The 144,179-nt window shown below is 39.5% G+C and overlaps 1 protein-coding gene across 1 annotated transcript; it reads right to left on the bottom strand.

Annotated features, from left to right (window-relative positions):
* Positions 1–59,107: 59,107 nt before the first annotated feature.
* On the bottom strand, positions 59,108–141,740 carry NDUFS4 (NADH:ubiquinone oxidoreductase subunit S4). The gene is made up of 5 exons (XM_055122573.1): positions 141,592–141,740; positions 107,863–107,941; positions 82,715–82,887; positions 79,280–79,353; positions 59,108–62,427 (listed from the first exon to the last, which is right to left on the bottom strand). The coding sequence occupies exons 1-5, from the start codon at positions 141,687–141,689 to the stop codon at positions 62,324–62,326; spliced, it is 528 nt and encodes a 175-aa protein (XP_054978548.1). The 5' UTR covers positions 141,690–141,740; the 3' UTR covers positions 59,108–62,323.
* Between the last annotated feature and the right edge of the window lie 2,439 nt (positions 141,741–144,179).

Below are 144,179 nucleotides of genomic sequence, written 5' to 3'. Positions count from 1 at the left end.
TGACTTTACTTGTCATAGCACCCTTTGAACCATAGTCTAAGAGATATATAGCTGACTTTAGGAGCACTCAAATATTCATACCCTCAAGCTGTCAAGGCAGAAAGAAGTCTATGCCAATAAGAATTCCAGTGTCCCAGGGGCAGGAAATGTTGAATAAAATTATGAGTGAGGAGCTCCAGAATCTTAGTGGGGCAAATGCTCGCACAGTATAAGCTCATGGTTACCAGAAACAGTCAGGAATCCCCGCCGCCCCCACCCCACCAAGGCATCGTGAATCATTTTGACCTTTCTCCCTTGCAAAGGAACATTATAGCCCACAGCTCATGGATGTAAATAACTTATCTAAAATTTTTTGGGGATGGAGAGTTGTTCAGTGGGTAGGGCACTTCCCTTGCATGTGGTTGATCCAGATCGGACCCAACACTTCCTGAGGTCCCCAAGCTTCACCAGGAGTGATTCCTGAGCAAAAAGCTAGAATAAACCCTAAGCACTACTGGGTGAGGCCACAAGACCACAGGAAAATCTGTCCTTATAGTTGGGATGAGGGAGTGGGGGAAGATATTCAAAAGGAAACGTGTAATTATCTTCATTTGACTGGGCCCTTATGTTGCATGGGGAGCCAACACAACTGAAAATTACAAAAGAAATGGGAGAGTGTATCCCCAAGGGCAGTGGTGGGCAGTGGTGTGCAGCCCCATGGCAGCAGGAGAGATGGAATGGAAAATGCTGTCCATCACAAGTCACACAACTATCAAAAAGACCCCACAGATGACAACTGCCTGAGGAGCCAAGCGGCAGGGAGTGAGAAGGTGGCATGAAGGTCTGTAAGCGGGAAAGTGTGTGGGCAGAAAGGAAATGAATCAGAAAAGCAATTGCACTATTTGCGTTTGCCTGAGAAAAACCTTCATTACTAAGGCAGGAAGAGGTGCGCCCAGTGGGGAGCTCTCCAAAGCTATTCCTAGTAGGAGATTCTAGGAATAGAGAGAATAGGGCAAGAAATTCCTCAGGGCAAGCAAGTAATGGGAAGGCCTGGGAAGAAATAAGAGAAAGCCCCTTCCTTATGACATGCAAAGAGAGGGAAAGTAAGGAGCATGTACCTTGATTATATGAAGCCCTGGGTTCAAACTCTTGACACCACACACACAAAAAAAAAGGATAAAAAAAAAAAAAAGATGAGCCAAAGGAAAGGTCAGCACACAGCGCCTGTTGGAGCACAATTATGAGAACAATTTTGTGTAAAACAAGTGAAATTCCTTACCAGCAGTTTTCCCCTTTGTCAAAACATCCTACATTCCATCTCAGATATCCATGCTGACATTTTATTCCCATGGACTGAGTTATCTAGCTAGTAGCCTCTGCTTCTCGCGGCTTCCAACTGGACAAACAGTACTTTTTTTTTACTGTAATCTTATTTTTTTTAATTGAATCACCATCAGATACACAGTTGCAAAGTTGGACATGATTGGGTTTCAGTCATACAATGTTCCAACACCCTGTCTCTTCACCAGTGTACATTTCCCTCCACCAGTGTCCCCACTTTCCCTCCCGCCACCCCCACCCTTCATAGCAGGCACTTTTCTCATCCCTCTTTCTCCTGCTCTCTCTTTTTCTTTTTGGGCTTTTTGGTTTGCAGTATCATATTGTGTATATTGTCGTGTATATCCCTCTATCTCCTTTCAGCACTCAGTTCTGGTACAGAGTGAGTCTTTTTTAACTATTATTGTCACAGTGCTCTCTTCTCTATCCTAACTGCATTTCCCTCCACCCACCCCCCTTCCACCCACCCCCACCTACGGGACATAGATCTTGGTGAGAGCTCAAGAAGGGATGAAAAGGCAGATTCAGATTCTTACTCAAGGGAGAATCAGATATAACAAACCCTGCTGCTGCAAATTGAGATTTTTTAATTCGATGATGGAGCTGAATGGAAAGGAAGGGAAGGTGGAGGGAATGAATCTAGCCACTCATCCAAAAACGAGCTCTCAGGGACAGACAGAGAGGGACTGCACTCATTTGTGGAGTGTGGGGTAGTATCACATGAGACTGACACCCAAGGACGGTAGATACAAGGGCCAGGAGGATTGCTTCATAGCTGGAAGACTGCTTCATGAGCAGAGGGGAGAAGGCAGATGGAATAGAGAAGGAATCACTAAGAAAATGATGGCTGGAGGAACCAGTTGGGATGGGAGATGCATGCCGAAAGTAGAAAATGGACCAAATATGATGACCTCTCAGTGTCTGTGTTGCAAGCTATAATGCCCAAAAGTAGAGAAAGAGTATGGGGAATATTGTCTGCCATAGAGGCAGGGGGAGGGTGGGAGAGGGGGGCTATACCCGAGATATTGGTGGTGGGGAGTGTGCACTGGTGGAGGGATGGATGTTTGATCATTGTGAGATTGTAACCCAAACATGAAAGCTTGTAACTATCTCACGGTGATTCAACAAAATTTTAAAAATTTAAAGAAAAATAAAATGAGCTCTCCTCTCCTCTTTCTTACCCAGAGACAGCACTCACAAAGGAGGAGGAGGCACAGAGGCACCATCCACTGTCCTGTTCTTTGTTCAGAAGCTCCGGGCGTCTGTGTTCCACATTAAACAAGGAACCCCTATTTCTTTACTAGAGCTGGAGACCTGTATCCACTCAGGGAGGGCCAGCTGCAGCCTGGAGGAGGGCATGGCTGATTTTTGCTCCTGCACCTAAACCCCTATCAGTGGGCAAGCACAGCACCGGGAGCCTGTGTGCAGAGGATGCAAGTTTTTAATGGAGATCATTGATTGGGCCTATGAGAGAGTGAGACCTTGAAAGTAGGAAGATAGCATCCCTCTTCCCAGGTCTACTGGGCACACACAGCAGCATACTGCATGAGTGTAAGTGACCAGGGATTGGGCCTAGGTTGTGCCCTGGAGTATTGTTTGGGGCTGCAGGCCAGAGGAGATACTAGGTGAACCAGGGGGACCAGAATCATCTACTAACCTAGTATCCCTTAGCCCCAAAACCTACCCTCCAAGTTTTCCAGATACTATTGATGCCTTCCAATCTAAAGACTTTGGACTGGAGAGTGCAGGGGTTAAGTACAGTGGTTTAAGTACAGTGGTTAAGATGCTTGCCTTGCACGCAGTGGATGCTGTTCCAATTCCCAGCACCACTTAAAGCCAGGAATTGCCTCTGAACACCACCAGATGTGACCCAAACACCACCCCCCCTCCCCCACACACACACCCAAACAACTAAGAACTTTAATACCATAGGAGATTGGTAGCCTCTTCAAAGACACATGACCTTAATGGATCTGGTGCTGAAGAGATAGTATAATATATAAGATAAATATCCTGAAGAAGAAATGTATCATTTAAAAATGATCACCCAAGTCTTGATGAAAGAGAAATTTTTGCAGGGCAGGAAAAAAATCTGAATTTTGCAAATGTAAAAGATTCCTTGGTTCAACCAAAATAAATTTTTTTAAAAAATCTATCAGAACCTTGAATTAGAAGGATAAGTGGATAACTCTGCATGCATGTAGTCAAAAAAATACATGCACTAATGAACAAAATCAGACAGGCTTGCAACATGTGAACAGCAGAGAAACAATGTCTGCATTTATAGGAATTTGAATAGAAACTTTATAAACCAGGAATACTGTGCCCAGATTATTTCTCATTAGTGAATTCAAAGGAGAATTTCTAGATTGCAGATAGATTCCAAAAATATAAGTACTAGTTATTGCATTTTGAGAAAGTTATTTGAAGATGCAAACTGAGTCTGACTAAATGGTGAGTCAAAATGAAGATTCCACCCAATAAATCATAGTATATAAAAACTATTAAGGAAAACTAAAATGGTAATGCAAAGAGTTAAACATAAATAATATTTGTGTATGTAGATATGGATATAAAGGTCAATAGTAATTATTAACAATTCTGAAACCCTTAAAATAAAGCTGAGGTTATTATAACCAGATAGAGAATGGAAAATGACAAAGAAGTAATTTAGAGAAAACAAGAATCAGGGAACAAAAGAAAATAAAAATAAAAATTTTAAGTGCTATGATAAATTTCACAGAGATAGAACAGAGGATATTGTGTATAAGAAAATGTAACAAAAAATAGTGAATTAAGAAAAAAAAAGATACCTGAAATCTAAAAAGTCAATAGAGGATTTGAATAAGTTAATGGAAGTTTCCCAAAAATAAAAGAGGACACAATAGGATGAATATTTGACACATTATAACTCAGTATCCACTTTGAAAATAACACAAATTTAATGTACCTCATTAGAACTAAGCATCAGTCTGAAACTGAAGTTTGGTATTGAGGATTAATGCTGTTTAGTGCAGTAGTTTTCAGCCCTGGAGGCACATTAGAATTGTTAACTTAAAAGTTCATGAGTTAATTAAAAAGGCAAAGCACACTTATTTGAGGTCAAAGAATTGCAATTTGAGATACACTGATTTAGGTAGAAAACCTGCTACGTGCCTCCTAGAGAGACAAAGTGAGGGGGGTTATAAGAAGAAAATTAGACAAGTGGTTTGGAAAAAAAAAAATGGTTGATTGGTATTAACAAATTTAAACTGGCAGTAGCTGTACTTAGTCAATTACTAGAAAGAATCAAAAGGGAGGAACAGTCCAGCTGATAGGGCACCTGCCTTGCATGTGGCCAACCAGGCTTCAATCTCTAGCACCCCAGATGAACTCCCATGCCCTGCCAGGAGTGATCCCTAAGACTGCCACGGGTGGCTGAAGGGTGGAAAGGGAACTTGGCTGATGACTGATTCTATCCTCCATTTAAAAGTCCATAATGATCAGTTCTATCTAGATTATTTATCTCTAACAATTGTTTGGTGGGTTTTTTCAAAGCATTCACAGATACGTTCAAGGATAATGTAATTTTTCTGTAATTCAAAAAATGACAGGCAGGGAGATGGCTCAAAGGGCTGGAGCATGTACTTTGCATGCAAGAGCTCCAGGTTCTTACCCTGACATCACACGGTCCCCTGAGCCAAGCTAGATATGTCATCCCAAACAGCAACAACAAAATGGCTGTATAGATGTCAACTTTTACAGAATAATGTGGAACATTGAAACACTCACTCATAGACACACATACACATACAGCCTAAGTCCTCTCCACCCAAGACTAATTAAATATGTATTTTTGTAAATGTGGACCAGGATTAGTATAGGTTTAAAACATTCCTTAGTTGATTCCAAGCCCCACTGTACTAATAGAAGGAAATTTGGAAGGAAATAGCAGAGACCTTGCTACAAGGTGTAAAGAGCAACATCGGCAGACTGGAAGCTTGTTGGGAATAGTGGATTGTAGATCTATTGCATCAGAATCTGAAGCTTAATCAGATCCATGGGCATTTATAGGTGCTTTAAAGCCTGATTATTACTGATAGAACAACCCATGGAAGTTCTCAGCTGTGACTTGTTAAAATAACCTAAAACTAGGAGAGATAGAAGCGATATTAGAGGGCCCACCTCCCCACAGGTGCCAAAGAGGACAAAGGCAGCTACCTCTACAGAACACAGAGGCCTTAAAGACATGTCAGAGGAGACAAACAGTGGAAGAGGTGGTGTTGTATTGCAACACTGTATTCATGAGACCTCACAGTAGTGTCAATCATGGCACCTGAAATACTAAAGAAGAAATTATTTTAAAGGAAAACATTGGGAGTCATCTGGCAGAGGTTCAGAGGTTTGGGGGTTGGGAGCAGTTGTGGCACAGGCTCAGCTGCCGTTATTCTGTGAAAATCTGTGTCAGAGCTTCCCATTTTTCAAAGGAAGTAGAAGTGTAGATTTTTACTGGGAATCCCTTGAGTTTTAAGTGTTTGCAGTTAAAATGTACTAAAATTGTTTTTCTTGCAGACAAAACAATGCACACTATTGAGTAAATTGCACCCACACAAGACCACTCATCCACTCAAACCTTCCTTGTCTCACAGAGCTCCGTTCCCCTGCCCTCAGGTTCTAAGGAGAGAGTGGATCTGGTTTAAGCATCATCTTCATCTTCCATTTTTGTTTTGTTTTAGATAAGAAGCAGCTGCTGATTTATAGAGTCCTGGGGTCACCACAGATAGAAATGGCCCTTAAGAAGGACCCAAAACTTTTCTCTGTAAAATGGCTATGAAGCAGCTGAGATTCTCTCTGCAGAAGGGTTAGATGTTTTGTAAGCCCTGTGTGATCTGACAGGGGAACAGACCCAGACCTTTCAGCTGACATTTCCTTCAACACTAGGCTTGTTTGGGGAGTCTGGGTCAGGTGACAATGGCACCAAAAGCTTGGTTTCCCAGTTGGAGTCAAAACATTTGCTGAGCAAACCCATAAATTGGCTAGACAAAAGTAAATAGGAAGGAGAGACAAGGAAAGGGGACGTGAGTGAGCACACAGCCCTGGAGAGGCCAGGCAGGGTGAGCCGGCCAGCCAACAGCCCCATTCATTCTTTCAGCCACGGCAGGTATTTATTTGGCACCTACAATGTGTCAAACCCAGCTCTATAGGAATGTATATTTGTATCAGTGCACTTTTACTGTATAATTATATCAGATAAGCAATCAATTTTCATTTGTCTTTGCTGTTACAGTTGAGGAAGTTATTCAAAATTTAGAGGGAGAGAGAGCACCTAGATGCACTACAGCAGGAGAGTAGGCCTGGGTTAGCCAATGAGCATGTCTTTACTCTACCCTCCTTTACTCCTAGTGGCAGCTTCTTTTTTTTCCTTTTTGAGATATACCCAGTGATATTCAAGGGTTACTCCTGGCTCTGAACTCAGGAATTACTCCTGGCAGTGCTCAGGGGACCATATGGGATGCTGAGGATTGAACCCAGGTTGGCCATGTGCAAGGCAAATGGCCTACCCACTGTACTATTGGTGCTCCGTCCCCACTAGTGGCAGCTTTTACACACAGAGGAAGGTATCAGAGGAAATGACTCCAAGAAGACCACCTCAGAGTCCAAGGGTGTCATGTTTGGGCCCTGTAGACCCTTCCGTTTGGTCAGAGTAAGCCCGAAGGTCATGCTGATCTACTTACAATGGCACGCGGGCCATCAGGCTGCCCATCAGATTCACATGTAATTCACCCTGGTCACGCTGTCATTGCTTCCCGAGTCCATGCTGCAGGCCATAGCCTATGTGTAAGCCATGTCTTTACAAAGGTTCACATCTTGCACATTTATTTTTATCTTAGTGGTTTTTGGCAGAATTTGGTCTTTCCAGCAACTTGGAAATTTTGAGATCCTGATACTTTCACTAGGAGACCACATATAAACACATATTATCATCATCAGGTCACAGACAGGTTGTGAGATGAGGAATCTACTGAACTATTATCAACATTTGTTTTAAGTAGCACACCCAAGATTGTTGGGATATATCAAGGAACTTCCAACTTCATATTTTCACCTCAAACAGAATTATATGTAGGTGTTTCTATTTTTTTCCCTCCTGAATAATTTTTAGATTTAACTGTGAAATTTTCTTGGAATGGGAGTGAATAACTTTATGACTCTTTCCTTGGTTGGAGATTTTATTTTATAGCATCCCAGTTAAGACACACTTCCGGGGCTGGAGTGATAGCACAGCAGATAGGGCATTTGCCTTGCACGTAGCCGACCCGGGTTCGATTCCCAGCATCCCATATGGTCCCCTGAGCAGCGCCAGGGGTAATTCCTGAGTGCAGAGCCAGGAGTGACCCCTGTGCATCGCTGGGTGTGACCCAAAAAGCAAAAAAAAAAAAAAGACACATTTCTCTGGTTGGTAAAAATTTCATTTCTGTAGCATTAACATTTTAGCCTGTTATAAAGAACAATATCAATTCCTTCCAGAAGCATAGAACTGTTGGTTTATGTGATAGAATTTTTGCTCATTTTGTTTTCTTTATCAAGACAAAAATGTAAAAAGGTGGTTTCTGATTAACTAAGAGCCTTAGTAAATTTCTATTGTTTGCAGCTATACAAGTAAACATTTCTGAACAATACTATTAATTACCATTGCCTGGGTAAATAACTGCATCTATAGGGCAGTAATAAACTACTTCAATAATTCACCCACTGGGCATTAATAATGAATGTGGTTACTTTTTTCTGGGAATTTGCTTTACTTTTCCTTTGAGTATTTCTGAGTTATTCAAATTACTTTTAACCATAGTGACAGTAACAAAATTTTAGGCTGTCTGCTGAATTTAATAGACCCTCAAGGCCTAGAATGTCTCTTAACTAAGGGCTTATGGAGTAGGCACTTCACTTCTTATAGGGTTTGAGGTCTTGCAATTCATTCTTTATGGGTTACCACTGTCTTCCCAGAGAATTTGTTGCAAGTTCTTTCATTGCTTTCCCACCCCTCACTTTTGTGTACTTTCTCACGTACAACATCGCTCACTCTCTCCTGGAACTTTGCCCATACCCTTCAACCTTGTGTCCAGCTTTTTCCCCTTGCCCATATCCAAGGCTTTCTTAGATCAAGCTATCTGCAGAAAAATGCTCCCAGTTTATATCTGGAGAGCGTGATTTGGACCCAACTTGTAGACATTGTACAAAGAAGGCACTGCTAGGGCAGGACTTGAAATCAGGTACCCACACCTCAACACACACACACACACACACACACACACACACACACACACACACACACACACACGGGCAAAGTTCCCCCAGATATGGTCAGCAGCTGGAGAGAACTTTCTGTTCTACTTCTCTTCTGGAGACATACTAGTCTCACTTGCCCTCTGGTAGCAGAAGCCAAAGCCATCAGAGAGACTCAGATTCTGAGGCTTGGGCTCATAACCCTGTGGCCCCAAGGGACAGTCGAGATTGTAGCTTCTAAGGACCTGAGATCATGCCTAGTTTCCTGGTATCTCAGTTGGCACAGTACCTACCACATTAAGAGGCGCCCTTCCATTTCTCCTGTCTACCACACACCTTCTGGCATCTCTCCATCTCCATCTCCCCAATGCTGAAGTGGATCTGAAAACTACTTCAAAGTGTGATTTAATTTCTTCCTTCTGTCACACTTTCTTGTTCCTTTTCTCTTTGGCAGGGGGAATGCTCAGCTGTGATCAGGATTTACCCCTGGCTCTGTGCTCAGGGATCACTCCTATGGACTTGAGGGGCCATATGAGGTGCCAGGGATTGAGCCCAGCTTGGCCTTGTGCAAATCAAGCACCCTCCCCACTGTACCATTGCTCCAACCCTCTGTTTCTAAAGAGGAATAAAAAACATTCAGGAAAGATGGGCTGGAGTGATAGTACAGCAGGTAAGGCACTTGCCTTGCATGCAGCTGACCTGGGTTTGATCCCAGGTATTCTATATAGTCCCCAAGCTCACTAAGAGAGATTCCTGAGTGCAGAGCCAGCAGTAACCCATGAGCGTCCCTGGGTGCCCTACACCAAACAGACTAAAAACATTCAAGAAATCAAGATTATTATTATTTTTTAAATGTTTGTTTGGGGACCACATTCAGCAGTACTCAGGGTTTACTTCTGACTCTGTGCTCAGAGATTAATCCTGACAAGCTCAGGAGACCATATAAAGCGCTGCAGAACAAGCTTGGATTGGCTGCAGGCAAGGCAAGCATGTTACCTGCTGTACTATCTCTCCAGGCCCAAGATTAAGATTTTTTAATTTACAAGACAAGTAATTGATGCTAGCCCATCAATTGAATTTTTCTTCAGTGCATCTTTCTGAGGAGGAAACGTCCCTACCGGGACTTCTGACTGCAGGGAATATGCACCAGTCACGTCCCCAGGTTTTACTTATTAATGGAATATGACAGATGCTCATGAGAGCCTGGGCTTTAAGAAAGTCAGGCCCAGCCTCAGTCTTGATGCATTTGGGTTGATTGCTGAAGATTCCATTTCCCTGGCCAGGACTGGCTTAGAAAAGTGCCTAATAACAAGGACAGCCAATCAGATAGGAAGGAAAGGCCTTGACACAGGTGGGGAGAGGGCGTTGCCTCCTAGAAAGGAATGCCTGTCTTGCTTTCTTCAAGTTTGTTTTGTTGAGAAGGTTGTGGCCAGAGCTATTGCCATCATCTTTTAAACAGGAGACAAACCAGAAGACCAAGTCAAACTCCACCGAGGATGGAAGAGCAGAATCATGAGAAGAATCTCATGCTTAATGACATTATGGAATCATTCCATTACCCAAGATCTGCCTTCCCTCCAAATGTGCCTCTGTAGCACTGTCATAGCACTGTCTTCCCGTTGTTCATCGATTTGCTCGAGCGGGCACCAGTAATGTCTCCATTGTGAGATTTGTTGTCACTGTTTTTAGCATATTGAATACGCCATGAGTAGCTTGCCAGGCTCTGCCATGTGGGCAGGATACTCTTGGTAGCTTGCCGGGCTCTCCGAGAGGGATGGAGGAGTCTAACCCGGGTCGGCTGCATGCAAGGCAAACACCCTACCTGCTGTGCTATCGCTCCAGAAAGTGCCTCATTTGAGAAAAGAAAAATTGTTAAGCCAGTTCCACTTAAGACTTTCATTACGTATAGCTAAAAAAACAAGTTGGGAGCCAGCCAGTTTGGGTCAAAAGATCACAATGACGCAAGAGCAACAAAGGAGGTGAGTCGATTGAATTCTATAAATGACTGATTGTCCCATATCTCACCTGTGCCCCATAGGGATCAAGTGACCAGATCCTTCTGCTATCTTTCTACCAAGTTTCTGTAAAGTGAAGACTGCAAAACACTGGTGGGTAGGGGGAGGAAGGGGGGAGGAGGGACACACATATAAATTCTTTGGGTAACCTAATCCCTAAGAACTGAGAAATTTTGCCTCTGTTTTCTGAAGTGTCCTTTGGTGGCCCTGGTCTAGGTACCAAACTGTCCTCCTAGTTCATCGAGAGAAAGGACAATGCAGATGAAAAGGCCCATGAGGCCCATGGAAGACCCCACCCTGGTCTGCCATGATGCTCCCCACAAGTACTGCCTTCAGCCAGCCACTTGACTTGCAGGAGAAAGCCACTTTTGGGGAGAAATGTTACTTTTTCTCTCCTGCTTTCCTAACATATTTTACCTTGGTCTCACTGTATTTTAAAGTGTTACAATTACTGTAAAGGACCTTGGTGATTTCAGCCACCCTACTTGTAGTTCTAACTCTATATGCCTTCTTCCACATAAGCTCTGAGTTATTCATTAGTTGAAAACTGAGATAAGAGTCAACTGTCTTTTCCATACAAACCTTTGTTGATAAATGTCAACTGAGATCAGATCTGTCAGGAAACAGACTTCAGATAATAGATATGAGTATGAGAAAGGCAGTAGCTCTCCTGGTGGGGTTCTGGAAGTTGTTTTCTAAGTCTTAGGCCCTCCCAAGACAGGAAGAATGAAACCAGTATATCAGGTATCAAGCAAGGCAAGATATCTGATCATGCCTTGCATCAAGCTTCAAACAAACCAAAGAGAAACCCCCCACGTTAGGATCTATAGAGATAGAAACATCATTCTTGCATGTGGCTGATCCTGACTCAATCCTCAGAGTACACCAGCAGAGTGTTCCTAAGTAATGCTGGCCCAACCGCATAAAGGAGAATCGCTAGATCATTAACGACATGTTAGGTGTTCACAACGAACACCTTGTGACGAAGGGTCCCTTGGCGATTGATCTGGTCGCTGTGGAAGTAGATAAATACAACAGCACTTTGCCAAGACTCTGAGAAGTCACTGTTTTCTGGGCAGCACTGACAGCATTTTCTCTGTCTCATGAGGCAGTGGGGGAGGGAGCCGGGGAGCAGAAAGAGACAAAGAAGTTAATGCTCAGTTCCGAGTTTTGCATTAGAGTTCTGAAGTCTACAGAACAGATCTTCGTCTAAAAGCCAAAGTGCTTTTGATTTTTCTTTCTCATGAGGCTGGCTTTGTTGGAAGTGAATTTTTGCTGGCATTCCAAAATCTATATTTTGATACCAAGAGCAAAGGCATAGATTGCATAAAGTTTATACATTAAGCTTAGAGGAGTGTGCATGCTGACCGAAGTACAGGTGTCTGGTTTATACAAGAGGCATGAAGTAGGGAGAGGAAGAAATAAAGAAGTATTAGATGCTGATATTAAGAGGTATTTGCTTTTGCACAAAAGTTTGTAAGTCTGTAACTGTACCTCACAGTGATTCACTAATAAAAAATTAAAAAAGAAAACAAAAGAGATATTTGCTTTCACCTCCTGGTCCACAGCACTCAAAATGAAGCTGAAGGAGTGAAAATAGAAAAGGTGGTAAGTTATACATTCTCAACTCACTTGTTTGATAAATATTTGCTTTGGAAAAGCCTGGCTATTCCAGCACTTTGAACTATATCATTGAACAAAACACATGCCTGCCCTTCAGAAGCTTATATTCTAATGGGGGAAGGAGGTTACAGACAGCATCAAAGACAAAAGTCGACTAGTGTATCCTGGTGACCAAACAATAAGAGAGGAAGGCTTCAAAACCAGAGTGAAATTCAAAACCTGTATGCTTCACCACTTTTCTATACTTTTCAAATCTAGCTTTTGACCTTGGGAAAGACCATTTTCAATAGTGATAATGAGCAGCTCGATGTAGGCCTCTCCTGAAGCCAAGGAGACAACATGTGTGTTACATGTCTTCGTCATAATGAGAATCACCCATGAAAATATTTAAAGATGGGAACAGGCCTCAGGGGAGGCCACAACTCAACAGTACATCCTGAAGCCTTAAATTTCCTCTGTTCTAAACTCTGCTTTTGGAAAAGGAAAAGACACCCACAAATTAAATCCAAACATCCTATGAAATGGCCTAAAGAATGAGTAATGGCATGCATCTGATTTACACCCATGTCCGCTCCCCAGGGGACCCTCAGTTCCACCAGAGCCCCACTGCAGGGTTTGGTCATTTGCAAATGTAAACCCACTACTGGCCTCTTCCCATCAGTCACAGCCTAGCACTGCAGGGGCTTCCCGAAACATTCGTTTGTGTTTTCTTGTTCTCTTTTCTAAAGTCACCACCAAGAAAATATTCAATAAGTAAAATTACCCATGACATATAATTTTATCCACATTTCTTACAAAGGTTGTCTCTTCCAGACTTCAATGGCCAGTTGAAACCATCAGGAAAGGATTACTGTTGTTATGAAATGTGTAAACAATTGATTATATGAGATTCTCATTAGCTTTGGCATCTGGCAGGCTCCCCGTGTGTTTGAGGTGTCATGCATGCATGGACATGTGTGCACACAGACACTCAATGTGGAAAAAGGAATCACTAAATGGACAAGTACCTCCCACACAGTAGGTGAGCACTGGAGGTTAGGAATACAGAATTGAAATGTAAAATGGATTTGCCTCACCATTTAGCCTAAAAGGATCACTTCCCTTAGGAAGAATCTACCAGATACTGGACATCTAACCAGTCCTTGAAATTTCATCTCCCTGACTACCATGATTGACTCAGTGAGGGATGCAGGATCCCACCTGAACCAGGATTTGGGTTCAAAATATGTGGAGAGTAATAGGTTCTCCCACCCTGGGAGCTAAACTAGTGGAGTGTGAATCTGGAGCTGTTTCAACAACATTGCCTTCACCTAGGGAGAGAGCCTGAATTTAAAGTCTGGAGACTAGGGACTTGATATTCTGAAAATTTGCTTGTATCCCTGGCTCTGAATGCCCCTGGAACTAGAGGAATTTTCTGGAAACACAAATAACTGTCTCTTGCTTCTATGAAGTCAAACAAGGTTTTTGTCATTTGCAATCAAGTCAGTGCAACACACAGTATCTTAAATAAAAACCTTTTCTTAAAAGCTTTTAGTCATTTCTTTTTTCTTTTTATTTATTTTATTTTATTTATTTATTTATCCATTTTAATTTTTTTTTTTTTTTGCTTTTTGGGTCACACCCAGCGATGCTCAGGGGTTACTCCTGGCTTTGCACTCAGGAATTACTCCTGGCGGTGCTTGGGGGACCATATGGGATGCCGGGGATCGAACCCGGGTCGGCCGCGTGCAAGGCAAACGCCCTACCCGCTGTGCTATCGCTCCGGCCCCTATCCATTTTAATTTTTAATTTTTTGTAATGGATCCCCGTGAGGTGCAGTTACAGACTTACAAACTTTCGTGGTTATGTTTCAGTCATACAACGCTCAGCACCCATCCCCCCACCATTGCCCATTCTCCACCACCAGTGATCCCAGTGCACCTCCCCACCCCCACCTCATCCCCCCCATCCCAACCTGCATGGTCCTAGATGCTTTTTTCAGTGTCTCATTAACTCCTCCCAGTAGTTCTTAAGTTAGGCGATGTCATTCTGTTTCAAAGCATAAGACAAAGGGACAGTAAGATTACGTCACCTGTACAAAAACGTGGTTAGCAAGTAGTCTAGTACAGAACTTAAACTTTTCCCACTCACAGCCCTTTTTGCCTGAGAAATACAACATGAGCAAGTGCTGCCAGAAACACCTCAGATTCATCATGTGGTTGACCATTGAATTAATATTTGATTCTTGTGTATTCAGGAACCTTTTACTGTTGCCGGGTTTGTTTTTGTTCCCCTCCTGCATCTCCCCCGACCCTGTCCCATTCCGGTACACAGCCATACATGGTGTCGTGATCCACAGTGTCATTCCAGTCGAGATCTGAATATCCAACATATCCAAATATCCAATAACAGATGGACAGAAGACTTGGTATCACAAGTTATTCTTACATATCATTTACTTCAAGTGGAGATAAATAATACCTTAAGAAATAGTGAATTATGGGGGTTGTTTTTGTCTTGGTTTGGGGGGCCACACCAGGACTTACTCCTGGCCATGCTCACTTATCACTCTTAGTGATATTTGGAGGATCATAAGTGGTGCCAGGGAGCAAACCCAGGTCAGCTGTGTGCAAGGCAAGTAAGTGCCTTACCCTCTATCCTATCTCTCCGGCCTGAAATAATTATGAACAAGATTGAGAAACTATTAAGTCATGCCAAAGCATCCTCCCTCCTTTCCCTTTGTTCTCTTTGCAGTGACCAGAGGTCACATAGCCGTGCATGGCTGTGTGAAGCTTCCCAGGGTCCATATCAAATGGCCATGTCACACAGTCCACTGAGGTGCTCACCAAGGGTCTCACCTCTTTCATTGTGCTTGCACATCTGCTTGCGGGCAAATGCACCGCTCTAGTTGTAGCGCTCACCCACATCTGGCTGCAGTGTGGCCGGAAATCAGTTGTGCTGCCAAGAATCACGGATGACAGAGCTGTCGGGATCACGGTCAGCTGAGCTCAGGCACTGGGGATTGAACTGGTGGGGTGGGGGACAGGAGGGCTTCCACTGGCAATGCAGGTGCTCTCAGCCACTGAGCTATCCCCTGGGTGCCCAACAGTTCTTTTTAAATTGCTTTATGGAGATATAAGTCATATACCAAAGGATTTATCCACTTAACGTGGACAGATCAGTTCAAAGGCGTTAAGCATATCCATATACCTGTGCGTTCATCATCATAGTCACTTTTAGGACATGTTTTTATTTATTTATTTATTTATTTATTTATTTATCTGTTTGTTAGCTTGTTTATTATCTCAAGAAAAAACCTACAGCCTTTAGCTATCACTGACCTCTTCTCCTTGCCTCCGAATCCCACCCTGCTCTCAGCAATCTCTTCCCTGCTTTCTGTCTCTACAGAGTTCTTAGTTCTGGACATCTAAAGAAGCAGATTTCTCTTTAGTGACTATCCTCTTACAAAGTTAAAGTATAATCAGCATATTTGTTTCAGGTGTGTGATATAATGATTAAATATCTGTATTACAAAATGTTCACTGGTACCTTTAGTTAATGTCCATCATTCAGTGTTGCAAAGTTCCCAGAAAGAGAACATTTAGGATCTACTCTTAATAACTTTTAGCTATGCAAAGCAGTAATAACTATAGTTGCCAGGCTATGCACTGCATCCCAGGAGTTAACTAGATCATTTGACCCTCCCACCAGTGTTTCACACTTCCAGCTCAATCTCAAATACACTACCAATTTGTCCTATATCTAGGAACTTAAGTTGTTAGTTTTTAGGCTTTTTTTTTCTTTACGATTCCACATATGAAATAGTACAGTATTGGTTTTTCTGTCTGACTTATTTCATCTAATATTTTCAAGGTTTGCCCCTATTATTACAAATGGGAAATTTCCTCCTTTCAATGGCTGAATAGTCCATTGTGTGAATATGTACACACACTCCATATTGCATGTTCTTGTATATCTGCACCCATGCTCACATATAGACTTTTTAAAATCCATAGAGTCATTGGTAATACTACTCATTGGTAATGTGGGAAATACTGATGCAATGAAATGAGAGTGAGTAGACCTTTTCAAGATCATGATTTCATTTTCTTAAGACAAATACCCAGAAGTAAAATTGTTGAATCATAGAGTAGTTACTTTTTAATTATTTTTGAGGAATCACTATTCTCTATCATGGTACCTGTTCAATGATATGACTCTGTTTTATCTATCTGGCCCATTGCCCTTTTCATACTATTGATTTGTATGCGGTCTTTATATATTGCTTATTATTCCCTTTTCAAAAACATGATTTATAAATATTTTCTACAATAAAAAGTTTGATTTTTTATTTAATTTTATATTTGTGCAGAACCCTTTAAGTTTGGCATGCCACTTATTAGTTTTTGCTTAGTTACCTTTGCTTTTGGTGTCAAATCCAAAATTTATGAAAACTAATGCCAAGAAATCTGCTGTCTGTGTTTTAATAATTTTATAGTTTCAGTAATTCAGTTATTTAAGCCATTTTGTCATTTTTTATGGAAAATGTAATCCAGATTTATTCATCTGTATCTTTGCAGTATTCCCAGAATTATTTATTTAGGAGCTTATATTTTCCCCCATTGTGTGTTCTTGGTTCCTTGGACATAAATTGATGTATATGCAAATTGATGTATATGTATGGATTTATTTCTCTAATCTATTCCATTGATCTGTATTTGTTTTCATATCAACACCACACTATTTTGATTCTGATAGCTTTTGTAGTATAATTTGAATCTTTAGCTTTGTTCTTTTCAAGATTGCTTTTACTGTTTGGGGTCTTTTGTGGTTTCAATAAAAATTTAGGATTTTTCTCTTTCTGTGAAAAAAAGTGCATAAGGCATTTGATAGAAATTGTGTGGAATCTAGATTTGGGAGGGTAATATAGACACATCAAATATATTATTTCAATCCATTACTATGGGCTATATGTCCATGTATTTGTGCATTCCATAGCTTTCATTAATGTCTTATAAATTTCATGTACACATCTTTCACCTTGTTAAAATATTTTATGTAAATTTATATACATTCTTTTTTGATGTAACTGTAAATGAGAGTTCGCTTTGTGGGGTGAGAGGAGGTGATACGGAGAGGTGCTCAGGGACCTCTGCCAGCAAGGAAGTGTATTTGTGGGCCACTCCTGGCAGTGCTGTGGGAACTGTACATTGCCAGAAATTCTTTTTGGTTTTGTTCAGGGGTGCCACACTCAGCAGTGTTCAAGTCTTACTTCTGGCTCTGTGCCCAGGGATCACTCCTGGTGTGGCTAGGGGAAACATGATATAATAAGGATCATGCCTGAGTCAACCATGTGCAAGGCAAGCTCCCTACCTGATGTACTATCACTCCAGCCCTCTAGCCAATGATTAAACCCAGGGCTCCTAATTGTAGAGCATGCATTTCATTTGTTTAAAACATCTCTCTGGCCTTAAATGAGATTTCTCTTTTTTTTTTTTTTTTTTGCGTTTTGGGTCACACCCGGTGATACACAGGGGTTACTCCTGGCTTTGCACTCAGGAATTACTCCTGGAAGTGCTCAGGGGACCATATAGGATGCTGGAAATTAAACCCAGGTCGGCTACATGCAAGGCAATCACTCTACCCACTGTGCTATCACACCAGCCCCCTTAAATGAGATTTTTTTAAATTGAATCACCATGTGGAAAGTTACAAAGCTTTCAGGCTTAAGTCTCAGTTATACAGTGCTCAAACACCCATCCCTTCACCAGTGCACATATTCCACCACCAAGAACCACAGTAAACCTCCTCCCACTCCCCCTTCCCCCAGGCCCCCATCTCACCTGTGTAGCTAAATTTCACTTTACTTTCTAAATGAGATTTTCTTAATTGCTCTTTCAGATTCTTATTATTAATGTGTAGCTATACAACTGGATTTTGCATATTAATTTTGTATTCTGGTAACTACTAATTTTTTTTTGGTAACAACTTTTTGTGATTTTCTATATATAAATCACAAAACTCACCTGTGAAGTGAGTTTTTCTTCTTTACAATTTTAGGCCTTTCATTTCTTTTTTCCTTGACTTGTTGCTCTGGTGATGCAACACTTTTTGGATACTGCAAGAGTGGCCTTGTCTTTTATTGGGGAAAGGGAAGGGGGTTTGTGTTACACGCAGCAGTACTAAGGGGTTGCTTTGGGCTCTGTTCTGAGAGATCCCTCCTGGTGGGCATGGAAAGCCACATGGGATGCCAGAGATCGAACTGGGGTCAGCTGCATGCAAGACAAGTGCCCTACCTGCTGTACCATCTCTCCAGAGCATATTCTTGATTTTAAAGAAAAAACTTTCAACTTTTCATCATTAAGTATGATGTTCAATAATTTTCACATTAATGGCATTTTGGGGGTGGGAGGGGTAACACACCTGGTGGTGACAAGGGCTTATTCCTGTCTGTGCTCTGGGAACTATTTGTGGTGCCAACGATTGAACCCCAGTCAGCTACATGCAAGGCAAGGGACCTACCAGCTGTATTATTGCTCAGGCCCTCATCAATAGGTATATTTCTTATAATACAGACTCTGTTGTTTATTTTAAAAATTATAAAGAAATATCAAATACCTTTTCTGCTACTACTGAAATAATCACATGGTATTTATCCTTCATTTTGTTGATGTGACATATATTTATTTTGCAGGTAACCAGCTATCCTTGCATTCTTGGAATTTGTTCATGATATGTAATCCATTTATTTATTCATCTATTTTGTGTTTGGGCCACACTTACCTGTGATCAGGGCTTATTCCTAGCTCTGCACTCAGTGATCACTTCTGGTGAGACTTGAGGGAACATATGGGATGCAGGAGATTGAACCAGGTTGGTCATGTGTAAGGCAAACACCCTACCCACTATACTATTGCTCCAAGCCTATTGTATGATTCTTTTAATATACAGGTGTGGATCACTTAATAAGGGGCTTACATTCAAAAAAATGTCATTAGACAATTTTAATGTATAAATCTCCTATAATATCCTTACACAAAATGAGATGACACAGATGACTGCACATCCTGGCTAAACATAGGACCATCGTCCTATGTACAGTCTGTTGTTAACCAAGATGTTATATTCTCACAATTGTAGTTGAAGTTAATTTGTGGTTTCTCCTAGTTGTGTGTTGCTGTGCAGGGGCTGAGGCTTAAGGTGAGAGTGAGTCTCAAACTCTCCTACTCATCTTTGTTATGAGTTTTCCTCTCCTTTGCCTGATGCATAAGAATTACTCCATTTTGGATATTTATTTTTCAGAGAAAATTGTACCATGGGTAGCTTTAGATTTGAGTTTCCATGCAAGGAGGGAAGTTTAGGAATCTCCTTACACTGCCGTCTCAAAACAGAACCTGTGAATGCCTCTTTTCTCTTACTATAATGTTTTCAATGTTTATCAATTTTGTTAAGTATTTGTATTGGGGCTAGAGCGATAGCACAGCAGGTAAGATGTTTGTCTTGCACGCAGCTGACCTGGGTTCAACTCCCAGCATCCCATTTGGTCCCCCAAGCAGTGAAGAGCCAATAACCCCTGTGCATCACCTGGTTTGACCCAAAAAGAAAAAAAAAGTATCCGTATTTCATTTTTTATTATACCAGAGATTTTTTTTAAATCTCTTGGGATATAGGGTTCCTTTGAGAATTTTCTAAAAGCTAAATCTCCCTTCACTACAAATATTCATATGTAGCCGTGTGAAGAGTTCTTGAATCCCATTCACGGAACCCAGTCTAAGTATTTATTACTAAAAGACCTGACTTTCAATGGCACTCATTGTTCTATAAAGGACTCTCCTTTCTGTGTACATATAACTTGGAGAAAGCAGGCCCCATTAAATCAGTATTCTGTAAGGAGACAGCTTTCGAAGCCACTCCAAACAGAGCTGCAAGAATCGAGTAGGCTTACTGGATCCACGCCACCAGCTGTGGAAATTCTTTCAGGACTTTATGAAGATACAAAAGGATTGAATAAGAATGACTAAACAGTATGAAACAAGAACTGAGTACAGTTTACTATACAATAAACTTAAACATGTATCGTATGTTTATATAATAGGCTATAAATGATACACAGAGGGTTCTGGTAAGAGTTTCCAATTCCTCTTCTCAAGTTACTGGTGAAATCTTATCAAGTGTGGCTGAGAAAATAGTTTCTTTTCTGGACATCTTGGCATTGGTATGATCCTCTCGGTTTCCCACACTGTCTTTAAAGCTTAATAATCTGTACATGGAGCGTGATTTCTCTCCTATCAGAGCCATTGATACTGTGCAGAAAGTCCTCTTAAATACAATATCAGATCATTGAAAATACAGTTTAGAAGATTAGATATCTTTGACATATTTATTACCTTTGGCTAATCTTTAGTTTAGATGAAAACATACTAGTTTAGATTAAAACTTAAAACATACTAGGTTTGAAGAAGCAGATGAGATTTCTAATATTCTATTCTAATAGCTATCCTTGATGTGCTAAATGATAGTTTCGTAGAATGAAATCTCAAGCAAGTTTTCATTAAATATTGATCTTTAGGGAGTAGAGTAATAGTACAGCAGACAGGGTGCTTGCCTTGCATATGGCTGACCCAGGTTCCAGCCCTAGCATCCCATATGGTCCCTCTGAGCCCCAAAAGGAATAATCTCTAAGCACAGAGCCAGGAGTAAGCCCTAGCATCACTGGGTATGACTCTCCCCCAAAATATGTCTGGATAGACAGATCTTCAGAGTTCCAAACCAATTTTTTTCCTTGCATCAAATATACATCTAATGTACGACCTATAATTTTTATATCCTTAGTGTAATAGGGAACTGGAGCAATAGCACAGTGGGTAGGGCATTTGCCTTACACTTGGCCGACCTGGGTTCAATTCCTCTGTCCCTCTCAGAGAGCCCGGCAAGCTACCGAAAGTATCCCGCCCGCCCGACAGAGCCTGACAAGCTATGCATGGTGTATTTGATATGCCAAAAACAGTAACAAGTCTCACAATGGAGACTTTACTGGTGGCTACTTGAGCAAATCAATGAACAATAGGACAACAGTGCTACAGTGCAGTGCTATTGTAACAGACCAAAGCCATAGTGGACCTAAGTTTGGACTCAAAAGGAATAATGCATTTCTACTTTTATCTTTGGTTCATTTCTCTCCTGAACTACCCTTCTTACCTCTGTCTCCACTGGTAAGAACCATCAAGATGGATTTGCCTGAAACCCCCACCCTCTCATGTGAAGAGGATGCTATCCCAGGGGCATGCTTGCCTGCCACTGCTATCTCACAGCCCTGAGGTTCCCCCTTGCGAATTTGGCTCCATTAGATAGGCCTGGAAGATAGGCCTGGTTCCTTCTCGGCTAGCTGCCACCAATCTCTCATCTCTGACATCTGCCACAGCTTCCCATCTCTTTGATTGCTCTGACCAAATATTTCCTTCAGAGTTGTCCAGTGGGTTTTTCAGAGGTGTTAATCCCATCCTCACCCTCCTTCGAAAGTCTTCCAATGACTTTCTGTTTTTTACAATGGAGAATGAACTTCTCAGCAGTCACCTTGAAGCCTGTTAAGACTCTTGCCAACCTACCCAGTTCCCAGAAGCTCCCCTGGCTCTCTGGACTCTAGGGCTATGGTCATCTTTGAGCACCTTGTGCATGATACCTTCTTCTGTTTCTCTCTCCAGGAGCAACACAGCATTGTCACTCAAATGGACCCAGGAAGTTCTTCTCTGACCCTCCAGCCTAAACTCCCAGAGAAGCCTATAGAACTCTTTTTTTTTGGGGGGGGGGAGGGTCATGCGCAGTGATGCATAGTGTTTACTCCTGGCTCTGTACTCAGGAATTACTCCTGGCAGTGCTTGGGGGACCATAAGGGATGCTGGGAATCAAACCCAGGTCAGCCACAAATGCCCTACCCATTGTGCTACCACTCCAGCCCTGAACTTTTTTTCAATATGTTTCACATAGTCCCAAGTTTAATATCTGTGCCTCCAATACACATTGAGGTCTAAGCAGGCAAAAGATGGGTGTATTTGCACACAGTACTTGGCACTCTATAGATGTTGCACATTATTTGTTGGTGTGTGCATCTATTAACACCACCCTTCCCAGAGTTATTTGCCTTTGAGTGGGGACTCTGGGTAACAGAACCTCAGGCTCCAACTGCCAACTGGGTCAATTGGTAAGGCATATCTGAGCAGAGGAGATTTTTTTATGTGCCTACCATGCTGCATATGCCTACCAAGAGTCTGACCACCAAGAATGCACCCTGAGTTCATCTCTTTCCATCTTCCAGATATTTCTCAGACTCTTCCACTCCTTAGGATCCCTGTGTTCAGACTTTTGTAAAGGACCTGGAGAATCTCATCCTTTAAGTATGTGTATTGCCATCCGAAGGGCCAATTAAAGTTAAAATAAGTGGCAAAAACCCAGCTGTGGAGAAACAACCTGAAAGCTGCCAGCTTATCATCACACAGTGATTTCAGTGTTTCCTTGTTCGGGTTGGTTGATACTTTGTGAGTCTAGAAACTGCCACTTCTCATGTAAAATGTGCCTCTGACAGACCTGGACAGCAGAAACTCCAGCCACAACTTTGGTCTGCAACTTGATTTTACTCTTCTGCAAACTCAACCTAGTTCTTGTCTGTAAGTGCATGCTTCCCCACCCAGACCCACCCCAGAAGAGACAAGGCATTGCTTTCAGTATCTCAATACAAAAAGTGTCCAAACTCAATCTCCAGAAAAGTGATCTTCTCTTTCTAGTAATTTCTCTCATTACTGATACTTTAAATAAGTCTTAATAGTTTAAATAAGTCTTACCTTTTGCTTCTTGGCATTCTTTTTTTTTTTCCTTCAGATTTGGGGCCACACTCTAAAAGCATGTGTTTGGTTAGTTCTCAAGGTCATACTCAGCAGTGCACATGGGATCAAGTAGTACCTGGGAGACCATGTGACACCAGGAATAGAACCCCAGCCTTCTGATGCACAGCGTGTACCCCAGTCCATTGAATTATTGCTCAGGTTTTACCTCCTGATATTCTTGCATCCTACATTGATATTTTTCTATCCTCCGGCCATTTCCTTCTCAGTCCCCCAAGACCACAGCCATCCTTGAAAAGGATAAAGAGACTGATTTTTTGCATCTCTCCCACCACAGGCTAGCCTTCAGGCTCCTCCCCATGCATTTTAGTTTTTTGGAGCCTTATTCTTTGACACATACATGCTGTGTCTAAGAGAAAGATGCTCACAAATAAAGAAGAGCAGAACCTTGTATTTGAGATGGTACTAGAAATAGGATTATTTTTTCACCCACAGAAGACATTTTCTACTTCATTTTTCATCAGTAACTTCCGGTATCTTTTTTTAAGCAGACATCCTTGGCCAGAGAGAAGCTGGTCATTTAAAAATAGCCAGATATCTGGTGATATTTCAAAGGCATAATGGAGAACCATGACACAGTACAACGGTGTTGGGCTCCGTTTACATCTTTCTTCTTCCTCAGTGGACAGAAGAATTAGTCTGGTTTATGATGAGTTTTGTGTATGTTTATTGGAAAATGTTCTGTTTTAAAGCGACCTTTCACCCTAGCCAAATGCACAGTGCGAGAGAGGCTCTCAGCATAGATCTATGTCTGCCTGTAACAAGAAATACTTCAGACATGGGGGCTTCCTGTGTTCCCAGATGCCAGCCCAGGACAGTGGACAGAGTCCATTGGCTCTTGCCATCCCTGTGCCATCCATCACTTGTTCCTGATGGTGTATTCAGCCAAGCCCATGGGTTTAGGAAGCCAGACAGTAGTGAAAGGTTAAAGGCAGGTTAACTGGAACTCACAGAGGCAGCTCAGTTGCTGGTGGAGTTAGTGTCTAGGTTAGGGTAGATTCCTTCATGTTTCTAGTTCAGTGTGTATAAGAGATACCAGCAGCATCTTGTCCCAGACAGCTATTTCCATGTAGTAACTGTTTAAAAAATCCCACACGTTACTATTTTATAAGAACTCAACCTATTGTCATCTTCCCTGCAATACCGGCCTACTTAATCATTCCCTTTTGAGCCCTCAAACTTCATCTGAATAGTATCTTTTGTGTGTTCGTTTTGATGACCCAGGAAGTAGAGGGCAGCTTTGAGTCTGGAATCTCTTCCCAGGCAGATAATTTAGCTACGAAACAGCAGTCAGACCTTATTTGCTTGAAACATGAAGGCAAGAATATCTGGGACACTCGCCCCTCCCCCCTTCCTTCCTTTTCCCTTTCCTCACTCTGCTTGCAGAATGATGTATATAATACGGAGATCCTTTTGCTCACTAGCAGATTAGGCAGTGCCCATGGCTTAGGAAGAGTAATCAAGGTTCTGTAGGAAACAGGCCCGTGAGCACACATGGGAGGGGGGGGTGCAGCTATCCCAGGCATGGGCACACAGGGAGTGTGGCCAGAGAGGTGGAGCGACCCCCCACCCCCTTTCCTCTCCTCCCCTGCCCTTGGGTGTGGTGGAAGCATCCACCCCAGATGATGTGCCTGCCGGGCCACTAATGATTCTGCAGCTCGAAAGTGTCTGGTGAAAGGCTGAGAGGAGAAATTCAATGCAGTTTCCTTTTATCTGCCTCTCCAATTGATGCCTATACAGAGGGAGCAGAGCTCCCCAAACACACCAGCCTGTTTCAGATACTCAAGATTAAGTAGCTAGTGACATTCAAGACCAATTGGCCCACCCAGGAGAACTGAGACCAGCGGAAAAGCTGTCAGATTTCGCCTTTTCTCCATTAATCTTAAAGCCTTTCACTGGTGCCAGGTCGCATCTCCATCAGACAAGCTGGGAAGAATGTCCAGAGACTTTCTCCACACCCACCTCCCCTGCCCTCAGGAGAGTAACCCCTTCACTGCTGAGCTGGCTTCTCCAGGACTCAGGGCTTTCTCTTCTGGGTCAGAAAGTGATCCCAATGAACTGCTGGGAAGCTACAGGTGATTCTTTATCTTTGCAGGTACACGGCTGGTGGGCTCCCTGGAAGTGGTGGTACACTCAGCAGATATCCTCAGAGGTGAGTGCTTTGGGAGAGAGCCTGAGGAGGTAGAGAAAAGAGGTGTCACCTCAGTGATCTGGAGGCTTTGCTTGATGGGCGGTTTAGAAGATTGAGGGGGAAATAAATCAGAGGGAGAGAGTGCAGGGAAAGGCGAGAGCGGATAAGGGGAAAGATGGAGCAAATAAAGGGAAAGGAAGTTTAACTTTGCCGCTCTCCTTTTTGTCACCTGGGATTCAGGCCAAATTCCCTGGGAAAGGATGAGAGGTCACCTGTGAGACTCTGAGGGACCTATCTGCCATGCTGTGGCAGAATCCCAGTGTCACCTTTGCAAAGGCCTGAGACAAAAAGAGTGTGGTCCCAGGACTAGATGTGGGGTGAAGTCAGGCTCCAGCAGGCACAAGGTGGCCTGGAAAGATGGAACTTAGGCTGGCTGGCCCCGGGGCCAGGCTCTTTTCATCCTTTCCATTGTCTCCCTCCTGCCCCCCCCCCACATTTTCTGTGGTGCTTATCTTGCTGTCAACCCCCAACAAGAGGGGGGTGTCTGAGGATATGGCAAGGAGGTCCCTGAAGCTAGAGGATGATTTGTCCCAGCAGGTGTAGACTGATCCCTGCTCAGAAGCAACTCCAGCCTCCACTAACATCTTTCACAGCTCAGAGATTTGTCACGTCTTGTTCACAGACTCCACTCTTTTTTGTTGTTCTGTTTTTGTTTAGGGGGCCACACCCAGTAGTGCTCAGGGCTTGATCCTAACTGTGCTCAGAAATTACTCTGGGGACTGGAGTGATAGCACAGCGGGTAGGGCGTTTGCCTTGCACGCAGCCGACCCGGGTTCGATTCCCAGCATCCCATATCATTCCCTGAGCACTGCCAGGAGTAATTCCTAAGTACATGAGCCAGGAGGAATCCCTGTGCATCACCGGGTATGACCCAAAAAGGCAAAAAACAAAAAACAAACAAACAAAGACCAAAAAAACCACTCTGGGACCCTGTGCTGTGCTGGGAATCGAACCAGGGTCAGGCCTGTTCATGACAAGTACCTTAATCGCAGTGTTTAAGCTGCAGCAATCACTCCCTGGATGGGTTCTCTCCTGTTGGTAGGTGTGTGCTGCCCAGAGTTGCCACCCACCGCAGGTGGCTCAGCCTGTGCCCATGTGCAGAGATTATGAAAGAGACCTCGGGATGACTTGCTTCAGGGCAACTTTCCACATAGTCCCTGGATGCATATTTAAATAACTTGGATGACTTCAAAGAAGTCACGAGCTCTGCATTGGTCCTGGTGAACCAGACTATCACCCAGAGTTAATAGCTTCTCTTAATTAGGTTAAAATGCTAATGAGCGTAAAAGGGTGCTGAGGAAGATTTGTGTTATCAATCTCACCTAAACTGGAGAGAACAGATGTGCCTTGGCTGTCTATATTAATATCCCTCCCCAAAGTAAAATGAACGCCCCAGGAAAGAAATCCTAGGCTACATATCTAGGCCTAATAGTCACATATTGGACACTCCCTTCGTCAGTATCTTGCAAATACACTTACTAATTGACCACAATCAAATACTTTGATAAAGAAACACCCACCAATAAAACAGACACCCAACCAGGGCTTGTGCATGGAGCTGATGTTCAGTTTTGAAATGTATTATGTGCATGTTCTGACTTAAAGCATTCAGTATACAAAGCACTTAGGTATTTGCACGGAATGCAAATTTCTAGCATCAGCATGATCCAACCTCTAATATTACAGTTAAGCAAAAGATAAGGACTCCCACTGAGGGAACTTAAGCCCCCGAGGGCAGGTGTTTTGTCTAGGAATTTAACAAACAGGCTTTGTGTGCTCCGAGCTCCTCCAGGAAGGGCCTTGCACTCGAGATTGTAATCGCCCTCCGTGGCCCAGGTCTGGCCTGGGTGGCTGGGCCCCGGCAGCCCTTGCTTCTTGCCTTCCCTCCTTAGCACCTGCCAAACACGCAGCCGCCGCAAGGGCCTGGACAGGGAACTGGTGAGTGAACTGAGTGAGAGTCCAGGAAGGGAGCTGGCTTCTGTCCACAGATGGCTGACATGATAAGTCCTGGGGAGCTGCCTCCACGTCTTTCTGCTTCCTTTAAAAGTCTGAGAACATCTTTGGCCTCCGGCAGAAATTCGGAGTTGAGAAAGCGGGAGAGGGAGGGCCTGAAGCCGCTGGGGTGCAGACCTCCCCGCCACAGGCACCTCATCTGTTGTCCTGTGAGGAGAACAAAGACCGGAAGGAGAAATGAGCCTGCTCTCTTCCGTGGTCTCTGTCCCTGTCACAGGCCCACCCAGAGAGACAGAGGTGATGGAGATCCGGCAACTCGTTCACTGTGGTGTGAAGGTCTCAAGATACAGGCCAGGCCATAGGCTCTGCTGGCTCTGCAGGCATTTCCAGAAACTCGAAGAACAACAAGACACCTTGCCTAGGAGTTTTAGTGTCATGATTTAAATAGTTTTTAAGTGTTTCTGCGCTAGGGGGGGCAGGTAGATGTAGGTAATGACACACCCTGTTCCTTTCATCAAAGGCAGGTTTTCTCCTGCTAGACAGAAGCAACTTTCACTGTTGGACTCTTGTGTATCCCCCCTTCCTTTGCTATAGTCTTTGGACCAGAGTCATAATTGAGTAAGTGTAATCACATCTTAGAAAAGGCACTATTGAGAGGTCAGAGGGTACCAGGGTTAAGACAATTGCCTTGCATGCAGCCATTCCCCCATTTGATCTGTCATACCACATATGGTCTCCTGAGCACTGCCAGATGTCACTTCTATGCACAGAGCCAGAAGTAGCCCCTAAGAACCACTTGATGGTTCAATAGCCTCTCTATCCCCACCCCAGCACCCCCCCCCAAAAAAAAAGAGATAAAAAAATGAAAAGATTATTGGTCCTTAATTGGTCCAAAGCAATAACATAGCGGGTGGGGCGTTTCCCTTGCACGTGGCTGACCCGAGTTCAATTCCTCTGCCCCTCTCGGAGAGCCCGGCAAGCTACTCAGAGTATCTTGCCCGCAAGGCAGAGCCTGGTATGCTACCCATGGTGTAGTCAATAGGCCAAAAACAGTAACAAGTTTCACGACAGACGTTACTAGTGCCGTTCGAGCAAATCGATGAACAACGGGATGACAGTGACAGTGACATTGGTCCTTAATCACTCCTCATGGAGTTTGTACATTGCCTACACTTTATGAAATAAAAATATTGCTTTCTCAGTTAACCCCAAATAAGTTTATATTTAACTTCATAATATAGAAGAGAAAAATGTGGTTAATAATTTAGATTTAGAGATACAGTGGTATGGGGAAATCCAGTAGCTCAATATCTCTTTTAAAGAATATAAGATAATGAAGAATCTAGACTTCTCTGGATTGTATCATCCTCCCATTTTCCCAATGAGTTCTACTTTACTTTCTTGATCAAACCTTAACACTTTCCAGAATTTTGCCTCTTGTGGGTATGCATTTTGCTGATAACCCAGAACCACCCCATTTCTGTGTTTCATTGCCTCTCCTTACTTCATAGGTGATTCCAAATATGTGTTTCCACCAGCTACCCTTTCCACCTCTTCCTGCTAGCCACAGGACAGGTATAATCCAAAGAAGACCTAAAAGTCAGCTACATGGACTATATCATAATCTCTAGATGGGTGATATTAAACACTTCTCTACTCTGAGCTGACTTATTTTGCACTCAATTCTCCTGGTGGGCTCATTGGATAAGTGATTGTTAAAGTGTGGGGGTGAAGGTGGCACTCACTGCCCTCACCATCTTAGCTCCATGATTTTCCATTGACCTGTTCAACAGGGAGACTGGTCAGAGCTTCTAAAAGGAAAACCTTGACTGACCTGGGGCCTGGCTGTGGGGTCCTCTAACATGGGCTAGATTCCTTACTGCTTTGGGGGTCTTCCCCCTTTGCAGCCCACAGCCTTGTTTTGCAAATTGGTGGTGCTCCTCAATGAACAAGCCAGGAGTGTGTATTCAGATATTTCTGAGGTGCTTCCAATGTGCTTCTCTTGAAGGCCAGAACTGTTTTGGAGGGATTTTTCATGCCATGTACGCAGTTTTTCAACATTTCAAAAAATATGTTGGAACTAAAACATGTGTGCCTGATGAGTCTGGAATTTTTCAGGGGCCAGAAAGATAGCACCATTAATAATAGTGTGTGACTGGCAGGAAGTCTCTTAAAATAACGAACACAGAAGGGATCTGGAGAAGTTGCAGAGATGGAGGTTGAATGGTAAAAAGACTGAGAGGCCCAGAATCTGAAACACAGGTTGACTTTACAAGCTAGCAAGTTATCTTCTCTGACTAGAGTACCTGAATTTTTTAGAAAACTGCCTTCTTGGGTCCCCTTCCAGAGAATCACCTTTTTTTTTTTTTTTTGGCTTTTTGGGTCACACCCAGCGATGCACAGGGGTTACTCCTGGCTCTGCACTCAGGAATTACCCCTGGTGGTGCTCAGGGGACCATATGAGATGCTGGGAATAGAACCCGGGTCGGCCGCATGCAAGGCAAACGCCCTCCCCGCTGTGCTATTGCTCCAGCCCCCAAGAATCACCTTTACAGGCTCTGTTTTCAAAGATCTTCTGGTTTGTAGTGGAGGTAGTACAAGAAACCCATTGCTCTCCCTCTTAAATAGTATCTGTGTGTCTTTGATGCTATTGTTTACCATCTGTCATACACAGAAGGATGCCAAATTTCAGATTCAGTTCAGGGGGAGAGAAACTTTGTCTGGTCTCCTGATCTGATTGTCTTGTCTCCTCCAAATACGTAGCAGAAATTCTAAAACCCATTAATATCCTTTAGTTTTGAGCTTGCTAGACTCCAGTGCCAAGATTTGGGCTCCATCACAATGATATATATATATGTATATATATATATACATATATATACACATATATATATATTTTGCTAGAGCTTCTTGATATCATTCCCCCCCCCTTCAAGCTAGTTACATGTCTTCTCCTGTATTAATAGCTTTAGGCTTTCTTTGCTCAGAAGCTCGTATTGTAAATAGCCACAAATTCTTTCAAGATGAAAGTGAAATAGGGTTTCATGGAATTGGGGCGAGATAAATAGTACAGTGGGCAGGGCACTTGCCTTGCACATGGCTGACCTAGATTCATTCTCTGGCACCCCATAGGGCCCTTCAGACCTGCCAGAGTGACCCCTTCGTGCAGAGCCAGTGCCAGGAGTAAACCCTGAGTGCCACAAGGTATGAATCAAAACCAAAAAGCAAACATGTTTCATGGATATCATCTGTACCTCAGGAATCACTGTCACGCCAAGGTGCTGACTCATCTCAGGATGCTGTAAGTGGTGCTCATGTGGAGACTTCTCATGCCATCTCTCATGCAGAGACTCCATGTACCAGGAGGCATGAACACATCTTTTAAGTCCTATGTTTTGCTTTAAGCAAAAGTCATCAAAGACCAGAGCAGGTCTGTAGGGCCTTTGTGCCCCGCAAGCCCCACCTCTCCCACCACCACGAGAAGGTCTCAGGCTCGCTCACAGAGCTGCCTTAGCACGTCACAGGCCTCACACTGCCTTAGACCATTTGGTTCCTTCATCTCACTTCCTAGACTTCCTTCCAGAGAGGACTCCCTTACTCCTAGTTGCTTCCCCACAGGCAGCAGCCCTGCCTGCTCCAGGCTGGTGAGAACTGTGGCGCTTGGTGATTTGCTGCATCCCAGGACATCTCTGCAGCCTCCCTTCCAAATGCCCGGCTCGCAGCTGCCCACTTCCTCTCCACTCCAGCAGCTGGTCCGGTGTCCTGCTGTCCTCCGCGCTGGAGGCCAGGGTAGGCAGCCGTCTCTGCAGCAAGCATCCGTCCTGTCCTTTGACTGGGCAGGCTGGCTGTGCTCCAGGATGTGGGTTCACAGATACAAGAGGAGATGGGCCAGCAAATGTTGGCAGGGGGTGGCACTAGCACAAAACCCTGCACGAGTGACCGTCAAGGACAGCTGATGGCAGCATCTCCTCCCTCACCGTTGACCTTTTCATTCTTGGTCTCTGTGAGGACTTTGACATCCAGGGATCTCTGAGTGACAGTGTCCCCTGAAGTGACGGTGTTTTCTCCCAGGGCCTGTTGTTTGCAGACTTAGCTCTGTCCCCACTGGCTCCTGGGAAGCTGGCCCCGACCCTGGTGGCGGAACAAGGTGAGCGAGGTAGCAGAGATCCACACGGCCGGCGGTCGGAGGCACGTGCTGGACTTCAGAGCAAGGAATGTGGAAAGCAGAGAAGAAAGATGACAGCTTAAGCCCTCCTCGCCTGTCTGTCTGGAGGAACCGAGAGTGATGACACTTGTTTCGTTTCAAAACCGGCACATGGAAAATTCTGGAGAGGGAACTGGAAGCTCTGTCACAGACTCAGGGTTGGGCAGCCACGTGACTGAAGTGGGCTCTGAAAGCCTCTAAATCCAAGAGATTCGGCAAGTGGCCCGCGGAGGGGGCATTTGGCGAGTGCCTGTGTGCGGAGGGCGGGGCTGCGGGACAGGATGGGGATCAGCCAGGGGAGCATCGGCAACATTGGTGACATCTTTCTGTGTCTAAGAAATTCCTTTCATGAAGGCTGGAATGGCCCATTGTCTAGCTCTTACTGCAGCTAGAATTTGGGCTTGTGACCAAGAATGGAGTGCTCAGGTGACAGCCCCACCTGGCAGCAGGAGGCCAGAGGCACTATGTGGCAGTGGTGGCAGCAACACACCAACCAGCAGCTTCCTGTGTCCTGTGGAGTGACAGAAGGTCCCCACCGCCTGGCTCTGTGCCCCTCCAGCCCCTCAGCCCGTGTTCGCAGAGAGTCTGTGAAATACTTCAAGCCCCCTTTCTGCTCCAGTCAGACAGTTTCTATTTCTTGTCATGTGAAGGGACTTCACGTGAGCACAAAGTCACTCCCGGTCCTCCCCTTACCTAGTTGGGGGTTGAGGGAAGTCTGGGTCCTACCTAATAGCATTTTACTACTACATTTGTTTAATGTTTTACTTTTACTACTGGCTTTTTACTCCTGGCTCTGTATTCACTCTTGGACTTGTTAGGGAGGCCATACGGGGTGCCCTGGATCAAATCTGGGGTGGCCATATGTAAGATAAGCACCTTATCTGCCTCTCTCATCTGCCTCTCTCTCTCCCCCCCCCGCCTCTCTCTCCCCCCTCTCTTTCTCATCTGTCTCCTTTCTCTACTCTCTCTGTCTCTCTCTTTGTGTCTCTGTTTCTGTCTGTCTGTCTGTCTGTCTGTCTGTCTGTCTGTCTCTCTCTCTCTCTCTCTCTCTCTCTTTCTCCCCGCTCCTCTCCTCTTCCACACGCTTACACGCTTTCTCCCTCTGGCTTCCTCATACTACATAGTTAGAGGTTTGCGGTAAATTAAAAATCAACGTTAAAAGGGCTGGAGAGATAAAACAGCAGTTAGGGCATTTGCCTTGCACACAACCAACCTGAGGGTTCAATCCTTAGCACCAGCACCCCACATGATCCCATGAGGCCTTTTAGGAAGTTATCCCTGAGCTTAGAGCCAGGAGTAAGCCCAGATCACACGTGTCTATCCCAAAAACAAAGCAAAAAAAATAAAAAACCAGCATTAGGCTTCCGATGCACCAGGCCTCCAACCTGGTGTCCAGCGGTCTGGGCTGTTGATAGAAGGGGCAAAATATGAAGGAAAGAGAAGGGGAGTGAGGAGTGGGTGAGCAGATGGTGGTGGCAGGACACATGATTTGTGCAGAGAACAGAAGTGTGGAATGTCCAATCCAGAGCGACTGAGAAAACTGGAGCAGTGGACAAGGGGAAGGCATTTGCTGACTCTTGTGTTCGAGAGGTTATGGGTAAGAGATTTAGCTGCAGGATGCCTGGAATGAACAGGCCAGCCCTGAATGAACAGAGGAAAGCAGAAGCATTGCCGGAGGAGGATAGCAATGTATTTTTCTATTGGCCATTCTTGGTAAAGAAAGCCTTAACTCCCTGGCGTATAAGAGAATTGGAGCTGTGTGGAGGCTATTAATTATATTGACTCCTTACAATCACACTTGATCTAGAAACATACCAGTCCATAAGGATTTGTCCACTTCAAGTCTGCCTGAACTCTGTTCCCCCTCTCTGGATGAAAACTTAGGAATATCCAGTCTTGATGTTCTTAGGTAAAACAAGCAATATAAAATAGCAGATGTATATGAGCTATTTCTTAACCTTCAAAGAAGTCCAGAAGAATTTTTCCTTAATTTAAAATAGTTATATAAATATGTGAGGGTGGAATGTTTTTCTAAACCTAATACCCTGAAGAATTTTAGTTGTCCATCTCCAACTTCCTGGCTCCTGGAAAATATTGACCTCTGGGCTACTTTGACTGTTTATCTTCACCTGAAATTATGTTTTTGAAAGTAGCTTTATTATGATTTGGCAGCATTGCCTGCTCAGTGACAGAAAGTTCTTATTGTTATAAGAATAAGTCCTTAAGTTATAAGATGTTCATGTTGGAACTAATATAAATTATGGTCCTGGAGCCAGGAAAGCTCACTCCTGTTTTTATCCATGCACTTTTTTTTTTTTGTAAAAGAGAAAAGAATGGGAGCCCTACAGGGTGCTCCCAGCCTTGGGATTACTGAATTTCCTCCCCAAAAGAGAAGGTGCTCTGAGGAAGACCTGAGCATGTTGGAACTTTCTGTTTCACCACCTGGAAAACTCCCTACCAATCAATGAGTTTGTAACTAGAATTATGTTTCTTATATGATCTTCATATTTTCAGAAAATAACATAATTTTGTTCTTAGGAAATGCAATATTTTGTTGGATCTTCAAGTAAAGCCCATTGCTTGAGTTCTGATGGCTCATAGAAGAAATGTATTGAAATGTATCAAGGATTTTCTTTATGTCACAGAGGAAGCTGGCACTACGAATAAATCATTTCCATGTGATTTAAAAAAAATAACTGGGGCTGGAGTGATAGCAGAGCGGGTAGGGCGTTTGCCTTGCACGCGGCCGACCCGGGTTCGAATCCCAGCATCCCATATGGTCCCCTGAGCACCGCCAGGAGTAATTCCTGAGTGAAGAGCCAGGAGTAACCCCTGTGCATCGCCGGGTGTGACCCAAAAAGCAAAAAAAAAAAAAATAAAAATAAATTTAAAAAATTAAAAAAATAACTTTATATTCAGTCCAATCCAGCAGGTAGAGCGTTTGCCTTGCATGCCGCAGACCCGAGTTTGATTCCTCTCAGAATCGTTCCTCTTGGAGAGCCCGGCAAGCTACCGAGAGTATCCTGCCCGCACAGCAGAGCCTGGCAAGCTACCTGTGGTGTATTTGATATGCCAAAAACAGTAACAAGTCTCACAATGGAGACGTTACTGGTGCCCACTGGAGCAAATCAATGAACGACAGTGCTAAAAAACTTTCTATGCAGGGGTAATTTTAGAGTCAAAGAAAAGCTACCAAAAACTGATCATTTCTATATGCCTTTCACCCAAACTTCTAGTATCAACATCTTATAGAGCCATGACATATATTTCAAAACTAAGAAAAATTACTATAGTCTTTAGTTGGTATAATGATATATTGTTACTAATGAAGCTGCAAGGTTTCACGTTTTTCCATTAATGTCCATGTCCTAGTCCATTCAGGCTGCTATAAAAATAACGTAAGACAGAAGCAGAAGAGGGATTGTTATTATTTGAATGCTGCAAAAACCAGGAGTTTATGATTTTGCTTGTATGAGTCTTTCTCCTCCCTATAATTCAAACCATCCTTGAAATTTCTAAATCTTTATGGAAATTTTCTAGGTTGTTCAGGGAAAGATCAATAAATCACTAACATGTAGTGAGCATTATGTACTAGATGCTCATCTAAATCTGCTGACGCAGCCCTTGTCATGCTCACACAATTCTCCCACACCAGTTTTCCTGGGCCCACTCGCAACAGTGCACGATCGGCCACTCGGCTTTGTTTTCTCTGCCATTCTCAGTGTGCTCACCATGCAGAGCTCATACTCACGAGCACATAACTGGGGCTAAGTCCCACCACAAGTCCATCGGAGAGCACAGTGTGGGTGCTTTGCATGTGGGAGTCCTAGGATCAATTCCCAGAGCTGCTTCTGACCACCAACCAACCCAGTAGTATTCCCTGAGCATCACTGGGTGTGCTCTTCCCTCTCCAAATTTTTTTCCCCGTTTAATCCACTTCATTTAATCTATATGTGATCCTAAAGTTCCAAGCAAAATCAGATACTCTTCTTCCTGGTGGGCTTTGGAGATGAAACGATGGAAAGAAGCTTCAAAGGTATATTCCCTTTTGTATATTTATTTACTTATTCATTTATTTATTTTTTGGGTCACACCCAGCATTGCTCAGAGGTTACTCCTGGCTCATGCACTCAGGAATTACTCCTGGCGGTGCTCAGGGAACCATATGGGATGCTGGGAATTGAACCCAGGTTGGCCACGCGCAAGGCAAATGCCCTACCTGCTGTGCTATCGCTCCAGCCCCCGGATATATACCCTTTTAAAGCACTTATCCCCAGTAAATGTTGAGGCAGAATGAACACAGCAACTTAGGAAAGCTTAAGTCACAATAGATTTATGGAAGAAATTATTGGAAATTATTTTTTTATCTATTAATAATCAGGTCACCTGTCAACTAGACACCAAACTGTTTTCATTCAATTGCACCTAATTTTAGCTATTCATCTGGGATATTGGAAGGAACACATGTAGCCTTCTACTTGATGAGATCTAGTCTTAAATTTGCATTATGAACAGACAAAAGAAAATAAGAAGACTTTGTGTATCGGGGTGTAGTGATGAGAACATGTGTAACGAAAATACTACAAGAACATTCCCATAGTGTTGAGAGAATAAACACTTGTTATTGTTTCCAACACCATGTGTATTGTCTCCTTCCGCTGTTGAGCAATCTTTTCTTTCTTTTAATAAATAAATGTACTGAGGAATCATTGTATTATAATATTATATAGATTTCATGTGTGCCTCATTGAAAATCAACATGTGTGTCCCCTTTCCTTTTATTTTTCACAATTATTTTTTCCTTTGTTTTAAGCCTATTTTCACTTATAACTGGGATAAAGATTTCATTTTACAAAAATAGAGCAGACAAGGTAGGCAGAAGCATTTAGATTGAAGCTTGTGTGTGTTCTAAAACCAAATCTGGACGGGGAGGGGCTTTAAGCACATTCTTTGCATACATATGTCCCTGGTTTGATCCCTGGCATTACTGAGCTGAGAGTAGCCTCTAAGCACCAAAGGGTGTGTCCTCAAAATAAAAACAAGCAACAACCAATTCTTTGGTGATTGTAGTTTTATATATATATACATATTTTTGTTTGTTTTTGTTTTTCTTTTCTATTTTTTCTTTATCTTGTTTGACTTTTTACTGTAGCTTTTTAATAAAACTAACATGCCCACCCCCTCCTCCAGTGAAGTGATTCTTGTAAGTAAGTACTTTGATGTCATACAGGTGGGATCTCAATCCAATAAAATTGGTGTCCTAATAATAAAGATTCGGGAATGTGTGCACAGGGTAAAAGCCATGTCAACAGTGGTCACTCTCAAGTTAAGAAGACAGATATCCCACAACCAATGGCACAAAGAACTGTTAGAAAATACATTTTTGGGGCTAGAGAAATAATATAGCAGGTAAGATAGTAAAGTGTTTGCCTTGCATGTGGCCAATCCAGATTCAGTCCCCAGCATCCCATATGGTTCCCAAACTCTCTCAGGAGCAATTCCTCAGTGCAGAGCCAGGAGTAACTCCTGAGCAATGCTAGGTGTGACCCAAAAACAAAAACAAAACAAAACAAAAAATGGACAGAAAGAAGAAAAGGAAAAAAGGCACTTACCTCTTGGACATCTCTTTAGCTCAATTTTGTATTTTAAGTGACATGAAAAAGGCCTTTTGCACAGACCAAACATCCTAAAAGAGTGCGAACTAAAAATTTGAAATTTTTCAATGTCTGACATCTGAGGAAATAATCACTGTTTAATAAACCATGTCACTGAGGATTATTTAACAAATTTAAAAAAAACAAGTGGTTGTGCTTTGCTTTACTTCAGGACTGGCCATGGGTCCTAATGAATATGCATATATTTAAATTAGTAACTAAAATTCGAACTAGTCCTTGTTCATGGACATGTTCGAGGCCTAACATGTGTTTATATGTTTACTTCTCAAGTCAGAGAAGTAAAGAGGTATTTAGATTCTGCCTATTCAAGATATCACTAAGAAACTTTTTTTTAGCAGAAAAAATCCCGTTTGTGTTCTTCAGAGTAATGTGGTGCATACCGTGCCCCCCTTTGCCCCACCCTGGGAAACATACTGACTTTTTAATAAATACAGCCAGAAAAAATTAAAATTCCAGCTCTTAGTTCTAAGTCCAGAATGGGAACTGGTACCAGTGTGTGTTGCTGAAATTGAGTTCAAGCCAAGAATTCATTTTGCTAAATGGTCTCTGGTGAGGATGTTCTTCCATGTAGAGTATCATATTTTGCTGGAGGAGAAAATATTTTGACTTGGAAAGAATAAAAGAATGCCATCTTCATTAGACATTGTCTCAAGCTTGGGTTTGCTTTTCCCTATTTGCTCACTGGCTGGTGCCTTGTAGCATAAAACTCCCATGTGAACCCCAGTCTGTCTTAGAGTTCCTACCCGTTTGCCCTCTGAGGTGATATGTAGGGGCCCAAAGGACTTCCTTTGTATGTTAAACATGTTTCTGTAGTGTCCACAGACATACATAAGAATATGTCCACAGACATACATAAGAATATGTCCACAGACATATTCTTTAAAGTATTGGCCTTGCATCCTGCCAACCCCAGTTCAGTCCCTGGCTCTGCATATGGCCTTCTACCATACTCAGACCACCTACCAGTATGGCCCAATCCCCCTCCCCACACCACCACTAATTAAAAAAAAAAAAAAACATAAGCAAGACATGTTTCTTTGGCCATCAAATCCAGATTCAATAATTCTCAACAGGAAAGAAAATATTTCATTTCCATGAAATATCTTCCTATCTTGTCCACAGCCCAGGAAACTCTGTTTCTGCTTTTGTAAGATCCCAAATCATGGGTTTGTCCCATTTCCTGAATTGAGACATTTTACTCTCTCGATCTCTTTTTTTTTAAATTATGATTGGGTGTTAAGTCTTGTCAAATGCTTTACCTGCATGTTTGATAAGATCACATACCTTTTCACCTTTATTTGTATTATGGTGTATCACATTGAATTTCACATATTGAATCATCCTTGCATCCCTCAGGTAAATCCCACTGACCACGGTGTATGATCTCTGTGATGCTTTGTTGGATTCAGTTAGGTCAGATTTTGTTGAGGATCTTGTGACTTGCCTGGTCACTCCTGTAGAGAAAACTGGTTCAAGAAGCAAAACCCTACCCTAAACTAACAGAAAAATTCAGCTGCAAACCTGGGCTCCGAGTAGAAGCTGCAAGCCACATGGTAAGTGGCCCACAAACATCAGGCGTGTTCACAGTCTCATGGAGAGGGTTTCTTTTCAATCTGATATTTACATGATGAAAGTCTTTTCTTCCCCCCCTCCCCCACAAAAAATTACAGTTCTCAAGTTAAATTACTGGTAACCACCACAGTGTCATGTTTACACTTACCATAAACAACATGGTATAAACATTCACTTCTGCCACCCAGTCAACATTTACGGAAGTGTTTCAAATGAAAAATATTATTATTTAATAAGAATGATTCCATCAGGAGAATATTAGCAGATAAAAGAGAGACTAAAAGGAAGAACTACCCTCCCCTTTAATCTGAATTCAAAAGAATTTACTTACCTTCTCACTATTGTTTACATATAGCGTCATGTCATCTCTGGATAAGTCTTAGTTCTTACTTTGCAATTTGTATCCCTTTAGTTTCATTTCTTTATAGCTTGATTACTATGATAAGAACTTCCACTATAATGTTCAGTAAGAGCAGTGGGAGAAGAGGACGTCTTTGTCTTGCATTTGGTCTTAGAGCAAAGGTTCTCAGTTTTCACTGTAGATCATAATGGCCGTGGGTTTGTGGTAAATGAACTTCACTACACTGAGGCAACTTCCTTCTATTCCCATTTTGCTGAAAAAAAATTTTTTTTATCATACTTGGGTGTTAGATCTTGTCAAATGCTTTATCTGTATATTTGATAAAATCATATGCCTTTTCATCTTTCTTTGTATTATGGTATATCACATTGATTGAATTTCATATATTGAATCATCCGTTTATCCCTCAGATAAATTTCACTGATCGTGGTGTGTGATCTTTGTGATTTTTTTTGGATTCAGTTAGGTAAGATTTTGTGAGGATCTTTACATTTATGTTTATCAGGGATATCGGTGTTTATCAGAGATATTGGTCTATAACATTGTTTTTTTTAGTGATGTTTCTATCTGCTTTTCCTGTCAGAGTAATACTGACCACATAGGAACAAGCATTGCTGTTTCTTTGACTTTCTCAGAGAACCTAAGAAGAATAAAGAAAAATGGTGGGGAGGGAGGGGGGCGGAGAGGGTGAGGGAGGTGGGGGGAGTTGGTGGTATTTCTGCCACACCAGTTAGTGCTCAAGGCATGAAGATGTTGGCAACTGGGTCATGCAGTGTGTGAGATCTAAGCCTCACCTTCTATAGGAGAAGGTCCATTTTGAACTTTTGGATGAACTCGCAAGTGTTGAGTCTTTGAAACTTTTAGCCCAGGGCTATTGTTTTGGGAGAGTTTATTTTTTTTTTGTGCGTGTGTGTGTGTGTGTGTGTGTGTGTGTGTGTGTGTGTGTGTGTTTTAACAGTTTCAATCTCCATGTTAGTAATTGGTCTGCTCAGGTATTCTGCTTCTTCCTGACTCAGTCTTGGGAATCTAGAAGTTTATTCATTTCTTCCATGTCCTTCAATCTTTAGGGAACAAATTTTTCATGGTAATATCAGATGCTCTTTTAAATTTCTTTGGTATTTGTTATAAGTTTTCTCTTTTTATTTCTCATTTGATTTAGAGAGTTTTCTCATTTTCTTTCTGGGTCCATTAAAGTGCCTGTCAATCTTGTTTATTCATTTGGGGGAGTTTTGAGCTACACCCTGTGGTGATCGTGGTTTATTTCTAGCAGTGTTCAGGGGACCACCTTCAGAACGGGGACTGAACCAGGTTCAGACACATATAGAGCAAGGCCCTTTACTCCAGCACTCTCTCTCCAGTCCCCACGATTTTTTTTTTTGAAAAACCAACTCTTGCTTTAATTTTTTGTTTTGTTTTGTTCTTTGGCTACTACTTTACTGATTTCTTCTCTCAGTTTTATTATTTCCTCTTCTGCTTACTTTGAGTGTCCTTTGTTCTTTTTCTAGTAACTTTCCAGGCTGACTCCAGCATAGAAAGTTAGCCACAGTCAAGTGTGAGACATTAGTGGTATGGGACAGCAGTAGCATATTAAGATGTGAAGTTGGGTTATTTATTTTTTTATCTTGTTTCCTGAAAAGACTTGCATTGCTATAAACCTTCCTTTTAGAACAGCTTTTGCTGTTCCATTCTATATGTTCTGCTAACTCGTGTCTTGATCACATTTGTTTCCAGGAAAATTTGGATTTATTCTTTAATTTCCTTTTTGACCCACTGGTTGTTCAGTACTAAGTCATTTAGTTTCCAAGTATTTGAGGTTTTTACCACTTTTTTTCTGTGGTTAAGTTCCACTTTCAAAGCACTGTAACCTAAAAAGATAATATGATTTCTAGCCTCTTGACTTCATTATGACTTGCTTTGTGTTCCAACATGTGGTCTCTTTTGGAGAATGTCCCAAGTGCATTGGAGAAAAATGTGTACTCAACTTTCAGGGGTAGAGGGCTAAAATTCTGTCTGTCTGCCTGTCAGTCTGTCTGTCTGTCTCTCTGTCTCACTCTCTCTTTCTTTTTTCTCTCTTCTCTCCTTCTCTCCTCTTCCCACTGAGAAGTTTTTTTGGAAGCTACTCCCAGCTCTGTGCCTGGAAGTAATGCTCAGTGATGCTCAGGAAACATTGCAATGCTGGGAATCAAACCCAGTTCTTCTGCATGCAAAGCATGAACTCAACTCATTGAGCTCTCTCCAATGCCATTTCTTTCTATAAACCAAATTTTTTCTTTTCTTCATTTTTTTTTTTTTTTGCTTTTTGGGTCACACCTGGGGACGCACAGCGGTTACTCCTGGCTCTGCACTCAGGAATTACTCCTGGCAGTGCTCAGGGGACCATATGGGATGCTGGGATTCGAACCTGGGTTTGCTGCATGCAAGGCAAACGCCGTACCCGCTGTGCTATCACTCCAGCCCCAAAACTCAATGTTTTCTTATAGATATTTTGCTCTCTGAATATTTTCTAAGGTTTATTAGCAATTGCTTTATACATTTTGATGATTGTTCATATAGGTTAATGAATATAAAGTAGTCTTCTTGATGTATAGATTCCCTTCATCATTAAGTAATTTTTTTGTTTGTTTGTTTTGTTTTTGGGTCACACCCGGTGATGCACAGGGGTTACTCCTGGCTCTTCACTCAGGAATTACCCCTGGTGGTGCTCAGGGGACCATATGGGATGCTGGGATTAGAACCCAGGTCGGCCGCGTGCAAGGCAAACGCCCTACCCCCCTACCCGCTGTGCTATCACTCCAGCCCCCACATCATTAAGTAATGTTGATCTCTGTCTTTTGAAGTTTATGTTGCTTATGTAATATAGCCACACTCACATTTTTTAGAAAAAAGTTTACCTGAGAGATTGTTTTTCCTATTTTACCTTGAACCTGTGCTTATTAAGTCTGTTGAGGTGTGTCTCTTACAAACTGTAAAAAGTTTGATTCAGTTTTCTGATCTATCAAACCATCCTATGTCTTTTGATTAGATGGGTTTAGCCATTGATGTCAAACAAGACTGTTGAGATGAAGAAATTTACTGCTACCATTTTGTAGAAATTACAAGTATTTGTGAAGTTTGTTTGCCTTGTATTTTTTAATTACTTCATTTGTTTGGGGGCTACATCTAGTGTTGCTCAGGGCTTGCTCCTGGCTCTATGCCTAAGGATAATTCCTGGTAGTGCCCAGGGGACCGTATGTGGTGCCAGAAATGGAATCTGGGGTTTTCCATATACAAGGCAAGTGCTGGTGTTCTATCTCTCTGGTCCCCTGCTTTGCCTTTTAAAGGAGACCATTTAGTGCTTCTTGAAAAGCTGATTTAATGGCCATAGACTTCTTTAGTCATTGATTGTATGTAAAGTGTTTGCCTCTCTCTTTCAATTTTTCTTTCAACTTGTTTGCTATGCCTAACCATTCTCTTCTGACCTGAAATGTTTCATTTGGTTGATATTCTGTATATATTCCTTTGATCTTATTGCTCTTAGGATTCTATCATTGGCTTTTGTCACAGTAATTACTATGTACCTTAGAATTCTTCTATTTAAGTTTTTTGTTTGGAATTCACTATGCTTTTTGGATCTGTGATTCAGTCCTCAGAGTGGGAAATTTCTTAGCTATAATTTCTTTTTTTTTTCTTTTTGGGTCACACCCAGCGATGCTCAGGGGTTACTCCTGGCTTTGCACTCAGGAATTACTCCTGGCGGTGCTTGGGGGACCATATAGGATGCCGGGGATTGAACCCGGGTCGACCGTATGCAAGGCAAACACCCTACCCGCTGTGCTATCGCTCCGGCCCCTAATTTCTTTAGCTAATAGTTTTCTCTATTCTCTCCTTCCTTTCCCTCAGGGGCTCTTATAATAAAAAAAATTATATCTCTTAAAATTAACCCATAATTCTGACATTTTTTCATTTCTTTGCATGCTTTTGTCCATCTTCTGTTCTTTCTTTTCTCAGATCAGCTGATTCTGAAAGCAGGTGGATGCCTGTCCTGAAATGAACTTTGAGGGGACAATGTAGCTTTGGTCTGGTACCACTTTTTACTGGCCACATCATCCTGGAGTGCTGGTGGGTCCACACTTAATCTCCAGCTATTTGTCAAAATTTCCATTTTAATATCTGTACCAGTTTAGTGGTGGCAGTAGATTTTCCAGATGAAGTGTTCCCAGCCATAACTCTCTTGGTTTGCCCCTCTACAGATTTTGAGATTATTTGTGCTATGATCACAGCTCTCTGATGGATCCAAGAAAAGTTGTGAATTTTTCATTGTCTACTTTCTTTTGTCATAAGGTTGGAAATGGCAGCTCCCAAGCTTTTTATGCATTGGAGCCCAAAACTGAAATCTCTCATAATTCTTAAGAAGAATTAAGAGACCCTGAGAACTGAATATTGGAGAACCAGTACTTTAAGCTATTTAGCTTTCTTTAAGACACACACACTTTTGGTGTTTGGCACACACACACTTTGGTGTTTGGCAATTTTCTTCTCCAGAATTCTCCTTGTATCTGTGAGCTGTGATCTGATAAAGTATGCAAAGTGTATTTGATCCTTCAAAGTTTAACCAAAGCAATCCATTTTTTAAAAAGACTAATAGTCTAACTAACATATATCAGGGGGTGGCATTTTCGTCATTTCTAGCAGTTCTTATGGGCTACTTCATGCCTCTAATATTTGGGGTGTTACTTCTGGTGCCAGGATGGAAATGCTGTAACCCTTGGAATTTCTCCAGCCCAAACTTTCTTCAAAACAATTCTTCAGATACACTAGTGTATTCCCTGTTTAATACAAAGTGAATCTGCATTGTATACTCGCCCTGGTCCTTCATACTGTTACATATTTATGAATTCAAATTAGTCTAATGATCCTTCATAAACCTTCATCTCTGCATTGCTAGCAATGTCCTTGAATGAGTCCATCATGCCCTGTCTTGAACAAATATAATTCATATTCCACAACTGCTCTGCACTGTGTCCTTATGTGAATTGTCATTCATAAGAAAAAATATGGGGTGTTGTAATTGTGACAGCTATTAGTCTCACATGGAAATGCTTTCGTAGGATTTATTTGCTGGTTTTACATTCTTTAAACATTTCTTCCCACTTAAGGGGTCTATAATATGGTATCAGATTGTTTTTTAATATTTGTAATCTTTGTTTGAAATGGCATTAATAGTGTAAGATCAACTGAGTCATACTTTTCCCAACTACTCTTAAAATTTCATGAAAATCATTTATTTAGGAAGCTCTTTCAGATGAGATTGGGCGCGTTCAGCATGGTATAGCTGTAGACTAGGAAGCACTTTCTTTTGAGTGGATGAGCCTGGGAAGTTTGACCTTATAACAGTTTGACAGAGTTGTCATACAGATGCAGCCATTGCAGAGTACCAGTGTGAACAGCGTTCCTCTGACAGTGTGATGTTTGCCACCCTAGTATCTGCAAAGCAGAAACTATTTCAGTGGTCAGAGAACAGCTATCAAACAAAGGGGCGTTATTCTTGAGATTTAAAGTTGAATATTACTTGCCTTGATTAATATTTGGATTTTCTTGAGATCTAGTAGCACTATCATCTTTTTTCTTCATAACATGAAAATATCCATCCTATACATGTCCCCCCCACTATTCTGGAGTCATATAACACATATTGTTTCAAACATTTACAGCTAGGAAGGAATTTATCTCAGGATGAATTATATCTTGAGTCTCAGTAATAGTTGTTTAGGTATTAGGTAAATATTCATGTTGGAATACAGCAAAAAAAAAAATAACGTTGAAGGTTGTTTAGAAGGAAAGAAAGTATTTTTTTATTAGTTTATTTTTAATTAGAGAGCCATTGTGAGGGTACAGCTACAGATCCATACATCTTTGTGCTCATGTTTCCCCCATACAAAGTTCGATAACCCATCCCTTCACCAGTGCCCATTCTCCACCACCAGTAAACCCAACATCCCTCCCCCCTCCCCAGTCCCGTCTCCCCCCACCCCACCCTGCCACTATGGCAGGGAATTCCCTTTTGTTCTCTCTCTCTGATTAGGTGTTGTGGTTTGCAATAAAGGTGTTGAGTGGCCATTGTGTTCAGTCTCTAGTCTGTATTCGGCCTGCATCACCCTTCCCCCACATGACCTCCAACCACATTTTACTTGGTGGTCCCTTCCCTGAGTTACCCAGAATGAGAGACCAGCCTCCAAGCCATGGAAACAATCTCCTGGTACTTATTTCTACTATTCTTGGGCGTTAGTCTTATAGTCTATTATTCTATATTCCACAGATGAGTGCAATCTTTCTATGTCTGTCTCTCTCTTTCTGACTCATTTCACTTAGCACGATACTTTCCATGTTGATCCACTTATATGCAAACGTCATGACCTCATTCTTTCTAACAGCTGCATAGTATTCCATTGTATAGATGTACCAGAGTTTCTTCAACCAGTCATCTGTTCTAGGGCACTCGGGTTTTTAAGGAAAGAAAGTATTTTGCGGGGCCGGAGCGATAGCACAGCGGGTAGGGCGTTTGCCTTGCACGCGGCCGACCCGGGTTCGATCCCCGGCATCCCATATGGTCCCCCAAGCACCGCCAGGAGTAATTCCTGAGTGCAGAGCCAGGAGTAACCCCTGAGCATCGCTGGGTGTGACCCAAAAAGCAAAAAAAAAAAAAAAAAAAAAAAAAAAAAAAAAAAAAAAAAAAAAAAAAAAGAAAGTATTTTGCATACAAGATGGCCATAAAAATTTAAGAAATCAGGATAACTTTTGTAAAATTTTATAATGTTTTATGATCTGAATGCTTATGTTCTGCCCAAATCCATATGTTGAAAGTTTTACCCTCAATATGACCTGGAGATATTAGAAGTAAGGCCTCTGGGTCATGCACTCTCATGAAAGAGTGTGATACCCTTATAAAATGTTCTGGAGAGAGCTCTCATTTCTTGCACCATGTGGGACACATTTAAAGAGAGGGGTCTCTGAAAAACAGGGAATAAGACCTTATCAGAACTCGACATGGTGGCATCTGTATCTTAAACTTACAGCCTCTATAACTGTGAGAATAATTTTTTAGTGATTATAAGCTATCTAGTCTGGTTCTTCATTGGAGTAGGAATGACATAGGACTGACAGCAAAGAAGAAATATTACTTTTACAGTATTTGTATTATAAGATATATTATCCTGTATACAAATATACCCCTTGATATAATTCACTGAGGCCCCATCAGAGACGGGGGGGGCCCCCCCGCGGGTTGAATTTTCTCCCCACCCCAAGCAGAGCCCTGGCAGCTGAAAACCTCCAGAACCCAGCCAAAGCCATACTCAAGGCCACTCTCCACATGCTTGGATAAGCCTCACTCATGAAGGAACTGACAGAGGAACCCAGGTATGCGGGACCTGTGGCTGAGATCTCCAAGCCTGTTTGGATCAGGACTGGGCCTTCTCCACCCAAATCCCCAGTTTTCCAGTAGCTTTCCAGTCATACCCACAAACTGCCCCCAGCGCCATGTAAATCTCATCCATGGCCAAGATCCAGAGACTATAAAACAAAGCTTCCAGAAGAGAGCAACACAATTTTTCCTAGAACACGTGGCCACTTTTGCAGCTATGCGACCTCTATATTTTTATTTTTAAATTTTTTTTGATTGACTGATTTTTTTTTTATTTTTCCCACTCGGCAGAACCTGTCAAGCTACCCATGATGTATTTGATATGCAAAAAACAGTAACAGTAACAGCAACATGCTCTTCGTGTTCCTGGAGCGAGCAGCAGATGCCTTTGGGCTACAATAGCATGTGACAGGGATGAATGGAGATGTTACTAGCACCTGCTCAAGCAAATTGATGAATAATGGGATGACAGTGATACAGTGATACAATTTAATCAGAGAGATTGAATACAATTCAATCAGTTATAATTTCTCTAAGTTCTAAGAAAAACAGACACTGAAGGGAGGCTGAAGGCATTTTCCCTACATGTGACTAACTCAAGCTTCATCCCCAAAACCACAAATGGTCCCTCAAGCACTGCCAGGAGTAATCCCTGAGCCTTCCAGGTGTGGTGAGGGAAATCATAAAATGATGTTCACACTGAAATAGAAAACTAAATTATAAAAATAAGGTCCTCTTTGGAATACTCTCTTTTGATTTCTTTCTGGTTTTTGTTTTTTCAGAGTGGGGGGGAGGGTAGTACTACACCAACTCAGGGATTACTCCTGGGGGTGCTCAAGAGGTCATGTGGTATGTCAGGGATCAAACCTGGGTCGGGTACATGCAAGGCAAATGCCCTATCTATTATACCATCACTCTTGGCCCCCTCTCCCTCTCATTTAAACAAAATATAATTTTCCTTATTCACACATACCTTATCATCTCAGTATTACAAGGGCCAGGGAGATAGCTCAAAGGAATGGGGCACATCATGTATGAGTCCCAGAGTTCAATCTCTCACAACATGCAGGCTGGACCACAACCTGAGCACTGAGCGGTCAGGCCTGTATCACTGGGTCAAGCATAACCAAAGGTCAACCTGCAGTCACTCCCCACTCAGTGATGCTGAGTTTTGTGAAAAAACAGTATTATAAAATCTTCAAACTCAAATCCACTGGCTCTTGGGAGCTGTTGGTAATCTATTGATATTGAAAAATTTCAGCAGATTATACATTATAATTGACCATTGGCAATGTTTTCTAAACATAAATTTCAAGTCAAACTACTTGAGTTAGATATTATCAAGTTATGTGTATTGAATATAAGCTCTAGAAGCCACAATTCCAGTACTCATAAGTCAACTAAATCCCATTTATTCCTCAGTGTGAATAACTTAAAGTTAAGCTATCCATTCCCCCACTAAGTCTGTCTCCTATATTAAAAAGTCTGCTTTATCTAAGTCACATAAATGTGTCACAGATAATATTTAATGAAATACGTTTTATGTCCAACATTTCTCAAATGTTTACCAAGTACATATTTATTGTGTCATTTGATAAGGACATGAAATCTGAATAATTTGTGTACAAGTGGCACAAGTACCAATAAAGGGTTCTTTAAGGAATACCATGGTTTGGTTATCCTCCAAAGAGGTATTAAATCTGATTATTTTGTGTACTAAGTTTTTAATTCATTTACTTGAAGACTTTTCTTGGCTTAGGCAGGCTTAATTTCATCACAGGCAGGTCAAAATAGGCATGTGACCTTCCAAGGGAACTTCTTCAAAAGGACAGACTGTAAGAAACCTCATTGTGATAAAAAAAAGTTTGGTTTTGTGTACTTGCGTAAGAACTCCCTGTTTCACAACTTTAAATTAGATCTACTTTCAAATTATCTTTGAAAGGGCTTTCTGAAATGTAATCATTCAGTTACGACGTGCTGCCCAGCAAACTTGACAGATTGACGGTTTCAAGGGTGAGGTGGTTCTGGGGCATTTTTTATGACTTTCCTTTCTTCTGGATTATCTGGGAGGGTTCCACACATGATCACAAGTGTGTTCTTTTAGGAGAGAGGGAAATGTGCCCAAGGGGGAGGTAATTGGCACAGAAACAGGAAGACGTTTTCAGCTTTCAAAACTAAGGTAAGGGCCCCAAGTTGAAAAAAAAGGGCAAAAAATTGTAAGTAGTTCTAGAATGTGGAAAAGCCTGGATTTTTTTAAAGGACCTCCTTGCCAAAGAGTGATTTTGGCTTGGTGAGCCTTAGTTTGGACCTTTGACCTTCAGAACCCAGGCATACAATTTTAAACTCCAAGGCTCTGATTCGTTACGGCAATCTTTAAGAAATGACTACAACGGGGGCCAAAGATAGGACATTGGGCAGCACGTGACTGACCCCATACAGTCCCTTGCGCACCACCAGGAGTAATCCTTGAGTACAGAGCCAGGAGTAGTAAGCCCTGAGCACAGACGGGTGTGTCCCACACCTTTCTACCTCCCCAAAATGCCTACAAAAACTAAGCAAATGGCCTTCATGGTCTAGTAGAGACTTATTTCCTTTATGACATTTCACCAAATTATGTTCAGATGTCAAATTTTCCGTTCTGATATTCTAGTAACATTGATCCTAAGCACTTTTTAGATAACTTGTGAGATAAAAGACAGTTCTTTTCATAAAAATAAAAGCTTTATGGATCTCTGTTTCTTATTTAACTCTTCTGCCTCTGTATTTACCAAATATTTTTCCCAAAGGATTGTCCTTGACCTCTCTTCTCTCTTCTCTCTTGTACTTATTACTCTATTCATTGTCATCACTTTATTGCTATGGCGCTAATGTTCTTGGCTGCTCTCTTCACCTCAACTCATGCTTTAAAAACTTCTCTGTGCATCTTCAGTTCAGTAACTCATTGGCATCTTGCATTCAAAACAACCAGAAGTCAATTGTCTTCCCATGCATAGATTATAAACAGAAACCAAATCACACTAGAAAATGATTGCTTCATCAAGTAAGGTATGTTAAGAATTTTGTTTTGTTTTGGTTTACACAACAACGGAAAACTAGAGATGTATCTTATTTTTTGGTTTTTGCAGATGTCAGTTTTGAGTAATATTTCTTCCCACGTTTCTTCAGTTTTCCTTGTTCCACATGGACTATCCTACTCATAATTCGAATGGTTGCAGAAATGGAAAAATCTGACTTTTTAGACTAGTTTATATATGAATTCTAACAATAGTATCTTAACCAAATATCAAAAAATTTAGTTTTTCTAGTTATTCACTGTAAGCCATACCAAATGCTCATAAATCAGACACGCCAAAAAAATGCTGTCGTGACATCATTTGACTTTTCACATCATCATCACTAAGTGAAAGATTTCACCATTTAGTTCAGGCGATACAGGCCAGTTTTTCCATCAAAAAGTACTTTTATCTCTTTTAGCTAGTATGTAATCTTTGGGTTGATACTTTGAGATTGCAAATATCCTGTTTCCCAACAGAATTTCCCAAAATTGTTTTAGCATTTTTTGCATTCTTATCAAGAGTATTAAACCTGAATCTCATCATGAGCAAGTAGTGAGAGAAATACAAATTATGGAACATTCTATGCTATGACTAGCCTGAATTCTTCAAAAATATCCAGTATTGTGAAAGAAACAGAAAGACAAGTCAAAGTTAAAGGAGACTAAATTCAGTGTTTAGTCATTGTTTGGATCTTTGATTTAAAATAATAATATCAAGCATAATATTGAGATGAATTGGAAAATCTGAATTTTATATATTAATTCTAAAATTTTAAAAAGTTAATGCTATTATAATAGGTAGAAGAGTGTCTATTCTGCAGATATGTATCTGAAATATTTGGAAATAATATCATGACCCAAACCTGGGTCGGCTGTGTACAAGTCATGCACCCTCACAGCTGTACTATTGCTCTGGTCCCTATTTTAACATTTTAAAGATGAAGCCATGAGATGGTTTTCTAAATTTTTTAAAGGCCTAAATAAAAAAAAAGAAAAATATATTTAAAAAAGTTAGAGTGTCCAGTGTAATTTTTAGATAAGGATAAACACCATGGGGGCTAGAGCAATAGCACAGCAGGTAGGGCATTTGCCTTGCACATGACCAAACCGGGTTCGATTCCCGGCATCCCAAATGGTCCCCTGAGCACCACCAAGAGTAATTCCTGAGTGCATGATCCAGGAATAACCTCTGTGCATCACCGGGTGTGACCCAAAAAGAAAAAAAAAAAGGATAAACACCAAACTCAAGTAGCTATTGGAGAATCCCAGTAAAGAACCAGTGATAGTTTCAGAGATTTATGAGCTGAAAATCAGAAAAGAATGGCAGCGATCATGGCCAAAGAGACAGTACTGTGACTATGGCATTTGCTTTGCACTCAGCCTTACCCCAGTTTGATCCTTGGCACCACATATGATCCCCTGAAAAACTGACAGGAGTGAGCACTGGGCACAGAGCCAGGAATAAGCCCTGAACAACACAGGGTGTGGCCCTCAAACCCAACCCTCCTCTTCCCCAAAATGACACAAATGAACCTTGGTTGGTATTTAGAATCATCTAAGCAATTAAAGTAATAGTTTATTGAGTTTTTCCATGAGTGATTTTTTTTTTTTTTTTTTTTTTTTGGTGAATGACATTGAGAAAGAAACTGAAATCCTTTACCTAGTCATTTACACTCTGTCTGGATGTCTGAAAAGGTAGCGGATATGCTTGTAAAAACATAAAAACAAACCAAAAATTCCCCCTTGGAAATAACTAAGTGTTGAAATAAACTGTGCATTAAATATATTTATAGAAAACTCCTATAGTAAAGCACGACATATCAGTGAAAAAAAATATAGGTCTCAGGAAAAAGATCTCATATTACATAAAGAAATATATACAATGTTATTGGTGTGGGCCCACACTGTAGCATTGCTCAGAGGCTACTCCCAGTTCTATGCTTGAGGGGTCCCTCCTGGCCATGCTCAAGGGACCATGAAGTGCTGGGGATAGAAGCTGTTGTAGATTGCATGCAAAGTAAGAGCCTTAATCCTTGTATTATATATCTGGCCCCCATTACTAAAATGATCAGTTATGCCTATCTTTTCTAGAATCAGGGAACTGAATCTTTTTTGTTGTTGTTTTTGGGCAACACCCAGTAGTGTTCAGGACTTCCCCTGGCTCTGCCCTCAAGGGTCACTTCCAGTGGGCTCAAAAGACTATCTGGGATGCCTGGGGTTGAACCCAGGTCAGCAGCATTACACTATGCCTCCAGCCCCATTTGAAACATTTTAAGGCAAAGACTTTTTTCCCTAGACCTTGACAAGTGGCCTCTTCTTGCTCTTCCCCAGCCTTCTGATTATTTAGAACTTTAAAGCCTGGAACATCCGTTAGCTGATTTGGATGTGGTTGAAAGAGGCAAATTTCATTGTTCTAGTTGAGCAGCTCCTAGAGAAGATTCTGCTCCACGTGACATTTGGCAATGGGTAGGAACGGTTTCTGGTTGTGCAAGGTTGATCAGGTACCTTCTGCTGGAGACTTTCCCTGGACTGACTGTGGCTACCCTGCCCAAGATGGTGACCCATCGGTGAATGACATGGGGTACAGATGAAGCTTCTTGTTTCCAGGAAGAAACCATTCCTACACTCTTTGTCTGAGCATTCCTGTGAAACAAGAGTCCAGCATCCACCTGCTGCTCCAGCCTACTTTCATTTTAAGTTGTTCTTTTCTCCCTCTCCTGCTTTCCAACGTCACCCATCTACTGAGAACAGTCCCACAATATATCACTTGTCCCAGAATCCCTCTATGTGACTCGACTTCTAGGAAAACTGATCTGAGACACTGACAAATCCTGCTTCGTGATTTAGTATATGTAAACTTCCTGTGAAGGTCCTTGTGTGCTTTAAAAGAATGAGTACAGAGGGTGGCGTGAAGGTTTTTGTAGGAACACAGTACATTAAATGTTGATGTTTTAAAACTATTTCCCAAAACTGTTTCCTAACTTTACAGATATTGTTTGTTCTGCTGCTTTTCTGAATTACGGAAATGTACAAAAATAATTTTTTCAACTCCCAGTAAGGCAACTTCAAATTTTATACACTAGTTGATTAAATTTTATGTGGAATGTTCTCACACCATCAAAACTCAAAATTATTCATCCTTTTCTTCTCCGAAGCAGGGGAAGAGTTGAGGGACACAGCTCAGTGGTGGAACACATGTGTGAGTGAGACTTGCCTGGAAGTCCCATCCCTGAAACAGCAAAAGGGAAAAAGAAATTGGGGCTAGAGAAGTAGTATTAGGTAGGGTGCTTGCCTAATATTCAGTGATCCTGGTTGATCCCTGGTGCCCTATAAGATCCCCTGAGCTTTGCCAGGAGTGATCCCGGAGTATAGACCCAGGAATAAGCCCAGAGCACCACAGCCAGGTGTGGACCAAAAACAAAAAGGACAAAAATATCAGGGATTTTCACTTAATCTGTTTCCCTACTCTTCTAGAATTACTGTGCTAACTCCACTGCTTGTCCTTTCTTTTTAAAATTCATTTTTTAATTAAGGCACCATATTTTATAAGGTTATTCGTAGTTGAGTTTCTAGCATATAGCATTCTGGCACCAGTGTCAATTTCCTTCCACAATGCCCCACAGTCTGGATCTTAATTTTTTTGGCATTTCAGACTTTCTCTTAGGGAATCTCTTCCTCCTAAAGTGAAATATGTATAACTTCCTTAAGAGATGCTCTGCTCATAGAAAACGCTTCTGCAAACATGAGTTTTGCATCTTGGAAGTTACTTCCTCTCCATCAACTCCCATATATCCACATCAGTCATTATTTCTCCTGGTACTTTTGCATGTTTTTGACTTTCATTGATGTTATTTTCATTCTCCTGTTTTGAAGTAAATGTGATCTTCCTAATTGTCAATGTTTTTGAGACAATCTCATTTGTATATTGTAATTTTCCTAATTGTCCAGGTGAGGATTTACTTTCCTTCCTCTGATTTATTCTTGTGTTTGCATATTCATATATATGCAAATATGAATCGCATATACATGAATATACACACATATATAACTTTTCATCCTGTTGCTCATTGATTTGCTCGAGCAGGCACCAGTAGTGTCTCCATTTATCCCTGTCACATGCTAGTGTAGCCCAATGGCGTCTGCTTGCTCCAGGAACACGAAGAGCCTCAAACCGCTCATTCAGGGTTTTGACAAAAAGGTCTAACCATCTCATAGGAGGGTGGCCACGTGTTCTTTTGATATCCCGTGGAATCCAGTCAGTAACTGCTCTAGTCCAGCGGTCGTCTCCAAATCCATTATGTGTCTGGTCCATCTGGTTTTCGACGCTTTGGCAAACGAGACAGGGTCCCTGATTCTCGATCATCGACAGAGATTAGAACTCTGGATTCCTTCTCTCACTTGAGTGAAACATGATATTCTAAGCATGGCTCTTTCAATTCCTCTTTGGGAGACCCAAACAGTGTTCTTATCCTGTTTGCGTAGATCCCAGGACTCTGAGGCATATGTTAGTGCAGGAAGAATGGTGGAGTCAAAAAGATGTGTCTGGAGCCAGAGGTTCTTCATCCTCTTAACAACTGCCTCAAAGCTCTTGAAGGTGTTCCATGCCAGTCTCTTCCTCCTGTGAAGTTCAGGTGCCAGGTCATTCGTCATGTTGAGTTCTCGACCTAGATGCACATAACTGCTGAATTTGGAGATGTTTGTTTCATTTCGAGCAAATGGAATGTCAGGAACTAGTCCATTTCTCGTGAACATTGTCTTTGTGAGATTCAGCTGTAGTCAGATCTTTCCACACTCATGGTCGAAGTCGGCCAGCATTCCTGCTGCTTGGCTAATGTTTGGTGTTATTGGAACGATGTCATCAGCAAAGCGGAGGTGGTGTAGTTGCCTACTGTCTATCTTAACTCCCATTCCTTCCCATTCCAGTTGTCGCATGATGTTCTTGTGGGTGGCACTGAAGAGTTTCGCTGAAATGGTGTCGCCCAGTCGAACCCCTCTCTTTATGTCGATGATCAGTTCCTTGTAGAATGGTGAGATCCTGGTGGTGAATTCATAGTACAGCTCACAGAGGATCCTGATGTACTAAGTTTGAATGCCCTGTTTGGCATTCAACCTCAGTGAGCTTGGTCACCATGTGGTTATGGTTGATCATGCTGAATCCTTTTCAGAACTCAGCTTGCTCGCATGATTGTCCTTTGTCTAGTGTTCTGCCAATCCTATTCAGGATGACTCGCGTAAATAACTTGTAGACGATGGACAACAGGCAGATCAGGCGATAGATGTCGTGGATGTCTCCCTTCTTGTACAATAGGACGGTCTTGCTGGTTTTCCAGTGGGATGGAACCTTGCATTCAGACAGGTAGCATGTGAAGAGCCGAGGCAGTGTATTGATGAGTACTGGTGGCAGAGTCTTCAGGTGTTTGGGTCTGACCTTGTCTGGACCAGGTGCTGTATGCTTCTTTACCAACGAAATGGCGTGTCAGATTTTGGAAGGGAGAATTCTGGGAATGACATATCCATCCAGTGGAATTTGATATGTGGGCAGGTGGATATGGCTATCGAAGAGATCCAAGTAGAAGTCGTGGATAACCTTTTCCATTACCCTTCTGGAAGATGTGATAGATTCATCAGAACACTGGAGGGTAGTCATCTGGGTCTTATAGTTGGAGAAGGACAGGCGGGCATTGCAAATACTTTTCCCGGCTTCTGCCACATTGTCCAACAGTGCTGCTCTTCTCTCTTTGAGATCTTCTTTTATTGCTTCTCTGCACAGCTTTGTGAGCTTGAACATTGGCTTGTGATTGCCTTAGGCTCACGCCAAACCACGTTGATGAATGAGTTTGAGAGTTTCCAAAGACAGGCATCTTTTTGTAGCTTTCTCTCTTTCAGTGTTCCTCGCACAATCATGGAGGTGCTGAACCAGTCGATCATATTCCTCATCGATGTTGTCAACGATGGTATCTTCCGATACTGCTTCAATAGTGCCAAAGAGCTCCCAGTTGGTGGTCGTTCTAGGAGTTCTCTTCTTAAACTTTGCAGCCCTTTCTCCCTGCTCTGTGAAATAGAATTTTGCACAAAGGAGATGGTGGTCTGATCCCGTTTGGAGTTTTGGGATAACAGCCACATTGCTCACACAAAACCATTGATTGAATACGATGTGGTCAATTTCATTATGGAACTGTCCACCAGGAGACTCCCATGTCCAACGTTTAGATTCGGCCTTCTGGAACTGTGAGTTACCATGGATGGTCTTGGTCGACATGACAAACTCATGATGAACTCAGACACTCTCTCACCCTGTTCGTTCCATTCTAGGCCATAGGCCCCAAAGGTTGTTCTTCGGGCAACCTTCTCAGTCCTATCTTGGCATTAAAATCACGAACAATGACCTTGTAGAAGGTGTGGTCTTCTTTGTAGAATTTCTCCAGCTCCATGAAGAACTTCTCAATTTCTTCTTTGTTGTATTTGGATGTTGGTGTGTAGACGACGAAGATAGAAACTGTTGGCAATGAGCCACATCTATTTAAACATAAGTGTCCGATTCAGGTTGTTAGGCATTTGAATGAAACGATGCTCATGCCCAAGTTTGTGTTGATGAGGACATCGACACTACTGATGCCTCTACTGTCACATATTCTGAGAAACAGTTCTTCTCAGTGTCGAAATAGGCGTGATGTGATTGATACCTTCTCACCTTGGTCAATCCAATGACGTTAGACTTGATCTTCTGCGCTTGCACCATCAGGTCCTCGATGGATGCTTCTGATGCCAGGGTGCATGTGTTAAAAGTGCAAACAGTCATTTTAGTCCTTGTTTTGGCAGCCTAGTTCAACCCTGAGATTTTAGCAGCCTCTCCTTACTCGTCCTTCTCAATGCTGCTGTATTGGGGACTCTTGTAGGGTCAGGGGAATGAGGCCCATTGTTGTTACTGTTTTTGGTATATCTACTATGCCACGGGTAGCTTGTCAGGCTCTGCCATGCAGGTGGCATGTAGGGAGGTGGCCCTGTTCCTACTCCTCACTTATCTACTGTAGCTGGTCCCTCTCTACTCCCCACTTATCTACTATAGCTGTCCCCTCCCTATTTCTCACTTATGTACTATAGCTGGCCCCTCCCTATTCCTCATTTATCTACTATAGCTGGCCCCTCCCTACTCCTCACTTATCTACATATATATAAATTATATATATATGTATATATATATACATGTATATGTATATATATACATATCACTGCAGGAACAACAAAGGGGATGGAAGGGAGAAATTTATATATATATAAATGTAAATTTAAAATTTAGAAATTTATATATATATATATATAAAAATTTCTCCCTTCCATCCCCTTTGTTGTTCCTGCAGTGATTGGGGATGGCACATTGGATTGTGTATGCAGGAGATTGCACATTTTGTTGAAGCATTGGGGAATCCCAAATAGCTGTCACTGGAACTGAACTTGGGCATGTGCATCGTGCCAGGGATCAAACTTAGGGCTTCATTAGCCTCAGGTTGGCAAGCATACTGCTATGAAAACTGCCTTAGGCCCTTTGCACCTGAATGTTTTTTTAAAGTTCTAGAAAATTCTATGACACTCCTGCTACAAATATTTCTGCTACTGTTCCATTTCTCTTCTGATTACAAGTTGGTGATGCAGGTGAGGCCGAAGTGGTGGCAGCAGGTCTCTGTTCGTTCGAGATTCCAGGTTCCTCAATACTTTCAAGAATGAAAATATTGAATAGAAAAAGATGCTTGGACTCAGATGGGGAAGTAGAAAAGGTTATTGGACAGCAGAAGAGCAAAGAGAAGGAACTCCCCAAGTGGGGAGGAACTTAGTATAGGACTAAGTTAGCTATGGTTCTTTTTATGGGAATTTTATAGGAAAACTGGGACTTTGTTACAGAGAATGCAGGGAATCTACAGGGTGGTCGGGCTGGTTTGTCTCTGGTCATCTGCCTCGGGTATTGCTCATTATCTTAGTCTCCCTGTGAGCCTAAGCTCTGGGGCAGAATTTTATGATGAACAATTGTTAACTCCTGTTTGTCAGGAAAAGTCCAGGAATTTGCAAGAAGTGAAAAATGTAGGATGGACTTGCCAAAAGCAGGACTACTTACAAGCAGCCAAGGGTAAACTGAGGCTGCCTCTTTCTTTGCTTAATTCACTTTGCTCTCATCTTTTAATAATCTCTCTCTGCGGGGCTGGAGTGATAGCACAGCGGGTAGGGCGTTTGCCTTGCACGCGGCCGACCCGGGTTCGATTCCCAGCATCCCATATGGTCCCCTGAGCACCGCCAGGGGTAATTCCTGAGTGCAGAGCCAGGAGTGACCCTTGTGCATCGCCAGGTGTGACCCAAAAAGCAAAAAAAAAAAAAAAAAAAAAAAAAAAATCTCTCTCTGTGAATCATCTTTCCCCCCTAAGATATATTCTTGTTAAATCAATTTCTCCTCTTTTGGATCTAATCTACTTCTAAACCCATTGTTCAATTTTTTTCCAGTTCAACGATTCTAATTTTCAGTTTTGTGAATTCGAGTCAAGCTTTAAAATAATATCATGCACTTTACCATTTTTCTGCAGACAAATGGTTATCCATCTTTAAATATAGAAAACATTAAAGTACTTTTGTACATATTCACATATCCATAGCCCCAATGAGACAGGGGCTACTTCTTAAGTGTTGCTCTGGGGTTGCCACCAGCAGTATGTGGAGGACTATGTAGTGTAGGGGACTGAACCTTGATCTCTTATATGCAAACATGTGTACTAACCTATCGAGCCATCTTCATGGCCTTATTTCAACAAGTATGTGTGTTTGCCAAACCCAGAGGTGCTCAGGCAGGGCTTACTACTAGCCCTGTGCTCAGAAATTACTCCTGAGGGCTGCAGAGACTGTATGTGATTCGAGGGATCAAACCCTCATCGGTTGTGTGCAAGGCAAGTGCCCTACCCACTAGGCTCTTTCTTGTACCCACCAAATTTAAGTATGCTTTTACAACAAGATTTTAAGAACCTTCATTATCTTTTGTTTCTATTTATGGTGCATATTTGCATAGTGTTTTTAGTTATACTTATTGTGAATTGCTTCTCCTTACCCTGTCAACATTGCATGAGATTTTCTGAATTCTAATGAGGATTTTGCCAGATTCTGCCAGGCACATATTGGTTCCCTTATCCAGTATCGTTTGCAAAGTGATTTCCTTACAATTTTTTCTGTGAATGTTTGTTTTTATTTCTCTTGGGTAGAAATATAGACAAGCAGATCTGCTGAATCACAGCATATAATATTTAAATAGAATATATTAAATATATATATATTAGGCCAAGTTACCAAACAAAATATTATGTCTTATTTTGGGACTTATTATTTTATGCTAGTATGCCCAATATTTTAGAAGATATTGGGCAAAGGATGCAAATGGATTCTATATATACTATTATATTCCTGTTGAATCTTAAAAAGAACAAACTACAGCACAGCATTTGTTACAACTTTGAGGTTCTTGGTTTTGCGCATATTTAGACTGAAAAATGTAAGACTTCATTTCTCCAAATGCCCACATGAATGCTGGTGACGGGTAAGGAACAGGCTTTAGCTGCTCTACAAAGGACTCAGGACACAGTTCTTTATCTTTTATTTTTAACTTCTTTTTTAGATATTGTGGCTTTAAAAAAATGTTATTGGTAGGTCTCATACATACAGCATTATACCACACCCACCCTCCAAATGTGCCTTGAGTGTCCCCAAGCTTTCTACTTTCAACTTTCTGTTGCCTTCTGGTTTTTGTTATTCCCCTACTATGTTTCTTTATATCCTACATATGAGAGATCATTATGTCTGTCCCTCTCCTAACTTTACTAAACAAGATACTCTCTAGATCCAACCATGATGCAGCAAATTGCAGGATTTCAAGTTTTTTCTTAATAGCCAAGTAGCATTTCATTATGTATATGTACCATAGTTTCTTTATTCCATCAGCTGTACACTCTTGAGTTGTTTCAGGTTTTGGCTACTGAAAATACTGCTGCAACAAACATAGGGTGCAAATGTCTTTTCTGAATAGTTTTTAGGTCTTGGGGTAGATGACAAGAAGTGGAATTGCTGGGTTATACAGAAACTCAATTCCTAATTTTTGATGTTAGTATTGTACAATCACTTTTATAGTCAGAGCACATTTTATAGAAGTTATTATAAAATGTAAATCAAAGTATAAAGCAGCACAAAGACCAAATCTTCCTACTAATTATTTTTAAGAACAAGTCCATCAGTTGGAGTGCTCAAGGACATTTTCCTAAAAGAGCGAGAACTCCCACACAATGCATTACACAGTGCTCTGCACATTACACAGTAAGTGCTCAATAAATACTCACTTTGAGTGTATCATTTACTCTTTAACATGAAGTAGATACCCTTGGTTTTGGAGAGGAAATTAAAGACTTGAGAGATGTAATTAACTTTATAGAGATCACCAATGTAGGTTGAACTAGAATTCAGGCAGACGCAAGTAGTGACTGTCTTATACGAAATTACTAACTAGCAGGCAGTACTGAAGTTGCCTTCCAATGACTACAAATAACTTGAGAGTAAAGACTTTTGGTTGACTTTAGTTGACTTCTCAGTCTTGTTTGGCTAAATGATTTTTTTTTTTTTTAGCCACTACAGTTAATAATTTGAAGCCAGGTAACTTAAACCTGGGGTTCAGATTCAGCCAATAAAGGCAATAGCTTATTATCTACAATCCAAATGGTAGCACTAATTAACTTACCTGAGGACCTCTGAAGCGGTACCCAGAAAGCTCAGGAGTGACACTGGCAATTCTCAGCCAACTTGGTCAACCATTTAATGCAAGGGCCTGAAGCTAACCTGGGGGACCACATGGTTCCAGGAATTGATCAGGGTTGGGCACATGCTAGGCATGCTCTCTCCCAGCCTGAGGACTAAAAAATCTTTAATAGCACGAAGGATAAGATGAACGATAATCAAAGTTGGAAAAACATTTTTGTCACTCCAAGTGATGCCCAAGTATTACTGGGCCTCAGAATAAATTATTTTATGCTTGTTGACCAAATCATCAGGAGGTATGTAAGCATCTGCTATCCACTCTGGCATTTTCTTTTTTTCCTGTCCCTTCCCTGCTCTCCTTTAGCAATATATTTTGAACATCACTCTGAATAGCTTATACAAATATTTTCTTCACAATAGCTGTAAATGCTACATTTACCTCATTCCCCCTTTAATAGACATTTAGATTGTTTCAACTTATCAGTCATTAAAAACGGTTCTGTAGTATCTTTCCATACTTATTCTTACATGTGCATATAAGTAGGCAGTTTTCCAGAAGACTTTTTATTATCTATTTTTTGTTTGTGTGGGGGGAAGGGGTAACATCAGGTGGTACTTGCAGTGGGGCAGTTATGTACTGCCAGGGATCTAAATGGGGTTGACCACATGCAAGTGTCTAACCTTTTTACTCTCTCCAACCTCCAAAAGGGCATTTTCAGAATTAAATATACAGTTAACATTTTGAAATGATGGCTAATAGGCTCTACAAGATTAGACAAATTTATACTTTGATGTGTTTTCTTTTATTGGGCTAGGTCAGAGAGCTATTAGTGTTTTTATGAAATATAATTGAGACTGTATATTTAGTACATAACTTTTGAAACATCAAAGAATACATATTCACAATTTAAAGAGAGCATCTGCCATTAATCAATCATCTTTCATTATAACCAAAGTAATTAAGAGTATGGACTTTGAAGACAAACAAATATAGGTGCTACTTCCAGCTTTAACATTTAAAACCAGTGAGATGTTGAGTGATTATTTAGTCCTTCTAGGACTTGAATTATGTTTTTGTGAAATTAGAGAAATAATAGTGTCTACCCAATAGGATTATTATGAAAGCTAGTATACAAAGTGTTTACAGAAGAGCCTGACAAGACTATGTTCTTGACAACATACCATATGACCCAAATGATTAATATAACAGAATCATGTATTTATTTTTAAAATAGGAACCAGGGAGGTAGTATGGGGACTAAAGTATTTGCCTTGCACTCAGTCAACCTCATTTGATCTTCAGCACTGCCAGAAGTGATTCCTGAGCACAAAGCCAGGAGTAAACCTTGAGAACAGCTAGATGTGATCCCAGAACACACACACACAAACAAAAAAAGTAAATACAAAAATCAACAATGACCTGATTTTAACTTTTGGAGTCATCCAGTTCAAAAGAATATGCAACCTTATTCTTAAGCCCTCACAGAAACAAAATTCATTGCAGGCTCAGAGAAATCTAGAGAATATAAAGTTCTAATTAAAGAAGAGAACTTTGATTACAAAGAAGGTTTGGGTTTAGACTACAGTGTAATTATGAGTTTTTCCACTGAGAACAAAAGAAACTCACTGAAATGATAGTACATTAACACTATTAATTTAAAAATGACTATAAAGAATATAAAATTTCAGGGCCAGAGCTATAGCTCAGTGATAGAACACCTGCCCTCATATATGAGACTCTGGGTTCAATCCTTGGCACCAAGGAAAGATATAGAACTTCAATGCCGTGGCTGACTTTTAGCATTCTTTTCAATAGGTTCCAAGTACTGGAAATTTCCTAGAGGTATGGTCATTTCAAATTTCTCTCTATAGGAAACTGTAACATGTTGAATTTGAGATATTAAAAAGTTTTTAAAGACAACACAAAAATTATTTGTAGTTGAAAGGTCAAATTTATTAGGAAATTGAGAGAGATGTGTTATACACAGACTATAAATACTGCACAGCTGACTCTATTCACAGTTGAGCACAGAGATATAGTCAGTGCCAATCTACTTTGTGGAGACTCTTGTTCTTTTGTTCCAAGAAAAGTTTGCGCCATAAGACTTGGACTTGGGTTTCGGAACCTTCCTCTCTTCAACGTCATAGCGCCATCCTAGAAAATAAAAACAAACAAGCCCACAGGAACAACATTAGAGAGGATACCTGAAGAACATAGCAAGCAGAGGCTAACTTTCATACATTTAATGTTCATTTATCATCAAGAGTACATGTCAACACATCTGAAATATAAATACTTAGTAATTTGTTCCCTTATAATCCTGTATGACAAGAGGGTCAAAAACATTGCCTAAGATTTAACATCTCTCAAATTAAACGTGCAACCCATGATTTGATTTTTCCTAACTCAATACTCTTGCCCAATAACTGATCGTTACATACTATGTAAACATGTTATTTACTTTATATAGTTTAATATGTGATTTTTTAATAACCATAATGCATAACATTAAAAAAATGCCCAAATCACTGTTTTCTAAAAGCTGGTACCTTTATAACATTTCAGAGCTCAATACTAAAAATCATGTATTTATACACTTATATACATTAGTTACAACACAGGCATAAACTATGCAAGATACTTGATTCAGTCCCTGAACTGAATCAAGGCTACTTACTAAACTTAGTTTTTCAACACATTTCAAGTACTTTGTAGATTAGACTTTTATGGAAATAGTTGATAGAAATATAAATTTTTCTTTCTTGGGGTAATATTACTTATTTGCTTTGGAACCACACCATCTCTGTGCTCTGGTCCATGCAGTGCTGAGGATCAAATCCAGGACTCCTGCATGCATATAGTATGTGCTCAGATGGTTGAAATCTCTCTCTGGTTCTTCAATATACATTTTTAAGCCTCACCAGAAATCCACTGATTAGAATCTTTAGTGGGGGTTTGGGAACTGGCACTTAATTGATCCTGGAATTTTTTTTTTTTTTTGCTTAGAAATTTAAGAACCACTGGCATAAGCTATTTTATTCTTACAGTGTATAACTCTTCTTTCCATAGTCCTTTACAATGATTTTATGAGTATTTAAACTGATCTATATCTGTCTTCTGCTTGAAGTCTGATTCTTCAGTTCAATTAAGCAATGCAGAATAATCAAATCAACATCTTCTTCCTTGAAAATATAATTAAGTCGCCCTTTTATTCCCTAGTTCAAGCAACCCCTATAACATTCACTTTTCTCAGATCAATTTTTCATCCCTGCAACTTCATTCTTGTCTCTCAGGACTTTCTTCAATAATTCATCTTGAAACATTTATGCTGAATCGTGCAGTTACACATAAAATATCTAAAACAAATTGCTATTATTATTATTTTTTTTTGCTTTTTGGGTCACACCCAGCAATGCTCAGGGGTTACTTCTGGATTTGCACTCAGGAATTGCTCCTGGCAGTGCTTGGGGGACCATATGGGATGCCGGGGATCGAACCCAGGTCGGCCGCGTCCAAGGCAAACACCCTACCCACTGTGCTATCACTCCGGCCTCAAAATTGTTATATATTTTTACGGAAGTCTCGATCTCAAGAACTGTCATTTATTCATTCTAGCATTTCTTAGTGAGTACAGTTTAGCTGCCATAAAGTTCATGTTTCAATAGTTAGAATTCAAATTTGCCACAAAAGTGAAATCGAAGTAATCAAAGTACTACTGGCTATTTTGGTCACCAAAATAAGAAAAAGCAGTGTTTCCACTAAAAGAATTCTACCACTAAAAAGTTACTTTTTTCTTTTTAGTTTTGGGTCACACCCGGTTACTCAGGGGTTACTCCTGGCTCTGCCATGAAGTTACTCCTGGCAGTGCTTGGGGGGTCCTATAAAATGCAAGGAATTGAATCAGGGTCAGCACATTCAAGGCTAACCCCTTTACTATCTTTTTAGCTCCTTTCATTTTGTTTTTGTAAGTGTGTTAAAAAAACAACTTTGGTTGTCTTTAAAATATATTTGTTTTGCCTCCTTAGCTGCCCTCAGGTGGCCCACTAAGCCATGAGGAACTGGGTGTCAACTTGGGTCCTCACACATGCAAGGAGTAAGTCCTAAACCCTGAGCTCTCTCCCTGGCCCCTGAAAAAATAACTTTAAGAATCCCTGGAAATTAACAGTCATCCATGTGTCTTCCCTACCCTTCTGCCATCTCTCCCTCTAACCCCAGGTGCACACAAAAGAAATAATTTTTAGCACAGGTTGTATGCAAAAATTATAATGTTTGTTGGCAAATTACGCAGGACCTCCATGAATGTTTCTTGTCAAATGTGTGAGAGAACCTGTTTCCTCCCACCACACACTCTTGAGGCCAGTAAAGATGTCTTAAAAGGGTAAGAAGAATGAGGCAGCATTTAAAAACACTTAGAGGGGCTGGAGCAATAGCACAGCGGGTAGGGCGTTTGCCTTGCACGCGGCCGACCCGGGTTCGATTCCCAGCATCCTATATGGTCCCCTGAGCACCGCCAGGGGTAACTCCTGTGCATTGCCGGGTGTGACCCAAAAACCAAAAAAATTTTTAAAAAATAATAAAATAAAATAAAAACACTTAGAAACAAGTAATGGTCCTGCTATATATACTTCTACTACAATCTGTCCCAAATGATATTGTAGCATATAAAGGCAATTGGAGGAAGTAGAGAACTTTAGCTAAAAAGACCAAATTAATTAAGAACAATATCTGCAAAGATACTATGTTTAAGTTTACACTTATACTTTATAATGGCTATGCCACATGAACTGAACTCACCTTTATATTTTTCCACTTGAAATTTGTTTGCAAATAGAAATAATGTAATTTGCAAGAAGTAGAAATCAAGAATGGAAACTTATTTGTGAAATGTTTAAATTTCTTTTGCAACCCTCCAAATAAAGTCTTTTAAAAGAATTGAGTTTCTGAACAAATTCATGGATATAGAAACACCTGCTTTCCCTAAAAAAGCTTATATAAAATCAAGGTGTAGTCTACAACAATGGGCCCATATGTTGTCCTGTTAGGATGCTGAAACCAGCCCTTGCTCTTCCCAGCTGTGCAGCAGCAGAAGATCAAAGAAACTGAGTCCCAGGCAGCTGCTCCAGAGATGGGATAAAGCTCCTAGGGCTGCCGTCACTTCCCATGGAGGAGAGCAGCCATATGGCATGGATTAGCCACAAATCCAACCAGAGCACCTAAATGATGATTCCCTTTACTATTTCACAGTGTAATGTTTGCACAAGGAGATTTTTTGAACTCTTAAGTTGGTATAATAAGTACCTCTGGCATATGTGTTAGTAAACTTAAATGTGATTCCCCTGTCTATTTTTTTTTAGAAATATGCCCATTTATTTTTATGATCTCAAGATGACTAGAAAATTATATATAAAAATTATATATATACATTCTATGACATAAATAACATAATCTTTTCAAATTTCACCCCTCTTCCAAGAAGATACAGAACTGAAGATGATTCAATTAAAATTTAAAGCCCATGTATGGGACAAAAAATTTCATTTGTATTTACAGAATCAATTTATGGTTCAGTTATGTAAAAATACAGATAAATATTCATCAGTGCTTTATTGCTTATCAAATATTTTACCTATAGTAAACTTCGTTCAAACTCCGTAAGGTCTTTCTCCTCTAGTAACCTAATGTCAATCCGTGAGTTCGGAAGTGAACAGTATTAATGGTTTTTCCTACTAGCTATTTGTGTACAAAGCAAGAACCACCACATAATTTGGCAGAGCTTGATAATAACTGGCAGTTACCACTACCAGGCATGGTATCAGAATAGCAAGGCTTTTGGAAGCCCAAACAAAGTATGTTGGTACTTGGATGGCTTCATGATTTCTTACCAGGCTATATATCTACATTATGCCTAGGTGAAAGCAATGAATAAATTTAAAATCAAAGTGGATTGTTGTGGATGGGTGTGGGCACAAGAAAATAGCTTTTCAGGAATTTCTTTAAAGTTGCAAAGTATCTAACAGCAGGGGTGGGGAGAAGGTTCAGAATAATTCAAAAACAAAGTATCAGAAAATATAATAATGTTTTGGATACACTGGCAAAGCAATTCTTTATATTAAGATGATATAAAATGAACCAACTAAAAAATTTAAAATGTGAAAACACCAAAATATTAGCTTTATAACAATATGTTATTGCCTAGCATAGCCCAACACCTCAAAAAGAAAAAAACACCTTTGATGCAATAGTCAGTGGTCCCCTTAAGTTTTACCTTTCTATAAAAATTAGTTTTGAGATGCTGAGATTGAACCCAGATCTCATGCATTGAAAAGGATGCATCTTACAATTGAGCCATTTGACTGGCACTCAACTTTTATCCTTTAGAGTAATATAATTGCCATCCAATATCATTTCTAAATCAGCAATCTGAACCACATTATTCATTATTTGCAACAAAAAACAGGAATTAACTCAATTATTTCTCTTTTGTATCCTAAAAGTACCATTGCAAGTCAGTCATTAGAAATGTAGAAAATGTTTTCTAGAGAAAAACTATGCAACAATGGTGGATGTCAAAAAGAATCTGAAATCTGTTATAAAATTGGTGGTTTGTGCTGTGATATCTACAATCTTATTGAATCCTTTTATCTTCCTCTTTCACTCATTTGTAACCCCCAAATCAGTCCTCATGGTGCTTCCATGGTCATTTGTGACATGTACAGGAGGGGTGAGCAATTTGAGTAACACATGTTACTCAGCTGAGGTCAAGCAAGGTAATGCTCAGCCTCTGTGGTTCTTGTAAACAAGTGTCCTTTTCATGGTCTATTTACAGCCCCCTTTGTTGCTGGTTGTTTTTTAAATTTTTGTTTCTCTTACTGGTATTTCCCTGTTTAAAAATGGCTCCCAAATGTAATACTTTACTAGTTTTCCTAAGAGCAAGATTGTGATATGCCAGTATGTTACCTTCTGGCATAAACTGTAATACATATTAAACAATTTATATTAAGTAAGATGTCTAAACAAAAACACATGATGCAAGGTTACGTACTGATCAGCAGATAACATTTTTGTGATTAGAGGGCTCACAGGAAATTGTTTTTCCTATAGGTTTATTTGTGTGTGTGTGTGTGTGTGTGTGTGTGTGTGTGTATGTGTGTGTGTAATTTGGAGGACAGAGGGTGTGCACCCAGTAGTGCTCAGGGCTTACTCCTGACTGCACTCAGAGACCACTCCTCCTGGCAGGGCTTGGGGGAACCATATGGGGTGCTGGGGTTAGCCATGTGCAAGGCAAAGGCCCTACCACTGTATTATCACTCTGGTTCCCCTATAGGTAATGTTTTAGTATTTGCTACTTTACTGTTTGAAATAACTTTATATAGTGTAATTACCACAAAAAATGATAATTGAGGGGCCGGAGCGATAGCATAGCGGGTAGGGCGTTTGCCTTGCATGCGGCCGACCCGGGTTCGGTCCCCAGCATCCCATATGGTCCCCCATGCACCGCCAGGAGTAATTCCTGAGTGAAAAGCCAGGAGTAACCCCTGTGCATTGCTGGGTGTGACCCAAAAAGCAAAAAAAAAAAAAAAAAAAAAGATAATCGAAGCTTATCTGTCTTTGTGTGTATTGAGGAAGTTGATGTTTATCTCTTCCCCCATTTGCTGATGGTGTTGTTTGTTTTTTTTGTAAAGCTCTACCAGTGCTTTACATGTCTTAGATATTAACCCTTTACCTGATGAATGGTGAGTAAATACCCTTCACAGTCTGTGGGTTGGCTTATTATTCTGATCCTCGTATTTTTTTGTGGTGTGGAAGCTTCTTAATGTAGTCTAATTTGTTCATCTTTGCTTCTGTTTACTTGGTCAACGAGGTTGAGTCTCTGAAAACAACTCTTGTTTCAATGTCATGTTTTCCCTTCTATATTATCTAGATGACGTCTATGTTTAATTCAGAGTATTTAGATACTGATTATTAACCAAAGTTTTAAGTTTATATACTTGTCGTATTTTTATATGCAATGGAGGAGCTCTATTTTTGATTACAGAATACTTTCATTTTTATGCCATGAGAAAAAAGCCAGATTATGGATAATGCAGATAACTGAAAAAAGTGCTATGTATATTTAAAACTTATGCTAGTATGAGAATGCTATATAACAATTCTAAATTATTTTGCATTATGAAATTAAAATTACTGTTTAGCTAGTTAATAGATATGTTTAGACACACAAGAAACTACTGGGAACAACAGAGACAAAGGGAGCATATAACTTTATGTGTTGAGTACTGAGATGTGTTTTTGCTTACAATAAGGAAAACAGAATAGTTAGCTCCTTAAGTAAAATGGCTAATTGTGACAAATATGAAAGGATAAGGAAGAACAAAATCTGAGCGAATACAGTAAGTTATTAAGATCTGAACAACAGAAATTTTATTTGCCTTTGGGGTGTGTGTGTGTCTGTGTGTGTGTGTGTGTGTGTGTGTGTGTGTAACAGTGACATGTCACAATTATAGGAAACTGTACTCCATTTCCATGGGTTCATTTTATTACTTTACTGTTTACTGCCTCCTATATTAAAAAAGACTATTTTATTTGTGCAAACTGCTTATACTGCAAAGGTTTTATTTCACTTTTATAATATCTTTGAACCTAAATCTATCTTTGAGATTCCCTAGAGGACCCCTAAAAAATCCTTCTTTCCACCTTGAAAAAAAGAGAGGTGCTAGAAATGGATTTTTACTGGCGATGTTACCACTATATGAATAGATGTTAAGCTATATGGAGAGATTTTAAGTCAGAAGAGATTCCTTAACCTAGAGCTTAATGATTATGGTAAACGTTATTGAAATTGTGTGCAGTAAGCTAAATATAGAGATCTGCTAACAATGTGGTTTGTCTGATATCAGACAACAGACTATCAGTTAGTTTCAGTTATTTTAAAAGATTAACCTGGCTGCATCTTCTTTATTTTGGATCCTGTATCTTGTAGGCTAGGTGTGTATTTGTCAATTGGAAATCCGTATCATTTACCTAAGTAGTTTTTTATAATATACATAGCACAGAATATAATAATTATTAGTACATTTTTTCTGTTTCGCATATTTGTTATATTAAGATTTTTTTCTCTGTAAAGAAAAAATGTCATTCATTTTTATAAATTAGGCAAATGTGTACTGTTCTCTTTGAAAAGGTTTTGATGATTATTACAAATATTTTGTCTATGTCTATAATGTCTTTGGAATGGCCACATTATGTTATTTTCTTATTTTTTAATTTTAGTAGATTATCAATAAAGTAACTATATACATTATTAAGTTTGTTATACTCTGATACTCCCCTAAAAGCAACTATTGTCACTGTCACTGTCATCTTGTTGTTTATTGATTTGTTCGAGTGGGCACCAGTAACGCCTCTCAATATGAGACTTATTGTTACTGTTCTTGGCATATCCAATACGCCACGGGTAGCTTGCCAGGCTCTGCCGTGTGGGCGCGATACTCTGGGTAGCTTGCTGGGCTCTCCAAAAGGGGCGGGGAAATCGAACACGGATCGGCTGTGTGAAAGGCGAATGCCCTACCGCTGTGCTATCGCAGCAACTATTACAGTAAGCAATAAGCCAGAATGCTATGTCTTTAAGAAAAATGAACACCACATAGGAATACATTTGATACTTTTGGTTATAAGCTTCCAACAGCGCCAAACAATTTTAAACATATCAAGTGAACTAGGTCAGAACTTCCAGAACCAGTTGTTAAGTAGATATATTGATGATCCCAGAAGAGTTTATAACAGCATAAACACATAATTATCAGTTTATGTCTGAAATGTTTTTATATTTTTAAGTTTTGTTTTCTGACACTTGAGGTAGTCCATTTCCTTCTAAGGTTTCTGTAACTCATTACAATTTAGTAGACTCTGCAAATTAAAATTTATAAATGACATTTTATTTTCGAACTAAAACCCCTATTGAATCTGGGGACTCTTGCTGAATATTCTTGGACCATACCTGACAGTATTGGGGGGATGGGCTACTTGCAGCTTAGTTGGGGGTGGGAGCATTGAGTGGAGAGCATCTACCCCTGAACTACTGCAGGTGCTCCAGCTCTTCGACTGAATATTCTTAATTTTCATGATGATATAATTACTTGTATGAATTCAATAGCAATATATCCTTCTCTTTAGTAGAATATAACTGAAGTACTGTTACGCAACCAAGAGCTTACCTGGAACAACATATTTAAAAATGATTCTCAAACAGTAACTAAAGTAAACTTTATGGAGCCAACACTAACAAATTCCTTCCAAGAAGAAAAATGCCTGGACAATGGGTTTACAGAGTTCCCTAAGGCAGTATGAATAGGCTAAACCAGGAATCAAGAAGAAATTAGTAGGAACTACTGGAGAAATCTGATGGCAAGTTACTGCTTGGCTATCTAGGCTCATGAGGCTTTGGAAAGTCCACTTTGATATTCCTTATGGAAAATTTTCTGCAAGCAAATTTAAAGCTTATGTGATGGTGGTCCAGATTATGCCACCCTAAAATTTGCTTCTTTGGTAAAGAATTCTTTTTTGGCTGGTTATTTCTTTTTTATTTTTAGAAACAGTAAAATCTCTGAAAACAGACAAGAAATTGTCCTTTTGTGATTGTCATGTAAATTAACATGGAAAATTTGTCTTCCTCTCTAACTAGAAAAAGGCAAATGACTAAAATTTTAGAAATTTTTCAGTGAAGAAGGTTCGGGCTTAAATCTGCTAATAACCTTGATTATTTACTACGCTTTGCCTGATAATCTCTCACAACTGGCTTCTCCACTACCAATATTTTTTGTACTGAAGATGGCATTCAAGGTGGTGGCTTGGGCCATTCTATCATTTTCCCTCATTATTAACCAAATCCACTGAGATAAATCTGGAAATCTAATTGGTTTTATTCAGTGACTAGTAGAAGGCTACTGGGATCAGCTGCATATTAGCACCTTACCCTCCTGTACTATTATTTTCAGTTTTTTAAGTGTTAACAGTCCCTCATTTTATGAAGAATGCCGGTATCTCTGAGATTAAAATTCTTCTTCCCGTTATTGGTAATTCCGGCAACTACCCTGCATCAGTACTTTATGTTTTGCTCTTACCACATGTCACTTTCCATTGAAGGCTGTTTCTGTGAAACAGATGCAGCCCATCTAGCTAGCAGAGGGAACTCTAAGGAGCAGAAAAAAATGGAAAGCTTTTATAGGCAGAGGGCATGACAAGGAAGTTCTTTAGCAAAGGAAAAGATGAGTCAAGTAAGGCCACCCTTTCTAAAAGAAAGACAGGAGCTTCAGATTATGCAGATTAATTTGCAGTTACTATGATAGGTTAAGATTGCCATCTTGGGAAGTTTTAAAGCCACAATTTAGTTCAGTATTAAATCTTGGTTTGGTAGGATGGTCTTGTCTTTAACACTGGGTTATCTCCCATTATTAATCAGAAGTATATGTGTTATTAAATGTCTACATATTTTTATCTATTAATCTGCCCTTTTATTATAGAAGAGTCTCAAGTCAAGAAACTAGAATGGTAGGGGAAATTTTTTTTCTTCCACCATAATGGCAAATTAACTCTTCTTACAGTGATCTAAATAGTTAATCCAATCTTCTTTTATGATCGTGATGCTTTTAAACTTTTTTAAAAGGGAGAAGAATAAAAAAAATTTGTCTTAATAGGAATTTATCAAATATTACATGTTCTATTTCCAGGTTATCAAATTTTACCCCAGTATCTAGTCTTTGTTACACTATAACTATTTCTATGTTGTATGGAATAATCAACTCCACCCCCACCATATTCCAATGTTCTTTTTTCTAAAAAAATAATTGTTTGCTGTTTGACTTTGAACTGATGGACCTCAGTCTTTATTATCAAATGGATGAATAATTCTATTAACTGAATGTATTTGAGACAACATCCTAATCTTTGTTTTTAAAGTATCTTTGACCCTACATAAATTTGAGATAGAGACCCTCATTGGGAGGTTTAAGTTAGGTGGAAGTTCAGATCTTGCTAATGGTATCCACTTCTGTAATAACTCTAGTTCCTGGACTATATCTCTAATTATCTTTATTTTCTCTGGTTTCCTTTCCTACCACCTATCCAGAAGAGGATTTTCCTCTTAATGAAGTCCCATGATTTATCCTCTGTTCTCCTACTACCAAAAGAAGCCTTCTGCTATTTTGAGAATTTCAAAGAACTTTTACAACTAACAGCAAAGAGAAAAAACACAAGAGGTACTATATATACCAGAGGAAAGTCACAAAGTTTCAAATCAGATCAAAAGGGAGGTGGGGGAGCCATTTCTGGGTCATTAGCATGTAAATAGCATTAGATCCTAGCCTTCTACCATTCACATTTCCACAGCTTCCTTCCCTCAACCTTCCATCACACCAACAAACACTAGGAAACACAAAAGCCACAGAGGGAATGGTAGGTCTTTTCAGTACACACACACAAAAAAACCTAAAACAAGGTTCATCTACATTTCAGAAGAAAACCCAGATAACCTCTGTAAAGAAAGAAAGCGCATTTCTGTAAAGTTCCTCTTAAATAACATGGTGAGCTCAAAGAAAGATCTTTGGGATGAGGCCCTGTTAGTCAAGACTCAAACTCTTTTTGTATGGACTCAGTGAATTTGTTGGGAGAGGAAAGTTAGTGGGAGGCGAAAAGCAAGAGGAAAAAGAAATCTTGGGAGGGTATTCATAGTCTTTTTTCCTTTCCCAGTATCTAGTTTCACAGAACAGCCTTCAATGGAAGGTGAGATATGGCATCAGAAGAAATTCAAGCATAAAGTACTTAAGCAAGATGAGTTTCTGGAATAGCTGGAAGAGGAGAATTTCAATCTCAGAGATAAGGGCATTATATAAAATGAGGACAGATAATGCCTTGATTAAGAAACTGAAAACAGGACCAGAGATAGTGCAGGGGTTAAGGTACTTGCCTTGCACGCAGCTGACCCCAATTCATCCCTGAAGAGCATATTGGTCTTTTGCTCTTCCCCCCCAAGACCCCCCTAATCTCAGGAATTCATCCTGAGTATAGCCAGGTGTGGCCCAAGTGCCCCCAACTAAAATATATATATATATATATATATATATATATATATAAAGGTGATTAACAGAAAATTTTATCATGTAATACAAATTAACACATATCTTAGCTATTTGTTTCATTGTATAAAAAGTTTCCACTTATCCTTGATTTCCTGCCTAAAAGCCAGGAATATAACTCAAGGTAAAAAAGTAAGGCGAACTTTGCAAAGTTGGATAAGGTCTTATTTATTATGTAATATTAAAATATAGAATATATCTTGCATATTGTTAAATATTCTTGATTAGTGCAGCCCAATAAAAGCAATGAAAGCAAAATTTTAACTTCTAGTAGTTGCAGAAAACTGAAAATGCAACATTAATTTGACTCACTTTTACAGCCAAATATTTCTAAAATATTTCAATATGTAATAAATATAAAGACATTGCATATGCATTAACAAATACGTCACTGAAACCCAGTAAATATTTATTTTATGCTTACATCATACCTCAATTTAAAATAAACACATTTTCAAGTACTGCATATACATGTGTGGCTCCAGATTTTTATGGAGACTTCTATAAGCAAGAATAAGGATGACAGGGGGCCGGAGTGATAGTACAGAGTGTAGGGCATTTGCCTTGCACGTGGCCGACCTGGGTTCGATTCCCAGCATACCATATAGTCCCCCAAGCACCGCCAGGAGTAATTCCTGAGTGCAGAGCCAGGAGTAACCCCTGAGTGTTGCTGGGTGTGACCCAAAAAGTAAAAGAAAGAAAGAAAGAAAGAAAGAAAGAAAGAAAGAAAGAAAGAAAGAAAGAAAGAAAGAAAGAAAGAAAGAAAGAAAGAAAGAAAGAAAGAAAGAAAGAAAGAAAGATGATAAATAAAATGAATAAGAATGGAGAAATACAGAGCAGGTTTGGGGACAGACAGAAAGCAGAGCTGGGATATACATAGTAAGAGAAAAATAAGAACTTTGGTAGACATACCTATTAAGCATAGATTTCTCACATCATTTGGATAAATGGTGTTTTGAATTTATAAAAATTCGAGGAAAGCTAAAGAATGGGCCTCAATATTAAGGCTCATTATTATCAGATATTTGATATATAATAATTTAGATTAGAATCTCTTATTTTCTATAAATGGCAAAACTGAATTTATTTTTAGACTTCAGTAGCCACATTTCTCTTACAGCTATTACAAATATTGAAAATGCACTGTAGCTGAAAAGTCATAAATAATAAATAAATGAGCATGATTAATTTTAAGTAAAACATCCACTGACAGGAAGGTGACCTTTTAAATTTTACTTAATGTCTTGAAAATTTAGTTTTCTTAAATACAAAGTGAGAAAAATCTCTGTTCTATTTCAGAGATGCACTTAGGGTTAAATAAAAATGTATGAAAAACACTTAGCATAGTGACTAGCTCTCTTATGATGGTATTTATCATCTGAATCTGAAATTAGAAGGCATTTAAAATTTGTTTCTTTTTATTATATTCACCACACAAATGATATTACTCTTTCTCCATACTACTAATTTCACAAAGATTCTAATGACCCATATTGCCAACTTTTTTTAGAATGCAACTAAGTCTAAAAATTTTGGGGTATATTTTTTGGATACAAATCTGTTCTGAAAACTTTTTTCTGGTAGTTTATATTTATGTACAGAAATATACAGATTTTCTGTATTTTGATTTTGGATATGGCAATTCCACTGAATTTATTACTTTAACAATTTTTTTAGGAATTCACATATATGTGGTAGCATAGCATCTGCTACTAGCGAAAAGTTATTTATTTTGGTTTGGGGGGCCTTTCAATTTGGACATTTTTCCTTTTCTTTCTCTGATTACTGTGGCTAGAACTAATACTGTGTTGAATAAAAGTGGGAAGAATGGAGATCCTGTCTCTTACTGATCAAAGTAGCAGAGCTTTCATCCTTTCTCTGTCACTTGTGGGTTTGTCATATATGGCTACTGTTCAGGTATGTTTCCACTATACACAGTTTAAGAGTTTTTGTCAATAAAGGATGCTAAATTTAGTCAAAGGCTTTTTATATTATTACCCATGAGTGAACCTATTCCTGGACATCTCATACTTCACATCACTAATATTCCAACAGTAGTGCTCCACATTTGATGAGGCTTAAAGTAGAAGGAAATCAATTTTAGGAGGAAATTATTTGTACAGATATATATATATACACACCGTGGCAGAGTCTCTTGCCCCCATGCCTGGCTGTCTTCACTGGGGGCCCTGGGGGGATCGGGGAGTGGGTTGAGTTTCCCTCCCTGCCCTGAGCAGAGCCCCGGCAGTCCAAGACCTCTGGAACCCAGCCACAGCCATGCTCAAGGCCCCTCTCCACATGTTTGGACAAGCCTCATGTATGAAGGAACCAGCAGAGGAACCCAGGTGTGCAGGATCTGGGAGTGAGATCCCAAAGTCTGCTCGGATCGGGACTGGGCCTCTTCCGCCCAGATCCCCCATTTTCCAGTAGTTAGGCGGTCACACCTACAAACTGCCCCTGGCACTGTGTAATCCCATCAACGGCCAACATCCAGAGACTATAAAATCAAGCTCCCGGAAGGAGACATTTTATAGTCTAGTTCTCCCTCTCGGAGAACCTGGCAAGCATGGGAGAGCCTGGCAAGCTCCCCGTGCCATACTCATATGCCAAAATCAGTAACACTGAGGGTCTCATTCCCCTGACCCTGAAAGAGCCTCCAATGCGGCACTGTTGAGAAGGACCGAGTAAAGAGAGGCTTCTAAAATCTCAAGATTGTGACGAATGGAGACATTACTGAGCTGAGACTGCTCAAGAAAATCGACGATCAACAGTATGATGATGATGATGATAATATATATGCCTCTCGGAGAGCCCAACAAGCTACTGAGAGTATCCTGCCCTCACAGCAGAGCCTGGCAAGCTACCTGTGGCATATTCGATATGCCAAAAACAGTAACAATAACAGGTCTCATTTCCCTGATCCTGAAAGAGCCTCCAATACTTTGGGAAAGACGAGTAAGGAGAGGCTGCTAAAATCTCAGGCCTGGGACGAACGGAGACGTTACTGGCGCCCACTCAAGTAAATCAATGAACAATGGGATTACAGTGATACAGTTACAGTGATACAGTGATACCTATTATGATAATTATGCCATTTCATCCTTTGATACAGTAATAGCATATTGGCTGATCTGTGGATGTTAACTATCTGTACACTACTACATTGCCATAATAAATCACAGTTTATCATAATAAGATATCATGCTTTCAATGTACTGCTAAGTTCACTTTGTTTACTCCTGGCTCTGTACTTATAAATCATTCTTGGAGGGTTTGGGAAATTATATGGGGTGCCAAAGATTAAACCCAGTCTGTTGTGTGCAAAGCAATTGTACTATCTCTCCAGCCCCTTAACATTACTTACAAGGTGAATTTAGTAGTAGAAACTCCTTTAGCTTTTGCTTATAGCACAGTGGGTAGGGCATTTGCCTTGCATGCAGTGGACCTGGGTTCGATTCCTCTGTCTCTCTTGCAAAGCCCGGCAACCTACCAAGAGCATCCCGCCTGCACGGCAGAGCCTGACAAGCTACCTGCAGCGTATTCGATATGCCAAAAACAGTAAAAGCAAGTCTCACAATGGAGACATTACTGGTGCCTGCTTGAGCAAATACATGAACAATGGGATGACAGTGCTACAGTCTCATGATACAGTCTCCCCTTCAACTGATAACTTCGCCAAGCAGAGGACCCTATTTTTTCTTTTCAGCACTTTTGACTGTATCATACCACTGTCTTCTGGCATGCAAACTATGCTGAAAATCCTAGTAATAACCTTCTGGTTTTTCTCCTTATATGTAATATGTTGCCTGCCTCTGGCTGATTTTGCTTATTTAATTTCCCCCTTCGTTCTGTTGTAATGGCTAGGGGTTGCATACATACTTGGGTGTAATGCTGGTACACTGGGCTCTAGGGGTACAATCCTTTAATTATGTTGTTCACACAATCTGGCTATAGTGCTTCCCAGAGGTTACTGTGATGTTTACTCACACACATGCTTTCAGAGGTAGTTCCGTTTTACTTGCCATGCAGCCAGACTTGTGTTTGTGGGACCAGAGTTCACAGAGCAGAGCGCTCTCGCTCTCTCTCTCTCTCTCTCTCTCTCTCTCTCTCTCTCTCTCTCTCACACACACACACACACACACACACACACACACACACACAGTGGAGCTGCTGGGATTCAGGACATGTGGTAGCATTGGAAATTGAATTCAACTGAATCACACTTGCAAAGTATGTGCTTTACTCACTGTGTCATCTTCTTTTGGTATTCTCTGTACACTTAAGTTTTACTATTTAAATTATAATGTCTTGGCTTTTCATCTCTTGGACTCATCTTTGTATTTCTCTAGGTTTTCTACAACCAGGTGTCCATTTCCTTCTATAGATGAACAAGTTTGGGGTATCATCTCTTTAAGTTTTCTGGTCTTTCCTTTCCTAGAGCCTCTACAAAGCACATATTGTTCCTCTGGAATTTGTTCAAGGGTTCCATCACTTCTCAAAATTCCTTTTTCATTTTACTTTGTTGTTATCTTCCAGCTCACATACAACTCCTCGTATGCTGCCTCCAATCTGCTGTTGAACTCTTGGCGTGAATCTTTCAGCTCTTACTATAATCTTCAGCTAACTTCTGTTTTGTCCTTAATATTTCTGAGTTACAGTTCTCACTCTTCTCTCAAGTTTGGTAAGCAGTATTATAAACATTACTTCGAACTTTTTTGTTACTGAAATGACCAGGGGTAGTACAAATGGTTGGCTGTGATGTCGTGTCCCAGACAACAGTTTCACAGGGACACTCAATATAGGTTGAGTGGCACCAGGAATTAAACTCATGCTTTCTCACTTGTAGAATAGGTTCTTTATTCACCGAGCTATCCAAAAGACCCTTTATGTGTTTTTTTTTTAAGGTATTTTGCAGGGGGGTCATCTGGTCCCCACCTCCAGCTTTGGGGGAAGTGGGGAAGGGACAAGGAGAGAACACATTCCTCTGACTCATTTTGTGTAATTCTTTAATTTTGTTTCTATGTGTTAGGTTGGTCCACAACCTTTTACAGTCTTAAAAGATTGGTCTTACAAAGTTAAGTCCATTAAAAAGCAACTTAAAATTATGATAGCATAAAAAACAGAGGTGGGGCTGGAGTGATAGCACAGCAGGTAGGGCGTTTGCCTTGCACACGGCCGACCCAGGTTCAATTCCCAGCATCCCATATCGTCCCCTGAGCACTGCCAGGAGTGACCCCTGTGCATCAACAAGTGTGACCCAAAAAGCAAAAAAAAAAAAAAAAAAAAAAAAAAAAAAGGTAGTGGTGTTCAGTAACTTTGTACATCAACACTAGACACTTAAACACTTATTGTAACCATATTACCTAATCTATAATAAAAAATTTTAAATAGATAAAAATATAATTAGGGGCCATACCGGTGTCCAAAGCCTCTTTTTGAAAAGCTATACTGTGTTGCCTGACACTAGAAAAACATTTTGCATTTCTGTTGGTAGCAAGATTCAACTCTAATATGTTAGGCCCACCATAAAAAAAAATAGCAAAGACAGGAAAATTTTAGAATGAATATGCATATTTTCAAATAATTGAAGGGCTATTAAATATAGTAGATAAAATTGTAATTTTAAGAAAATAAAAACCAGGTATCAAAACTAGAATAAGATGTTAACAGTTCAAGAATTAAATGTTAGTGATTTCACAAAAGATACGAGTTAGCCAAATTTTACTCCTGATTTCTAACTCAAATTAGGGCAGTTTTGTTTTACAAATTATGTGGACACTCCAATCCATTATTTCTTTGAACTCAAATTTTATATGGCTCTGGTTCTGATTAAGTCTCTTGATTTTATTTGTCACAGCAGAATGAGTCAAACATACCATTTTTCTCAGCAAAGGCAATGGCATCATCTTTAGTAGTGAAGGTTAAAACCATATTGGACAAGGGATCAGCTCTGTAAGAAAAAAATGTCCAAATTTAAAATTTCTTAAAATCTTTAGAAAATTAACAGTTGCAAATAAGCACATTATTGAGAATATCTTATTTAAATCTCAAACTTACCCCTTTTAAATTTTATATTTGTAATATTTTTTCACGTGCATAGTCAATTTTTAAAAAATATAACTGCAAAATACTTGAAAATTTTTGGTCTCAAAGCATTTATTTAACTTTTCAAGTTAAGGGTTGGAGAGCATGCACGAGGTCATAGTTCCACATACAGCTACATGTCCCATGAGCAACACTGGGTATGAGAGTCCCCCTCTTCCCCAACTAACATTTGAATATAAAAAAGATGGCAACAGGGTCTGGAGTGATAGCAGAGCGGGTAGAGCGTTTGCCTTCCATGTGGCCGACCCGGGTTCGATTCCCAGCATCCCATATGGTCCCCTGAGCACCACCAGGAGTAATTCCTGAGTGCAGAGCTAGGAGTAACCCCTGTGCAGAGATAGGTGTGACCCAAAAAGAAAAAAAAAATAAAGGAAAGAAAGAAAGAAGATGGCAACAATATCCATTGCTTCCTAATTCTCTATCATTAGTAATAATGACCTTTAAGCATATGACCACTTAAAAAAATAAAACTCACATTTAGTAGTATGTTTATTAAAAAAAAAAGTCACATTTAGTAGTATGTTTATTAAAAAATTAGAGCACTTTTTACAAGAAATATTTCTGTATGTATTTAGGGTTTGGGGGCCACACCCAGTGGTGCTCAGAGTTTATTCCTGGCTCTGTGTTCAGGTATCACTCCTGGAGAGAGGCTCTAGGAGAATCAAATGTGGTACCAGGGATCGAACCCAACTCAGCAGCATGCAAGGCAAGCACACTACCAACTGTCCAGCCCTGTTACAATATTGAGAATCACATCTGGAAATGCAACTCAGTGGTAGAGCACCTGCCTTCCAAGCTTGAGACTAAGCATTAGATTCTTAGCACTACACTGAAGGGAAGGGTCAAAAACCAAACTCGTGAATATAGCATTTTGTTAAACATTGTTTAGAAACATGGAAGTAAAGAAAAGAGGATTCAGGAAATAATTTGATAAACATGAGATACACAAAGAGAATGCATGGCCTTCAGCACCATTGGAGGGAAGACACACAAACTGTTGCTGCTGAAGTTCTGGTCAGACACCATAGTTCTCAGATTCATAAGAGATTCGTATATCAGATATTAGGACTACAAATGTCACCTTTAAGTGAAAGAACTTTTACAATGGCTGGTTGTATTGAGCACTAAAAACTAATACTAATTTAAAATTAATTTCTCCTTTTCAAAGTATATATATATATATATCTATATATATATATCTTACGAACAGAAGTATATTCTTAAGAACAGAAGTAGCAGCATAAAAATCCAGATATTTAATGAGTGCTGAAATACTCACTAGCTTAACTGACAATAAGAAATAATACAGAAAACAAACCAGGGGAAAAGTTAGGAAGCAGAAGACCAGAGCTCTGGTTCCTGCAAAAGTATAAAGCAAAGATCTCATTTATGATAAATTGCCCTTCTTTTAATGTACTCATTTTCTACTCTTGCCATTTTTTACTTCGTCTCCTATATCTTACGATTCTCTTTTAGGTGTGGTGCCACCACCAATATCTGTCATTTAAATTCTTTCTTAAGTACTATATGTTTAATACCACCCTAATTATATTTCTTTCTAGACTCAAAACCATCCTTCATTGCCTTGCCAGATTAACCTTCTTGAAGTTTAACTCCCAAAGTCATTGCCTAATTAAAAAAATTTTAGTTTTCACTGTCTACCAAATAAATTTCAATCACCTATCCTTAACATTTAGGCAGTTCTACAATCTGACCTGTACTCACTCTAGTCTTTTTAAATTATTTCCTTTAGACAAAAACCCAAGTCATTAAGATCATTGTTTCTCTATCCTATTCTCTAAAATATTTCTCTTCATTTAATTTGTTTCTTTCACTTGGAATACAGCAATAAATCACTAACTTAGTATACAGGGCTCCATTCCAATCATTTCTTGTGGTTTACACTAAGCACCAGTCTTTTTTTTTTTTTTTAATTTTATTGAATCACTGTGAGATAGTTAGAAGCTTTCATATTTGGGTTACAATCACACAATGATCAGACACCCAACCCTCCACCAGTACACATTTCCCACTACCAATATCCTGGGTATATCCCTTCTTTCCCACCCTCCCCCTGCCTCCATGGCAGACAATATTCCCTATATCTCTACTTTGGGGCACTATGGCTTGCAATACAGACACTGAGAGGTAAACAATGCCTCTTAAAACTGCTTTTCAAAAAAAATATATAAATTTCAAAAAGACTTTCAAACATGTAGTAATCTCTCATTTCAACCAATGTTATTTATAAAAAACTGATATTTCAACTTAATGTGCAATAATTGGTTCTAGTTTTGCTCTTTTAAAGTACTGGAGTCTTAACCACAGTGCAACTTTAAGACTAATGCTCTATTAAAGATTGTGAAGGGAAAATTACAGAACTCACTCAAAGGTACATAAAGTGATTTTCCTAGAAATGACATATATAAATAATATATATTTAGCACAAATTATATAGCACAAATAATGATTTACATTATTTGGGATTGCATTACTAATTAAGTCTGGAAACAGATGAACACATTAAAATCTTGTCTAATGAAAAAGAATAATCAAAACATTTCAACAACTGGGGAACCATAAAGGATACCAGAGATCAAATCCAAGTCAGTAGTGTGCAAAGCAAGCACCTACCTACTGGACTACCATTACAGCCCCAAGGTAATTAACTTTTAAACTTATCCAATCTCCTACCCTTTAAACAATAATACGTAAAGATTTTTCTTTAATTTAAAAGTTGCCACTAAATTGTTAACATTATTCACACATATACCACTAACACATGTAGCTTATGCATCATGCTAACAATATCAAGTCGATTCTATCTAATAGAAGTCTTAAAACAACTTTTTTTTTTTTCTTTTTGGGTCACACCTGGCAATACACAGGGGTTACTCCTGGCTCTGCACTCAGGAGTTACCCCTGGCGGTGCTCAGGGGACCATATGGGATGCTGGGATTCGAACCTGGGTTGGCCGCATGCAAGGCAAACGCCCTACCCGCTGTGCTATCGCTCCAGCCCCACAACTTTATGGTTTACTGTGCTGGGTAACACTTAGAGGGATGTCTGTCATTGGACATATTGAACAAAAGATGTCAAAAAGCATTGTCATAGTGATTTTTAAAGATGGTATGTTTCAAAGAAAAAAGTCTGCATAGAAAAAGTGCTGAAAACATATTCAAATCAAATCAAATAAAAATACTTACGTTGACGCCCAACCCATCAAAGGATTTTCCCATCGCTCCCTGGTATCAAACTCCATCTTCCATTTCTTTGTGTTGTTTACTCCAGACTGCATGTTATTGCGAGCAGGAACAAAGATCCGGACTTTTCTAGTTTTGATATGTTCTTCTGGAACACCAGTTAAAGTTGTGATATCCTACAGAAAAAAACAAACAAATTTCTACCAATCCACATATAATCTCATGCATTTTTGCTACTCCCTGTATCATGCAACTCTGTTCAGAATTGTTTATAAAAAGGGTTTTATTGAAACTTGATGGCATACTTAACTGTTCTATGTTATATATATGTACATATATATATATATATATTTCTACTTTAACATGTAGAAATAGCATAGCTGTCGAGTTTAGGGTGGAGTGAAAAAGGGTTCATTAAAAAAATACATATATATAGGGACCCTTCTTCACTGCTGGTGGGAATGCCGACTGGTTCAGCCCTTCTGGAAAACAATTTGGACGATTCTCAAAAAATTAGATATTGAATTCCCATTTGACCCAGCAATACCACTGCTGGGAATATATCCCAGAGAGGCAAAAAAGTACAATCGAAACAACATCTGCACATGTATTTTCATCGCAGCACTGTTTACAATAGCCAGAATCTGGAAAAAACCCGAATGCCCCAGAACGGATGACTGGTTGAGGAAACTTTGGTACATCTATACAATGGAATACTATGCAGCTGTTAGAAAAAAGGAGGTCAAGAATTTTGTAGTTAAGTGGATGGGCATGAAAAGTTTCATGCTGAGTGAAATGAGTCAGAAAGAGAGAGACAGACATAGAAAAATTGCACTCATCTATGGTATATAGAATAACAGAGTGGGAGACTAACACCCAAGAACTGTAGAAATAAGTACCAGGAGGTTGACTCCATGGCTTCGAGGCTGGCCTCACGTTCCGGGGAAAGGGCAACTCAGAGAAGCGATCACCAACTACATTGTAGTCGAAGGCCATGTGGGGGAAGGGAGTTGCGGGCTGAATGAGGGCTAGAGACTGAGCACAGCGGCCACTCAACACCTTTATTGCAAACCACAACAGCTAATTAGAGAGAGAGAACAGAAGGGAATGCCCTGCCACAGTGGCAGGGTGGGTTGGGGGGGAGATGGGATTGGGGAGGGTGGGAGGGACGCTGGGTTTACGGGTGGTGGAGAATGGGCACTGGTGAAGGAATGGGTTCCCGAACTTTGTATGAGGGAAGTATAAGCACAAAAGTGTATAAATCTGTAACTGTACCCTCACGGTGATTCTCTAATTAAAAATAAATAAATTATTTAAAAAAATACATATATATATATGTTAGATCCCTTTTTCAACAAAGAATTTCTCTGGTCAAGACTCTTATTTCATGAGCAGGTTTAACTAGTTTACAGGAAAGAATGTAAAGGGATATTAAAAGTAAATATTGAACAGAAAGAAAATACCAGCAGTTTCTGTGTCAGTGGTCATAATAAGATATTAAATTTTTGTGAGCAGTTAAAAGCAATTACTTTTAATTTGCATGTTTGTTCTCTTTTGGGGCCACATCTGTCAGTTCTGGCCTACTCAAAGCTCTGTGCTTGGGGGCTGCTCCTGGCAGAATTCCCAAGCACAGAGCTCCGAGGCTGGGATCCATCATGTGGTGATGAATCCCAGCCTCCACTGAACTATCTCTCTGGCCCCTAATTAGCATTTTTAATTATTTTCCTTTAGTGAAACCAATGAAACAGAAAATAGTACATTAATCTACTATTCAGGGGTCAAAGAGGTAGTAGAGGTTTTAAGGTACTTTCCTCACCTACATGTCTGATCTGGTACCACTTATGATTCTAAGCAGAGCCAGGAGTAAGTCTTGAGTACTACCAAGGTGTGACCTAACCCAATCCACCCCCCACCACTCCCAAATCTGTTACACACTGGTAAGTCAAAAAAGTTTTGTGGGAGTCAAAGTGATAGTACAGCAGGTAGGGCATTTAACTTGTACACAGATGACCTGGGTTAGATCTCTGACACCCCATATGGTTGCCTGAGCACCACCAGGACTGATTCCTGAGTGCAGAGCTGGGAGTGACCCCAGAACACTGCCAGGTGTGACTGAAAAAAATCAAAAAAAGTTAAACTCTATTATGTTCTCAACTGATAATGCACATAATTTTGATGCCATAAATAAACATACTTATCAAAGTATAGTGACAGGGATCTAATCAGATCTAGACTATCATATTAGGGTTAATGATATTATTTTTATAAAAAAATATTTCAAAATCATGGATCTACTTATAAAGTTAATTCTAGATTTATGATTATAAAGTTGATGTGAAATCATATTGAACTTGTTAAAATCAAAAAACGCACTTTGTAAATTTCAATTTCCTCATAATGTGTCCCTCATGTTCAATGTTTAATTTGTAGTTCCACTCTAATGAATGCTATGAAACAACTAATTAGTATACATAAACTTATGTTGCAACATGTACAGAGAAAACATTTCTAACTATTCTAAATCCATAGGTTAAAAGAACAATTCCTTAAAATCATTTTAAAGTCAACCAGCCCCCTGCTTAACACAATGCATTTTTATCTACACCAATAATTAGGTGTGATTACTTTGTCACAGCTCATCTGAGGAAAACTATCAAGTTAAGCCATATAAATATTTACACAAATATGTAGTCAAGTTATGTTCTTATATTTTAAAAAGTTTCTTTGCCTATAGGATTAAAAAAGAGTGCAACTGGTACCTAATTTTTAAAGGTATGAATGTAAGTTTCAGTAATCATGTTCAATTCATAAAGATTAGAAATGTCAAATATTATTACATTTAATGACTTTACTTTTAAAGCAATTTCCTCATCAGGTGCTGAACAGATTTAACATCTGGGATGGTCCAAAGTTTAGTTCCCCTCTGAATTCACTCAAGCATTTGTAATTTGTCATAATTTGCTGTTCTGCATTATGTATCTTGAGGTAAATGGGTGTTACAGAGTGATGCATCTTTTCCTAATTCCACAATACCTCCACTGTCCATATACCAAGTTCATGAAAACTAGAATTAACAAGCTGACCTCTCTTTAAGACTTATATAAGAAAGGACACATACTAAGCTCTGAACACTCAAGAAGATATGACCCCTGAAAAGACATTTTCTTTATACACTTCTTTAAGTGAACACACTTATGTTAATGCTTTTAAACCATAAAACTCTGAAAAACAGAAGCTGTATTTCTACTAAAGGAACAGAATGACTATTCGGTGAGTCTCCTAAGCAGCACTCCAGGATCTGGGGCCACTCCAACCTCCAGGCAACAGGGCCTGATGTTCAACGCCAGGCTCTGAAGATGAGGTGCTGCCTGAGCCCTGTGGTGCTGGGGACCACAAGAGTTCACCTAGCAGGTGGTGTGGGGTGCCCCTTTTGGAGCATGGGACTGCAATGGGGTCCAAGCACAAGCCACGACCTCTGTGCCATCACCTCAGTCCCAAAGAATGATGTTTTTGATGGGGCTTACTCCTGGCTCTGAGCTCAAAGACCCTCCTGTGGGGGCTTGGGGAAACTATTATGCGGTGCCAGGGATTGAACCTGGGTTAGCTGCATGTGAAACAAGCACCCCATCAACTGTATTATCTTTCCATTCCCCAAAGAATAGATTTTAAGGACAGAAATGCTCTTTAAGTGACTAAGAATTTTTTTTCCTAAGCTCTTTGTATTTTGAGCTCCTAATTATCAGTGTTTTGTGTCTCTTCAAATAATGGCATTTATTAATATTAATTTATAGCGGTAGTAATTTAAAGATTAAATTAATTTAAAGCGGTATTCAAGCCAGTGAGTTTCTGAGTAGACTAAGTTATTCTGACACAGAATCCCTGCTTTTGCCTGCAGTACACATGCAAGGTATTGCGGCTAAGTTGAGCTGCTGCCAAATGGAGAATAAAAAGGCTTGGCATCCCTCAAATACTTGACACCTAAAGGGCACAGAATCTCTAAAATTCCTAGTCCCTGTAGGCACAATCATAGTCTAGACAGACTGATTTCTCACACTCTTAAAATGCATCACAGCGCTCTATTGTTATCATTTCTTCCACACAGCTTCAGCGAGGGACAGAAGAACCTGTCCTTTAAGAGACATTTCAATGGCTAAAGCTTCCACTCCAAGATTCTATTAAAACAATGTAATCATTGAAAAGAAGTATGAGATACTATTTTGAACTCTAATGTGTGTCTTCTGGGCTTTCCCTCTAATTCTCACTGACCTCTCTCTGAATCAATATTTGCGAAACAAAGTATGTGCAAAAGATTTAAACTATAGAGAATTAATGACAGATTTTTACTTCTGGTTTATAACACAATTATCTGCATTTATTCTCAAATCCTTCTTATACAAAATTTTAAAATGCTTTGGATATATTACCTTTCACAGATCTTTCACTGTGAAATGGTAAAACAGCTAATTTATAAATAATAAATTTCCAATCTTTACAAAAATTTGTCTCATAAGATACAAGAAGCCTTCAAGTTTAAATCTGAGGACCTCAAGGCTCACAAGCTGATACAAATCTGAATTTTAACAAACAAGTGTTCTTAGTAAACAGACTTAGTGAATTTTAAAACTTCAAAATAATTTAAAAGCAGATTATTATATAGTTTATCGAAGAGTGTCACCCAATTTATAAAATTTCAGAAATCAATGGCTATTTTAAGACAGTAGCCAACCAAAAAATAAACATTTAAATAAATGTTTGCTACTGAAAAAAATGCACATCATAATTCCAAGTTAACACTTGGAATAAGTTCCGTCTCTTCCACAATTTTAAAATTTGGACTGGTCTGGTAGCTGATTTGCCATTTCAAGAGAGTAGAGAAGAGAAGGGTAGAGAATAATTTTAAATGGAAGAGGAATTTTTTTAAATCATTAAGAAACTATATACCAATAAATGTAGATAAGCTTTCAAATACTAATTTCCATCATAAATATTAGTTTTCTATATAAAAACTATGATTCGGTTATCAACTGTCCCCATTTCTCTTGTGTGAATTAAACTTTTTTTTTAAACAAAGGAAGCAGGGAACAAGCAATGGGAAGTTGGTGTCAAAATGCAGAAAAACCTCCCAGCAAGCTTCTTGCAACCACCCAGGATTTCGAGTCTTGCTGGCCGCTCTCTTTTGAATACCAGAATTTCACACATTTCAATGACTATTATGACTTCAAAGAATCAAATTTTCATCATTGTCCGTCATCTGCCGGTTGATTTGTATAAAGGAGTTCTTCTGCATGCACTCTAAACAAAAGCCTCCTTACTTTTGTGGCTATATATCAAGTTTAAAAGTTTTGTTTGTGACAGTTGTGTCTTTGGTAAATTAGGGTAACACTGAAGGAGTGCAGCTGCTCTGCAGGAACCTCCTTTTTGGCACCATTTCACTTAAATAAAAACTGAATAATTAGATTCTGCCTTTATTAAACCACAAAAATGCCACTGGCCTTAGTAATTACTTCCGGTTGCCCCACCCACTTAACCTTAATAGTTTACACTTGTCATAAAGAGAAATAAATGAAAAAGGGTTTCACTACTACTTTCTATATTTTTTAATAGACTTTTCAGTCAGTACACCCAAAAAAAGCCAAAAATTTTACCAGGTTTTTGGTAATAAATTCATGGAATTATTTGGACCAATGCTAAACAAATTTTAATGAAGCATACATTAAAAATTAGCTACAAATATTGCTTATAGAAACCTTTCTACTGCAGGTTTATCTATTTATTACCAGTTATGGTTTGAAATTTATTTTAGAGGTGAAATTGATATAAATGTGATGGCTGCATTTATATTCTACTTCAACAACTTCAGCCATGAAAGATCTTAAACTGTTCTACTATAAATTTGAGATTTTTTTAAGTATCCTACATATATCTAATATAGGAAAACTTCACACAAAGTCATACAGCATGAAAAGTAAAAGTTGTAGAGATAGCCTAATCATAAGCATATACTTACATGGTGGAAGACTCTACTCTAAAATTGTCATTTAGATAAGATCAAAACTATAAAAACAGAAGCGTACCAATTTTTGAGACCAATCAGATAATGAAACAAGTGTTATGATACAACATACCATTATATTTTACAGACTGGGGAAAGTTATCAAGAAATTAAAAGTTAAATTTCAAATAGAATGTTATGATGGGAACATCACCTAAATATTGTATATCTTAAGGATAAAAAAAAAAGCCTTAAGAATTAGAGACATATGTCTCAATCTCCAACTATCCAGACCCTGGTGAGCAGTAAAAGTGTAAAACAACAGTTGAGTCAAAACTGGTTAAGCTCTTCCCAACTGTTAGCAAATAGATTTCTCCTAATCACTATCTATAAGATCAATTAATAAGGTTAAAATGGGGGCTGAAGTGATAGCATAGTGGGTAGGGTGTTTGCCTTGCACGCAGCTGACCCCGGTTGATTCCCAGCATCCCATATGTTTCCCTGAGCACTACCAGAAGTAACCTCTGTGCATTGCCGGGTGTGACCCAAAATCCCCCCCACCCAAAAAAAAGTTAAAATGAAGATTAAATAAAGTATGTTCTCATCTGATAAGTCTATGACATTCATAAAAATAAAAGAATAACATATAGATCACCTTTCTTTCAACTTAAATGAAAATATCCTACTATGCCAAGTTATCTATCTAAGCCAGAGCCTGCAGGGGACATAAACATAAGACTTTATTCCTAAATTTATCTACATTCTGTGCATCATAGAAATGAGAGGGAAGGAAAACAAGGAGTAGAGATCAATAAAGAAAAACTGATTTACAGTAAAAAATTTAAACTTATTTGAAAAGTTTAAATTTTTGAAACTCAGGTTGAAAAAACCTGAGCTCTACCATTTGCTACCTGTGTGGTATTAAAATTCATTATATGTCAATTTTCTTCTCAAAAATCTACTGAAAACATCATTCAGAAGAATTAAATTTGAATACAAAAAAATATGATAAATGTCAGGAGACTCAAAAGACAGATCACATTTGATTTTAAAGGTAAGAAGGTACAAAAAATACTCATCAAAGAACAGGACTGAAGATGGTTGTTATGTATGGGTACTTATGATTATTAAAAGAAACTGTTAAAACAAGAAAATGGACAGCATCTAATGATGATAAACTCCTGGCCTTGTATTACAAAACTGAGATTACAAGCAGTGGTGAGAGGTGGGTCGGGAGGACGTTATGGACTGGACGTGACTTAAGGACTGTGGTAAAGTCTTGGGCACTTCAGCAGTGGTGCTGCTTATTCCCTGTAGTACCAGGGACTCTGTGCCACCCTAGTGGAGTTCAGTGACCTCCAGGGCTGCACATGGCAATGCACAGGAGACCATGTTGTGCCAGGTATTAAACCCAGGTCAGGTGCATACAAGGCAAGCACCTTAATCTCTGTACTATCATTCTGGACCCTATATGGACAGTCTTTGGTAATCTTCTGAAACAAAACCAGTGCCTTATAGATCCTTATAGTTTCCTTACAGAAGCTCTAGCTTCCTTGGGAAACTAGAGATCCATTAAATTGGAATTTCAAGCTGTGTCTCCTTGTTATACTACCAGGAAAATACACTAATTAGAATTTATATCACAACCTTTTATAACTATTTAACTGGCACTTACTTTTTCAGACTTGTTAGAACTGTACCTTTATTGTGTTTCAAGTATTCAACAGAACTATCATCGAATTCTCTGTCCCCATACAACACTAATATGTAGTATTCAATATACATATTACAATGTATTTACAATGCCATGTAAAACTAGATTAGAAAGGTACATATACAAGCACAAGTGAGTCTTTGGAAAGCATGTGCCTCAATTACCAAGAGCTAGTGTAGTAACATACTAAAATGAAATCCAAATTAGGTCAGCATATAGTAAGTAATGGGTTTTAGAAAGAATTTTTTATAGAGACAAGAGCACTGATACATAATAAAACTGTTAAAGACTGGAAGCAACAGAAATAGTACACGGGTTAAAATGCTTGCTCTGCATGAGAGAGACCCCAGTTTTGCTGGTACAGCATGTGGTTCCAAGAGCACTGCCGAAAGTGACCCTTGAGCACCGCTGGGTGGCAACCCCTTACCCCAAAATTTTAAAAAAGGGAAGATTTGCTACAGGCATGGTGATAAGTCAAAAGGCTGTCACTAGACCGGAATTTAATCTGTTTTCTCCAGCTCTGCTGGACGGTGTCCTCCATGATCCCAATTGCTGAGTCTAAGCTCAAAACCATAAAGTTCACATCACCAGGCCATGTATGCTGGCAAAATACTTCTGGGAGGTCAGGTAAATATTTGTTAACAAAGTCATTATTGCAAGAACATTGTCACAATGTCGTACATGGACTTACTGCCATGTACAATGAAGTAATGGGCTTCAGACTACAGCTCTTGCCATAAAAAAGTATGAAAAAAGGAAAGGGAGTTTATGCCACTGTTTTCAAAAATTGGACAACTGGATAACAAACAGTATTTAAGAGAAAGAGAAAGAGAAAGAGAAAGAAAAAGAGAAAAAGAGAGAAAGATAACGAAGGAAAGAAGAGAAAGAAAGAAAGAGAGAGAAAGAAAGAAAGAAAGAAAGAAAGAAAGAAAGAAAGAAAGAAAGAAAGAAAGAAAGAAAGAAAGAAAGAAAGAAAGAAAGAAAGAGGAAGGAAGGAAGGAAGGAAGGAAGGAAGGAAGGAAGGAAGGAAGGAAGGAAGGAAGGAAGGAAGGAAGGAAGAAGAGAAAGAGAAGAAAAAGAGAGAAAGAAAGAAAGAAAGAAAGAAAGAAAGAAAGAAAGAAAGAAAGAAAGAAAGAAAGAAAGAAAGAAAGAAAGAGGAGAGGAGAGGAGAGGAGAGGAGAGGAGAGGAGAGGAGAGGAGAGGAGAGGAGAGGAGAGGAGAGGAGAGGAGAGGAGAGGAGAGGAGAGGAGAGGAGAGGAGAGGAGAGAAGAGAAGAGAAGAGAAGAGAAGAGAAGAGAAGAGAAGAGAGAAAAGAAAGAACTCATGATTTAGGCTTACAGTTGTTTCAACTTTGACACCTGGGTGCATACTCCAGACCATGGTGGAGTTAAAGAAGAACATACAAGTCTCAATGGACAGAAAATAACAAGAAGTAAGAGTCAGATCTACTGGTAACCCACATTTCTGAATGACCAACTTCTAAAGAAGTCACTAGTTAAGAAAGAGAAATAATCAAACCACAAAACATTCAAGACTGGAAAGAAGTAAAATGATCTGTGTGCAGATTTGGAGGGTCACACTCAGCATACACACATGCACACACTTCCCACCTCATAAAGAAGTGCAGCCAAGTTGGGGGAAAAAAATTCAGGGGCAAGAGAGTGAGAGTACAGTGGATAAAGTGCCTGCTCAGCATACAGCTGGCCCAGGTATGATTCCCAGCACAGCAAATGGTCCCCTGAGCACCTCTAGAAGTGAGTCCTGAACAGTGAGCACTTTGGGAGTGGCCCAAAGATTAAAAATAATAATAAACATACAAGGGCTCAGGAAAAATAGCTCAAAAGATAGGAAGACGTGTATATACCTGGTCCCCTGAACAGAGCTGGAAACAATCTCAGAGCAGTAAGCAGCTCCTACTTCTACCACTTTGTGCTCACAACCTTCCCCTTCCCCCAGCCCAGCACCACCAGGTTTGGCCCCAAAACAAAACAAAAAAATCAACACATAAATTAGTTGTGTTTCTCTACACTAGTAATAAAGAATATTAAGAGGAATTTTTTAAAAATCCATTTGTAATAGTATCAAGAAGAAAACTTACAAATAAAAAATGTGAGATTCATACTCTGGAAACTATACCATGCTGCTAAACTATAGACATAAATAAATGGAAAAACAGCTCGTTCAATGACTAAAAGCCTTATTATGGTTAAAGGATCTGACCTTACAAGTCACAGGGTCTGATCTGGGGATACAGGTGATTAACAGGGAAAGCAGAACAGAGGAGAGGTTAAAGATAAACAGAGGACTAGGAGAGCCTTGGGAGCACTGTCATGGGTGTAACTCAATAAACTAAAGCTCCCCGCAATGGGGGAGAAAGGATGAACTGTCAGCCTATACAAACAACAGCAAATGCACTTCTGTATGCATATATCATGTATATATATGCTGTACATACTCTATATATATGCTATCATACTCCATATGTACATACATATATACATACATACATACACACATACATATATACATATTCCATATATATGCTGTACATGCTCCATATATACATACTCCACACGCTTAGACGAGCCTCACCTGTGCAGGAACTGACAGAGGAACCCAGACATGCGGGATGAGTGGCTAAGATCTCCAAGCCTGTTTGGATCAGGACTGGGCCTCCTCCACCCAGATCCCCAGTTTTCCAGTAGCTTGGCAGTCACACCCACAAACTGCCCCCAGCACCATGTAATCTCATTAACTGCCAAGATCCAGAGACAATAAAACAAAGCTCCCGGAAGAAAGCAATGAAGAATCTCGCACGGCAGAGCCTGGTAAGCTACCCGTGGCATATTCAATATGCCAAAAACAGTAACAATAATGGGCTTCATTCCCTGACCCTGAACGTTACAGGGACAAATGAAAATGTTACTGGTGCCCGCTCAAGCAAATCGATGAGCAATGGGATATGGTTAAAATGTCAACTGGGGTCAGGGTGATAATACAGTAGGTCAAGTATTTGCCTTGCATATGGCCGACCTGTGTTCAATCCCCACCACCCCAAATGCCCGAGAGTCCCACTGAGAGTGATCCCTGAGCAGAGTCAGGAGGTAGCCCTGAGCACCAATAGATATGCTCTCCCCCAAAAAGTGATGACAATACTACCTAAATCCATCCATAAATTCAAAGCAGACCTCATCAAAATTCCAGGGATGTTTTTTGCAGCAGAAAAATTCATCACAAAATTCGTATGGAATTTTTGCTTCAAAAGAAACTTGAAAAAAGGAACAAAGTCAGGAGACTTATACATCTTGATTTCAAAACTTACTACAAAGTATTTTAAATCATGGTATTGGCATAGGAGGGAGAAGGAGGTCAATGAAATAGAACAGACAGCACCAGAAATAGGTTCTACTTATCTCATCAAGAGTATTCAATGTAGAAATCAACGACTGGCTCCTAAATTGTTCTAGGAAAATGACACACTCAAATGTCTATGAAAAAATTAAATCCCCATCTTAACCATATGCAACAGTTTATTTCAAATGGATCAAAGACTTAAATGTAAATGCTAAAACTATAACATTCTTTATATAAAATTTAATGGGATTTCCTTGGAAGTGACAAAGTTCATATAAACAAAGGGAACAAAACAGAGCAGACTTTATCAAAATTAAAAGTTTTGTTGAAGTTTTAATTAAAATTCAAGTCATTTGAATTGACTTGAATTCAAAGAAACCTCACCTATACTTGAGAAAGGTAATATTCACAATATATAAGGAACTTCTACAACTCAAAACTCAACAACAATATACAAACAACCCAAATAAGAAAGGGGCAAAATACTTGCACAGACATTTCTCTATAAAGATTTTAAAATGGCCAATAAACCCATGGAAAACTACTCAATACCACCTGTCATTAACAAGTGCAAATAAAAACATGTGAAATACCACTACATAACCGTGAGAATAACCTTTACTAATGGGAAAACATGTATTTGAGAGGATGGGAGAAACTAAAGCCCCTGCTGGCTGCTGATGGGAATGTGAAATAGTGGAGTCACAGTGGGAAACAGTGAAGCAGCTCTTCAAAAGTTAAAATTACCCTCAAGTGCAACAATATCACTGGAATATACACCCAAAGAACTGAAAAGCGGAGACTGAAACAGTTATATGTATATCATTTTACAATAGCCAAAAAGATGAGACCCAAAATATCCATTGATAAATAAATGGATAAATAAAATGTAACACATACATGGAATGCAACATTATAGAAACTTAAAAAGAAATGGAATTCTGAATTTATAGCCTTAGTAAGGATTGAAAACACTTGTGCTAAATGAGACAGATAAAATAAGTTTGTGACAAAAAGGTAAATGTGAGGGGCCAGAGCGATAGCACAGCGGGTAGGGCGTTTGCCTTGCACGCGGCCGACCCGGGTTCGATCCCCGGCATTCCATATGGTCCCCCAAGCACTGCCAGGAGCAATTCCTGAGTGCAAAGCCAGGAGTAACCCCTGAGCATCGCTGGGTGTGACCCAAAAAGCAAAAAAAAAAAAAAAAGGTAAATGTGATATGATTCTGCTTACATGAAGTTTAAGAGGCAGACAGATGGTACACCAGAGGTTACCAGAGACTGGGAGAAATCAGTAATGCGAAGTGATCGATGATTCAGTTTGGAAATATGAGGAAGTTCTGGAAATGAATAGTAGTGGTGGGTGAACAATATTTTAAAAGTGCTAATGCCACAAAACTGTACAATTGGGGAAAAAAGGAGGCAGGGAGAGGGTGGGAAAGGGGAAAGGGGTGGAGGGTATACTGGGGAATTGGTGGTGGGGAATGTGCACTGGTGGAGGGATGGGAATCACAGTGATTCGATAAAATTAAAAAAGGAAAAAAAAACCCCAGGCAAACATAAACTTTTAAGTCTAATGAAAAGCTTGTTATAGACAATGTATATAATATTCCATTTCTAACACCCTTTCTCCCCTTCCCATCTCAGGATACTGATGTCTTAAATGAGAATATAACTGATGAAAGGGACTCAACCTCTCTCTCTCCCCTGCCTCCTCCTTTCTCTCTCTCCCTGTGCTCTCCCTGTCCCTACCATCCCTGCCATGTGCAGAAGCAATAAAGAGGCAGCAACAGGCAACCCAAAGAAGATAATGTCAATCAGAAACCAATTACGCCAGCACCTTCTTCCTGAACTCCCAGCTTCCAGAACTATGAGAAAAAAAAATTTTATTGAGTCACTGTGAGATACAGTTACAAAACTATTCATGCAGAACTATGAGAAAATTAATTTTTATTGTTTAAACCCACCCTGTCTGTGGTATTTTGTTATTGTAGTCTGAGCTAAAACAAGGTATTTCAAAACTGAAGGCAGAAACAATGCATTTTCAAATATCAATACCTAAGATTTCTGTCTCAACCAAATTGCGCTACAAGAAATGTAACTAGGGGCCGAAGCGACAGTACAGCGGGCAGGGTGCTTACTTGCACATGGATAATCCAGGCTTAATCCCCAGCACCCAGTATGGTCCCTTTGAGCCCTTCTCAGGAGTGATTCTGAGCAGAGCCAGAAGTAAGCCCTAGCACAGTTGTGTGTCACCCATAAACAAAAAGAATCATTAACTAAGGTGCCTTAATCTGAAGTAAAGGGATATCGGACAGAAAAACTACATAATGAGTAAAGTAAAAAGCACCAGGAACTAAAATCTGCAGGTAAACAGAAAAGGTTTTCCTCGTTTCTTGGTACCTTTGAAAGCTCGATGACTGCTGAGAGTCAGGGAAGATGGTCCAAAGGACAGGAGTCCGTGCTTTGCATGTATACTCTATGCTGGACCCTGAGTACTGCACGGTCTCCTAGCACCTTTGGAACAAACCACAGCATGCAGCTGGAAGTAGTCAGCAGTATTGCCGAGTGTGGCCCAAACCCTCATCCCCACCTCCCAAAAAAAGAAAAAGAAAAAAAAAAAGCAAATGCTTGTTTAAAGCAATAGTAAAACAATATTAATAATTTACTATAAGATGTACAATGTTAATATGTCAAAGTAAAATCTACGTCAACATTAACAAAAAAGACTAAGTGATAAATCAAAACATTGTTTTGAAGTTATTATGTTACTTGAAAAGTAGTATATTATTAATTCATGTTATACTGCAGAAAGTTAAGGATATATATTGGAATCCCTAAAGCAATGTTTTGCTAAAAACACTGAGGTGTGGTGAAAACATCAATAGAAGAGAGATGGTGGGTTACTAAAAATGAACTCAATATAAAATGAAGATGGGAAGGGGAAAGTGGGAAAAGGGAGAGGAGAAAAGACAAAGAAATCAGAGAGGAGTTAAAAGACAGTCTCAAATGTGATAAAAATAAAAAGCAAGTGCCAGGGCTGTAATGATAGCACAGTGGGTAGGGCATCTGCCTTGCATGCGGCCGACCCGGTTCGTTCGATTCCCAGCATCCCATAGAGCACTGCCAGGAGTAATTCCTGAGTGCATGACGCAGGAGTAACCCCTGTGCATTGCTGGGTGTGACCCCAAAAGAATAAATAAATAAATAAATAAAAAGCATGTGTCAAATATATGCATAAGAAACAAACTTTAGGGGCTAGAGCAATAGCACAGCAGGTAGGGTGTTTGCCTAGCACGCGGCCAACCCTGGTTTGAATCCCAGCATCCCATATGGTTCCCTGAGCACCACCAGGAGTAATTCCTGAGTGCATGAGCCAGGAGTAACAACTGTGCATTGCCAGGTGTGACCCAAAAAGCAAAAAAAAAAAAAAAAAAAGAAAGAAAAGAAACAAACTTTATAAGCTCAAAAATAGATTAAAAGAAAAAAAAAGTAAAAGAGTGGAATAAAGTACAGCATGAAAAACTAAGAATAGGAAAACAGGAGCAGGAGCAGTGCAGAGGATACATAGCACATGCCTTGTATGTACAAGTCCTGGGTTAGATCCACATGGCCCCGGAACACATCAGGGTGTGACCTCCTACTGATTTAAAAAAAAAAAAAGGCAAACAGAACCCAACATTAATAGTATCAATGTACTCTTCATAACTGTGAGTTCAAAAAGTGTGGGTGCACGGGACGTGTGCATTCAGTAGCTGAGAGCCATTTCCCCTGGCCAGCCCATGATGACAGAAGGACAAAGGAATGGAGGAATGGGAAAATGGAGGAACAGGGGCCACAGGCTGGTTGGTAGTCAGGGACCATTTCTTTTTCATCTTCTTTTTCTCTTCCAGCAGTAGTTTTATAGAAATCATGAAGGATGAGGGCACACACAGGTAGGTTGACCGTTATCATAACAATAAACAGATGTAACGCCCCTCCTTCAGGCTAAATTCTTCTAGGAGATTAACTCAAGGACAAAATCTCATCTAAGGGTCCAGTACTCTAGATTACTAGAAGATCCACTCAAGGGTGGGATTCCATCTAAAGGGCTAATATATTGCTTTCTCCTTTCCTTAGCAACTAATCCATTTAAACATTCACAGTAAATTTATTTCTTACTAAATATTTCTAGTTATTTTTTATGAACATAGAGATATATTAAGCTTAAAGGCTGGCTCTTCCTGGGGACATCTCATTATATATCCCAGACTACAGTTCCTCAGGCCAGGGTAGTCTTTCCTAATCCAGTAGGGTCCTTATTCAGTTACTTCTTTTTGTGTCAAGACAGAGTCTATGACCATGCTCTTAAGTTATTATAGTTCTTATGGCACTCAGTTTGTCCCTTTTTGATACCAGGGTAGCTTATGGCTTGCCCTGGGTCCATCCTTGTCCCTTGCAGGACCCTCCTTTTGGGGGTGTTAGAAAATAAAAGCAGGTGAGGCTTAAGTCAAGTAAATATGCTGGCTGCTCAGGAGTAAATATTATTTGGAGTCAATTAACACCCATGTTACAAAAGCATAGCATCAACTGTAGTAAGACAGTTGCTATACAAAAAGGCCATTGCTAAACCATGCAAAGGAAACAATATAGGATTATTAGTGCCTGATGGAACTGGGTGTGCTTCCAGAGCACTGTGGTGGGAGTAACTCAATAAACCTAAGCCCCCTCTGGAAGGAGTAAGGACAAACCAATGCTATCTAACAATAAAAATCCTCAATATTTATGCCCCTGAAAAGACAGTTCAGATTGAAGCAATATTTTCTCTCTCTCTTAACATAAGAAACACCAATGGGTGTTCAGGAGGCTGTGACACTTCTTGCAATTCTTACCAGACTAGTGGCTCATTTTAAAGAGTTTTTAGTGTCAATTAAAATGGCCTTATATTAATCATGTATGTATATATGTTTATGTGCAGTTGGCATTTAATGACTTTTGTAATACAACTTGCATTTTCTAATAAGTCTATACCATTTTATTAAGTCTGTACTACTGTCATTACTTCTGATAATCTGTTGTATAAGTTGCGTGTAATCAGCATTTCAATTTTAGAGATTTAGGATTTATTAATGGTAAGACTTTTGTTGTATAATTAACTTTCAATGTCTCTTTTACCCACACGCACTCACACGTGTGTGTGCAGCTAGGGATTGAAGCCAAGGCCTCATACGTTTATCTCTGAACCTCACCTCCAGACCAGACCCTCAATTAACTTTCAAACCAATTCTTTTTTGGGGGAAGGAGGGCCACGCCCAGTGGTATTCAGGGCTTACTCCTGGCTCTGTGCTCAGAGATCATTCCTGGTGGGCTAGGGGGAAGATACTGGGTGCCAGGGATCCAACCTTGGTTGGCCATGTGTAAGGTAAACATCCTACCCTCTGCACTTACTCTGGCCCCAAAACAACTCTTAAAAGATACTGGGTCAGGTAGAGTGAAGGGCAAGCTGGGAGATACCTGACTGGTTGATAGGGTGTATGCTTCACATGCAGAAGGCCCAAGTTTGATCCCTGATGCACACACGGTATCCCAAGCACTGCCATGAGAGACCCTGAGTATGAGCCAGAAGTAACCTCTGAACATCGCTGAGTGTGGCAATAATAATAATAACAATTGCATTTCATTTATGAGGTCATGCAGAGATTAAACAACTTGAGTTGGTCATAAAGTGAAAAGAGGGGAACTTAAAAACCTAATGCTGTAGCTATAACTAAATGCGTGATCTTTTTAGGAACTGGTATCACTGAAGTACATTATACGAAATTTTCAAATATGTACAAATCTGATTAGTTACTTTTTTAAAAAAGTCCTGCATAGGGGCTGGAGCGATAGCACAGCGGGTAGGGCGTTTGCCTTGCACGCAGCCGACCCGGGTTCGAATCCCAGCATCCCCTATGGTCCCCTGAGCACCACCAGGGGTAATTCCTGAGTGCATGAGCCAGGAATGACCCCTGTGCATGGCCGGGTGTGACCCAAAAAGCAAAAAATAAAATAAAATAAAATAAAAGTCCTGCATATTCCCAAAGGAAGATATGAAACAAAGGTGAGGGGAAAAGGCAACCTGAGGGCCATCTGCCTCTCCTCTCTAGATAGCAGAGGGGAAGAGAGAAGAAAGAAGATAAAAGGATGAACGGGGGAAGAATGTGGAACAGAAAGGGAAGAATTCCCCATTCTTCAACAATGTGAGAAGAGAGAGGAAAGTGGAAAGAAGAAAAAGATGATATCCAAAGAACTGCCTATGAGTCAAACCCAGACAGACAGAAGAAGGGAGCAGACGACAAATAATAGAAGACAGGGGAGACTTAAGAGGAAGGAAGGGAAGCAAAGCAAAGAGAGATGAACTTGAGCTACACAGTCAGCAACGATGGAGAAACAACTGCAACAAATAGAGGGGGAAGTAATAACCAACAGGAAAGGTGAATTCTAAAAAGTAGAGAGAAAGGACAGGCAAAGAGAGAGAAGTTTATGAAACTTTGAAAGGAAGGCAGAGGCCATGCTAGAAGCTGATGGAAGGTGCAAAGGCTTAATGAATTCAGAACTTTGTCAGCACCTACATAGTGGACAGCAGCTGAGCCAGTATCTATCTTCTTTTACAATCATGACAACCCTTCACTTTTCCAATTCTCAGGAGTGGTGAGGGTAGGGTGAAGCCATGGAGAATGGGAAATTAGATGGCAGCAGATGTATTATCTCAAGGCCCAATATAACCCATGTTTAAAAAACACTTTCAAATTCAGAAGATTCTTTAATAGTTGTCATAAAAATTTAAAATGCAAAGGAAAAGAACTTAGGATCCTAATTAAAAAATGGCTGCTGACAATTTATTTTTTAAAAATCTCGTTTTGTTTTTGAGTCATACCTGAGAGTGCCCAGGACTTACTCCTGGCTCTATGCACAGGGGTCACTCCTGGTGGTGCTCAGAGGATTCTATGAGGGCCAGGGTTTTCAACCAGGTTCAGCTGCATGCAAGGCAAGCACCTTACTCACTACCCACTGTACTTTCTCCCCAGCCCTACTTAAATAAAATTTATGAAAACAAAAACATATAAATGGAACAAAGTGTCAATAAACTAATCACTGAATCACTTTAAAGGTGATTTGGAGGACTGGTCAGTGAACAGAAATTACCACAAGGGATGGTAGGGAGGTGGAAGGCAGGTAATATAGAGGAGGGTTCATTATGACAACGTTAGTTGGAAATGAATCACTCTGGACAAAAACTGAGTGTTGAAAGTAGGTAAAGGGATAGACACGATACATCTCAGCATCTGTATTGCAAACCATAATGCCTAAAATGAGAGAGAGAGGGAGAGACAGAGACAGAAGAGAGGGACCTGTCATAGAGGCAGGGTGGGGGTGGGAGTTCATTTGGGGGTGGGTGGGAGGGAAACTGGGGACACTGGTGCTGGGAAATGACACTGGTGGAGGCATGGGTGTTGAAACATTATATGACTGAAACCCAATCATGAACAATTTTGCAATGCTCTATCTTACGGTGATCCGATAAAATTAAAAAAAATTAAAATTTATTTAAAAAGTGACTTGGGGGGTGGGGGGCTTGAGGAGGTTACACCCAATGGTGCTCAGGTCTTAGTCATGGCTCTACACTTCTGGGGTACCCCCTTAAAAGTGATCTTTAACCATAATATGTATCTAAGAAATTCTTCTCTTCTTTCTTTGATCAGTAAATTTGATCAATTTACTTTTCTACTCCTCTTTTCCATTAAAATTAAGTAAAAATTCAAACATTTTACTCAGACCTAAAGTTTAGCCTGATGCAATCTCTACCTACCTATCTCTCTGGCCTCATTATCATTCTTCTCATGATAACTTTCTGTTTTTTAACTATTACCAGCTCCTGGCATTCTCATTTCCCTCTATCTGGCATGCTCTTAACTGGATTCTCACATAGCTAACTTTTCTCTCATTCGGATTTTAGTGCACATATCCAACCTTCTCTAAGTGGTTTTTCTATTACCATAAAAATAAACCCTATTCTAACCCTGATCCCTCAGTTACTCTCTATGCCATTGCCTTCCCTGGCTTTCTTTCTTTCTTTTTTTTTTTTTTTTTTGCTTTTTGGGTCACACCCGGCGATGCACAGGGGTTACTCCTGGCTTTACACTCAGGAATTACTACCGGCGGTGCTCAGTGGACTATATGGGATGCTGGGACTCGAACCCGGGTCGACCGCGTGCAAGGCAAACGCCCTACCCGCTGTGCTATTGCTCCAGCCCCTTCCCTGGCTTTCTTATAAAAAATTTATTAATCTATGAAAGGTATCTTAATAAAACTGGCATATGCTTATACATGAGAATATAAATTCTAAGGGTAATAATGATATTCTTTATTCATAGCTATATCTCCAGAGCCTAGATAGAAGGTGTCCCCTGCCCAAAATTAAACAAATGAAAAAATACAGTAGTATTTTATATTATAAATAGTGCGTTAAAAAAAAATCTGTGAGAATGTTCATGAACAACTAGAGATTCGTCATAGCTGAAAACTACTGGACCTAGAGGAATTTTAATCTCCAAACAATTCACAGGCCAGTCAATTTAAATGCGTAATACATTACAATAATAAGCCAAGAACCTAATTTTGATATTTTGGATATGTAGGACTAAGATCAATTCAGTCTCTGTGGGTCTTGAGAGAAACTCACCACTACTTAAAGAATGCAGATTATTTTGATTTAAGGTGATCTCCAGATCTACAGGTAGTGTTCTGTCATATGAAAATCATTCCCATCCCTGTCATGTAGACTGTCCTCCTTTCTTTGATGTCCCAACTCACTATCCCATTCCATAGCACAGGATATAAATCCCCCATTTATTCCAGGGATTTAAAATTTTATAGGCATGTCAACTCTCCATGTGTATCTATTTAAGTTTGGCCCTTTCTCCTACTCATCTGTCTGATGCTCATTTGTTTGCTTGCCTAGCTCAAGAACCTAGAGTAAGTAGGATTCTCCCCTGCCCCCCCCCCCATCCATCCTGAAGGATACCAAATCTCAAACTATTCAAGTAGTTAAAACTCTTTTTAATTGGTTATTTTAATTATAACATATACTCAGTAGTCATTGTGATATATGCAAATCATTATACTAATCAGATGCTCAGTTTTTGAATTTAAATTTAGATTAGCATTCTGAGTACAAGATTTTGGCATATCAGTACCCTTTATATATTACTTAGAGAGCACCAAGACATTTTTATACCTTATTGGAAGCACTAAGGCTTAAGGAGTAAAATAAAAACAAAACAAAAAATCTTAATTAACTAATATGCAATGTATTTTAAGCTGAAAGAAGCATTGCACTGTAAAACAGGAATTAAAACAAAAACAGATTTTGTACATTTCTTTAAAACTATGCCTTTATAAAGAAATTTTGTGGGGACATAATATATGAAATACAGAAAAGTTCCCATATCGCTATCTTTTAAAACTTTCTATCCAGTAAAAATAAATGCTATTTGCAACTTGAAGTTGTGTTTTAAAGAGCAGAATCATAGCTGCTGACTAAATCATATATGATTAGAGAGTGTTAACTTTGCTAGACTTAAATTCTAAAATTTACATTCCCCTTTATTTTGTTCTAATTCTATTCCCAAAGATGCTTGAAACAAAGAGAAACAATAATTGTCACCATAGATGTTATCCCTATTTTCTTCATTTCCTGTCACTCCTGCCTTCATTAATAAGTTACTGTAAGATGATGGGCATGAGGCTTTAAGAAGTTTAGGGTGGGTATTTGGATGAATTCTTTACTTCTGAAATTATTTGGCACACTGGCCAATTGTAAAAAGTTCTAACTCTTAAAAAATACTTTGCTACTACCAACGTTTAAAAACAAAAACTCACCTGCACTCACATGTAGTATAAAATAAAGCATCATATTGTCTACAAACTCCAATATAAACTCTAGTGATCAGCTTATAATCATATTTAAATAAATACATTCAGATGAATTTCCCAGGAGATAATTTACAGCTTATGTCCTTGGATTCATTAATGAAAAAAGGATACTTTCACATAATATATCTCCAAAATATAACCAGAAATCTTAAAATTCAAACAAATATTATCAACTCTAATGAGAGCCAAACTTTCTACATAATAATATGCAAGAATTTTAAATTCTTGAAAGCAAGTGTCAAGTACTATACACAATTTCCATACACAGCAGGTAGTAAAGCAAGAAAAGAACTGACACAGTTGCTTTCCTTAAAAGAGACATACAATGGGAAACTGTTACACAGCGCTGGCATACTACAGATCTATGCATTAAAGATGTTGTGGCTATTAACAGTTTAAACCTTTACTGTATTTTGCTAATTGGTACATAGAACTTTAAAGCTTTTCAAAGATAAAACATTCCAGCCAGTTCAATTCTCTAGCATTGTTCAAGTATTCCAAGTAGGAACAAAGAGCAAAATAAATCTGCTTTAATTGCTGAAGAATCACAGATAATAGAGATGGCTGAATACTGTAGAGTAAAAACCCTTTGTTACTTAAACAATTTTAATATAGTAAGAGCATTCTGTTAGTTTTAGTCATCCTGTCTGCATAAGAATTATTATTAATATTTCCTTTATAACTATTTAGAAAATACAGGTTTTATACATATAACTTGATAACGTGAGAAAAATAACATTCTAATTAGGAGAATATTTTATAAAATAAATCCCTATACTAATTGATATAATTTTATTTCAAGAGAACATTTTTCATTACTTGGATTTTGAAATATTTTTCAAAATTAATTTCACACTCACACAAAAATAGTTCTTTAAAAAAAGTTAATTAAATAATGGCCATTTCAATACAAAATTTACACTTCCAAAAAGCATTAGTCAGTCATTATTTCTTCCATAGAATTTTAAAAGATAGTTTTGGTATAATCTTAAAGACTTCATTAGTTTTTTTTCAATAGCTAGCAGGTCATATAAAACCAACAGAGAAAACAAAATGTCATAAAAGGTATAGTAGTTTTTAAAACCTAAAACTACATTACAAACTAACATCTATATAATTACTCAGTAGTTTCTCTTTTTTAAAGACTCATCTAAATATAAAACTATAAATTATTACATATAGACTGAAGAGCAGGAAGAAACATTCTGTATTAGTGAAAAAGCAACATGTTAAACTGCCACCATGAAAGGTTCTCAAGGCTGCTATTCTTTGATGTAAAATGAAATACTATTTAGTGAATAAAACATAAAAAACTCCTGTCTACCCTTCAAAGAGACATATCCTTTGACCCAGTGCTCCAGACTAAAGCCTTGAAATTTTTGCACAAGAATGCTTCGTGAGGAAAGTCCAGACAAAACAGACACTTGAGATTCTAGAAGGCTGTATAACCCCAATCGCAGACACTACTCCTTCAATAATCTAGCAGAGATAGCACTACCATACACCAAAAGAAAGTAATCTCACCAAAAGAAAACTGACCCCTTTAAAAAAAAAAAAAAGCAAACAGTCAAAGCAACTTAGGTTTATCTTTCTGTGCAGATCACCTTTTAACGACCATTTTTAAATTCAAGTCTGCAGCTTACAGAAAGTTCTCATGTACAAACATTTAGTATGTTAGGAAGCAAAAGCAACATTTAAAAAATGCCTGTGTAACAATAAAACTGATTTACATTTGAAGCTTTGTAAAATTCATTCAATTTTAGTAATTCCTTAGAACAAGATCAAGCAAAGAAAAACACGTAAACCTATTATAGTTAACAAAAATTCGATTAAATAACTTGCTGTTTGCAGCCATTCTAAAACAGCAATATTATCATCCAACTGGCTGACTGCCACTAATACCATTTGCTTAATACCAATTGCTTAAATAGCAATTATTTATTGTAAGTGTCAGCAAGTAACAAAACTAACTGCTGTTACTGTTATTTGGAAGATGTCATCAAGAAATAAAGAATAATAAATTCAGTAACATCCAGAACACTGTGCATACCTAAATTTTAAATAAGGACATTCTGCAAAATACTTTAAATATCCAAAGTATTACAATATTACATTAATTGCATGTAATGTCTAAAGTTTTTAAAAAGCTTAGAAATGATGACCATACTTTTCCACTAACTCCACAGATTTGAGATTTACAGATTGCTAACAAAAGTTTCCTTTTCATTTGTATTTATGTTGAGAATGCATGTATAACTAACCATAATACCCTTATAAAATTTAAAACAGGTGATGCATGTCTTCAAATCAAATAACTAAGCAACCAAGTGAAAATAACTAGTTAAAAGTAAATTGAAACAATGAAGCATAGTGTCTTGCAAATGTAAGTGCTCACTAAGTAATGATACATGCTGAGTAAGTGAAGAATGAGAAAAAGATAGTCAATATAATTTTACAGAAAAAAATGTATTAATGTACAAAGTATTGAGGTTCACTTCACATATTTTTATTAACAATTCTTACATCTTATGAGTTTTTTACAGTAGCAAGTAATGAATACAGTAATAATGCCAACAAACTTATATTTTAAATCAAATACTAAAAACGATTAAAACATGCATTAAGAAATACCTATGAGGATATAATTAATATTTTGGTTGTTTTGTAAGGAAATACCTATTCAAAGATCTTTAAAAGATATAGCAAATTTAATTTCTTTTGTACAGTCCAAGTGAATATAAAAATACAATATATACATTGGACTAGGGGAATCATCACATATACCAAAAAAAAAAAAAATGGTGTAACATAAAGGAAAAAAAAGTCACTCTCTAAATAGAGCACAAAGGCAAAGACATTCTTCACCCTATCTCTATGCCACAAAAACTCCTGCAGCAAAATCAAGGCCACGCAGACAGTCATTTGTAAACTTTCCTCATTATCTGTAGCATCACATAATTGGAATTAACAATAGTGCAGTCCACAAAGTTTTTATTAAACCCTGTGCTTCTACATAAACTGACAAGATTTTAGTAAGACACTGCCATCTACTCTTTCCATTTTAAGTATCTTAATAGTTCTCAGAATAATGAATAGGTTAGTAATTTGTATACAATAAGACATTCTTTAAAATGGTAAAAAATTTAACACATGCTCTGATACAAAATTCATTATTCATAGTAATCTGGAAATTTAATTATCTGAAGTGTCTCTAACAGTGTCAATATTATATACGGTTCCAAATGAAAGGAAAGATTCTTTTACATATAAAACGCCAGACTTCTTTCCCTCTATATCTGTGTTAAGGGGGTTGAAAAAAAAAAACAAGATAAGGAGACATGTTGTCAATAAACAATTAATGTGCAGAACACAAAGAACATAAAAAATTTAAAAAGGTTTTAGCTCTCCATAAGGTTCACATCAGTATAAAAAAGCAAATTTCAAACTGCCTTACTAAAAGTGCTGGGATTTAAAGGAACAGAGATCATAATCCCCACTATGCATTACCACACATCTGGAGTAGCATGAGAAATCCTGGCAACATTTTCAAAGGCCTTCAGTCTGGGCCCCCTCTGCCCAGACCACTCTATGAGAATCAGGATTTGGGACCAGACAGCTGTTTTTAAATACACAGAGGCTGTCATGTAGAAAATGGCATGATCTATATATTATTATATAATAAACCTTAAACCAATGACTGTTATAAAGAAGCATATCAGCACCAAATTAAGAAATCATAGCCCTTTAAAACAACTGAGACATATAAGTAGTAAAATTCATTCTTTCAACTCTAGAGTTCTATGGGATTTTCTGTTTTACAAATGAAAACAAATATGGGCGTGAGAAAGTAACCAGCACCCTGAGTTATATCGCCCTCCAAATTTTTCTCATGTCCCTTCAGATAATCCCTTCTTCCAGATCCAACCCTGACACCAACTTCTGATAAACTTTGGGTTCTGCTCACATTTATTTCTATTTGATGAGAAGAAATCCACTGTATAAGAGAATACTTAACAGTAGTTCTATTGTAATATTTCTTAAAATTTATATACAATCTAAATATTACCACTTTCTGAAAAGAACCCATCTTGCTGTAAAAAATGATAGTAATTTGCTACTCCTTGTACAACACTCTTACCAATTTTTCATCAACTGTTATGAGTTGCTTCTCTCGAGCTTGATCCGGTGTCATCTTCCATGTTGAAGTGCTCAAAAACCTGCAATGCAAGGCTTGAAGTCAAAAAATGATATGTGTATGGGGCCATAGAGATAAAACAGTAGATAGGGCATTTGCCCTCCATGCTGGTGACCGAATTTGGTTCCCAGAACCTGAGTTGTAACATAAATAATTCCCGAGCACAGAGCCATGAGCAAGCCCTGAGCACATCAGATGTGGCCCCAGAGCAAAAAACAAAACAAAAAGATCCATGCAATTAGAAAAAAGGCAGACAAATCTTAGATTAAATTACTTTAACAGTATGTATTATAAAAACAAAAGGCATATAAAGGGGCTGGAGTACAGCAGGTAGGGCATTTGCTTTGCACACGGCCGAGCTGGGATTCCCAGCATCCCATATGATCCTCTGAGCACCACCAGGAATAATATCTGAGTGCAAAGCCAGGAGTAACCCTTGTGCATCGCCAGGTGTGACCCCCCCCAAAAAAAAAGCATAGAAAAAAGAGGACACAATAATCTATTTTCTCCCCAATTTGCTGTGTTTCCCAAGTTTTTGGCAAACTCTCAGCAGAAATTTCACCACAGACTGCACTTTATGTCAGTCTATGGGTGCTCTGTCACAGAAAAGCCTCTAGTGACAAGTACTATGCTGATTTTTATGAGTACAGACCAGAAAGTTGTCAGTCTGGACCGCCAAGAAAGAAAATAAAAACCATGTAACTTTTTTCATATAGGTGTATTATGGGTGTAAGAGTAGCTTATTTACAATGGTAAATTTATACTAAATTATTAGGAAAATAAGTAGAAATTTCATAAATAAATCTCGAAAGAGATCAGCAAACGGCAGAGACGCTTCCAGACCCCACACCAGGCTGAGTCTCATATCCAGGGCACCTGAATGTGGCAGGTGGGCCCACCACCAGCACATATAGAGCCCTGGCAGCCAAAAACCTCCAGAACCCAATCGCCAACATATTATGCACAGACTCCACAGGCTTGGGACGAGCCTCACCTAGTAATGAATCTGTTGAAAAACTCAGGTATGTGGGGTTTCTGCCGGAAATCTCCAAGCGTTTATGGAGTCAGGAATGGGCAACCTCCCCCAACACCCTGTTCTTCTGGGAGCCTGGCAGCCATGCCCACAAACTGCCTTTGGTGCCATCTAAGTTCATTAACTAGCCATGATCAAGAACTCATAAATAAATTTTGAAAGAGATCAGCAAGCTGCAGTGATGTTTCCATACCCCCAAATTACCATCCAACTAAAAATTTAACTCCAGCTGTATCACCCCATCAAAATTTTAGAGTTCCTAGAGAGTGCAGCATCTCATACTCTACACCATTGATATACCAGGAGTAGCATACCACATTGGATGTGATGTAAAGTAGAAGACAACCAGTCCCAATTAAGAAAATATTAACACAAAAGGCTTAACCTGTAACAACATGTTAGTAATCTCTTATACAAGGGCTTAATAGAGCTTCAGGGTGAGATACAACAATCTTCACACTTTCTTCTAAGGAAATCTTTTATTTTATTATTTTTAGCAAATTAAATATAACAAGTAACACAAAATAAATCATTTAGACCTGCTATTGGGGACAGGCTTGAGGGGTGGTTGGGAAAACTGGAAATAATTGTGGAGGGAACGTATAATGATGGTGGAATTGGTGTTGGAATATTGAATGTAATTGTGAACAACTTTATAAAAATAAAAAAAATTTAACGTTCTGCATAAATTGTTGGTAACTATGTCATATCAAAATTATAATTTAATTGATTAGATACCACAATATTCACATTGGGATGCCAATGTAAATGCTATTGTTTTAAATGTCAAATTCTAGTCATTCATTAATACAGGAAAACAAATGCCCTTTTATATATTAATGTATTACAACTCAATTCTTTCAGATTTTCCCAGGTAGACAAAGATGCTATCTGTGAATAAGGATAGTTTTAAATTTTCCTTTCATGCATACTTTTGCATTTCATTTAATAAATAAACTGAAACTTTCAGTACAGTGCTGGACAGGACAGTAACAAGAGATGATATCTATTTTTTTCCAGTCTCAATGAAGGGGGTCTCTTTGCTAGGCATTACGTGTGCCAGTAGTAGATTTAGTCTCTTCTTTATGTAGCTGTGTAAATTACTCTTTTCGTTTGCTTAGTTGATGTAAGCTGCATTATATTAGTTAATATTTGAATGCTGAAGCGGCTTACCTTGAAATGAATCTCATTTGGTTATGGATTCTAAATATTTTAATACATTATTTGATATAGTATGCTAATGTTTTATTCAGGAGTTGTGCACCTATGTTCCTAAGAGATATTGGTCTATAGTCTTCCGTCTTTCACTGTCTTTATCTGGTTTGGGTATTAAAGTAATTCTGGCATTGTATATAACAGAAGGAAGACTGTTTGGAAGATATAATAGGTGATTAATATCATCTATTTGTAAATGTTAAGAATGCACCAATCCGGAACTGGAACAATAGCACAACGGGTAGGGCATTTATCTTGCATCCGGCCGACCCGGGTTCGATTCCTAGTATCCCATATGGTCCCCTGAGCACCACCAGGGGTAATTTCTGAGTGCAGAGCCAAAAATCCCTGTGCATCGCCAGGTGTGACCCAAAAAGTAAAAAAAAAAAAAAAAGAATGCACCAATCCTGTATGTTGACAGAAACCATCTTGGCCTGGTGACTATTTCATTTGAGAAGGTTTTTACTGATTCAGTCTATGTAGTTGCTAGATTATTTCTCCTTGCAAAAGTTTTGATAATTTCTGATATTCAGATAATTAGTTCATTTCATCTTAAGTTTGACAGCACAGAGTTCCTCATATTTCTTTAGTATCCTTATAATATCCATGCCATCAGTAAAATTTATATGCCTTTCATTTTTTTATATATAGTTTCTCAGTTTTTCCTGTTTAACCTGGTTTGAAATTGTATTTCATTTTTTTGAGTGGGGGCTTTATGGATCACACCCGGCAATGCACAGGGATTACTCCTGGCTCATGCACTCAGGAATTACTCCTGGCGGTGCTCAGGGAACCATATGGGATGCTGGGAATTGAACCCGAGTCGGCCACATGCAAGGCAAACGCCCTACCCACTGTGCTATCGCTCCAATCCCTGACATTGATATATTTTTTTAAAGTTTTGTTTTATATTTTTTATCATTTCATTATTAATTCTTTTTGCTTCCCATAGGTTTCTATTTCTTTTCTATAGTTTTCCATGGTGACTATAAGTTACCTTCTCTAAGAAACATGTGTAATAGCATAAATTCCCTCTTGCTACACCTCAAATATTTTTTTCTTTTTGGGTCACACCCGGAGATGCACAGGGGTTACTCCTGGCTCTGCACTCAGGAATTACTCCTGGTGGTGCTGAGGGGACTATATGAGATGCTGGGAATTGAACCCAGGTCGGCCGCATGCAAGGCAAACATCCTATCCGCTGTGCTATCATCCCAGCCCCACAAATTTTTAATAGGAGAGTACCCAATTTCTGTTTTTGTCCATATTTTAAGAGGCTAAGGCATGTATGCATTGTGCGATTTCTATTCTTTTACGTTTATTAAAGTGTACTTTATAAATATAGAATATATTTCTAATGTATTCTAATGAATGGTGAGCATTCCATAAAAGTCTGTGAAGAATATGAAGTGTTCTACATATATGTCAGTCATATCTCAGCTGATTGATGGAGCTGTTCAACTATATATCCTTACTTAATTTCTGCTTGTTATCTGTCAGTGACAAGTGACTTGGTCATTTTCTTTGAGAACAGTGCTAAAATCTCCCGCTGTAGTAATGGATGTTTCTTCCACCAGGTTTTCCCTCATTCTTTTGACATTCTCTTTTTGACATTTTCTTTAGCACAAAGACATAAGAGATTTTTGTTTTCTTCCCCTCTTCCCTTTCTGTTGATGATGATGTTGAGGTGACTAGAGAGGACACATATGTCCAACTGTGGTGCTCACACATCTTACTGTGTTGCTCTGATCGGGTTGTGATTCTCACATACTCTTTGTCAAGGTGCCTGCTAGGTCATACTCCTTGCCAGGTTCCTCATACATCTTATTTTCCCCATGGCTTTGCACCATTTAGTTGTGGTGCTTGCCCATACCTGGCTGCAGTGCAGCTGGCAAGCTATTTGACTCAGGGGATCACAGACAACAGTGCTACCAGGATCACCAGGTGCGTGTGGGGGGCCCTACAGATCAAATGCAGGGCCTCAAATCTGTAAGGCAAGCACTTCAGCCACTGAATCATCACTGCCCCATATTAAAAACTGCTAATGGCTTATTGAAGAATTTGCCAACATATCATGTTCTAATATGCCTTTTTAATTTTCTGGTTTTTTTTTAAATCTGAAGTCTGCTTTATCTGAGATTAATACAGAAAAAGCAGTAAAATTTGACTACAGTTAGTACTGGAATGTCTTTTTCATCTCTATGCTTTATCTGTGACAGAGACATGGATTCAAATGGCTGAGTACAATGCTTAACTTGTTTATTTTTCATTTAGTAACCATGAATTACAAAGTCATGTTTGGATTTCAGGCATGCAATGTTCCAGCACCAATCCCTTCACCACTGTCTATTGCATTCCACCATGTCCCTAATTCGCCTCCCTTCACCCCCAGCCTGACTCTATGACCAGCACTTTATGTTTTGTTTGTTTGGTTTTTGGACCACACCTGGCAATGCTCCTGGTAGTGCTTGGGTGACCACATGTGGTACAAAGGATAGAATCCAAGTCAATCGCATGCAAGACAAGTGCCCTACCCACTATACTCTCTCCATTCCCAATGACAGGCACTTTAATTAGAAATTTTAGGTGCTGTGATTTACTTTACTGTTATGATAGGGGTTCATGCTAAACACTTTACTATCTTGATTTAGCACCCCACTCCTCCTCAAAAGTGATACTTCCTTCCACTATGGTCCTACAAAGCTTAAACAAATTGGGTTTTTTACAGGCATGTTATAATTAGGTCTTGATTTCTTTGGTTTTTAAGTTTTCTAATACACTCTCTCTTCCAATTGATGTATTTAGAACATTTTCATTTAAAATGGCTATTGGTGTAGCTGTTATTACTATTTACTATGTTTTATATTCTCTGTTCTCTCTCCATCCCTACATTTTTCTAATTTTTGTCCTGGTTATTAATGGCATTTTATATATTCTATATCAGTCTTTTATCTGCTATGTAAGTTGTGTTTACTAACTATGACATTTCTTTTCTTCCTACTTTATTCATAGTACCTTTGTTCACAAGCTATTTTTCTTTCACTGTGTATGTAGATTTTGGGGGTTTCTTTAATTTAATTTTATACTGAATTGCCGAGAGATATACAGTCACAAATTTGTTCATGATTTTCAGTCACACAATGTTCCAACTCCCATCCTTTCACCAGTGCACATTTCCCGCCACCAGTTTCCTGCTCCCCCAACCCTGGAACCTGCCTCTATGGAAGAAACTTTTCTTCTCTCTCTCTTTCTCTCTTATTTTCCTTTTAGGAACTGTGGTTTGCAATAGTGCTACTGGAAGGTATCATGCACATCACTTTACCACCTTCAGCACTCAGTTTTTGTCCCGGGTGATCCAATTATAACGGTCCTATGGTCCCTTCTCTGTCCTAACTGCACTCCCCTTCCCCTTTGTGACAAAGTTTTGTTCCTTGATTACCAAGATTTAATCATCAAGGATAATTTTAAAAATCAATACCATATTTCACCAATAACCATCATACCATTTTTTAATACTACTGACACAATTTTTTAAAAACCTTCACATAATGGTAACACACTACTCTTTTGCCAAGAAAAAAGGCATAAAATCTGCAATCATAGTGCAGTGAAATCGCTTAATTACCATTAATTTATATTCAACACTGTATTTTCTATATTAAATTCATAGGTTAATAAAATATTATATGGCAAACTTTCCCCCAAGTTTTATAGAATATACCAAAATATAAAAATTCAACTCCTTCATTTGAGTCATTCCAATCAGTGGAGATACCCCTTTCTCACCAGTATTATCAATGACTTGGCCTTCCTAATTGGTGAGTTTCTTCTGTAACCTTTGGGGTTTTAACTTTTGGGTTGAGGCCACAGTGGTCAGGGTCTGCATTCAAGAATCATCCGTGGTGGTGCTCAGAGGACTGTAAGAGGTGCTGGGGATCAAACCTGGGTCAGTGAAATGCAAGGCAGGCACCCTACCTGCTGTACCATCACTCTGGGCCTCTTTGGGCTTTTTAATTTTGCTACACTCGCCACAATGACATCTTTGCTTCTTATTTAGTCCCTTTTATTTATACTATTTATTTTGATACGTTGTTACCATAAACTTCAGTCTATTTCTTTCTCCTTTACTTTTTACATTTTCCATTATGCCCTCCAGTTTCTTTATTACCGCCCTCTAATATCTTGCCCACATTCTCTTCCTTATTACTCGTCAATTCCATTCCAAAGTCTGGTATGTGAGCATAATTACCCTTATCCCTCTTGCACAAATCTTTCCTTAGTCTGTTGGATGACTCTCAAAGGACTGGTTTAATCTGAGTTGTATCCAGAAGCGCAGTTGCTATTAGTCCTCCAAAGATTCCACCTGACTAGGAAGAATGGGGAAAGGGACCTCTGTGAGCAAATTATACATTTTTATTGACTTCACCTGTTAACACTGTAAGATCATAGTAACAGTATAGGCAAAGAATAGAAATTATGACAAATACACATTAGAATCAAAGAATTTATTTGTAAATTCTTTCATTTCCATTAAATTTAATGAAAGCATATATAGGATCTTTGTCTTTTACTCCAAGTTTCTCAGAATACTAATATGGTTACCTAACCCCACATTTCAATTTTTTTCCAGCTGTTGTTTTTTTTGCATTTATCTAGTACATACAATATGATGAGACATTTTAAATTTTCTCTATTGATCAAGATCTTGAAGATCTTTAATATCATTGACTTGAAAATTACTGACTCAAAAATCAACATGTTTTATGTCTGTAGTTATTCTGTTTTGCCTGTTTGTTTTGGTTTTTGTTTGTTGGGCTGCACCAGGCAGTGCTAAGGGCTTACTCCTGGCTCTGCACTCTGGGCTCACTCCTGGCAAGTTCGGGGGGACCATACGGGGTGCCAGAGACAGAACCCAGGCCAGTCGTATGCAAGGCAAGCACCTTGCCTGCTGTACTATCACTCCAGCCCCTGTGACTATTATTTTGCTATAGAGAATATCACTGTCATCCCGTTGCTCATCGATTTGCTCAAGCGGGCACGAGTAATGTCTCCACTGTGAGACTTGTTACTGTTTTTAGCATATCGACTATGCCTCAGGTAGCTTACCAGGCTCTGCCGTGTGGGAGAGATATTCTTGGTAGCTTGCCGGTTTCTCAGAGAGGGGCGGAGGAATCAAACCCAGGTCAGCCACGTGCAAGGCAAATGCGCTACCTGCTGTGCTAGCACTCCAGCCCATAGAGAATATACTATATTTTAGTATTTCAGCTAAAACTTTCAGCAATATTTACTTATGGTTTCATATATAGCTAAACACTTTTTAATTTAGTGTGAATTTCGGTTAATTCAGTTTATAATAAATTGACAATATGAATGGCTATAATTAAGGGTTGAGGATTAACTCCTTTTTAAAAAATAAATTCTATGGATTATGATTCCTTGAAGTTACTGGTTTATTCCATTAATTTATTTTGGGAGGTGTGGAGTCACACTCAGCACTGTTCAAGGCTTATTCCTGGCTCTGAACTCAGGAATCACTCTTGGCAGTGTTCAGGGGACTACATGGGGTACTGGAGATTGAACCTGGATCAATTATAAGCAAGGCAAGTGCCCTATTCGCTGCACTATCACTCTGGCCCCAGCTTTATTTTTAATGTTTAGAAAATCATAGTGAAATACTCTCAATGCTGTTGTTATCTATAGTTAAGTACAAATCATCCCAATACTCAACTGCCTAAAGTAACAGCCCTTTTTTTATGAAGCTAAAGTCTGAACAGGATTTGGCAAGGGAGTTTATCTCTAATACTTACGGTATCTGCTGGGATGGCTCAATCTGGGCTAGAGAGTCTGCCCCACTAAATATATGGAACTGCCCTGACTTTCTCTGCAGTTTTCCATGAGGCAGCTCGGACTTTCTCACAACATAGTTGCTGGGTTTGGGGTGAGTATTCTAACATCGTTCTAAAGAAATCTGAAGCTACAGTTTCAAACTACTAAGAGAGATATGAGAGACTGCCTATTTTTGTTGATAATGATAGTACACTTCAAAGGGAAAAAAGTTTTAATATTTTGAGTCAATGATAATATTCTTAATCAGATGTTTCTCAGTACATATCATTTCTTATTAGGGGTGGGGAGTAGTAAGCTCAGGTCACGCCTAGTACTCAAGGTGTGGTATTGTGGCTGGCTTGTGTGCAGGAGGCAGCCCTGGTGGTGTTCAAGGGCTGTATGTGGTGCCAGGAATGAGACAGGGACTGTCAGGATGTGAGGCAAGTGCCTTAATTCCTATACTATCTCTGGCTCCTTAAATGATTTATTTCACCTTTGTACTAAATGGGACTAACAAGGGCCACCCACAGTGAAGCTCAGGGGCTGGGTACCTCTTTAGCTCAGGTCTTCTAGTGCTCAGGGTCAGAGAGTACTCAGGATCAATCTAAAAGCTTGGCAGAAGCTCTCTGCAAATGCTTGCTTTTTCTTTTCACCATTAAGACTTTTTGAGAGTACATCTTAAAATATTAAAACAGTACTTAAAATATCTGTTGTAAATGAAGAAAACTAGATATTCTGATTTTAAAAAGTCTAATAAACAGGGGCTGGAGTGATAGCACAGTGGGTAGAGTGTTTGCCTTGCACGCGGCCGACCCGGGTTCGATTCCCAGCATCCCATATGGTCCCCTGAGCACCGCCAGGGGTAATTCCTGAGTGTAGAGCCAGGAGTAACCCCTAAGCATTGCCAGGTGTGACCCAAAAAGAAAAATAAAGTCTAATAAACATAATATAAGAAAAGAAAAACTGATGATACTAACATGCCATCTCTCCCAAACTTAATCTGTAGTTTCAATATACCAAAATCAGAATTTTGGCAAATTAATTTGTGGTCATCAGCAAACCAATTCTAAAATTCACATGGAAAGTCAAAAACGCCAGTCAACCTAATTGAGAAAGAGATTTAAAAAGGATGACACTGACTTCAAGATTTAGTACATGGCTACAGTAATCAAGTTGGTGTTGATGGTAAAAAGACAAACAAATCAATGGACAGAATGAGTAGCAATCAATGGATCTTTGGAAAAAAAAATCACAATCTAATAGAACAATTTTTTTAATAAGAAACTTGAACAATAATCACATTCACATTTTAAAAAAGAATCTATATGACCATCATACAGCTTGCACAAAAATGAACTCAAAATGGATCACAGACCTATATAGTAAGTTAAGCTATCACTTTTTGCAGATAATACGCTGACATACATTATTTGAAAGATCACTAAAAAATCTTAAACACAGAAAATGAAAATGAAGACAGCCACTCCCAGGCACCAGCAACTGTGAGCCCTAGCCTACACTAAGGCACATTAGAACTCTGTGCCATAGCTACCAACTGCAGGGCACTTGCAAACACAATTCTCCACAGTCAACTGGCTCCACACAAAATTCAAAAGCCATAGTCAGTGTCTGAAACTTAAAAATTCAGAATTCCATCAGCATGAGGCTTTATGCAACAAAGACCCTCACCCTTGTTTCTCATTTAGCACCACAAATAATAAAAAGAGGGATTCACCCACTGATAGATGAAGCCAGGGAAAAAGTCCAAGCACATCATAATTTTCTAAGCTCCATGATGAAAACTTCAAAGTAATAATCCTCGAGACTAAAGAGATAAGGCACTTGATTTACATGAGGCTGATCCCAGTTTGATCCCCATTACCACATACGATCCCCCAAGAACAGCCAGGAATGACGCCTGAGCACAGAGCCAGCTCCTTGAGCACTGCCAGGTATGACCCAAAAACAAAGACAAAAACAAAGTGACAAGCCCAATGATAATCACTGACTAAAGGAAGTGAATAGGATTTCTTTCAAGTGTGTGTAAATTCCACAACTGAAGTGTGCAATCCCTGATTAGTCCCATAACATAGAATACTTAAGCACCCCAACCAATAGTGCAAACCAGCAACTATGTGTATGTGTATAAGCAGAATAACACCCCACAAAGCACTAAAATCAGAACTTGAACCTAAAGGAAGGTGGCAACCAGCAAGCACCACAGTCAAGTTATAAGCACTACAACCAAAAATGTTCAATCCCGTATCAAAGGAACAACCACAGCAAAAGAAGGAAAGGGGATTTGCAAAAGAAATGACTCGGGCTGAGAAATAGTACAACAGTTCAATCCAGTGTTCAACCCCTAACACTTCATGGTCCCCTGAGCATTATAGAGTGCAGCCCTGGAGAACCCCCAGCTCCCCCCACCCTCACTCCCCAGCACCACTGGGGTGGCGCAGGTAATTCCTAGCATTACAGGGTCAGAGCAGCCGAGTATCCTACGGTCCATTTGGCCAAAATCACCAGTGGAACGCCCCAGGGCCTCCAGAACGCTGCTTAGGACCCTTCTCTCCCACTTACCACCTCCCCCCCACACACAAAAAAAATAGATTCAACTAATCAGCCGTGCATAATTCTGGTACTCATACAACTTGTGTTTTAGTACTGTGTTTAGTACACTGTGTTTAGTACACAATATTCTCTCCTAAGCATGCAAGATATCAGTTCGATGCTTGGCGTATGACTATGTGATTTACTTCAGCCAATATAATAGGAAGTGCCACTCATAACAGCTTTAAAAAAGGGGATGTGTTCAGGTTCGATTCCCAGCATCCCATATGGTCCCCCAAGCACCACCAGGAGTAATTCCTGAGCACATGAGCCAGGAGTAACCCCTGTATATTGCCAGGCGTGACCCAGAACGCAAAAAAAAAAAGGGGGGGGCATGTGGCTCGAGTGGCAGAGCACAGGCTTTATATGTGCAAGGCTGTAGGTTTGATATGTGGTATCAAATGGCATCCCTAACACTGCTGTTTGGCCCTGGTAAACCCAGAAAACCAGGTGTGGCCCTCCCACAATTAACCAAAATAAATCAAACTCAGTTGATAGTGGCTATCTGTCTGCTTCTGTCAGAGTAACCAAAGTCTGGGTCACGAAGTAAGGACAAATGAAGGAGTTCAGCTTTCGGCTATCTCACAACGAAATGCAGCATGAACAAGAATAAGTCTGTTACTTTAAACCAATACTTTGGAGTTCCATATCCCGACAGAGTTTGATAATTCTTTACTTATATACCTCTCTGTGGAATTTAAGTTGTAGACCTTAAGCTGAGAGAATTTGTTGTTTAAAGTCTGTTTTATATTGACAGGTTGAGGTTAAATATAGATAATTCAGAATTTAGTATTTTCAAGTTAATCAAGATCTCACTTTTAAAAAGCTGTATTGTTGGTCTTTAATGGAATTACAAGATTTGCTTGTACAGTTTTAATGCCACTGTTTTTTCTTAAACAGTGAACCACCAAATCAAAAGAAAATCAATGCTATGTATTTTATGCTTGTTTTTTAATTTTTGTTTTTATTGATGTACACATATTTTTTTGTTTCTTTCTTACTGTTTTTTGTTTTTATTTTCCTGTTTTTTGTGTTTTTGTCTTTACACTCATTTTTAAGTATTATAACTTTGTATAGTTCAGGAATCTTCTGGTAAAAAATTTTCTCTACCACCTATATAACTTATGGGTTTGGGGTTTATGCTTGTACATAAAAGCATTTCAAATAAATAGTAAACTCAATGACAAAAAATAAACTGAAATGATAAAAACATGATAGTCTAACAACCTATTCACCCAGCAACATTTCATCAAAAAAAAAAAAAATGGTGGTAGATGTTGCTTATTCTTCAACTCAAAGATAAAATATTTGAAGGCCCAGAAGTGAGACTCAATGGTAGGATGCCTGCCTTGAAGGCACAAGGGCCACAAGTCAATCCGTGGTACCATCCCAAATCCCTGAATGGCAATCAAGCAACACTCTTATTGTGATCCCTAGTATCCACCAGGCCATCTCCAACACCCCACAACACTGTATAGCCACACTGAGCACCAACACTTCAAGTTCTGGAAGTGCACCAACCACATATGTGAAGTAGCCTCCCACAGAGATCAGAACAAAGGAAAGGAGACAGAAAGTCTGTCCATTAGTCAGTCTGGCACTCCTGGTTGTCTGTCCATCAGTCAATCTGTCCAGTGACTAAAGTATCTGCCCTTGAATCAGTCTGGGACTTCTTCACAGTTGATGATCACCTAATAAAGAACTTACACACACTTGTAAGGGGGGAAAAATCCTATCTTATATGTTTTTTAACGTCATGAATCAATTTGGAAAACAGTCTTGTACTGACCTCAGAATTAGTCAGTCGTCCAGATCTGCCACTTAAGAGCAATATGATCTACAACAAATTACTTTACAACTCTGCACTTCAATTTCCTCATCTGCAAAAATAAGGATAATAATACCTCACAGAGTCACTGGCAGAATTAAATAACATGTTAAGTTGTTGGCACTGAGTGCCTAGTGTAGAGAGAAGTAAATGTTCATTTCTTTCATTCTGTTAACATGCAGGACCAGTTCATTTAGTGGCAAGAAAGGAAATGCTACAAACGATTAAATAAACACATCTTTTCCAAAGTTTGTCTAAAAATTAAACAGCTAACTTTTCTTTTTCTATTCAATTATCTAGAAAGTACTACCAACTGCATGATTCTACTTCTGTTCTCATTCTCACTCAACTAGATTAATACAATACTCATGCACTGTGATTATCTATATACATATATCCATATACCTGTAAAATAAGGAAAATAACAGCAAAAATACAACAATGTTAAATAGTGGGTTTACTGGTTCACTATCTGCATTTTTTATATATATGAAGACATGTATGAAAAGCAATTTAGTGAAAAATATTATTAGTATGATTTATGTATAGAAAAATAGGAAGGAAATAAGAATATATTTGCTAAAATACACATAGACAAATTCCAATCATAATAAACTAATAATGATTTCCAAGGAAGGGGGGACATAATGATAAATGAGCATATGAGAAACCAAGATTAGAAATAAGCATATGAGAGACAGAAATTAGAAGCTCATAACACAATTTACTTCATAATTCACTCTACTATAAGCAAAACTGTCTAAATTGTATTAAAAATTATAATAACAAAAATTAATGTTCACCACAGTTTTACTTATTACATAGTTACTGAGTAATAAAAGAAACATAAGATATAAGGCTTAGTAAGCAGTTGCCACGGGGTCAAAACTTAATTATGTTAAGTAGTTCAGACATAGAAATCAGAGAAAAAGAGTTTGGTATCAAACACATATGATTTTGTTTGGTTTGGGGCACCTGGGTGCTACTCAGACATCATTCCCACAGTGCTCAGGGATCAAACCATACAGTGCCAGAGATCAAATCCAGGCCTGAGTCTGCAAAGCATGCACACTAGCTAGCCCTCTCAACTATCTCCCCAATTTTAATAACCTACAGCCTAGAGACGGTTGAGAAAATTTAAACAGAATGAAAGGTACAAAATATGATTGAAGGGCTGGAGCAGTACTACAGCAGGCAGACGCTTGCCTTGCATGTAACCAACCCGGGTTCAACACTGGCATCCCACGTGGTCACCTTGAGCCGGCTAAGAGTGATCCCTGAGCACAGAGCCAGAGGAACCTTTGAGCACCAATAAGCACCAGCACAAGCACCCCCGAACACAGTTGGGATTAGCCCCTAAGCACCCTGGATGTGTGGCCCAAAAATAGAGACAAATAAATAAATAAATAAACAAACAAATAAAATAAATGTCTGATCAAAATTTACCATCTCATAAACATAATCCCAAAAAATTTTTTACAAAAGAACCAAAGTTCACACATACTAAACTTCATGGTGGCTAGCTTAATGAAGAAAATAGCATGCTTGCTATTCAATTAATAGTTTTATGGGCCCTTATGCCACTTAAGAAAAACTCATCATGTAAGATTCATCCAAATTCAGTCAATAAAACTGCAGACTACTAGACCTGAACAAATTAAAACTCCTACAGACTTCCCTTAGTAAATTACTTAACTAAGTGCTTAAGTCTACAATTTTTAGATAAGTAGTCAGAAGCGTAGGCAGCTGATAACAAAACTAATATAACCCGCAAAGCCATAATGCCCAAAAGTAGAAAGAGTATGGGGAATATTGTCTGCCATAGAGGCAGGGGGAGGGTAGGAAAGCGGGGGGTATACCGGGGATATTGGTGGTGGGGAATATGCACTGGTGGAGGGATGGGCTTTTGATCATTGTGTGATTGTAACCCAAACATGAAAGCTTGTAACTATCTCACATGATTCAATAAAAATTTAAAAAAAGAGACGAAAGTACTTTCTCATTGACTTTAGTAACATTTCATCTTTTAAAAACATTCACCTAAAGATTATCTTTTAATTTAAAATAACATTTATTTCTACTGACAAATATTCAGGCAACAAAATATTCTTCAAAGAGAAATCAGAAAGCCTGGCAAAAGTTAGGATTACAAAACAGTGTATGTGTAAGTCCAGCTGAATTCTGTCAACCACATGTACTTGAGAATGTAAGTCAAGGGCTGACAGGCTAAGTGCATGCAAAAGCAGGGTACCTGGCTTCAACGAATCTGCAGTTCAAGCATCCCCCAAGCAGCAGCATACGCACCCCTGAACACAGTTGGGTTAGCCCTTGAGCATCCTGGACGTGTCCCAAACATCCCGCCCAAAATTAAGTAATAAACCAAGATTCTAACCTCTAGTCTCAATTCATCAAATATCTATTGAAAATCTTTTATGTCTTAGGAATAATGCTAGACCCAGTAGCCGACAATAAAGATTTTATTGAAGGAAGGCAGACAAACAAATAATTCCAGTGTCATTGTCATGAATGCTAGTGGTAACACTTCTATAACAATGGTATAGACAAATTTTCTAAATTTGAAGAACAATTGTGGCTTTTGGGTCAGAGTAGGAAACATGGTAGCACTGTTAGGAAACTTTTTGGGGGGAAAAAGGGGAAAACTTTTGGGACCATACCAGGTGGTGCTCAGGAATCTGAGTTCAGAAATCACTCCTGGCCAGGGATGAACCTGGGTCAGCTGCATGCAAGGCAAGCTGTCACTCATGCCCTAGGAAAAACTTTCTTATTAGACCTCAAGAAATAGAGCACCAGGGATATGCTCAAGAGTTCACAATCCTGGTTCCCACATAAACCAGGAAAGATCCTGGCACCTATCTCTGATCCTCAGCACTGCAAATGATTTCTGGTCACTCCAAAGGAAGGGGTGGTGGTGTGTGTGTGTGTGTGTGTGTGTGTGTGTGTGTGTGTGTGTATGTGTCATTTCTGGTCACTCCAAAGGAAGGGGTGGTGGTGTGTGTGTGTGTGTGTGTGTGTCATTTCTGGTCACTCCAAAGGAAGGGGTGGCGGGTTTGTGTGTGTGTGTGTGTGTGTGTGTGTGTGTGTGTGTGTGTGATTTCTGGTCACTCCAAAGGAAGGGGTGGTGTGTGTGTGTGTGTGTGTGTGTGTATGTGTGATTTCTGGTCACTCCAAAGGAAGGGGTGGTGGGTTTGTGTGTGTGTGTGTGTGTGTGTGTGATTTCTGGTCACTCCAAAGGGGTGGTGGGTTTGTGTGTCTGTGTGTGTGTGTGTGATTTCTGGTCACTCCAAAGGGGTGGTGGGTTTGTGTGTGTCTGTGTGTGTGTGTGTGTGTGTGTGTGATTTCTGGTCACTCCAAAGAGGTGTGTGGGTGGGTGGGTGCGCACGAGTGCACCATAAAAAAGAATGCAACTCTTTATAAAGATATGTAAGCACCAGAGCCAGGAAGTGTTACCCCTGGCAAGAACATACATGAGCACAGCAAGCACCGCAACTAAATAAGTGCAAACCTCAATGAATACCATAGACGAGTGTGCAGACCCAGCAACCTTCGTGACAGCCAACCCCCAGTGAGCACCACAACTAATAAAAACTTATGCAACCCATAGGCATGTGTGCAATCCCCTCCTCACAACAGGTATAACAAGAGGAAAAGAAGGGAGGGGAGGGGAGGGGAGGGCAGGGAAGGGGAGGGGAGGGAAAGGGAATGCAAAGCCAGTATTGCAACATTAAGAAGAGGGTTAAAAAACATAGTAATTGTTGGGGCTGGAGTGACAGCACAGTGGGTAGGGCATTTGCCTTGCATGCAGCTGACACTGGTTCAATTCCCAGAATCCCATATGGTCTACTGAACACCACCAGGAGTAATTTCTGGGTGCAGAGCCAGGAGTAAGCCCTGTGCATCGCTGGGTGTGACCCAAAAAGAAAAAAATGAAAAAACTTAGTAATCAAACTGGCATGATCTTGGTAAACACGTTCATAGTGGTTTCTCAAATATAATAAAACTTAGAATAAAACATGTCCACAGGTTTTTAAGATACAACACAAAATTTTAGTAGTTAAAATTTCTATTGAAGTCATGAATCCTTTATTTCTAAACAGTACTTATTTTTCCCATAGATTCTTATTTTGCCTCCTTCCAACTCCTATCCAGCAGGCCTCTACAAAATACCTTAAGCCCTCAGATATGCAATTTACTTGCTTTCACTTCTTAATTGAACTGAACAAATTTACCTAAGTAAAACCATGTAGTCTAATATGAACTTTAACAGTAGAATATTTAATTCTCAGACTGAAAAATCTGGCTTAATTATGATACTTCAAATTTCCACAGCATTAACAGCTAGCTGTTAGAAAAGTTACTACTGGTAACTTAAATTTGTAGTAATTTTTTATCTTCTTTCTTTTTTTTTTTTTTGTTTTTTTTGCTTTTTTTGGGTCACACCTGGCAATGCACAGGGGTCATTCCTGGCTCTGCACTCAGGAATCACCCCTGGAGATGCTCAGGGGACTATATAGGATGCTGGGAATCGAACCCAGGTCAGCCATTTGCAAGGCAAACGCCTTACCTGCTGTGCTATCGCTCCAGCCCCTCTTCTTTTTTTTTTTTTTTTTTTTTTGCTTTTTGGGTCACACCTGGCAATGCACAGGGGTTAATCCTGGCTCTGCACTCAGGAATTACCACTGGCGGTGCTCAGGGGACCATATGGGATGCTGGGAATCGAACCCGGGTCGGCCTCGTGCAAGGCAAACGCCCTACCCGCTGTGCTATCACTCCAGCCCCTCCAGCCCCTCTTCTTAATTCTTTAATAAAAAAAAAACCCTCTGAAGTCTTCATAAGCTCAATCATACAAAAATCTGTCTTTCTAACATAATTCCACCTGCACTCTGTTTGAAATATTACTTTCAGATGAAGTTGCACTACTTGAACTATTATAACAGGGCATTTCATAAAACTATGAAAGTCATCATTTTATCAATAATTTACAGCTTTATTATCCATAATGGTTACATTTAAAACCCAAAAGGGAAACAATTAAAAATGCTATTCTGCTTTAGGAGAAGCTACTATGAATTTTTGTCATTTCTGTAGTATTCAATTACAAAACAGTATATAGATATTGAGAATCTATTATATGCTATACATTGTGCTACAATGTGAAACTACAAAAGTGAAGAAGAAACAGAATTTCTACCTAGAGAAAAATATAGGCAAATATTAGGCAATCACAATGGAGGCTTTTAAGTACCATAAGAGGTAAGGAAAGAGAAGTCTAAATTCAAGACAAAGTCACATCTTACATGGACACTAGTTACTAAAGCCTGTGCTTTAGGCAAAACTAAATTTTAAGAAATATCACTGAAAATCCTTTAGAAACTTGCTGAGGATCAAACACCTAATTGTAGTGGTTGCAACTAGATGGCCACAGTTCTGAGATCTATACTACTCTGTAGCGTACAAGCACACCCAGCTCACCTTCTTAGTTGTGTGAGGCACTCAATTTCTGACTGTGGTGCTCACCAAGAGTGGAATCCCTTCTGTAGGTCTGTACACAGAATGGCCAGAAATCACTTGTGGCTCTGGAGGTGGAAGACAGCAGATCAGCCAGGCTCAAAGATCAAAGGTGTTGGGCTTAATTGTTGCATACGGGATACTGAGGATTTGAACTCATAATAATAAATAAAATTGCAAAGCAGTTCTACCCTTTTTCAGTTGCTATGCATATATCTTGACTGAGAGAAAATGATGCAACTCAACAATATACATTTAAGCTTTAATACAAAGAGGTGAAACCATGCTAGATAAACAAGATACAGAGAGAGTGTATTAGTTTTTTGATGCCTTAATAAGTTATCACAAGGCTAGTAAAGTAAAACACAAACGTATTCTCTTACAGATCTGGATCCAAAATCTTCTATAAGAATATCAAGATGGGGGGCTCAAGCTATAGCACAGTGGGTAGGGTGTTTGCCTTGCACACGGCCAACCCGGATTTGATTCCCACTACCCTATATGGTCCCCCAAGCACCGCCAGGAGTAACCCCTGAGAATCACCGGGTGTGACCCAAAAAGCAAAAAAACAAGAATATCAAAATGTCGGTCCCCCAAGCACCATTAGGAGTAATTCCTGAGTGCGGAGCCAGGAGTAAACCCTGTGCATCGCCAGGTGTGACCCAAAAAGCAAAGGAAAATATATATATATATCAATATGTTATCTGGCTCCCTCTGGAGATTCCACCAGCAAATCTGTTATTTATCCTTTCCAGTATTTTTTAGAGGCTGCTGACACTCCTTACCAAGCAATCACTTCACTCTATTATCTGCATCCACACTTCCTTTCATTCAGATGCCAGCATCCGTCTTACAAAGACCACTGTGATTTCACTGGGCTTACCCAGCTAATTATCCATTCCAAGATCTTCAATTTAACCATATTTATAAGTTCCTTTTTGCCATATAACACTACAGTTTCTAGAGATTAACATATGGACAAATTTGGGGAGAGTAAGATATATTCGGCCTACCACAGAATATGCAAATAATCCACATATCAGTTAATTGTCTAGTTTTTATATTTTATTTTTCCATTATATTTCCCTACATATTTATACACAGTTGTTTGTACATAAATATCATACAGTGAAAGCTAAAAATCAGTAAAGAGCAATAAAATTGAACTTACATAGTTCAAGGAATGGGAAAATGATGAGTACTGAAAGGAAATTAAAAAGGTAGAAAGCCAAAATAGAAGTAAAGAAAGAATCTATCAAGAATAATAAAGTCATCTTTTTGGAATGAAAAGGTCATGTAAGATAAGGACTGAGAAGAGTCTATTCATTTAGCAACAGGGTCACCACAGACCTTGATGAAAGCTATTTCAGAGGAATGGTGGATGCCAAAAATAAATTACATTCGGTTGAGGAGTGCATAGGAGGTCACAATCTGGAAAATGCCAAGTGCGGGCCATTCTTTTATGTATTTATGAAAAGAACATTATAAATAAATAGACAAAATCTAAAGTACTCTCATAACTTAAAGGTACTACAATCTAGATAAGATTTTTTTGAAAAAGGTGGATGGAGATGGGAAGGAAACAAAAATGAAAAGTTAAAAAACAAAAATAACTGATTCATGTTGCTGCTACAATTTTTTACTTAGGCACTGCCCTAAGCACTTTCTACACTTTATAAAACATATTATAATGTCTACTTTGTAGCCAGAATGCAGGCACAAAATAGAAACAGAGGCTAGGAAGGATTAGTATTGTAACTTAGTGTAAGTAAAAAATGACTCTGAAACACGTACAATTATCTTCTTGTTACCCCTGAAGTAATCAATAGAATAAAATTAACTCAAGTATGAAAAAGTTATGAATAGAGGTGCCAAGTGATAGTACAATAGGTAGGGAGTTTGCCTGGCACAAGGCCAACCCAGGTTTGATCCCTGACATCCCATATGGTCCCCGAAGCACAACCAGGAGAATTCCTAAGTACAGAGACAGGAGTAACCCCTAAGCACTGTCAGGTCTAGCCCCAGAACAAAACAATAGAGGCTAACAATATGACTAATACAGGAGTTTAGAGAAAATCTCTGTAAAGTTGTTTTTTTTTAAAAAAAAAGTGAAGGACAAGACACACACATGAATCTTGAAACCTAACAGCTTGCTGCAGAGATGCCTCCAGACTCTGCAATAGGCCACTTTCACCGGGCCACTCCAAACGGGAGCAGGTGCTCCCCCCCCTAGGAATCCCAGCGGCCACCATCTTCTAGAACTCAACAAAAGCTCCAGGCACATGGTGGCAGTGGCAGGAAATGCCAGGCCTCATGAGAGAGGAGAGGAACCGGCCCTTCTCCTCTCCCTCCACCACCCGCCACCATCTACTTAAGCTCCCACACGGCCATGATCCAGAGACACACAAATCTCAGAACCAAGCAGCTCCCTGCAGAGATCGTTCCAGACCCTATTATTACAATTTTAGAATTCCTAGAGCACGTAACCACTCTTGCAGCCACGCAACATTATATTTTATCTATAACAAGCAATACAAAACAAATTGTCTAGCATTGCCTTTTCTGCAGGTTTGAGTGCTGCTGGGACTGGTGTCAAAATATCGAATGTGACCAAAGTAGAGAGAGAGTATTGTGTAAACTGTCTGCCACACAGGCAGGGGAAGAGGTGGAATTGGGGTGGATACTGGGGATTTTGGTGGTGGAAAATGTACACTGGTGAAGGAATGGGTGTTTGATGATTGTAAGACCGAAGCTCAAACATGAAAGCTTTCTAACTGTATCTCACGGTGAACCAATAAAAAAAGGGTAGGGGAGAAATTTTTTTAAAAAGTGAAAGATATTATTAAATGATTATTAAGGAAGTTGGTATTTCAACGATCAGATAATACATCAACAAAAAATTAAAAAGTAAAACAAACCAACAGAAAAACCTAAATCTTGGAACCAGAGAAATAGCTCCAAGGGCCTAGAATACATGTTTTGTATGTGGGAGACCCAGATTCAACCATAAGGTCCCCAGAACACTACTATGATTGGCCCCTGAGCAATACTGGGTAGAAGAAAACAAACAAAACTGTCCTAATGAGGGGGTGGAGAGATAGCACAGAGGGCAGGGTGTTTGCCTTGCATGCAGATGACCCGGGTTCGATCAAAGGCATTCCATATGTTCCCCCCCCCAGAATCGCCAGGAGTAATTCCTGAGTGCGAAGCCAGAAGTAACCCCTGAGCATCGCTGGGTGTGACACCCAGAAAGAAAAAAAAAAAAGTCTTAATGATGTACCACTTAAAAGTAGGAACTAAGATGAACATAAACTATGAACATCTTCAGCAACACAGTGATCACTGGGGGGTTTGGGGGCCCCACAGAGCAGTGCTCAGGGCTTATTCCTGGCTCTGTACTCAGGGATCATTCCTAGCAGGCTTTGGAGGATCATAAGGGAAGTCAGGGATCAAACCTGAACTGGTGCAAGGCAAGTGCCCTATCCACTTAGCATCTTTCTACCCCCAGAATGATAATGGAAACAGGGAAAGGAAACTGAAATCTGTGAAATAAACTCAGATGCATGTTGTATCCATCCCAGTGCTAATTAAGCGCTACAATGATATGTTGGAACATATTAATAAGAAGAAAGAAAACATTACCACCATACAATCAGAGCTAAGGGTAGGCAAGGAACAAGACCTACAAGGCAGCTATCTTAAGTACCTTAACTATCTTAATTGTTCTAATTGTCGTTCAATTTTTTTAGGCATTAGCAGTAAGGAAAAAAATGTGTTTTCCCCAAAAACATGATTATTTACTGTCAGGACTGGAGTGATAGCACAGCGAGTAGGGCAACAGTACAGCGGGTAGAGCGACAGCACAGCAGGTACGGCGTTTGCCTTACACTCGACCGACAGACCCAGGTTCAAGTCCTCCGTCCCTCTCGGAGAGCCCAGCAAGCTGCCGAGAGTATCCCACCCACATGGCAGAGCCTGGCAAGCTACCGTGGCATATTCAATATGCCAAAAACAGTAACAACAGGTCTCACAATGGAGACATTACTGGTGCCCGCTTGAGTAAATCGACGAACAACGGGATGACAGTGCTACAGTGCTACAGTGTTATGTTACATTCTCAAATTCTGTGGTTTAATTTTTATTTGCAAAGATATTACAGTGTCCTGGTCAAGCACCTGGTACACAGTACAATAACATCTTGCTGTCACAAAATTTTTATACATGAAATTTTATTAAAGAAACCATCTCTTTTTTATTTTCTTTTTGGGTCACACCGGGCGATGCACAGGGATTGATTATTCCTGGCTCTGCACTCAGGAATTACCCCTCGTGGTGCTCAGGGGACCATATGGGATGCTGGGAATCGAACCCGGGTCAGCCGAGTGCAAGGCAAATGCCCTACCCGCTGTGCTATCACTCCAGCCCCCAATAAACCATCTCTTTCATGGAGAACGTCTATTAATATTTATTGGTGAGATGTCAGATCTCAATTACCAGATCTTTTGTCATGACTTTCAGAATATTAGCAAATAAAGCAAATTTCAATAAGTTATTTACAACTCGAAGAATAAATAAATTATAATTGTTAACAGATCATCTAAAATAAAATTATTTACTTTCAGGAGATAAAATAACAAAAATAAAGCAATTACAAAAAAAAAAGCAATTACCTTGGTGCCTAAGTGCTCAATAAATGACAATTACTAGAATTATCACTGGAGCTCCCCAACATCCCTACGCCCCCCCCAAAAAATAGGTAAAAGAGATTCTTGAGTTGTAAGAGTCTATGACTCTATGCTCCTGTCACATTTCCTTAGCCATATACCATTTTAATCACAGGTATAGACTATCAACCTCTAGCATCCTACTCCTGGTAAGCCTTAGGGTCTTCAGAAGCCTAAGTACAGTTTAAAGCATATAAAACATTTGTGTGCTTCTCAGGAGGCTTCAGTGAAACTAAGCCTCTTATTACTCACAATGCAATATCAATATCATATTTTTTTCCTTCTCTCTCACTCCTGAACTCTTCACTTGTAATTCCCAGATCAACTCAAATGGTCTAGACCAACCAAGACCCATGGCCTATCTCAAACTCTAAGAGAAGTCAACGAAACAGAGACCACAAGACAGAAATTCTACTCTTTGCTTGAGTCTTTTTTTGTTTGTTTGAAATCATATTATATTTTTACATTTTTCTTTACTAAAGCACTGTGCTTTACAATTCATAGTTGAGTTTTAGACATAGAATATTGCAGCACCAATCCCACCACTACTGTCAACCTCCCACCACTTGCATAACTTTACTTGCACAATTCTATGTATAGACTCATCCTTGAGGGAATAACATACTGTAGAAAAGCTTGGAGAAAGTAGTAAAGTATGTAGTATCTTTTGAGACTAGAAAAGAAGAAGCAGGGATATAGCTCAGTAGTACAGCAAATGTATGAGGCCTTACGTTCAAAAATCACACACATACACACACACACAAGACCCCAGTGGCCATGAGAAAGCAACAGTACAGTACTAAAAATGGTGACCAGCAGCAAGCTGAGGTAGAATATAAAACTCAGATAACATCAAGGTTGAAGAGGCAACTTTATTACCTAGTAGGTGCTTATTGATTCTAACAACCCAACCCTCTAAATTTTTTTTAAAGGCCTTCAAAATAGAAATGAAATTCCAACAGAGTATACCCATTCAAACGACTGAAGATCACATCTTTTAAAAGATCCATCAGCTGAAGATTGATTGGGGGAAAAAAAAAATCAACTGTATCTGCCAGGAACTAGTGTTGAAAACTGGAGCCAGCAACCAAGGAAAATAAAATATTTTGAAGAAAATGAGCAAACAAACCTTGTGGGATGAAACTAAAGCAATTTTAAGTATGTGTGGCGGGGGGGGCGCTCCCAACTCATTTTATGAATCCAGCATTATCCTGATACCAAATCTAAATATAGAACCAAAATTATAAATCATATTTATAACAAAATGTGATATGAGCACACCAAGACAATTATTCATCAATTTGAAAGGACCAAGGAAAGAGCTCAAAGGGCTACTTCAACATATGCTTGAATTCAGGAGATCAGGATTTGATCACTAGCACTTCATGGTTCCCCCACCTTAAAAATCACCAGGTATGACCACTGATTTCCCCCCCACACCACCAAAAAGGAACCCTAAAATAAAAAGCGTAAGTCCACAGATTGACTGAAACTTGGGAACATTAACTAAAAAGTAAAAAGAAACCTAAAACAAAAAACTCAGAATTCCATTTATGATATGTCCTGAATAGACATATTCATACAGGCAGAAAGTAAGTGGTTACCTAAAGGGGGATGGGCAGTAAGGGACAAATAAGGAGGGGATGAAGAGTTAGTACAGGGGTTAAAGCAGATGACCACTGGCAGTTATCCCTCACCCCAGCACAGAAACTAGTTTAGTAGCATTCTGGTGAGGTCCCAATCCCCAACCCCAACCCCCCCAAAAAAGGAACAAACAAGAAATGACTGCAAATGGACATGAAGTTTTCTCGGGAATGAAGAAAATACTCTAAAATAGACTGTCTAGTTGCACCATTCTGAATAATCTGAAAACCATCAAATCAAATATCTAATAAGAGTACATTTTGAGATATAGCTAAAGAATGAAAGACTGCTGTACACCTATTAAAACTACTAAACTTGGGGGGCTGGAGTGATAGCACAGCAGGTAGGGCATTTGCCTTGCACGCAGCCAACCCGGGTTCGAATCCCAGCATCCCATATGGTCCCCCAAGCACCGCCAGGAGTAATTCCTGAGTGCATGAGCCAGGAGTGATCCCTGTGCATCGCCGGGTGTGACCCAAAAAGAAAAAATAATAATAATAATTTTAAAAAAAAAACTACTAAACTTGGGGCCAGAGTGATAGTACTGCAGGTAGGGTGCTTGCCCTGAACAAGGCTGACCCAGAATGGATTCCAGGCATCCCATATGGTGCCAAGTACCACCAGGAGTAATTCCTGGGTGCAGACCCAGGAATATCCCCTGAGATACAGCCCATCAGATACAGTCCCCAAGCAAACAAAACATTACTAACTTTTAAAATACTGATAGTGCTAGTGTTAACAAGGACAGCGAGCAACTTGCATCCACTGCTGGTGGAAGAAAAAAAAAGGTCGAATCACTTTAGAAAAAGGCTTGATAGTTCCTTGTAAAGTTGTATTTTTACCTATAAACAAATTCAAATAGTATATGAATATACTAACTGTAACGTTTAGAGTTAGTCAAGCATAAAACATCTAAATGCTCAGGCAATGTACATGGCATTAAATATCTAAAAATGTATCATCCACAAAAATGTCACCTTTGATCATACTAATTATAATTAGTAAATATTATAAGATACTTCAAGTTCCAATTTTTTTAAAAATAAAATCTTAACAAAGTCATAGCAAAAACTATTCTATATTTCCAAGTCCTATTTCTTCAAATCCACATCCAATGGTATTAAATTAAAATTGCTAATCTAAGAAAATTGAAATCTAATTTCAATTAGACTTAAAAGGCAAAAATTTGATGAAGGCAAACAAACTGGAAAATTTTATGCAGAAAGTCATACCATTATCAGTATTGTAAACTACAGTGCCTAAAATAGTATTTTTAAAAAAACAAAAGTTATAGATATAAATTTTATGCAAATGTCTCTGTTTACAAAGAAATCTCTTGAAAAAGTGCTCTTTCCAAACAAAGAGTGGTAGTGCTCCAAAGAGCCAAAACATCTGGGTTCACTTTAAAGCTCATCAGGAAAGACTGACATTTTTAGGAGAAGCATATGGCTTATTGAACAGTCATCTAGAACAGAATCTTTTGTCTAGTAAGCCCTATTCAAGGACCATTTACTTATATATAGAATGACTGAATAAAGCAAAGGACATATTTTTGAATACTATAAAAATGAAAAGAAATAATCTCTTCATCTAGCTTTGTTAAGGACATAGCAAAACATTAAAAAACAAACAGCCAAATTTTTATTCTCAAAGAAAGTACTCTCAACACCAAAATTCCAAGAAATCATTGAAACAAAAAGAACTCTAGAAAAGCATGAAACTTTCTTAGAGAACTATATCTAGCCAAGACCACCTCCTATAAAAGGCATTTCCATTTTAAAGGATAAAAACACTTTCTTCTTAAAACTCTTAAGGGCAGAGTTCAACAGCTGTGCTATATTAAACCTGAGCCATTCCAAAAGGAAGAACAAAATCTCTAGAGAGTGAGTAATATGGCCTGCTTTCTCCAAAATTATCAAAATGTCTGCTTTGCTTCAAAGTTTCTCCAAGAAAAAAGCCTCTATACTGTGCATCGGTAAATAGCATAAGAAAATTTGGATTAGGAAATTATGCAAAAACTGAAGCATTTTTGTTTCTAGAAATCTCCACCTCTCCCTACCCCCACCAAAGAAAAACCCATTTTAAAATAAAGCAATTATTTTTTAAAAGACAGTTTCAGTCCTGTTCTTCCATAACAATCACCCCCATGAAGTTAAACCTAAAACTAAACTTACTAAAACTGATAAACACTATAGTCAAAGCATCCAAAATTCTAAAGCAGACTACAGGTGATTATAAGGCACAACCAGGATTTAAAAAGCACTTGAATTTAAAAATGGTCCCATAAAATAAAGTTAAGCCTCATGAGTAAAGTCAAGGGAAAAAAAAAAAATCACATTTGAACAACTCAACTAATTCTTTTTTTTTTTTTTTTAGATTTTATTGAATCACTGTGAGATAGTTACAAGCTTTCATGTTTGGGTTACAATCACACAATGATCAAACGCCCATCCCTCCATCAGTGCACATCCCCGGTATATCCCCCCTTTCCCAAGGCTGTATTCACCTATCAAAATAACTCAATAGCAGACAACGGAAAGAAAATCTGAAATAGGAATTATAAAATTGCTTATGCCTTGCTTAAAGGACAAAAAACTTAAAAGTTTGCAAAAATATTCAAATATTTAGACAAAAGTCATTATAAAGAATGTGGTCACTGTAAATCAGGTACAGGAAGGTTCCATCAGGATCTCTGCAACCTAAAAATGAAAAGTTATAATAAGAGCTCATGTATTATATGCAATTATCTGTCAACCTTAAAGAGTTTAAGTCTTTAATCACAACAGAGTAAATTTCCAAATTTCCACTACCAGAGCTTCAACAAGTCTAATTTTATACAAAATTTAACTGGTTCAGTTGTTCGGTAGTCAACCCCATGATGAATATAATGGGGTAGTGAAACTACTAAAGGAAAGCAGACCAGTCAAGGAAGGATACAAAAACACTTTCAAATGGCAGACACAAAACTCAAGGCATACAGACACATGCCTTTTTTAAAAGGCGGCAGAATATAGTATTTTTCTTCACAATCTCTAGAATCAAGTATATGTTTAACATACCTTATTTTACACAAAATGTATTGTAAGAGGATAATAAAGCATAATCCAGTCACCAATACAAATTCTCACACTAAAAGCAATTTCAAAACTTAAAAAAAAAAATTCTTACTACAAGGAAAAAAAGCTCACCCTAATTCCTCAACTGGAAACACTGTACAAAAGAAACAATGGGCTGAGGGGCTGGAGGATAGCACAGCGGGTAGGGTGTTTGCCTTGCACTCGGCCAACCCGGGTTCGATTCCCAGCATCCCATAGGGTCCCCCGAGCACTGCCAGGGGAAATTCCTGAGTGCAGAACTAGGAGTAACCCCTGTGCATTGCTGGGTGTGACCCAAAAAGCAAAAAAAAAAAAAAAAAAGAAAAGAAAGAAACAATGGGATGAAAGTAAAGATAAGACAGTCCCACAAACCAAATGAATATGCTTACAGCAAACAGTGGAGATTAAAATTTTAATTTACTATTATCAGACAAAATAATTCTCACTACAAAAGTCAACATATTTCTTTAGACTGCTTAAATTGTACTATTTCCTAAAATTAAAAACCAGGAAGTTTGTTTTGTCATCTGAAAAATAAAGATACTAAGAACACCCGAGTTCAGAGGTTGGACTATGAGAAATACAAGAAACAGTTTAACAATGAATATTGCACAATAAATTAACTGGTACCATGAATTTATGCTCAGCTACCTTAAAAAATATCTTCGACTTTCACCAAAGGCTATGACTGAAATCAGAAGTTTTTTCATTTCAAATTATCTTACTCTGGAAACAGAGCAATAGTATAGGAGGTAGGGCACATGTCTTGCATGCGGCTGACCCAGGTTCAATCCCGAGCTTCCCATGTGGTCCTCAGAGCACCACCAGGAGTAATCCCAGAGTGCAGAGCCAGAAGTAACCCTTGAGCATCGCCACATGTGGCCCAAAAACCAAATACTAAATTTTAAAAATAAAGAAAAAACTTCATAAAAAGAGAGACTGGAGAAATAGTACACTGGGTAGGCCACTTGTCTAATATACATCCTACCTGGGTCTGACCCTCAGCACCCCACTGGTGTATGTCTCTCCCCCCCAACACCCACCCTCACTCTTTCCACTTCTGGCCTCAAGCATCACCAGGAATAACTCCTGAGTGCAGAATCAAGAGTAACCCTTAATCGTTGCCAGATGTTGCCCCAAAACAAAACAAAGAGCAGAAATTCTAATAACACTTACTACAATCTTTTTAAAAAGCTCCCATTTTCTTTGAGCAATACTTTCCAAATATAATGATAGATTTCTACGTATATCATTTCCTTTTGGGGAGGATTTTGGATTCCAGTGGTGCTCAGGGGACCATGCAGTACTAAGGATTGTACCCAGGACACTAGCATGCAGTGCACTCACTCTAACCCTTTGAGCTATCTCCCCAGGCTTCTTCTTTTAATATGAGGGCTCCCTGCTTAAAAAAAAAAAAAATCACTAAATATGTACTCATTTATGTGATAAGCATTGTGTAAGTTTATTATAATACCATAAAGTATCCAAAATATATCTCCAGCCCTTCATAATCCTGTAACTTCAAAATTCATGCATCAGTTAATATTCTAAAACTGCTCACTTGTGAATGTGTATGTGAATGTGTGTTTAAAATTCAGCACAACCGCCAGGGGTAATTCCTGAGTGAAGAGCCAGGAGTAACCCCTGTGCATTGCCGGGTGTGACCCAAAAAGCAAAAAAAAAAAAAAAAAAAAAACCAATAAAATTCAGCACAGAGGACAAGAGAGGTACCCATGGTCCCCAGGACACAGGGAGTGGCAGGTGCACCACCAGGGGCCAGAAGCAAATGAAAAGGTTTGGCCAGAGAGACAGTACAGGGGTTAAAGCCTTGCATTTGCCAATGCTGATTAGATTTCCTGCACCATATGATCCCCTGGCACCTTAGGAAGCAACAAACAAGTACAGAACCAACAGCAGCCCCCAACTCCAGCACTGCTATGTGTGGCGCCAAAAACCCAATTCCGCACCAAGTCAGTATGTTATGCTAAGGTAACCAGAAAAGAACCTATGATGTCCGACACAATAACATAGTGGGTAGGGCACTTGGCTGAACCACTGCAATTTAGGTTCCATACCCAGCTCTCCCTGAGCACTGTTAAGTGTGGCCCAAAAAGTAAAAACAAAAACAATAAAAACTAAAGAAAATTAAACAACAACTATTAACAACAACAAACCAACTTAATTATGGATATTTTCAATAAAGAAATAAGCTAAATAATAAAAGCCATTAAACTATACTTTAGAAACATTTCAAGCTTAGAAATTTGGCGTTGTTATGTTTAAAAAACTAAGTGGCTGTTCTTCAGACAGGAATTTGTTTATCCAGCTTATCCAAAGTAGAAGCCAACCAAACTACTGATTTTAAATGTCCTAAATGTTTCTCAAATTTGTGCTGAGATAATTTCCCAGAAAGGTGTAACTCTGGTCAACCCTTGGACTCTTAGTCATCAGAGGTCCCCGCAGACTCATAATTTTATACTGGCTTATCTAATGCTGAAAAAGAAAATAGAGCCACAGACTAGTGGCAGGGATTGAAGCACAAAACAGGCTTCAAAAAAGGTCCCATACAATCACTCGTAGTATCGCAGATCCATGATCCTATGAGCTATATTTGAGTTAAACACAAGACTCAAGTCCAAACTGAGAAGCAATGGCGAACATTAGGTGCGATAAAATAGGTTATCAAAAATCATACCTAAAGACCACTGTGTCAAGTATCTTGAGTCCAAGTACTTCTTTTTTTGGAGGTAAAATCGTATTTTACCTAGCTGTTGGATTAACATACTAGGCAGTTAAACTTCCCCACAACAATCCCTTATAATCTCTTTAGAAAGTCTGGGGAAGGAAGGAAAGGTGTAGATATTCTCTGTTTCTCATTCGCTCCAGGGAAACAAGAATCAGTAGAAATTGATACTCTATCTAGGGAAATGAGAAGTACATGAAAACAGGCCCACGCTGGAGGGCATGCTCAGTAACTAGATCAGCAGAAACACTAATACTCAATTTTCCCTCTTCTGCGTATTAGGGTTGTTTATTCGTGTTTACTGGTTTGTTTTGTTTAACTGTTATACCACAAGCTACCCATGGCGTATTCAATATGCGAAAAACAGTAACAAGTCTCACAATGGAGACGTTACTGATGCCCACTCAAGCAAATCGATGAATTGGAGGACAGTGCTATCACTGTTGAATTCATAAAACTTAACAGTTAACTGCTTCCTTCTAGTAGTTCCTTTTCTTCAATAATTGTATCTGTTCCCCTCTCCTGTTCTTGGTCAAATGCCTAATTCCATCCTCCCTCATTTTACTCAAGCTATGTGAAATGTTACATCGTTCGCAACAGTTTTTCTAAGCATCATGATAACATCAATAGTATTTGTTTGGTTTCCCTTTGGGGGCCACACTCAGGGATGTTCAGAGCTACTCCTGCTTCTGTGCTCGAGGTTCAGAAAACTATATACTGTGCTAGAGATCAAATCAGGTTTTGCATGCAAGTCAAAGCTGTCCTATCTTTCCCACACTAAATTGATTTTTTTGCTATGGATAACTAAAATTAATTTGTCCTCTCTTCCTTCAACTTTTTCAAATTCCCAGTACTCTCAAGTCATTAATGAATGGGTAGGGAAGTGGCTCAGCAGTAGAGAGCATGTCTTAAATTAAAAATAAAAAGCAAATAATATAGAAGACCTATAAATGTAATTTCATCTCATCTCAAGATAAGATAAGTTTTGGAGGCAAAAAAGTGATACAGAAAAAATGATATGCAACTTATTTAAAATTTGTTTTCCTTGACTTTTAAGTTTTTTTGAGTGTGAAAATCACATAATCTTATATTTTATTTTATTTCCAAATCTCTTCTAACACATTTGCAAGAAAACTCTTACAACTGTATAAGAAGTGCTAATTATCATCAGTTTCCAAAATCTGGTGATTTCAGGGGCTGGAGGGAGATAGTAACAGTGGGTAGGGCCTTGTATGTGACTAACCTGGGTTCAATCTCCAGTATCCCAAATGATCCCGCAAGCACTGCCAGGAGTAATCCCTGAGGCAGAGCCAGGAATAACTCCTGAGCATCGCCAGGTGTGGCCCCAAAACTATATATATATATATATATACATATATATATGTATGTGTATATATATATGTATATATGTATATGCATATGTGTGTATATATGTGCATATACATGTATGTATATATGTGTGTGTGTATATATATATATATCTGGTAACTTCATTTCAACTGTTATAACCGCTGAGAAAAGGACTGACTTAAGTTCAGATGTAGTCATGTTTTGATTACGCAGGCAACACATGGTCCTTTGAAAATGGTTTTCAATTTTTCCAGTTACTGTGAACACATATGAGACTGCAAAATAAATCTGCATAATGTCTTGAAGAACAAGTACTCTCATCTGGAATACTTCTAGTCCTAACTCAGCAAAAAGAGTATTTTACCCAACAGAAATACTTCCAGGGGTCAGAAAAATAGTACAGTAAGGAAGCTGAGGGCTCACAGGTCGAGACATGGTTTGATGCCTGACACCACCTATGATTAGCTGAAACCCACCAGGAGATCCCTGAGCACAGAGCCAGGAGCAAGCCCTTGGGCACATTTGGGTACAGTCCCCAAACAAACAAAACAACAAACACTTGGTTGTAGTCCCCAAACAAAACAACAAACACTTTGCATTTTTCAAGTTCCCTGCCTGCAGAACAACTAACTAACCACAATACTCATTTACCTTCCTCCAGTGGCTAGAAAGGACCATTATCTTGCAGCGGCTCTTTGTAAAACATCTCAAACCTCTGCCTTCAAACCTTGTCACAAACGGTTGACAAGGTATCCAGGCATCCAAGGATCCAAGGCCGCCTCTTCTTCCTCTTCTTTCCCACCCAACAACCACTATTCAAACCCTGAAATAAAGAGCACCTTCAAAAAAGATTCCTTATTGGGCCAGAGAGTACAGGGAGTAGGGGGCTTGACTTGCAAGCGACTGACCGGAGTTCTATCCCCCAGCACCCCCATGTGATCCCCGGAATAAGCCCCAAGCACCAAGCACAGGTGGGTGTGATTAAAAAAAAAACACGTTAAAAACAAAAACAAACAAACAGAAAAACAGCAACAGCAACAATAAAAGGATTCCTGATAACTCTACTCCCAACTGACAGCATCCCCTTCACATGTACTACTGAATCACACTAAATCGCGTTTGATGGGCCCTCTTTTCCATTTGTTAACCACACACTCCCTCCCAATTCTACTCCCTCCGGCACGATGAGGGGGGTGCAGTCCACACGAACCACAAACCCTGGTGGCCAAGTAAGCCAACAAGTCATGACAACAGTGACACACACAAGATTACTCGTAAATAACGTGAGTGTGTGTGCGTGTGTGTGTGGAAATCGGAAATCGGGGAGTGCATTAAGAAACGCGGGGGCTGGGGTATCACCACCAAAATCCTTAAGGACAGAACAGCACCCACTGTGAGGTGCCCATGAGCAGGGCGTCTGGGAGGGGCGGGAAGCAGGCGACGACGTTTGACCACTACCTTCCAAAGGCTTTGCTTGCTTGCTTGCTTTTTTTTTTTTTTATTTTTGAAACTAACACGGAATTCTCTCCAAGTTTTCTCCTCCCAAGCAGCCGGTGAAATAAACAAACAAATAAATAAATAAATAAATAAATAGTCTTTCCGTTCAGAAATCCAATCAATCAATCAACCAGGCCCAGGGCAGGAGAGGCTGTCGGCACACTCGTGGGAGACACGGAACGGTGGGGGTAAGAGGTGACACGCGGGGGGTGCGGACCGGGTGTGTGTGTGTGAGTGTGTGTGTGTGAGAGAGAGGAGGGGGGGGTGTCTGTCTGTCTGTCTGTCGGGGGTCGAGGAGACTCCTCCCCTCGCAGGGGCACAGGTTCGGGGGCACCCCCCCCAACACAGCCTCTCCGCAGCCCCCACCGCATTCACGCCCCCCTGGCCCCGCCGGCGCCCGGAGCCCGCGGCGAGCCCCAAACCTGCCCGCCCTCTGCCGCGGAGAGGGTCAGCGGAGGACGCTCCCGGCAGGCCGCCTCGGCAGAGGACGCTCTCGGCAGGCCGCCTCCCAGCCCTCAGAGACCTCCGCCGAGGCAGACAGACCCGAGAAGCTTGCAGAAGGATTCTGACAGTTCTATTACCTGGTCGGGACCCGGGAAGCAGAAAGGGCAGCGTGAGCCGTTGCCCTTCTCCCCCATATCGCTTGCCTGAAAGCCGCTGACATTGAGACCGCCGCCATCTTGCTACAGGCAGACGCCAGGACGGGTCGCCGCTAGGGACAAACTTCCTTCGTTCCCCAGCCAGTGCCTTCGCGTTATTATAACGGCCTCTTTTTTTTTTTTTTAAATTTCGAATCTGAGGAATAGCGGGATTTAGAAAAGAGCAAAAATATTTGAGTTTATAAGAGAAATAAAATGGGTAGGAACAAACATGGACAGCTGGATTAAGCATTAAGGCCTACAAAGTGTAATGCTTCTTTGGTCATCAGAAATGATTATGAAATAAGAAGACCGAAAAAGAAAAAAATTATTGAAAATGTAAACACCTGCAACTCATAATTTTTTCAAAGGACTGAGAATATTTAGGGCTGAACCCACTGGAAGAGCCAGAGGGCTCTTCGGGTTCTTGAGAACTTAAAGTAGTACTTTTCCAAAGTGTTGCCAGATTCACTTTGCACGCCCTCTGGACAGGCTGTGTTTGTTTGATGTTCTTAAGTTGTAGTGATCATATTTTCCAAATGAAGTGCCTGGGCGCATGGGCTGGCAAGGATTATTTCTGACGTGAGAATTTATATGAAAAAAACTAGTGGAACATAATATTTGATATCACTTTTCTCATTAAATCCCGACGAGATGCTCTTAATCCAGAGGCACAAAAATATTATTAAATTACTCTGTTCATATTAGAGGAGAGAAAACCTTTTACAGTGTGTATTGTGAGCTGCTGACATTAAGGACACCCGTTTCAGACTGTGAGGATAGCTCAGAAGTCAGAGGCATGCAGAATGAATCTAAGCCCCTGAACCCCATGGTTTCCCCCAAACACCTCCGGGTGTCCTCCTGAGGGTATTCATGAAAGAGTTGGCTCTAGTGGTCCCCAGCACTCCAGTGAACCTCAAAATATAAAGGTATAGCAGGAACAGGAAGTAGATTCCTCCTTCCCCACTTCCTCAGACCCCTGTCCCTAAAGAAGAATATTGGCTGTGCATCATGTAAAATAAAAAGATTAGTTTGTAAGGTTGTTTCGGTGACTGTTGTTTTTAAAGGATTTTAAAGGGAAGAGATTAACAAGAAGATAGGGCGCATCTAGTTTCTTAATTTTGGTCAATTGAAAAACAATTTAATACCTAGGAGAGAGGGAGAAAAGAGAGATTCAAGGTAAAGAGAGAACAAGCCATGTCCAGGGAAAGAGAAAACTCATCAAAAGATAAGGGAGAACTAGGAGAGGTGCCTCAAGAGATTTTTAACTTTTCATTTTCGGTAAAGGTTTCAGAGGAAGTAATCAAAGTTGCACCAAAAGGCTTATGTACACTTTGTTCAGTTTACCGCTGATTACATCTTATTTAGTCTTAGTAGATGTCAGAAAACTGATGTTCATATAAAGTAATAGTCCAATGTCAGGTTCACGTGTGCCAATTCATGAAACCACTGGCATAATCAAGATGCAGATGGTCCCATCACCACAGAGAACCCCCCCACACAAGTGCTCCACCCACTAGCCCTTTACCTGATCTGTTTTCGTTTTTTGTCATTTTGATATTTCAAGAGTGGTATATGACTGAACATAAAGCACATGAGGAGTTTTCTGTGGAGGTGGTAGATAGGGCGACACCTGGAGATGCTCAGGGATTACTCTTGGCTCTGTGCTTAGGGATCATTCCTGGCAACACTCGAGAAACCATACAGGATGCCAATGATCGAAATCAGGTTGGCCTTGTGCAAGGCAAAACCCCTACATGCTTACATGCTATACTATCACTCCACCCCCAGCACATAAGCTATTGAGATTTCATTCAGCATACCATATTTCATAAGGTGAACATTCCACATTCATGCAAATGCTTTTGCCAAAATATTGGTGCAAGATGAGCATGTGTGATATATTCCTGAATCCATATGTTTAAACTAACTAGTTCAAATTGATGCATATCATTTCTTCATGATAGTTTAGCTTGGTTTGGTTTGGTTTGGGGACCACACACGGCAATGCTCAGGGGCTACTCCTAACTCTGCACCCAGGAATTACTCCTGGTGATGCACAGGAGCCCACCTGGGAAGCAGAGGATCAACCCAGGTTGGTTGCATTCAAGGCAAGTGCTCTACCCACTGGACTTTTCTCCAGCCCCTCCTCCTGATAGTTTAGTGAACATTTTTCTTGTCTGGGGGGTGGGGCGGAAAGTAACTGATTAGTTGTTCTTGATTTGATCATTCTAATTATTCAAGATATTATACTTAAAGAAATTTGCTGCAGTGTTGCCAAGTACAGTTACAAACTCGTACCTTCTATGTCCCCAGAGGCTGCACTGTTATCATTGGTTTCCTTATCTGATGCCCGGTCCTGTCATTTAAGCTGTGTTTACTTTGTCTCTGCCATAATGCGTCATCTTCCAATCCATCCAGTACACTTGAAACTCCTGTCTTTTTGAAGTTTTTAACAAGTGTTTCATGTGGTATCAGGTCCCAACACATGCGTAATAGTTCTAAGACTTTCTGCAGGCAAAACATATGTT

This window comes from Sorex araneus, chromosome 1 (genome assembly GCF_027595985.1).
Source record: "Sorex araneus isolate mSorAra2 chromosome 1, mSorAra2.pri, whole genome shotgun sequence".
In the NCBI taxonomy this organism is placed as follows: Eukaryota; Metazoa; Chordata; class Mammalia; order Eulipotyphla; family Soricidae; genus Sorex; species Sorex araneus.
Note: the sequence above shows the minus strand (reverse complement) of the source record. Positions and strands in the feature narration are given on the sequence as shown.

Coding starts and splice junctions, on each gene's coding strand:
- NDUFS4 (XM_055122573.1), bottom strand. CDS start 141,689: ATGGCGGCGGTCTCAATGTCAGCGGCTTTCAGGCAAGCGATATGGGGG. Junction 107,942..141,591: donor GCTTCCCGGGTCCCGACCAG/GTAATAGAACTG, acceptor CTTGCATTGCAG/GTTTTTGAGCACTTCAACAT. Junction 62,428..79,279: donor TGCCTTTGCTGAGAAAAATG/GTATGTTTGACT, acceptor TTTATTTTCTAG/GATGGCGCTATGACGTTGAA.